General features: G+C 39.9%; 1 protein-coding gene across 1 annotated transcript; it reads right to left on the bottom strand.

Annotated features, from left to right (window-relative positions):
• Positions 1-23,893: 23,893 nt before the first annotated feature.
• ahr1a (aryl hydrocarbon receptor 1a) lies at positions 23,894-90,700 on the bottom strand. The gene is made up of 11 exons (XM_088928532.1): positions 89,872-90,700; positions 83,500-83,687; positions 53,563-53,663; positions 48,537-48,626; positions 41,568-41,682; positions 35,806-35,939; positions 34,047-34,249; positions 32,421-32,530; positions 31,253-31,394; positions 29,759-31,079; positions 23,894-29,396 (listed from the first exon to the last, which is right to left on the bottom strand). The coding sequence occupies exons 1-11, from the start codon at positions 89,931-89,933 to the stop codon at positions 29,298-29,300; spliced, it is 2,565 nt and encodes an 854-aa protein (XP_088784658.1). The 5' UTR covers positions 89,934-90,700; the 3' UTR covers positions 23,894-29,297.
• Between the last annotated feature and the right edge of the window lie 53,479 nt (positions 90,701-144,179).

Here is a 144,179-nt window from a genome sequence, read left to right as displayed (position 1 = left end):
TTAGAGTTTATTTTTCGTTTCCATCAACTTTTTTAAAATGGGAAAGACAAAAGAGAAAATGATTCGTAACATCATTTCTTGTAATTATTACCTAATTTAAAGTGTTATTAACACATCCAGGCATTATGGTCAATAACAGAACAGTGTAAGAGTACTGTATTCCTTGATTTCAATAGATAACTAGAGCAATTTACTCAATGTCCGGACATACTGTACTCTAGTGAGAGCAGAAAGTGATCCCTGTGTCTTGAGTAGTGACTTTAAACTTGAAGAAAATCATTGATTCAGCACTCTGAAAAACCTCTGTTACCATCTAGGGTTTTTCAGTTGAGTGGGACTGGCTGTCTCGAGTAATCCCCTCCAGAACTCCAGATCTCTGCAGGAACTTTTCCTTGGAACATCTCAGTTTCATAGATGGAGCTTCAGTCCTGTTCAATTTGTGAAGCTGAGATTATGAAAGTGTCAGGAAAAGAAATTTCATGGGAAAGACCTGGCATGCATTACATGTTAGTGAATACTTCCTACTGATTCTTCCTTTCTGTACTGTATTTCAGGAAGACTGTGGATTCACTGCCCTGATCAGTCTCCCTGCCCTGGGGTCTCTGTGTAGTTGGTGAATGCTTTGTTTGCTTTGCTTGGTTTTGAGGCCAGCAACAAAAAAGAAAAATGAATCGACTTTTCCGATGAGATTTTTCTTTTATCCTCCAAAATCAAATAATGATTTTGTAGTGATACTAAAGGAATATAAACATTTGAACATTTCTTATTTCTTTTTGTGAATACAAAAATCCAAATCTTCATCTAACAAGTTCTTTTTTATTTAACAGTGAGCTTTAGCAATTATGGCATTCATTTGTCTAGTGCTTGTTTAATATCAATATGATCTTAAGTGAGCTCTGGTGGTGCACAGCCCTTAAATATACTTTTGTTTAATGATTATATCCCTCTTCTGTTTGGTATCAACTTTCTTTTGCAATGACAGCAGCTGACAGCTGTCAAGAACGGCAGAGAAAGGACTGGTTGTTTATTTGAGAGACAGAGGATAAAGATAATGAAATTACCTTTTGACAATTCAATTACCTTTTATTTAGTAGTGTACCTCTCCCATTCACCCATCACTGTCTCCTTGTTTTCCTCTCACTTTGCACATCTGTCGAAGAGATTTTAAGAAAATGCTGTTAAGGAAGAACACGAACATTCACTTTAAATTTCGCCCTTGGAAAAGCCTTAGAATTGTAAAAAAAACTCTCCCTGCCAAACCTCCCTTTAATCCTACCTGGCTCCTTGGCTGCCAGTGACATGGAAAAAGAGATCCGTTCTCACAGCTCCTGGGAGGGAGGAGTTTCTCCGCAGAAGCCAGTGCCGCTCTCTCGCTTCGCGTGCTAGAGAAGGAAAACAACAGTGACCTCGCGCACCAGAGGTCCTCGTCTGGCCCCAGCGCCGCAGCCGTGCCAGAGCTCTGGGGGCGCAGTGTAAACAAGAGGACTAGCGGAGTAGAGGGAGTGTAGGGTTTCTAGTGCTGGAACAGGCCACCGAAAAACAATCGGCCTTTATTTCGTCCCTGCTTTCAGGTGTGCGCCTGTCTCTCAGCAAGGGGCCGAGCCGGGCTGGGAGGGAGCAGAGCCGCCTCCGCGTGTGGAGGCACATGAAAGGCAGTGTTCACACTTCAGAGTGGAACCTGCCGCGTCTGTCATCAGCTCTCCGAGGGTCCCGTTCCTTTCATTAGCCCAATCTCTGCGCTGATCTCATTTCCATTTCCCCAGAAATGTGTGCCGTGTGAGCCCACGGTGGCTCGTACAGAGCTGGATCCTCTGTTGTTTATCTTTTTCTTTCTCTGTCGGAAGAATAAAATAAAGTACATGCAGTATGCTTCTAGCCTTGAGGTGCACCTGAAATCAAAGAGGCAACTGGTTTAGGAAGCTTGTAAATCAAACATACCAATTAAATGGTTTCAATAAAATGTAATTTGCAACTCACATTGTTGTCTATATTGTTAATATTATCTACACATTATTCACCTTTAATTTAACTGCGCAGTAAATATCACCTTTGTTTTGTGGGGTGAATAATTACCAATTAATTACCAAGTGAGTGATTACACTTTCAAACGACAGTCACATTTCTCTGTTCTTGCTCGTTATAATGCACCAGCTGCCGTACTGTTCTTCTATCAGGCTCGTGGAAAAGGAGACTCCTCTGGGATCACAGGATGGGCCCCCCAGATCTGCAGACAGGGAGTCTGAATCTTGGCTTGGACACCAGCTGTCTGCAGTCAGGATTCCTGTTGGCGCTGTGAGGCTGGCAAGCCTGTGTGTAACAAGAGGGACACCTGCAGATCCGTGTGATGCCAAGCACTACGCTGTCTCTTCTCCAGAGCTGGCCCGCGCTCCCGATGGCTGCTGCAGTTGCTCAGTGTGGGCAGGGGATGGTAGGCTGGGTTTCAGACAAGGATGTGGTTATCAGCAGCCTTGGTAGGGCCAGTAGGGGCGTATTACAGCAATAAACCTCGGAATGTGAATTAAAAGAACACAGTCATTAAAAATTAAATGCTGGGACATGCAGCTCGTTTTCTATTGTTTATATTTCTGCACTTGGTTTTCATTTTTATATGCTTTGTGTTGTATTTTTCTGTTAACTACTGTAGCTCATGAATTGCTGTCTGGGCTCATGGGCAGTTCTCTATCTCCCTCTACATCAGGGAAGCAGTTTGGAAGATGTACTAAATGTCTCTGTTGCCCATGTCGAATCCTATTCACCGCACAGCGCTGCACCACAGTGAGACTTCAGTGCTAGATTAAGTAATTGATGAAAGAGGGCCAGAGGAGAGGTAGTGGTAGACCAGACCACAGAGCCTGAGACCATACGTGCAAAGACACTAATGGTAAAGGCCAGAGGATCCTACCTGTGGATAATAGAACAGTCAATGAGCTGGAGAGAAATGTATCTTATTTTACTGTAGAGGAATGGACCAGCTGGCCTGAGCTCACCGGCAGAGTGTAAAAGGTTTTGTAGTCACACTGGCTCCACCTTGCTGGAGATTTCCGTCTAAAACATATCTGCCAATACGAATATAATACTAATAAAACCACACACATCCACTTTGCTGGATAAAAAACAAAAACATTGTTAGATAAGAAAAACATACTATGTTTTCCAGTGTACTTGACCATTGCTGAGGGAGGAGTATTTTTTTCTTTTTTTTAAGGCTGTGTCCAATACATTCAATTTCACAAAATCAAACAGAAACATTGCCCGTAACAATTTTCCAGCATTGTGCTTTGAACTGTGAAATATGAAGAGCTGTGTCAATACCATTTTGGTTTTCTCCATGAAGCAGTGTTTTAGTTTGAAAATTAGAATGCTAGGAGGAAACCACATAATCTAAGAAAGAAGAAACAGTTCTTTCCCTTGTCAGTCCCAGATGTTCCCTTGAAACAACAAGCTTCCTTTCAGGCCCTTCTACCCCACACAACATTATTTTGTGCTCTCTGGGAGAAGAGGCCCAAACCAGAGCCAAAAGATTGCTCTTAAGTTTAGAGATCAGGCATAGCTATACAGCTACGCTTCTGGTAACTTTATTGTTTTTTATTCACAAAACCTAAACCTAACGAGAAAGGGAATTCATATACTGTAGCTCTTCATAAATTGGGGGCATGAAAAGTAAAAAATGTGTTTTATTGCCTGAGTATACAGTATACTGTACATTTAGACGATTGATTTCATGTCAATAAGTACTGCTTTAGTGATTGTTTTCTAGTAACATGAGGCAAAAATTGTTGCCTTTTTTATTCGTGGCAAAACAAGAACAAATTATTAGGATTTCTCCCCCCATAGATTTCATCATGAGCAGCTTCTGCAGAGAGTGGAACGTGTTTTGGCTGTTGCAGGTTTGTACAGCCGCTGCTGGGAACAAATGCAGACCAGACATTCATTTCCCGTCAGCAGAAAACAATGACAGATACGTGCAAGACGTATTCTGAATTGCTGAGGTAAAAAAATAAAACTATTCTAAATACTTCATTTCTCATTTAGAAACTCACATTGATATTGATATCACACTGCCAGCCGGACATCCTCATCAGTATTTTTCTCACAATAGTTTTGCAATGTAAGGGGGCAGAGAGGGGTAAAGAACACGCACAGCAAGAACAGAAAAGGGCTGTAAATCAGAGCAGGCCATTTGGTCCCTCCTGCGTGATTGCTGGTTCAGTACCTGTGTGAATCTAAAGTTTCTTCCCAGTCCTGAAAGGGTCCAGAGCTTGGGGCTCAGTAACTTGTCTGGCCAGCCAGTGCCTGATACCAATAACCCTTTGCCTCAAGAAGCATTCCCTGTTCACCCTTTCCATCAGTGATCCTGTATTCTTCATATCATACAGGGTATGAAATTGATGAACCCTCATTAGATCTAAACAGCTGAAGCCAAAATAAAGTATATACATGAATAGAATCTCCTCCCAATCTCCTTTGACCAAGACTAGAGGGATTTAGCTGTTATGAGTCTTTTTGCGATTTTGTGACAATATGTAGCGGTCCTCTGAGACCCAGAATCATTCTTTACGGTCTTCATGGAATTCTTCCTAAAGCTTCAATATCCTTTTTTAATAAGGTAACCAAGACCAAACATAACAGTCTAAATGAGGCGTTACTAATTTGTTTTAATTTTAAACATAAATTCTCTTGATTTAAATGCCACACATTTTATGCTATGCTCTCAAGCACTGTGTATGTTTTCTGTTTTCCCACATCATCCTAATGAGGACATGGAGGAATCTACATAAACACACAGATCCCTTTCATGTTCCCTTGGAACTCTTCTCTTCCTTTTTTTTTCTTCATTTTTCCATTAAACCACTTAGGTCATATTTTCACTGATGTAGATTTATTTGTTTTAGGGATGAAATGGATTTGAGTCTCTTACACTGTGTTTTTGAAGTATAACCCTCCTTCTTCTATTGATTCTGTTTGATTCTGTGCCCATTTCATCTCCCCATCGCTCTGCCTCCTGCCTTCACTGTCTGCCTTTTCAGAATTATAAACCTTAATTTTAGACTCTAGCTTTAAAGATCAGAAGTGTACAAAAGAGCTACCAGATCCTGGTCACGACTTCCCAGTGGGTCTGTCAGATATTGTATACAGCTCAGAAATCCAGGCTTCAGGTTCTGTATTATCCTTATTGCTCACCTTTCTAAACTCCAGCTTGGAATCGTAAATATCGAATTTGATTGTGTACAGCTTTCCATTGCCTTTCCCGAACAAACCGATCTCAAACTCTTCCAATCATGTGCAGCCACTCCTTTTCACACTAGTATGCAAAAGTCCAGTTGACCAGGTATAAGCTCAGTGCTGAGCATCCCTGTTGCAATGGACTGACCATCTGCAGGCCAGTGTGTCTGAGAACCTGCAACCCCCAACGTAGCAGACTGTCCTCATGCTGCAGACAGACGCTCTTAGCAGAACATCCACCCTTACTCCCTCATTTGCCAAATTTAAAACAGCAGGGAAAATGAAAACTACTGTACTCTTATCAACTGAAATCAAACTAACAAAAACATATTCACAGACAGCTATTATTATTGTAGTGTGAGGAAGACGGCTATATTTACTCTTTTCCAGCTGTTCTTTTTTTCTTTTTCTTGATTCCTGAAATGTTCTTGCTCAGAGTTCACTCTGTTTTTTGTTTGCTTGTTTGCTTTTTTGTTTACTATATCAAATGCATATTTCTCCACATTAAAAACACAATCTGACACATCTGCTGTGCACACCACCATGTGGCTTGGATCAACACAGTCTCAACAAAGGACATCTGCAGCATTTAAAATATTTGCTTTAAAAAATGTCCAGTAACAACTCCTTTCTTCATTTTTAATGCTCCATACATTGCTTGCTGTATGACGACCCCCACTGCTATTTTATTAACCATTACTACCACTGCTGCTTGTTTGTAGGTTAATTGGGATGTGCTGCCACTTTTTATTACTAACGCATGAGCTGTTGTCAATAGGTTTCCAGGCACTGAACATTTTTGACTGCTATATTGCTGCATGTAAGTGGCCAGACTCTTCTACAGACTCGTCTTCTGTCTCCTGGTTCTTAAAATCTACCGCGAGGTACACATTGCCTCTGTGACCTTGGAGTTCCCTACAGCTGTGACTCCTTGGCATTCACACAGAAACGTGGCTAAAATTCTGTACAAATGTACAGATGTACAAAACCTTTACGGTACATTGTAAGCGATGAATCATGTATGTAGTCTTGGTTTTGTGAATAATTATCGGGGTTAAATAAAAACCATGTAAATGATTCTCGCCGGCGGGTGGCACGGGGGTGTAGCAGTTTGCCCTGCTGCCTCACTGCTCTTGGATACTCGGTGGGGATGTGTGCAGGTTGCTGTTACCTGCTGTCTGCAGACTGTCCCTGCCTGTGTGCCCTGTGATGGACCGGCAGCCAGTCCAGGGCAGACGTCCGCCTTCCAGCCTCAGAGACTGTGGTTCTCCGATAACGGATGGACAGATTCGTAATAATCAGCTCGCTGTTTATTCTGATGCAACAGTTTATTCGTATGAAAATGGATTGATTTCAAGGGTTAAAGATTGCCCCATAAATTAATCAATGTGGAGACCTCCACGTCTTCATCACAGGGCAGAATTAGAGATGCAATTAGAGGGGCAGCGCGGTGGCCATGTGGCTCAGGATCTGCGCCTGTGGCTGGGAGGTTGCTGGTTTGAATCCCGCGGCCGGCAGAGGAATCCTACTCCATTGGGCCCCTGAGCAAGGCCCTTCACCCCAACTGCTCCAGGGGCGCCGTATAAATGGCTGACCCTGCGCTCTGACCACAAGCTTCTCTCTTCCTCTCTGTGTGTCTCACGGAGAGCAAGTTGGTGTATATGAGAAGCCAAATTCCTAATACAAGAAATTGGTACAGTATATGGCCAATAAAGTGATCTTAATTCCCCCAGCCCAGCCTCTGCACAATCCAGAGGGAAGGGCTGCTGTTCCTACTTTAACCAACAGATGTCACTGCTGCTTTATCGGTGTCTCTGGACCCTCCCTTCAGAACACCCTAGGGCTGCTTTCTGCCTGATCTCTGGGCAGAGTCTAGACTAGTTTGCAAGACTTATTTGCGAGCTTTTCGCACATCTGGTGCCTGACCTTCATTCTGTAGGACAATGAATAGACATTAGCTTTCCAAGGGGAATTAGCTCTTGTTGTGTTTTCTTTTTATTTTTTGAAATATTCCTGCAGCACCGGGTTACCCTGCATGTGTTTATATAAAGGCCGTGCTCTGAAGACTTTGAAGTGAAGTGTAAAAGTCTGAAAGGTCACTTCATGTAAAATCTTGTAATAATAAAAGGATAAAATACCAATAGACGCATATAAATCACTATGACGAATAGGTTTTACTACCGTTATGTGGTGGTTTTACAGTTGTGTCTAATAGTTTGTTCTTCAGCACGCCCACTTGAATACATTCTTCGATGATTACACCTATCACACCAGAACAATGGAACTTTGTAACTCGGGAGTGAAGCAGCCTGTGAACTGTGGCTCGTATTATTTCTCTACCAAGAGAAAAACTGTATCTTTTCTCTACCAAGTGTGCAGACCAGGTAATTATGTTTCAATTAAGTGTTAAAATCTGATTATTTTCAATAATTATTAAGCATACAGATAATATATTAGGAATATTAGCAAAGACTATTTAGGGAGAATATTTTATTCAAGAGGAATTTAAGTTATTGCTCCCACTAAAATATGGAATTACTGTAAGAGCAGATAAACATTATTCCCTGCTGAGAAGAGAAGAAAGAAAACACAATGTGTCGGCTGCGGAGCCTTCTTCGGGCTCGGCCTAAAACACCCGAAGAAGGCTCCACAGCCGAAACGTGGTGTTTCCTTTCTTCTCTTTCCAGCAGGGGATAAACCTATTAGTTGTTCCTTTGCAGCCTACGCATGCTGATGCAGCTGACTACTGGAACTACTAAAAAAAGATTAGCAGAGCTGTCTCACAGCTCTTGGGCCATGAGATTCTGGATTCTGGACGTGTGGTAAGGTTAGCTGGTAACTCTAAATCGCCCCTGCGTGTGCTATGAGCGTATGCCCTGCAATGTCCTGGCCTACCACCCAGTGTGCAGCTCCACCTCCTGCCCTTTGCTTCCATTTTAGGCTCCAGATGGCAGCAACCATTTCCAAGGGAGAGGCTGAGTTCTGATACAGAGTTGCTGGATAATTTACACAAAATCAAAAGCTGTACAACAGCCAGTACAACACAGTTCAAGTGTCTCTTTTACAGGGAAAGTTAATAAAAGTACCCAGCGGTACTGACATGTGTGTTGGATCAGAAACTAAGACCAAACGTGAGAAAGACCGGCAGCAGTGCCTTGAAATCCACATTGCTTCTTGTGAAAAATGAACAGTGTGACTGAAAGCATCGCAGTTTTGATCATTAAAACTGACCCTCATTTGATCATCTTCTTCCAAGGGTTACTACGCTAATCAGTGAACCGCAATCTGCCCTTCCTCCTATCACAAGTGCTCTTTGAAAAATGCCCAGGCCTCTGTTTTCTTCACCCAGATGGTGACCACTAATCAACGACCAGGGGCTGAGAAATCTCCCTGTGGGACCTGCAGGATTACAGGTGATATGGCGCACCGAAGGAAATTAATTCTGTGAGAGGCAAGAGGAAAGTGTTGGAGCTCTCGTTAACCTCTGAGGTGGTCCCATAAAGAAATGAAGGTTGTTTATTTTTGGGTTGCCAGGAAGATTCTTGTTAAGATTAACACGGTGCTTCACAAAATAAGAAATATATTTGCAAAGGCAACAGAACCTCCAAGAAACAACATATTAAGTCCTGTTAATCCACAGACTGTATTTTTCATTAAAATAAATTTCTAATTCAAGGCTAGTGATTGGAGTTAAGGGCTGGGTTAGTGTTGCAATACCTCAAAGTATCTGGATTTACCTTCACTTTGTTGTGGATGACATCGCTCCCATTTTAAACTGACAATATATAAACTGTGTGTAATTGTTACCAATCCCTCAACCATTTAGCTAACTGCCCCATATTCATGTTCTTGAGATAAAATTACTTTCTATGCAGTACAACATGAAATGTTATGCTGGATATTTGAGTTAATTATGTTTTTTAAGCAGACGTTCAGGAGGAGAGCGTATTGTAATCTCACTGGCTTCTGCTTTGCTTTGCATGAATATGTCTCCCGGTGAGCACCTCATTTGCTCTTCTTTCTCACCTTCAGTTTCAGATTCATCAGTGATGGAGCTTCTCACACTCTGCGCCACTAGACGTTACCTCTCATGTCTTTGTCGTTCCCGCGTTTCTCCTTCGCTCGTCACTGAGCGTCCACCACAGCACGCGCTCGCGTTCTCCGGCTTCGTCTTCTCGCTACTGCTCCCCGCGTTCACCCTGACGCCCGCTCTGTGCTTCCACCACCGGGTTGATGCTAGCAAAGCCGATTTCAGCGCCCAATGCTTTCTTCAATTAGTGCAGGGTTCTTCCCTGCTCGTCTAGGAATCCTAATCATTTGATCTCCTCCAATCTCGTGCTCTCCTAGTCAAAAATATCTCCCCTGCCAAGCCCTGCTCTGTGCTTCTTTCGCGCAGCACATCCTCCTCCCCCATCCTCACCCTCGCTGCAGCTCCCTAGCTCATTCCTTGTGAAGAAGGGGAACAACAAATAAACATTCAGTACCTTTCATCTCTGTCATACATTTGTCGCTTTGATTAGGATTCAGCTGAATTGCTGAAATGGTAATTACTAAAAAAAGTTGCTTTTCCAGTGATGCAATAAATCTATTCAGATATTCTCCTTTGAATCTACACATATCGAATATGCTGTATTATTAGTGCATTCATTCCTAATGATATAGAAATGGTAAATACAGACAAAAAGGAACAGTTTTCAGTAATTCTTTTCTGATGCATTTGCAAATGTTGCAGTTATTCTCATGAGAAACAATCAGTGATTTTTTTCATCAGTAGTAATGAGTAATCCTAAAGAAGAAATAGTCATTCTGATTCACATGAACGACAGTGACCATGGCAGAAACACATTGTACTGTTTCTAAAGGCACACGTCTGGTCTCTCTGTGCAGCCATGGAAATGAGTAAAATGTCCTGGAGGTTTAACTCTCAGTATCACATTGTTTGTACCTTTAACTTCTGCAGGACTCATCCAGAGCTCTTCTCTCTAACAGGATGTCAGTACAGCGTTTCCTTGTTCTCCTCTTACTTATTCTCAATAAACATATTTGTTAACCATTAATAGGCAGTTTCAAACAAAAACAGATGATTACTGTTTCAGTTTTATTACTTTCAGACTTCAATCCAACAAAACTATAACCGAAATAGTTCAGGTGGGTAGCTGCGTCAGCATGCGTAGGCTGCAAAGGAACAAGTAATAGGTTTATTCCATGCTGAAAAAAAGAAGAAAGAGAACACAACGTTTCGGCCGTGGAGCCTTCTTCAGGTGTGAGAGAGACAGGGCAGTATTTACCTTTGCCTACTGCCCTGTCTCTCTCACACCTGAAGAAGGCTCCACGGCCGAAACGTTGTGTTCTCTTTCTTCTTTTTTTCAGCATGGAATAAACCTATTACTTGTTCCTTTATAACCGAAATAGAAAAGCTTATGGTTATACGAACTTTGAAAATAAACACATCAGTGACTAAACAAGAAATAAAACATTTGTTAATGTTAATGATTTGTTTTTAGATAACTACATGAAATATTCAGAATAATATTTAAGGCTTATGGTCTAAGACTTGAAAAAAAATGATCTACCTTCTTTACACTTTTACACGCAATTATATATTATTAGTATGTAGTTCATTAAAGCAATAGCATTACCCTTCACCGCACATTATTACTGTGTTTTAAACACTATTTAAAATGGATAAATAAGAGATATTTAAGTGTTAAATATATTATTCAGTCCAAAGATCCTATTTCAAAATAGTGATTGCTGGCAAAATGTAGAATAATTACACTGTGGAAACCATTTACTCCTAAAAAAAAAATAATTTAACCTTGTGCATTGTACAAAGATTACTTTTTATGGAAGTTCCTCAGCAGTCCCACGACTGATGTCATGCAGTTATTACTTACAGCACAGTACAGACAGCATTACATTTACTGCAAGTTCAAATTATATGATTAAACAGCAAAAGAAAGGCTTTTCTGAATTACCACCAAGGCTTTTAAGGGGTCAACATCATCTGTATGAAATCCGTTTGTGCTTCCTTCCCAAACCAAACAATGTCTTTGATTAGAAAGTGTAAACATTGCCACCTGCTCCTTCTACTACATGAAACCTCTTAGCAATGTTTCTTTCATTCTTAAGTGCTGCAGTATATTTTAACACTAAGGAAACTGTGTACTTGGAGGTCATTGACATAATTCCCTACAAGTTACGTGGTACTGTACGTGCTTAAATGAAGAAACCCAATGGCAACACACTCCTGATCTCTCTGCTCAGGAGTGCACTTTTCTAACAGCACTTGTTAGATGTGAACCAGTGTCTCTGCTGGCTCAAAGCCACTCCGCAATGGAGTCTGGGGGGTTGCAGTAGCTGGGCTGTCATGTGGGAAACTGTTTTAGTCCCGAGTACCTGCAGGTTCCATTCATCCAGATTTCCTTATTCCACTTCTTTTTCATCCCACAGACTGGTTCTGCGGGCTTCACAGAAGAGAGGGGCGCTTCGAACGCCTGGAGCCCTGAGCCCTCAGCCCTGTGAGTGAGTCCAGTACACCAACAGAGCCGGACGCCCTGCTCCTCCTGCTCCCCCCACTCCTGAGCGCAGAGGGGAGGAAAACGCCGTCTGTGACTGAACACTTGCACCTGGCTGTCACGTGAGGCGTTGCAGTCGCGCTCTTCAAAGCTGTCAGCTGTTTCCTCGTTCAGACAACGAGCCCCTTTATGTCCCTCAAATCCAGTAATCAGAGAGAGGTTTGCTTTTTTCAAGGAATACTGCCAAAGTACACTGTACTGGGACCCATCCATCCTTAACGTACAGCCTCAGATCGAGCGTTTTTTTTCTGGTGTTCACCAGCTGTGAGCTGTGCCTTTTACAGTAAAAGCATGAAACAAAATGCTTTCTGCAAGATGCATTGGTAAGGGTGTCCAATAATTACTAATCCAAAGGTTTGTATCTATTCATCACTGTTCTGCAGCTATGAAATAAACTTTTATCATCCTTTTATCAAGCATTTATGCTCTCCAGAATCCTGCGCTGTACAGCAGACTAGCTAGATGTCTGCTCTGTGCTTATGCATATCTTCACATTATTTTATATTATTATTTGAGCTTGCTCAGATGTCCTACAAATAGTTAGAACTCTAATCAGGAGTCCAAAACCCCTTAACCAGTAGTAGCATCTAGTTTTGGTCTGTGTTTCTGTATTTTCTTAACCTCATTTAGCTTCCTCCTGCAAAGTTAATAATGTCACTATATAAGATATATACAGTACCTGCACATGGGATAAGGTGTAATCAGAGACTAACCAGATTTTTCATCGAGACAAGATAAGGAAAAAAAGTCTATACTTAAAAATGAAAGGATTACACCAGGGATTGTAACAGAAGAATTACATTTTCCCCATCAATGCAATATGCTATCAATTTAAGATTCTGGATGATGAAATGACATAAAAGTGTTTGATGCCTCACAGGATTTTAAAAGCTTTGGAATATGTGCACTGGAATAAAAGCCACACAATAAATCATTTGCTGTTTAATGCTGAGCCCATCATATTAAATTATACTACTCAGTAATTTAATATTTACCAGATGCTTTCCATAAACTAAGATTTCCTATATTAAATATATATGGAGACTTAAAGGCAAAGCACTGGGTGAATTAACATAATTAGCAACATGATAATCCTATAGTGCATCATGAAAAGAAACTAGGTTCAGAAGTTTCCCAGCCTTGTGGGAGTCTGGGATTAGCATCCGAGCCGTGCTGTGGAAGCAGACACCCTGCTTCCTTCAGGAAGAGGCCGGTAGGATTCTCAGATCAGTGAGTTCCGAGCTGCCAAACGGACCAGCTTATGGGCGATAGCTGTAAAAAACCGCACGTGTCTTATTGCTTCGAATAAGTGCATCAAGCCTCTGCCTTGTAGCCTGCCTTCTGTTCTTACGTCCATAAACACGCTTTTAGTCACAAATTCCAATTTCAAATAACCACCAAAGTAGAAATGAACAAATTGGGTATATTGTACCGGGGGTATTGACTGTGTAAAACAAATATCTTTTTAGCTTTTCTTTTATAGTTCCCAAGACAATTGAAATTCAAACTAATATTCTATTTAATGCTTGGGTAGCAGTGCTGGTATGTGATAATCTGAGTGAGATATCGGCAGGTTAGTGGAAATAACACGCTTTATTTTGCCCTAGGCATGTGTGTGTATTAAAGACAATAGTGTTCTAAACAATAATAAAAACGTCTGAAAACACTTACATTAAATCTTTAGAGCATTTTCACTAAAGCTCACTCTTTTGTGTAGGTGTTATTTGTCCAAATCTTGAAAGCTATAGTAAATTCCTGCTTTTTGCTTCACGTTGTAATGTAAAGAACCTTTTAAAGTCTTACTGAGGTAACATTCAGTCCTTTATTAACAGGCTACATGTGCTGTTCCAGTAGGTCAGCATGATGCAACATGTGTAGGTTTCTCAGTCTAAAACAATAGGTCTTTGTACATGAGATTTTATCTGTGTACCGAACCTATCATCTGATATGTTTGACATACTTCTTGGGTTATGTCCTTCTAAACTTAAAAGGGGGACTTTGATCTGAGTTCAGTCTAACATACACATTTTTAAAACAAGACATATCCTATTTAGCAAGATTTGATCAAAATGTGAGCTAATCATGACCAGTGACCATTTTGTGTTCTGATTACTGTGTTTCTTACTGCATTTTTACTCCTGCTCAACTTTTTATTGTGCCAATTAGTATTCTACTGTTGTACTACTTACTGTACCTCTTTGCAACTTGTACTTTGATCAGAAGTTTTATTATTCCCCTATTTTATCATGTAAGCGATTTGAGTATAAGTATTCTCATTTGCAATGAAGTCCTGTGGAACCAAGTTTGTGGGAGAAAATTTACTGGAGCAACTAGAGAGAAATACTTTGCTCAAGGGTTCAACGGTAGCATTTTACACAGAAACTCATCTTATTACATTTTGAGCACATTCTTTATTCTGCATAGTTAACTCTATGTACAGTATATACACAGAGAAAAGCTTAAGTATTAAGACAGTGAAGTCAAATGTGTCATTTGTGCTGTGTAGTATTGAAATGTGTATATTAGATCAAAAGATTTCCACGAGGCAAAACTATTTCATTTCATGCTTTTGAGTTTGTGTATTATGTTGCATACTGTACATGATGGAACATGCTGTGTCAGAACAATGTCATTAGGTGTGTTCAATCAGCCCATTTCAGTCGAGCATGAGTATGGGAACAAATGATTGACAGGTGTTAACTTCTCAGGAAAAGAACCATTTTGATTGATTGATTGATTCCCGTTTTCTGTCTGGCTCTTGAGTTCGAAAGGCATAAACCAACGTGAAAACCAGAGAGGTGTCTGGGATGGAATAGCAGGCAACCGTGAAGAGCAAAAAAAAAATCAGATCAGAACCATTGCAGCGAGATCGGGCATTGTATAACCAGCTATAGGGAATATCCTGGAAAAGAAGCTACCAGAGGAATAAGCAATTGGCAATGACCAGCTTGTTAAAGGAAGTCAACAGCAGTTTATGATAGAGTCTGACATTAAAATAGTACTCATTTCAAAGATAAAGGAGTTTATAAGCTTATTATTTGGTGTAATATTAAAGAGTATTACACCAAATGTACACATGAGCATTATGTATTTAGGGCAGATGAAATTCATATGCAAGTACAGCAGGCATACATTGACAAGTGCAATATGCAATTTTGATTGAATTGATTACTGGCGCCAAATGACTAGGCTTCTGGACAAAATAGCCTATTATTCCAGCTAACAGCCTTCGTTAGTTTTGAAATATATACGAACAGAGCTCTTCATTTCTTAACTGAATACAACATCTCTTGTAGTTTTTGAGAAAGACTCCAGAGGTATTTTATAGCTATATGGGATTACCTGTGAAATCTGATGTAACTGTGGAACTAAGGAAATCAGGCTGCAGGGAGAACCATCATTTGTTGGTGACACACTTCACATCACTGGGAATCATACTTCTTGCAATCGTGACTCTGGCCAGCGGTGACCAGGGTTCTTGCAGGGGCTGAGCTGGGACTAGTTTTCAGGGCTCTCTTGTGCGCAAGAGAAACAGCTACCGTTGCAACTTCCTGGGTGCCTGCAGGCTTGTGGTGATGTCACTGAGGGATGGGCCCCTCTCTCCTCCCATCAGCACAGACTCTCCTGCAGTTCACTGTGGAGGGTGAAGTGTGTCGAAAGAGGAACAGGTCAATGCACAGATCGAGTCTGCACTACCTCATTGTCCTCATGCGAGTAGTGGTGGCGTTGCTGTGAGCACCAGAGGATTCAAGATGGGACAATGACATTTTATATAGGAGCGGTCTAATGATTGAAAACTAAAACAAATTTATTTTTTGCTTTATAATGGACTTAATTTAGGTGGGATGAGAGCTTTCAATGGGCGGTTGAAGGAGGTTAAGATTATCCAGTGACATTCTGCAATAACGGCGAAGAACAGTTTTTAACTACAAGAGTTCCTTTTGCAAACAATAAGTGGCTAAAAGATGAAAAGAGGTACAGGGTCGTGCTGTGAATCATTTGTTTTTAAGCAGCAGAGTGAAATTCTGCCCTGAGCTTTTCCATCATCAGGCTTCAGTTGGGACCCAGTGGGACTGGTCTTGTTGGTACTTTCTTTTATGATCTTTTGACTGAGCTGATTGTTACCTCTAATCTCCCCCATAAATTCTTTCGTAAATGTTTCTTAGTTACGGAAAGTTGTTTCACTGGCAAATGGTCAGCCTTTCAAACCAGGTTAGGTCATCTGCTTTGGTTACCGATGTATTAAAACAAATGAACTATTTACCGGCACTTTGGGTAACAGATTCCAAGTAGTCTCAGCTGCAGATGCTTGGCTACTGTCCACCCTCCATGTTTTAACTGTTAGGAGCCCAGCTAAGCACAGAGGGGAAAAGGTGCGATATATTACCCTGACGAGGACAGAAAGCAGTTGAAACCAAACGCTTGAAATGAGTCCGTCCAGTAAGTTAAATGTAAAACACTTTGTTATAAATACATGAACAAAGGGGGAAAATGGGTAATCTGTTTTGAGAAAAGTAACATTACATACATTTCTGTAAGTAATGACTGTTTAAAAATATTTTCCCCATTTCCTCGTTCATTTTAAAAAGTGATCTCTGGCACAAGTAATTTGTAATGTTTTTTTTTTAAATGTAACCTTTCCCAACACCAGTTACTTCATGTGAATTTACTTTAACAACGTGGACAGATTGTAAAGTCTTACCCATAGGGCATTTCTACTGTAAAGCAAATATTGTTTTTTTTATTTGAAAGTCGTGTTTTTAATTAAAATGCTTGGATGAATTCCATATGTTGTACAGACAGGTAGGACGATACGTACTGAGAAATTGTGAATTATGAACCATATGTTTGAAAAGAACATATAACTCTTCAGCACAGTCGCACAGCTCACTAGGATATGGCTATCCCTCATAATGCCAGGATGCTGGTTGGGCACCGAGCTGTTCCAGTACCACCACTTACACCTTGGTGTCACCACTGAAGTGCCAAGCTTGGAGAGCTACACTGTGCATTGCTGGTTTCAACATACCGCAAACACGTCTTTGTACCCTGACTCTTCTCCTCCTGAACGGCTTTAAAAACATTTTAAAGTGTCCACTTGGATATGTAAGTGAGGTTCTTCTTAGAACATGTAAGGACATGTGTGAAGTTTATCATCTGGTGGTAATGCCGATTTATTACAAATTATTTTTTTTGCCTAAATGTACACAATAATGTACAGTATATAAATAAGGTTATTTGCATTAAAGACCATGAATTATAGCACACAATGTGTACATAACAGGTGATTATAGCGATCCATTTGGTTACTCTTAGCTGGCCTAGGTCACTGGCTGTGAGCAAACTGCACTGGGTTTCTCAAGCAGAGTGTCTGGCTGTGAGCAAACTGCACTGGGCGTCTCAAGCAGAGCTGGCTCTACTCGTGACCAGGTCAGTCACAAGCCATGTGTTCCAGTGCAATCTGGCCCGGGCCTCCTGAAACAGACTGAAGTAAAAGAGAATATATCAAGCCAGCTTACCCTCTTGTGAATAATCACTTCACCAGCTTGTCTGAGGTTTCAGAGCTTTGAATTTCAAGTTCTGCTAAGTCCTTGCGCGTTGCCAAATTTAATGAAAAGTGTTGTGAGAACCAGATTGGGTTTAAGTTACCATTCTCATTTTCCTTTTGATGTAATAACTAGATAGGCTAACAGCAGTTCTTGCCAGCTTTATCCAATTGATAAAGACCATTGCACTAACACAACAGTTGAGGCATAATATGTCATTATTGTATCACAATATTAATCGTAAAAAGTAAGGATTTTTAAAAAATGAGGACATTAGTTTTACCCTATACTGTATAGTAACAGGTTGGCTGTTCTGGCTTTTTAGTAGAATGTTTTGGGTTTCCTGAACACTTTTGACAACAGCCCTTTTCTTCTCACACTGACAGCATTGTTCAAGAAATGAATGTTCACTTGTTGAATTCTTTAGGAGACCGGCATGAGAAGTATTAACTTTCTAAGGAGGTACTTGAATAATATTCCACAATATCACTTTACTGCCTGCTCTTTTTCATTCCAGCTTGGTAGGAAACTCCCAGCATGTGAGCTTCATTGTACCAGAAATATTAAGCCGTGACCCTCGACAGCTGATTCGTATACAGAATAAAGGTTAGCATTATATTACACAAGGTAGGTATGCACAGTTAAACATGTTAATAAAAATACACTTAGTATATAAACATCAAATGACATTCAGTAAATATCTGTTAGATATACAAATACATATCTGGGCAGTTAAAAATTGTCATTTCTAATTGTTCTTTTGTTAGAAGGATATGAGGTCTTTGGCCTTTCAATGAAATACATTTCATAACATTCAAAAGTAATGTATACAATTTCACATGCTGACAAACACATTGTATCTGGCAAATGATTTGTTGCAGCACTGTTATAAATGACCGAAACAGGGACACGGTATTTAAAATGATTGAAAACCGTTTCTTGACATTTATTGCAGCTGAAACAGAAACACAGATCACAAGTGCTGAAAAATTTAGACATTTGTGATTCAAAAAGTCATTGAAAGGGGGCTGCACTTAAAGAATGTGGCAATGATCTCAAAATGGCAGCACTATGGCCAACTGAGGATGAAGATATAACCGTGATGCGGTGAAGTAAAACCTGAGCCCACGAGCAGGTCTGAGGCAACTCCGAGGAGGGGAACGGCGCCACGAAAGAAAAAAGAGCGGTAGTGGCAAAGAGCAGGCGAAAGCGCTGAAAAGTAAACGCAAGAAGGTGGAGGAAACAAAGTAGCGTAAAGGAACTGCGATGTAACACGCGCGCAGCAGCGCAGCTGATGACAAAGCCCTGTCTGAAGGGCGAAGCATTTAAGGAACAATGAACTAATAGAGAAATAAGAAGAAATTAACTGTTCTGAAAGCGTCGGGAGTATGAGGACTGATCGTAGCTCAATGCACTGAAATAACCGTGCGCCACTGCTAACAATCTCAGAACAGAAACCGCTGCAACGGGACTCAAGGATGGAGTAGCGCAGAGCGGCACACGAACCGATCACAGCAGTGCAATGGATCTGCGCCTGTGGCTGGAAGGTTACGGGTTCGAATCCCACGGCCGGCAGAGGAATCCTACTCTGTTGGGCCCCTGAGCAAGGGGTGTCTTATAAATGGCTGACCCTGCACTCTGACCCCAAGCTTCTCTCCCTGTGTGTCTCATGGAGAGCAAGTTGGGGTATGTGGAAAGACAAATTACTAATGCAAGAAATTGTATGTGGCCATTAAAGTGATCTGATCTCTAATTGATGAGGAACTCTAAACCAATTATAGAACTGACAAGCAAAATCAGAACTTAACTCTGAGCAAAGTCTTTGAGTCGGACTTTAAGATATTTTTATTTTAGAAAGAACAGCACAAGAACACGATGGGAGTCACCCATTGAATTTGTGAAGAAGTTTGACGTTTTCGTCAAGGTAAGTTTATGATCAAATGTTTTTCAGCAGGAAAGCAATACTGTCTGAGAGGAATAAAGAAAAGGAATCTAAATAACATTGTTTCATGACTCATTCTGATGCCTGATGGATGCTGACCTTTACTTTTGTATATTTTGGATCAAGGAATGTTGAAACATATCAAGATTTTTTTATGCTTCTTGGGTGTTACCCAAGAAGAAGAAGGTTCATAGGACAGACGTTTTGTATTTAAGAATGAGAGTGGCCCTGAGTAGAATGTGGTCATTAGAAGAATGTGTCTTTGGCCAAACAGAATTCACTCTAAAAAAATGGAGAGACTATTGACTATCCCAGACTTGAATACCAGCCAAAAACTGCGGAATGACTTGAAAACTGCTTTATTTAAAGTGAAAACCAAAGTGTACAGTACCAGTCCTAAGAACACAAGAAAGGTCTTGAAACAAAAGGGAGCTATTTGGCCCGTTTACCTCATCTGCTAATTTAGTAACTAAATTAATCTAAAATGCCATCCAGTAGTTTCTTAAAAATACCTAGGCCAGCCCCCTGGTTCTAGAACACTTTAATTTATAGTATAGCTATATACTAAACTACTACATAGATAATTATAAAGTATACAATGTATTGTATACTGTATTATAACGTATACGATGAAGTATAGTATTTTATAGTATTACTGGCAGCCATTAACTGGCCAGTAAGCAGAGACCTGAAAAACACGTTGACTCCTAATTTCCTAATTAAGCCACCGATTGATCCAATGTAGTCATTCTGCTGTAATAAAAAGCAGAAGGCCCTGTGGCTCTCCAAAGACAGAGAGAGTATCGGGTCCTGCTCTGGGGAGATTCTAGGAGCCTATTTCAAAATGGACAAGGAAGTCTGTGAGTCATAAAGGATGTGTCTAACTCCATTCGTAGAAATGACAAAATTATTCTTGGATGTCGTTGTTTCTTTTGATACATGTAATGTCATTTTTTTTATTTCAGAAGGCTGAATCTTTCTGATATTTCAATAGCACAACTGGAATTTATTGAAACCATTTTCCTTCTGTGGTTATTCTCCATGCTTTTGACCACTCAACTATTTTTTAATAAAAGTATAGACCTCTTGCTTCTTAGACACTTACTGTTCAGCATCTCTACACAATATTTTGCATTAAACATTATGCCAACTGTTATTATGCCAATAAAGACTGCAAAAGCTATTTCTCTCATCTCAAGGATGACAGACAGCTGGATTTAGGTTTAGCCTCAAATAGCTTTTCTGGGATTAATATATTCTTTTTCAAATGGATATTATGCATTCAATAAAAGTGTCAATCCTAAATCAGATTTCAATCTGATTTTTTTTCATTTCTGTGATTATTTCTGATAAATCGTAAACCTGTACCCATTTTTTACGTGATGTTCTCTTGCTAAGCCAAAGGACAACATCAATATGTTCTGTCCATACCATGTCAAATGCTAAATGTAAGACATTTTCTGAATTTTTGACCAAACAATTCTTAAAATTTATGATGCACAAATACTATTCAATTATTCATTCAACAGAGTCACATGCAATCTGCCATTCTGCATATAAATATTTGATGAAATATTAAGCCTTCCTGACAGATCAAAGAGTTGTGTGAATGTTCAAATGATGGATTTAACTCATTATTCAGGTTTTACAGAGAGAGGAGGTGGCCCTCTGGCCCGATGTGTGTTGAGAGGCCCTTAGGGAGCTTATAAGGCTTGATATGATATGACGTTTGTGGAAATTCATGAGAAGTGTGATGACATGGCACACTGCCTCTGCCTTGCGTACTAAAATGGGCCATCCTCAACCAGACTGACAAAATAAAGACAAGCGCAGCGACAAGACCATTAGATACCACATTGTTTGTAACTTAAGACAATCGAGAAGACAGAAAAAGACAAAAAAATATCGCCACAGTCCACTGAATCTGATCATGATTCAGGAAGAAGCCAAATGTCATGGACGACGAAGACGGAGAAGCATCTTCAACGTTGCTAAGGAAGAGTTAAAGCCAGTCTGGGCTGGAGTGAACATTTTAACAAGTGTGGGAACGTGCTGCTCTTACATGTGAAGGGAGAGGCAGGGAGTGTTTTTATGACGCGAAAATTTGGGAAAATTTTGTTTCCCAGACAAATTTAAGGAGATCATAAGGGAAGGAGGATATGGAGCAGACCAAGTGATTAATTTGGAAGAAACCTATATTTCCAAAGAGAAATGGTGGGAGCTACAGTAGGCATAAAAAAATTCGATCAGTGTGGAAGGTGAGGGAAGCTGCATGGAGTAGTGTTTAAGCTCTGGACTCAACTAAGAGGTTGTAGTTTCAAACCACAGAAGGGGAAGTGCTCTTCTACTTCACTGAGATTGCTCAGTAAAATGCCCTGCTGCCTAAATGGGTACAAAACTAAGTTGCTATGGATCAGCTAAGTCAATTAATTAGCATGTTTTGTAGAGGATGAGGATTATCGCCTTCCCAGAGGATACTTCTAAACTCAGTTCTGTTTCTGGTAATTCGATGCCTTGTTTGTATTTAAAGAAAGCACATCACCAGTGGAGAGCTGATGAGGGCCAGTTCCAGAATGCAGCAGAGAAACCGCGGAGTACCAGAAGCCCGCGGTTCAAGAAGCCCATCTCTTCTTGAGACACACATACTGTATAATATGCGTTTTCATGCATGTAATAGCAATAACCATCTATAGCTTGAGTAATCCACTGGCTCTTTTTCACCATTAAGAAGGAAAATAAGAGCCAGTATTGTTGTGTCAGACCTTTTAAGACATTTACAGCAACATACCCATCTAAGCCAACAGGTGGATGTCATAAAAAAAAAAGGAAATTTCTGCTTCTGCAAAGATTAAGCAGCTGCCTTTAACTCCTGCCCAGTTTCGGACCATTCAGGAGTTAACTGAGGCAGTTTCTGTAGGTTCAGGAATTCCTGGAGCTTGGTGAAGATTGTTATGACTCCTGAAGTGTTTCAAAAGAAATCTTAGAAAAGTTCAGTAATCCACCCTGGGTTAAAAAAAAATTATCTGTACTGCCCTCAGCAGACAATGCTCATCTTGTTGTAGTACCAGTACAAATAACTGACTAGGGCATTTGGCATGTTTTGTTATACATCTGTCTTGTTTTGCGTATAACACTGGTGAGGTTTTTAAATTCACTTTTCAAAGGCCTGCTCTGCTGGATGTTACTTTTTAATTAGTACTTTTGACTGCACAACTTTAGTTTCTGAGAAATACACAGTTGTATTTTCTGTTCTGATTTGTCATAGAAGCAGTACAGCTGCCCCTGATACAGAATTTAGTAAATTGTCAAAGTGAGAGTTAGTCAATCTATAATTAAAGTTTCAAACCTTCAGTAGAATGGTTTAAGAAGGCCTTGGTTTAAAGACAGTTTAGTGTTTAACACAAGATATGTCTGGAACCCTGTCAAATAAGATCAGAACTGGGGTGTAATCAGATAAGACCAGAAACATAGAAGTGACTAAAAAAAGTTTTGCAAAAATGGAGAAACGAAAAATAGAACAGTCTCTTCTAATTAAAAAACCTAACACTTTTAGTACGATTATTTCCCACTTCCCACTAAGTGAATCTGGTGTCTGAAAGCATTTGGCAAAGAAAGAGAGTTGCAAGTTTTATCTGGAGCTAGAGCTAGTTTAAGCCTTGCGATGTCCAGAAACTACAGTACACCAAAAGCATTGAATTATCCATCAGCACAGACTGGTGATTAATACAACTTAATAATGTGAAGAATTACTATTGTTTTACAGAAGCAAGCTTGGAAAAAGAAACCTGGGTAGCTTGTTCTATACTCCCACAAGCCCTTGGGCCTCCTGTCCTCAATATTAAATGCACTTCCAACATACGGGACCACAAGTTTCCACTTTTACCCTCCGATTCGTGCTTCACTGTTCATTCTGGAGAAAGTTGCTGGGCTTTTGAAGTCTTGCATTCACCTGTCACCGCCTCTGTTCAAGATCAGATCAAGGTCCGGTGCCTTCAGCCTGTCAGTGCAGGACACAGCAGGAAGCAGAAGGTGAGAAAGAAGGGAGCAAGGTCCACAGTTAATGGAAGACGCATTACATGTGTGATTATATGTACACAGCGCTGTCATGGTACTGTAATTACCCAGGTGAGACCCTGCAGGAGAAAGTGGAGTCTCCAGCTGAGGCCTGCCAGAGAGCCTGCTACCTGACTTGGCAGCAGAGGGGGAAGGTAAATATTTTCTCCTGAAATTGGAGATACTAATTTTAGCAAAATAACCTGAAGGTCATATTGAAATATTTAAGCACAATAACGTACAGTACACATCAGACAGCAGACTCAACATCTGGTTTTAATAAATTCTAAAACATTTAAAATTGCACTCTGCAATGCAAACTTTGCAAAAGTTAAAAGGGAAAGGGGGGGAGCTGGTAGTTAGGGTGAGGCAATTGAGATTGCAAATAAAGGGGTATTTGAATAGTACAGTAGGTTTGCACATTTTCTTGCACAAAAAAGAGAAAATGTCTTCTCGAACTGTATGAATGCCATTTTAATCACATTCAAACAACTACAGCACTCAATAAAAACACTCAGAACTCCTGGCACAGTAAGGACAAGCGGACAGTGTTACATTCAGTGATGATTTATTAGAATATATTAAGTTTTACAAATTTCACTGAAGCTCAGTGAGAATACTACAAACCACACCACGAAAGGAGCAGGCATGGTATGTGAAGCAGTTCTGTGAAGGAAGCTAAATTGGCAGCAAAACTCAAAATGCTTTTACATAAACATAACATGTGCAGTAATACTGGTAACACTAGGTTATACAGGTCTCAACCCTGACCAAAGTTTTCATTGTTATAACCATACCATTCCATTGGAAAAAAGAAGGTGTCTTAATTACATGGGAGACAAGGCATTCTCTGGCCAGCAACCTAATCATGGCCTCGGGGGAGCCATAATGATGAGAGAGATCCTGTACTTCACCAAAGGAAGGAAATAAGAAAACAAAACGATCCGAGTCAAACCTTGTCAGACGCAGACACTACCAACAGTGCAACAAAACACAGCCTCTGCTGAAGCACAGCTACTGCATAAAATCACAAACAAGGTGTCTGTACATCTTGCAATTTAAATTATACTCTAACAATTAAACAGTACATTGGTCGTACTGCATGCATGGCACTTAGTGATGTGGGCATTGTGTTTGGCTTAGTAAATTTGATTATCTAGAGCTATATATATATTGTACTCAATATATACATAATATATACATACTGTATTCTGTATATATGCCATATTCCATTTTCCCTTTGAACCTTTTTTCTTTACAGTGATCTCAAGAACAAACTATAATCACATTCACAATATTTAACGTATACATTTTGCATCTAACACCTACGCTACATGTCACCAAATTCACTTTTAATCAACAGCCTTAAAGGACTAAGTTTCCCTCTCAGGAAGGTGTGGAAGTGAGAGTTCTACAGAACTATTCTACACCATCTAACACAACACAGACTTGTCAATATAGTGCATATTAAGATGACAGTTTAATGTTATATACTTGCCTGCTTTATAGATTAAACTGGCTTTTAAAGTAATTAAATACATTGAAACAAAAAATGGGCATGATCTGGAGTTATGAAGTCAAAATATCATAGCCAACTTCTTTTAAAAATACTACTCTGGCTATAGTGTTGAACTCATTTTAATATGTTTGGAAAATAAATTATGGCAAAAATACATAAGATGTTTACTGACAAAGCTTGCTAAAAGGCAAAGAAGTGTGGAGCAGCTGAATAGTTCAGCTCATTACTTTTACAATGCTAACATTATGAAAAGCCAAGTTTAAATCTCTAGTCAGCACAAATCTGTAGTCACCACTGCAACCATTTTAATAAAAATGTTGACGAGGTCTTTTTATGCAACTGTAGTTGCCAGACATACAATCTTTATGTGGCTACAAGTTTAAACTAGGAATAACTAAGCATACCTAAGCACAGATATACAATGGCCTCATTCACTAAATCTTAAATTTGCTTGGTGAAAACACGACTTATTTTGTTATTTTTCCACACAAACACATTCCTGTTGTTCACAAACCTATTACATTTAATCTTCAACACAAAAGATTTTAGTTTGGAAACAAGGTCTTTGTGTGCGAAAATGGGTGAAATGCATTTGAAAGCCATTAGATGAAATGGAGAGAAAATGTCTACAGGGAAGAAAGAGTATTCCACAAGGAGAATGACATTATGACCGACCTACAAAAATAAAAAGTATCTGAAGGGGGAACTGAACAAATGTGCCACTGTGTTAAAAAATGGCCTGGAAGCATAAAGCTAACAGAATGGAAAAAATATTGACATCAGCAACATATAACAGCAGCACAATGTCCGTTGCAAAAAGGGACACCACATCCCGGGAATGTTTGCTACTGCATTACCCGAGTAATAGCAGCCATCACACTCAATTTGGACATTACGAGATTTCTGGGTCATGGAAAACGGGACCTACTGTAGCTTGTCCAAAACCAGCCTCAGCATTCGTTCCACAAAAACAGTCCAAAAAACAATTTTCCCCCGCCATTAACATTACTTCTAAAATATTTTTGATACACGTTTCATTCCGATTTCTATGTTAACTCTTCATGATATTAGGGAATTGTTATAGATGCATAAATTCAGAGCTAATTTTTGCAGTATATGGTGCATTTCTGACAGGATGTTTTTTTAGGAGCATATGAACGAGGTATATTCCTGTGACATACACTCGGTGTGGTGTGGTGTCCACGGTGGTGACCCCTTTCTGCACTAGTGTACACTAGAGTGTTTTCACACGATGGCAGACAGCACAGGGTGCTAATAGAGGTAAACTGTGCCGCTGCAGCATGCAGGCCATGTGTGACCCCAAAGCACCGCGAGCACGGCGAACACACTGCCATCGACAAGAACATGGTCAGGAACACTGCCAACGAGAGGAGGCCATTCGGTGCACCTAGCCCGTCTGAGAGCCAGCAGCTAATTCATCCGAACATCTCACCCAGTCAGATCTTGAAAGACAGCAGGGTTCCAGTTTCAACAACACGACTGGGTACATTTTGTTCCACACTTCCACCAGCTAACAGGTTCACACCAGAGGGTGTGGAATCAGCTCAGTGTGGCCTCGAGTTGTCCGAGACGGGAGAACGCAAGGTGGAATACAGTGCGCACTTGGACGATACTGCTGCCCAAAGGAACAGGTTTCCCAAGGTGCAGTACCACTGGTACGCCTGTCAAGCCTCCCTGAGCCATGGCCGGCAGACAAACCCAGCTCGAGCAAGTGCTGGCCTACCACCTTAGAAGTCAGGGCTTAATTTCCAAGTCACCTGCACTGTGAGTAATGAAATACAATTCGCACAGACAAGCCAAACCGCATCTCATCTAAGTACTGTAAATAAGGTTGACGTGAAACAAGCTCAATATTGTTTCAGAAATGGTAAGGAATTCTAGACAAACAAACAAAAAAAAACTTAGTGCCAAAAAATATATAGAACATAATACCAAGGCAGGAAAACCTAATTAATTTCTTTAAAAAAAGGTCACTTTTACAATTTAAAAGTAAAAATAAATAAGATCAAACATCCTGTTCAAACAGAATACAAAAAAATACTACACTGAATCAGTTTTCACTTCCACACCTTGTGGCTGGAAAAACTTTTGCAGTTTTACTTTATGAACAGCATCATAAGTAGCTTCATAAAATTGAATCTCCAGGCTTAAATAAAGGTGGAGGACTGTTTCCTAAAATGTGGTTCGTTACAAAATGCAGAGAAATCACACCAGACTACACCATGCCCTTGTCTCTACGACCAAACGTTTAGCTGTAGCTGAGCTGGACCTGAGTAGCTGCACTTCTATTGACACAATGATAAAGAGGACAAATCAATCACTGTCCCCCAGGATTTCTAATTCCTTTTTTAAAAATTTTATTTAGGCAGCCTAGGTACATTCCTGTAAAAAAATAGTATTTTTCCTGATCATTACTTTTTTTTCCCCCCCAAGATGAACTTGCTGCTCTGTGCACTTTATGTCCTTTTGGCATACTATTACAAAGGATAAAAGGTTTCCACGTAGCCAGGCCTGTGCAGACCACTGCGGTCACATCAGGCACAGCATGTCCAGGTCCGCCTAGTGTCAAGGCCAAGGGTAGCTGCACTGAAACACAAAGTCCTCAGCCCAGAGCAGCCATAGCTAATGTAGGTGGTGGAAATGGGGCATTAGGAGAATCTGTGAATCCCTAAAAACCAGAACAGTTACAGTAGTGGCTTGTTTTTCTGCTATGAAGTCACAAAGTCACACAAAACATAACCATTGCTGCATTGACAGGGAAATAACTTCACCTTTCAACTGTCCATCAAAGATTGCTCTAACCCCTCCCCCACCCTGTAGTACTGTCAAATGATTGTCAACACACTGTTAAAGCACAACAGAAAAGCAGGCCTGTCTGAACAGCATTCTCTGACAACGCTACTTCTTGTACTAAATTAACATCTGAAAATGTCAAACACTTTAAGCTACAAATGGCAGTTTACAAAAGCATCAAATAAATGTTTTTAGAAAGCAATTTTTCAATAAAATGTTAATTACACATAAATTACATAGTACACACAAAATACAACATAGAAAATCTTTGATGTTCATTTTAAATACATTTTGTAGGAGACAAAACATATTTCTGTATCAAAACTATAAAAACAGCTTTTTTAAATTTCTGCAGGATATCACAATTCTAATTTTAAAATGTCTGAATATTTATTTTATAGGAGCGATCTTGTTTAGAAATGCACGAGGCAGATGGCTCCTGTCACACTCTATGAGTGATGACCAGCTCAGTTTATAATAAAGTTGAAGTGCCAAGGGTTTCTGATTATTCAATCCCTTAAGAGTGCAATAACAAAGAAGTGTTCGAATCAATGCCAACCTTGGTCTAAAATATTCTGAAACAGATACTTTCATACCCCAACAAGATACATTGATTAATATAACCTCATTGGAGGGAGGATCCAGTTCGGAACCTTACACATGTAAACACTCCTACTTGCAACTGGCTTGAATTTGAACACATTGATGAAGAGCTGCATAGAACTGGCTAAAGGTATCAAAACCTATTTCTTAACAAGCATGTAAAAGAAAAGGTAACATTACTTCAGATTGATCTTTAAATGACCATCTTAATTAATTATACAACAAAATGCTTACAATCAACAAAAACGTACAACCTGGATCCTGAAAGGGCCCATAAACAAATTATTAATATTGCTTTTTTCTGAAGTTCAAAAAAAGTGTAGATATAAAATACTGTTGAAGCAGGGTTGTTGCTTAACATTGTACAATGAAGTAAATACAAGAGACAATTTAGTAGTTAGCACAGTAATTAAATACAGAGAGGTGCAATTATATCACTGTACAAAGTCTCCATTTGAAAATGGAATTGTAACATTAGTTATCATTGGTCAGGGGTCTTGTAAATGAAAGAAAAAAGTTAGTTCAAACTTCACTTTATATATAAAATATATATTCTTGTAGTTTTGATCAACAAACAATATTCAAATAAAATCACAAACAGCAACAGTCTTCTATGCCTGCTTCTGCTCTACAAATGAAGGACTCTTACATAGTGCAGTTAAAAGATTTGGGGCTGCTAATTATCTAGTGCATTTTATTACCACGTATTATGATGTTTCAAATCCATTTTTTTTTTCAAAAAGTAAGCCAAAATGAAGATTTCGTATTTTTACATTACAGGTCAATACTACACTTTCACAAAATGTGCAAGAAAGCAAACTGACCTTGTACAAGGAACAGAATTATGCACAACGCAAACAGCCCCTGTTCTTGTCTTTCATGGCTCACAGAAGCCCTTCACACTCCTCTAAAATGAAACTGTCCTTCAAAGGCAGCACCACTCCAGACAGATGCACAGGAATAAGCACTGGGCTCAGAGTTACAAGAATCACGCCCCCCCCACCCCCCTCAGTCAGGTCTCAGTGATGGTGGAGAGGCTGTGTTGGTTGAGAGCAGTCCATCAACCCAAAGGATTCTGGATAGGCATCACTGCTGCTGCCATCATTTTCATTTTGAAACTGAAACAGAAAAAAAACAAAGGTGCAATTTTTAAAACTACAGACAGTTGCAGCAAAAAAAAAAGTTGATTTACACTGTGCAAGTGCACAACAATCCTTAACTTGCAGCTTCAATACAAATTAATATTCATATCTTCCATAATGAAAAAAGAGTCACAATACAGCTTTATCATTATGGAAATAATAAACTTCTAGAGGATTACAAAGTCTTCCATCTCCTACATATAGATCAAATAAGTAGCACATTGTTATCTTTGTCATAAAAAATACATGAAAGCAAATATAAGGAACGCAATTAAGGAATATGGCATGGGTTTATGGCACGCTAGTTAAACACTTGCATCATGCATGACATCGCTTACCTTTGCCAAGAATGGCTGCTGTCCCAGAGGGCTGAACAACATTTGATTCACCATATTCGGCTCACTAGTGCAGTTGGACTGACTTTCTGGCAGATACTGGTACATTGACATTGCACCTGTATAACATGTCTGTGGACTTATTATACACTCCTGATCCTTTGGGAGTGGCTCCAAACTTTCCAGGAAATCCTCTAGCTCCTGGGTGTTCAGTTCAGTTACTGGACAGGACACATTTGTGAGGTTCGCTGGCTGAGGTTGTCCACCTGTAGGAACTGCTGGCTTGTAAGGCATAAAGTCCTGATTACAGGCAGTGGGGAGTATGTTGATCTCACTTTTGTAGGGGTAATCCGAAACAGTGCTTTCTAGCCCGTAGGGGCTGTACTGATGATTGTGCTGCTGCAGATGAAGCGGGGCAGGCTGCTGCTGACAGCTGGCGGAGGGGGCGCCGGCGGGCTGCGCCCAAGCCGTGTGCATGCCGTTGACTTGCATGTGTCTCAGTTTCTGGCAGAGCTGCTGCTGCTGCTGCTGCTGCAGGTACTGCGCGTTCTGCTGCTGCAGAGGATGCGGCTGAGGCTGAGGGAGCTGCGGCGGCGGGGGATACTGCCGCGGCTGCGGCTGGAGGTACTGGGGGCTTTGCTGTTGCAGTGGATGCTGCAGCTGCAGCTGCGGCTGAGGGAGCTGCTGAAGCATGCAGCTTGGGTTCGGGACCGGCAGCTTCTGCTGAGCGCAACTGGAGTACATGCAATCAGACTTCTTATTGAGCGATTCCTGCACATAGGAGAGGATCTCATCCGCAACATTTGTAATATCTCCGGGGTCGTCCCAATCAACTTTCAGGAACTCCTCATCCTGCTGCAGGAGCTCAAGGTCTTCCATGCAAATATCCAGGTTTTTCATGAAACTGAACAGATCGCTGCTTTTGCTGTCCAAAGAGCCGTCATCTGGCTGCTGCGTTTGCAGATTGTTTCTTGAGACTGACAAGAGGCTGTCCTGCCAGTTTCTGGACAGGATGTCATTCAGATCTTCTCTGGTGTCGCCGAATACGCTCGACTCCAAAGAGAGTGTGTTTTGTGCCGGGGAGCAGACATAAACAGACTCGTCTTGTTTCAGCATGGCACCTAAAAGGGAGTTTGGATCCAAGGATTCCTGTTCTGTTATTTTCAATGAACTTCCCATCGTGAGCGAGCCTTTGGCTTTTCCTAATGTGGGGTCATTTAGAGACATTGAGAAGGTTGTCTCGTACAGCACAGCCTCCCCAGTAGCAAAGCTGAAAGGCAACTTCAGATTTCGTTTCTTAAAGTTTTCCAAACCCTCTTCATCGCTGAGGAGGAAGCAATGAAAATGTGTTAACGCACTGCTAGTTAAACAAAGCTTAAAAAGACTGGGACATATTTTAAAAAATACAGGACAATCAAAGTAAACGTCAGCTTTTTTATAAGCGAAGATATGAAAATGATTTCATGATATGCCAATAGTATACATTTCTAAACGTACGTGAGAGCGCGTTGTGTTGCTATTATGTAATCTGGTCTTCCATTTTTGTACACCAGACGTGCGTTTGCCTGGACCCAGGTCCATCTGTTCTTTTTGGTTAGGAGCCTGAAGACTGTCATTCCACTTTCGCCTGTCTTGATCACTGCAGGAGAGAAAAGTTTGCTAGTAAAATGGAGTATATTACCATTTTAAAAAGGGGGGGAAAGATACCACACTACCCATTAGCATCGACGTGGAATTCAAACCTTTGTACTGTACGTACATCATTTACCACTCGTTAAAATCAGACCTGCACAATTCTAAGCATGGGTAATTTTTTATCCATTTATTACAACTACTCAAGCCCTGCAAAAAGACAGAAAAATAACTTTTCTTCCTGAAATTAAAAACAAAGCGACATTATACTTTCAGAAGCTGGTCTCTGTGAACACAAAGCAGCAGCTGTTGTCCAAGTTGGCACCATGACGTGTGAGTAAGAGAGGCCTTCACAGTGAAGTCTTGCGACCGTTCAAAGACACTTTCTTCAAGACCTCAGAGTTCATATTTCTGCACAAAACCTTTTGGTGCTCAAGTTCTTTTCAACAGGTGCTTTGATAACTATGACTGGTCAACCATGTTACCTAATACTAACACTTTGGAAACACTTAAAAATTAAAAAGGAAACCGATTTCAAATAAGAAAAATAACTCGAAAATAGCAATTAACCGCTGAATATGCTTTTCAAATCTTTAGCTGTCTACAGAGTAACTGGGGAGAAAGACCACCTTGCCACATTCAAACACTCCCTCATAATATCTTTAATCACAGAAGAACCTCTGGGTTGTGGGAATATGGAACAAGCTACCAAGCCATGTAGTTAAAGCCAATAACCTGGCTTGTTTCAAAAAACGGTTGAATCAGATCCCTGATCAATTAACTAATAACTACATTTTGGGACAGATGGAGTGAACGAGCTCTTCTCCTATAAAACCATTTTTATATTCTTAATCTATTTACATTGCTATCTAATAGACGGTACAGGCACAGCTCATCACATACACATACTGTATATAAATCATGTCTGAATAAAGGAGACATTAGGGAACTTAATAAGTATCTGTGGTGTTTTTAATAGCTTTTTTTTAATAATAATTTTGAAGAGACAATGGACATGGAAGATCAGACTCACTCCGGATATGGTTTTCTGCACAATACAGCATGTCGGCAGCATGAATGAACTGATACCCCGTTCCACGATAGCACAACTCTGCTTCTGTGTAGCCCAGCACAATCTTCCCTCTGTGGGAAGGGAGGAGAAAAAGAATAAATACAGAAACAAATTACGGTCATGTGACATTTCTGTTGGCCTCCTCTTAATGTAAGCATTTGTAAATCTCTGAAACATCAAAACACAGAAAAATCGAGGGGCAATGCGTCACAGATGCTCGCTTGCTTGCCAAGCCTCCAGCGTCTTTCCAAACAAACTGCCGGCCTACTTTCTTTCAGGAGATGTGAACTTCAAACGTCAAGACAGCTCTTTAGCAGGGCTACCTGTCAGATGGGCCTGATGCCAGCCAGGGCTCGTGAGCACCCACATCAGTCTCGCACAAGCACAGCAGCTGACAGGCAGGCCAGGACCTCACTGGAATTGGTTGGGAAACGCAGAGCTGACCAATAGCATATGTGCTGAGACGAGTACTGGATCTGTCACCCCTTCCAGTCTTGCGCGCTGTGCGAAACTGCTCTCAAGAGTTCTGCTAAACATCTGGCTGCACATAAGTTCAACTTGGGAATTCTTACAATTAAATTCATGAGGAGCAGGCCTAGAAATCCTTTTGCAGAAGACAAATGACGACAGACATGGGGCTTGTCTTTTAAGGACGGATTTTCGTCTTTCAAATGCTAAGAAAAGAGAAATCCAGCACCTAGATTCCCTCATATCCCAGCTAGGCCCGAGGCAGGCTGGAGCCTATTCAACAGTTTCAGGGCCAAGGGTAGCACTGAGGTCACACGAAAGCTCCCCTCCCCGTGTGAGACAGCAGTGCATCACTGGGTCACCGAGTAAGGGGCTGTTCAGAACTGCCAGCGAGTTTCTGAGCAGTGGGAGGACACTGGAAAGTATGCCGAGTCACGCAAGACCGGAACTGAACCCAGGACCTGGGAGCAGTGAGTCAAGCAGGGAAAACTGCCACATTACAATGCTGCCAAGAACATGAAAATACATTCGTGAATTTAAATAGCTTGATTTGTTTTACTTTATTTTAAAAGTGATCAGCTCTAGTGTTTATTAAGAGAATGAGCCTTCTATGACAAGCTGGTAATTTTGTTTTAAAACAAATGAAGTTCGTTTGGCAGGCTGGGGCTCTGTCTCCACTAGGATATGGTGGCTCTCTACAAGCTGTACTGCTGCCTTATTTTTATTATGTTTTGGGCAATAAGACTGTTTACATTGTACTATTCCCAGAACTTACTAATGTAACAGTTTGTCTAGGAATGTATTACAAATCACATCAACTTACTCACACACAGTGTATAACCATGTATAATGTTAGGGGAAACTCAAGTGGTTTATTTTAAGCTCGCAAGAATACCAGTCTCCATTTTTTTATATTGGGGGGTAATTAACGTGGATCTCTACACATGAATCTCAGCTTTGGTTTAAATGTGTCTTGATCTAGTCGCCATTTTTTAACTGGTGTTTTTACCGCTTTATTTGGCAGTATATTGAATATCTACATGACTGTGGAGGAACAAAATGGCCAAGATGTAAAAATGACCTGGGATCATCGGGCTGGATCCCAGAATTTGTACTCACTTGGCATCGCAAGCTGTGGGGGTGAAGTCCAGCTTGTGCTTGGTTCTGAAGATGAAGTTTTTGGTGCGAATCTCGAGAATGGAAGGAGGCTGCAGAGGGGCAGCCAAGGCAAACAGGGCCAGCTGAGGGGGGATGGCTGATCCGTCCTTCGACTTCCTGTTCTGTCCATGTAGAAACTTCAGGCGACCCTGGAAGTTCATTGCCTAAAGGACGCAGGGTAATAAATCAATCAAGTACACGAGACGTAGAAAAATGAATGTTTTGTTTCTAACTTTTAAACTGACTTGTAAAGAAGAAACCAATACATGAACATTACACCTTTAAATTCAAACATAAAACACTGACCAAGTAGTGCCGTCAACACATCAGCATTTCATCGATTTCGCTTCGGGATCAATAAAGTCTCGCCTATCTATATCCATCAATATTTTGCTCCATCTGAAAATTATTATGGGGAGAGACGTCTGCAGATTATAAATTTGCAACTGCATCTGCAACTATAAATTGTTTCCTGCTTTTAATAGACTAGTGAAAAGGATTCACAACAGGGTAAGACACATTAAAAGTGCAATTTAAGGGCAGCAGTGTGGAGTGGTGTTTAGGGCTCAGGTCTTGTAAATTTAAGGTTGTGGGGAAAAAGCCTAGGTTGGACTTTTTTCAGCAAGGAACATCAACCACATTACTCAACCTAAATACCCAGCTGCATAAATGGTTACAAATGTTAATAAAAGTATTAATAAAATAATTTTAAAAACGTATAAAATAAAAATAGGAAACTCATTTTACATAGTGCCAATTGTGTTTGCTTTGGTTTCTACGATGTATTTGACGCAACTTAATTCATCTTGATTGAAAACGTCATTTTTTTTTTAGGAATTTGCTTTCCACACAATCGGAAAAGAACTGGCAAAAACCTTTTTTAGATATTTTCATATTTTGTAAATTCTATTCTATAAAGTATCAACTAACAGCAAATGAAAGAGCAAGAATTTAAAAAATATATAAATATTTGCTTAAGGTAATATACTCGTGGCACACATGCCAGAACAATCTAAACAAACAAATATTTAATCTTTTTGGAATTACATGGTTATTCAGAGACCTGTCATTTTATGAAAACGGCTTAACAGAGCACCTTACAAGGCTGAGAGCAGAACTGCAGGAGAAATCAGGCATCTCAAACAACAGGCTGCAGTGTTTAATGATTATGTTATTACCTGTTACCACTGGTAGCCATAAGACTAAGAACAGAGAGGAGCAAAGCAGTGCTTCTCTAGGCAAGCCTCAACAAGCTTGCGTGTGAGAAATTCAAATCACACTCTGCTTTCACCGATCAAGAAAAGCAGTCTTTGAGATCCACCAGAATTATGAGATTACAGTGAAGTGCATTAGGCTCTGAAGAAGTGAATTTGGTGTCTTTTTTTTTATTTTGCTGAGAGCTTGCATGCAAAGCTATCGGCAAGATGACTTCCTGTTTCCAATATGCAGGAGGGTGACCCTTAGCTGACCCTGAGAAAACGGCAGCAGAGAAGAAACCTCTCATTTAACACACCATCCTCTCGGGTTCAACCGGAATGTGTTGAATTTTTAACCCTCAGCTGCGTTTAATAATCAAAGAAACTGATACAGAAAACAAACTAAAGGGAACTTTGTTCCCTGTGGACTTAAAATAACTGAACTTTCATGAACATTTACTTAATAACGCCGATTCTGGTTCTATTTAAGAATCCATCTTCACAGTATTTTTTTTTCGACTCACAAGAAATCCTGAGGAGTTATCCAAAAGGCATCTTAGTCTGCAGACAAAGTTTCGTTCTAAGAACGTAGAATTCTCCGGAGGCAGATGCTCTGGACTGTAGTAGGTAAGAGGGAGAGCTGGTTCATTGTCTGCAGCTGAAAGAAAACATTCTTTTATCAGTTCATTTAATACACATTAACTTTTAACAAGTGTGAACAGTAAAATACAACTGATAAAACCTTCTCAAGAGTGTTTTTACAATGTCACAACTGCAACTCGTTACAGTGATTACAGTCAAGGAGCTAAGACCTGGTGACTCGGGTGTTCATTAAAAAGCTTTGCATTTATATAGTGGTTACAACCCAAAGGATTCCAAAGTGATTTACATATAGTTGTGGACCCAATTCACCCACCACTGAAGTGTAGCACCCACCTCTGCGTGGCAGCCAATTTGCACCAGCAGGCCAACTACACAGGAGATCGGGAGAAGTGAGAAAAGTAATTCAGATCAATTAAGGCAGAACTTGAACCTTGCCAGAAGGTGCAGGACCAAAAAGGAATTCTTTAAAAAAAAACTTCTCATCCCACAACGCAGTGTAGCAAGTCACCATAATGAGTTTAGAAATTCCTGTCTGGGGGGGGGTGGGGGAGAGTGCCACCTAATGGTCCCCCAATACCACTTTTTCTATTGAATATCTCCAGTCCAAGTACTGAACTAGACCAGACTTGCTTAGCTTCTGAAATCTGGTGAAATCAGATTACAAGGTGTGGTATATGTGCAAGTATTTCTATACTTTTCTGGTCTTGATAGATTTACTATGTACGGAATTAGCCGACCTGCAAAAAATAACACAATGATTTGACATTTTTGAAAGTACTTGATTTATATATATATATCAGTCACAGATGCATATAACCCCCTTACTGCAAGAGGGCTACAGAGTATGCATTTTAGTGAAGATCATGTTTTTGAAGCCTAAATTATATTCTTAACATCGGGTGCAAAGTCAACAATGTTTTAAACGTGAATTTCACACCCTTGGGAGTGTCTAAGCTGCACTTCTCGGATTTCAATGGGCTTAAGAGGAAGCTCACAGTTTTAGAATGCTAAATAATCTAATTCCTATTTGACTCTCAACAGCTATGTTATGTAGAGAACATATGGCTTAAGACCAAATAGCAAAAGCCTACGCTGTTAAAATTAGAGAAATGAAACCATTCTCATACTAAAGATCAATCTCGTACAACACCGATCTGAAAAGAATGCACACTGATTGTACTCACAAATGACCCCCCCATAACTAATATATAAACAAAACACTGGAAACAAATCTACTACATTTGTAAGCCTACATATAACAACAATGCACATTTCTTTGCTATATCAGAGTAACACTGTTAAATGTCATGGGTAGGACTTGTAAGACACCACCACAGTAAGATCATTATGTTTCATCACCATCTTAAGCATTTGAAAGCGATGCAAATGAACACTAGGAAAAAAAAGATGACCGCTTCTAGAAATTAAACACTTTAAGTGCCTGGAGGGCAATTTCTGCTAAAAAGCATTTAAAAAATGAAACAATTGTCTGATGGCATAGGCATAAAGCATCTTCGGGATCATAAGTTTACAAATTATTTTTCTGTGATAGGCTGAAAAGACTTTTGTTTAATGACTTTGGAATACCATCTTTCTTCAGGATAAATTACACACCACAGATATGTCTCCTGATAACAGCTGTTTGCTAAATAAAGTTCAGACAGTAAACTGTGAGTCATGTAGCATGTCTTCAGATGGGCAATGTAAGATGATCTGGTGCTGGAGTAAAAAAAACAAGTGACTCTGTAAAGGAATAGGGCCTCTGAACGGCAGGAACACTAATTGTGAGTCATTCTGAGAGGAGCATGAACTTAGGTTTATATGACCTGGTGTCACTTGGCCCATTGTCTAAAAACAAGGATTAATATGAGGTTTACTTCCTTTACGCTGTAACCTCAAGGAAATGCAGTGATAGACTGCTACAGGTGACAATTCAAATGCCCTAGGGTGGTGGCTGATAATTTGCACAGCTCATGGGACCTTCAACGGAAGGGATTTTTCCTCCCGATATATTCAGCTCACACTCCTCCTACTGTCCACCATGTGCAATCTTTCCAGGCCAGCCAGCTCCCTTTGGACTCCACACATGCCCCCGCCTCTCGAACAGCCCCGCCTACCAAGCCCTTGCTCAGGCCAGTATCTACAGTGACTGCTGCAGAAGGGTCCGACGTCTTGGCACAGATCTCTTCTCAAAATCAACCCAGAAATGTCTGAGATTAAATACTGTTAAACGATGAAGTGGGCGGTTGTATCCAAGGCCCTTAAAAAGAGGATGCAACACAGGAACCTGGCCCTGGGGTGAGACAGGCCCTGATGTGCTTGACAATACTTTTTAAAACTGATCTTTCACTGTGCACAATTAACACGGAAAAGCTCAATTTAAACTATGCCATAAGGGCGGTGCGGTGGCTCTGTGGCTAAGGATCTGCACCTGTGGCTGGAAGGTTGCCGGTTCGTATCCCGTGGCCGCACAGCTGGCGGAGGTAAGGAGCAGCCAAAGTGCAGCTCCACCTGGGCGGAGTGCTGCAGCCACTATGAGAAAATCCCTCACTCTAGTATGCCTAGATTAAGCAAGCCTAGAGCACAGTTTAGCCAGGTATCAAGTTAACATCTTAAATCCTCAGAACAGCTCCCTAGAATGATTAGGATGTTAATTAATGACCTTGTCCAAAAGACGGTACCTCCTACAATACAGAGTCCTCACTAAACATACTTTTAAGCGACCTGAAAACTGTGGACCAGAGGGATTAGTGTCCCCTGCTGGTCCACCAATATCACTTAATCTTAAAGGAAACAGATTTTCCTTGGAAACCTCCCATCTTGGTACGGACCAGACGCAGTCTTGTACGTGTAATTATTTTTTACACTGAAACTCTCGACGATGGACCTAGATCTGAAATTCTGCTTAATTTTCAAGCTCATCAAACAAAAGGGAATCTTCCACTATTGTTGCGACCCACACCATATGCTGGCTTGTGTGTGGCGATCTTGGTATACTGCCAAGCACTTAACACCTGCCCCTGGAAAGCATGTCTGGTAGTTTATGGAGCTCTTTTGTACAAGAAAATGTGCAAACCTACTGTAAGAATATTTGCAGTCTTAATAAATGGAATCTAAACACCAGGTATGCAATTTATTTTATTTTCCCTTCTAACCTTTGCAAGATTTTACAGTGCAGTTTTAAATATTTTATCGATAATTAAAACCAGAGTCTGCTGCCTGTTTGGTATGTTATTGTGTTTAAATAATTCCACATAGTCTTCAAGTTATTTAACCATAATTAAGGATTCTACTTTAATGCTTATAGCTATTTGCATTACAATGGTTTTACATAGACTGTTCGTCAGGTCACCAAAGACAGTGATTTATATACTGTATATACAAAAGTTTTGCAGTTTTTTATTCATATTTTTGGTATTTAACCACTTTCTAAAAAGCGGTTAAAAAAAGCATATCAACTTAAGTAAAGCAAAACCTCAGTTTAACAGACTAATAGGTGGAAAGAGCTGTCCATTATTGCTGAATGTCTGATAATGTGGGAAGTTTTTCGAGCCCATTCATTATAATATGAGAAATATATACTTTCTTTTAAGAATTGCACTCAACAAAGTTTATGAAAATTGTTTCATTTTCTTTTTTTATCCTAAATATACAAGCTCTTTATTTCATGTGTCATAAACATACTGTATAAAATTCGCTAAAGCATATGAAAAATATACATCTCCCATTGTAAGCAACCAATTTACTCCTACAGGGTATAACTGATCATTTTAAAACAATGCAGTAGTAATTTTTACCTTGATTTATTACATATGCATTTCTCTGTTATTGCAGGGAAAGTTTGGTATTTCTGATTTTACAGACCAAATTCCCCTCCAGGGGATTTTGTTAAAGTGACATCATGAAACCAAGGGTTTACTGTACAATTCTGATTTCTGTCTGTAAAACTGGCTAACAGATTTTTATAGAATACAGTGCAGGTCTGCAAAAGGATGATGATCAAGGACTCCAGAACAGCAGACCATGCTCACTTCTTTCTCGTCTACTTGTTGCTGATGTGTTCTGTGTTACACATGTCCAGCTCTCACAGAACAGGTTGTCACCCGATGTTGTGTTTTAAATATCTTGGAATGACAACTTATGTTTATTTCTGGAACATGCACAGATTGGATTCACCCATCAAACGAGCTACATGTTCTGATTTTTTAAAGCACATAAACATTCGTATCACTTTACTTCAGGAGAGCCATCTCAAGTCTGCTCATGTTCAAGATTTCAGAATAAACACTGTACAGTCATTGCACATTCTTGCACACTTAATAGAACAAAGGAGATGCTTGTAGTGGTTGATAGGAAGATGAATATTGCCATCAATGGTTTCACAATTAATCCCACTGGCATTTTTCTGTCAAGTCATGGTAAAGCTAAAAGTATTAAGATGTGCTTCAGTTTATGTACCCAATGTTTCATTTTCTTGCATTTGTTGTTAAGATTTTTTTTTGAAAATTATGTAGAATGAAAATATGTAGGACCAATTCAATGCTCTGTTTTGCCTGTGCCAAAGCAATTTAATTTAAAAGACAAATATTGCAGAGTCTCATACCAATTAGAGATAGAACACAGATATCGTAATTAATGAAGTCATTATACAATGCACACAAGACTGAAAGGCGTTTAATAATAAATTAGTGCCTTTACACACATGATCAGACAACAGCTGAGATAGTAAAACAAATTTACATTTGTTTTAAAGTTAAGCAACACATCTATTTCTGGTCTACACAACTGAACTCGTGCTACAACTGAAAATCAAAGGATCACCTAACACAAAGATGCATGCCAACTACTTTAAAACTGATTAATTTGAACAATTAATTAGGCCTACATATCATAACTGTACAATGCATTAGATAGAAGATTTTTTAGTGACACTCTTTGCACAATACTAGTGTTGAGAGTGAGATACTTTACTGTTTATTTTTAAAGACTGAATAACAAAGGCATCAATGCAACGTGTTTGGATGTTTAATGCCCAACAATGGGAGTACTAGTTTCTTCAACAAAATCATTGTAATGGCCTTTAAAATGACAATGTCATTAATCTAAAGTGAAAAACAGCTGTACAAGAGAACTAAAGGCAAATCTAAGTCCAGTGGACAGAAACAAATTCAAATAAATCAATGTTCATCCAGCATAAAACCAATCTAAGAGCATAAATAAAGAAAATCAGGTTGTGCTTGTGTAAAAGGAAAACCCATTCCAAGATAAACACTGCTGCTTGCTTTAAAGTATGACTTTGACAGTCACATTTAACAAAACAATGGCAACGGTATGTACACTATCTCTTAGTTTTAATAATCATAGGCAACTGCATTTCTAACACTTTCTCTCCTTTTTTTAAAAGGAAAACGCACATGCTGTAACCTCCAGCTCCTGCCTCAACCCACACACAGTATTTTGCATTAATAAGCCAGAAGCTAAGTTAAAAAATACTGCCCTATAAATATTTTACAGCATTACACAACGCACCCCGTCACATTTGTTGGCTGCACTGTTACAATTGGGGGGGGGGGGGCGCACTGTTTGGATAAATGACCAGTGGTGGAATGCTGTACTCCGGAGTTAAGGTCAGGGACACGTGGAGTGACACTGATAGCAATCACACACAGTGCACGAGGCTCACCTTGTCTCGAATCTGGAGGCAGCTGGGGATTCAGAGCCCAGTGAAGCTGCCGCTGAAATTCTGCCCTGTCTTCGGTGTGAATGAGGTCGTAAACACTCTGATGAATAACATCTGACTGAAAGAAACAAAACACGCAGAAATATCTTTAAAATAAAGCGCAAGCTAATATAAGTGAAAGAAACCACACGTTGCCGACTGATTCAAAACACAAACTCTTCTTTGAGTCTGTAAGCGCTCAAATTGCCGTCAGACTGGGAAAAAAAAAAACTTAAACCGGCCCTAAAAATTCCAAGGACCAAAGCTTTTACACTGGTTTCATATCTTTCTGGGTGATAAAAGCATATGTACAAGCTTACTGGTATTTACATTTAGAGCGTGTCATTCAAAAGCACAGACACTGGAAAAAGGGTGAGGTGTACTGTTACATATCAAAAAGAGAATTCAAACTCAGGAACTTAACGGAGAGAAATCAAAAGTCTCAGAACCGGTATGGTCCAAACTCGGAAAAAACCTTTCTAAAGGTATACTTTTAGGATTATGCTACAAACCAACTAAATGCATATTTTAATTTTAACTCATAATTATAATTTAACTTGCGTAAGAGAAGATATACTGTAGTGTGTATGGGAGACTTCAACTTTTTCCACAGACTGGAAAAAACACATAGAAATGTCAACGGTAGAAAATGAAAAGGCAGACCGGGCTGAAGACTGCTACCAAGTTTGTTGGAGTACCTTTAAGAATAAATGTTTGTATATTAAGGCACAGTGAGGCAAACATATCCCATATAATTCAACAAATGACACTATAAGCAAATCTCGAAAAGAGAGATGAAAATGAATAATGCAATAAAGCCTAAAAGGGGTTATTTCAGCACTACAACTGCAAAATAACCACATAAGGATAAAATAAAATGCATCGAGGATTATAAGGAGAAACGTTTAGACCATGAAAAGGAAATGGATGATGTAGTTTAAGTTCTTCACTTAGGTGTTCACTAAGGAAGAGGTCAACAACAGGCTTCAGGCAGCACATTGACCGTTCTGTATTTCTGTATTAAAAACACCACAGAAGAGGACGAAGTGTTGAAGGCCCTGTTCAAACTGCACTTAAGAAAAACAAAAGATGATCTGGAAGCCACTGACAGCTGCTCAAGACAATGGCAGTACCAACACCAGCACCAGGGACGGGTGAACAATGTCTAGTGCTCATCCATAAGGAAATGAAATGACAGGATGAGATCAATTGAATCCGTTTAGTACAAACTACCAAAAAGGCTTGTTTGAAAGTATGTTTAGTTTAGACAAAGTTTAGTTTTAATTTTAATTTGCGTTCATGGCAAAAAGAAGAGAATTAAGGCTGTACTGGAGTATACCAATTCTGTAAAATAGTCACAACTTATCATTTATATACTGTAGCACATTTAAAAGCAATAATCTTAAATAGTATTGCCCTTTAGTCTGCACTGTTTTCATACAAATGAAAAAAAAAAGATTTATTTCGCCTATAAGGTCTTTTATTAGCTCTTCACTGTAAAAGTAAAAAATAATGATCAAGAAGTGGTTTTGCATGAGGGTATACCACTGTATCCTCTTAGGGTATCTTTTAACCTCTGTGGTAGATACATGCCTGTATGCTTCTATGTTGTGTGATAACCTGAAACTGCACATTACCCATTTTTTTTAAATGACATACTTGATACAACACATTTCACACAAAAAGAAGGACCCCCATCTTTTTAGTTTAATGCAATAGAAATATCAATGTTGAAATGTTGAAGGCTGCTACTTAGAGGCTATATCTAACAGAAGGCACCGCCTGCAGAGCAGAGAAATCTCTCTGAATTAAGTGTTTTTATATACGGTATATACAATAAATATATACACACACTAATTCACGATCATGTTTTTTTTCATGTTGATGCCCTTAAAATAATGCCAAATCCATACAAAACTGTACTATTAAAAAAAAAACAGTGTCAGTCTTGTATTCAATAGTCTTTCCTTAACCCCCAGGGGAAATATCCCTTGTCCTCCTATACCTAACTCACAGTATTATGTTACAGCAGTCCACATGCTTAAGGCAAGTTTTCATCTATTATAAATTTGAAGTAAACACTTCTCATGAAATGCTACACAAACTGTATTAATTTACTCTTCAATTTATTAATCCCCTCTAGACTTTTGCCTGTATTTTGCTCTAACATGTTCCAAACCATAGCTCTGAAGACTTTTTATGAGGTATTAATCAAGTATTATTTTACGGTCTCTTCTCTCAACATATTGCCAGTTTTTTTTAAAATACAAGTTAATGCAAATACATTTTTGTCATTTAAAAAAAGCTAAAAAAGCTACAATTGGCAATAAGTCGATATAGTCTAGCATGCGGAGAACCTAGCACTGCCTCAGCATGGTAAAAGAACCTCCATCTTATAATAATAATTTAATAATTGCTTACACTTATGCTTCATTCTACAAAAAAATATTTTATAGTCTGTTAATTTACATGTGTTGTCAGAAAAATCAGATGAAGTATATCTGTAGTATTTTACGATTAAATGTGAAATGAAAATGGTCCCTTTACTTTCTGAACGTTTTAGCACATTTTTTAGAATGACATACGGGGCTTTCCACAAATCTGAAATGAGTTATTCTTGTCTTCCAAGTGTTAATAAAAAGGCTGCTTTCGAGTTTCCTTGTTTCATGAGACTGAGCAAAAGGTTTTGTTGTACAGGCAGTCTCTTAAGCTAACCTCTTTTGCAATAAATATTTAAACTGCCAGGGAAAACAATGTGGCTTAACTGGCTGAAGGATGATTTCACGCAATGTAAATACTCCAATAGCAATAGCACCCAGGAGTTTAAGCTCAACGGTGAATCACATATAGCACAACCCAATGTTTTCTCAGTTGAAGGTAACTCTTAGTACTTTACCCCTAAAATGCCCCCTTGAACTTATCTTTCAGTTTATTTTGTACACCCGTTGAGAAAAACAAGCTGTTGCTCGTCATCTCCTGTAATGTTTTTTTCTGAAGCTGTTCAATGCTGAGATATTTAGAACAAGAAGTGAGAAAGAAGGGATTTCCCCTGCGTATAATTTGATTAGACACTACAGATTTACTTTAGTCATCCTGTAATGGATAATCAGGTTTTAAAATAATGATTTATCCCTCATTTACTAAAATGAATGTGTACTTCAGTGCATATATTTTGCACACAGCTGTGCTGCCCATTTCTCTAAAGCCCTTCAGTCTGTGAACTGACACATTGCTTTATTCAGCACTTACTGTGAATCAGACATTCATTCAGGACCAAAGTGGCCATTTAGCCTAATTGCTTCCATCCTAAACATGCTCTCTCAGGGGTGAGGAATTCAAGACTGGCTCATTTACAGTTTGTTTTGTTACAAAGTATAATTTTTTTTTTAATAATAAATCTGAGCAGCTCCGAATATGTTGTTTCTCACTGTGTCCATTAATCTCAATTGCCGAAACCTATCAATTGCAAATTCCTTCACATGATAAGATTTTAACCCTTGCTTGAAAATATGTATTTAAGGCAAGATTTAAAGGTTTATGCTAACCAGGGTGATGTGTATACATGTAGTGAATATAGGTAGATATAGGTTGGCATTCACTTAATCACGAGACTAAGAACAACAACTCTCAGAATAAGGCATCAAGTGTCTAACACTGCTGCTGAAAAATGCAGTAAGAAATCTTTTTAAGGTAAATATATAGACTACTGGCACAGTTTTGTGCTTCTCCCAGGCCGACTACAACTACTTTCACAATGGTCATTTCCCTTCCAAACGAGGGGAAGAATTCACCGATGACTATACTTCCTAAATAAATAAGGTTACAAACAAGAGGAGGCCATCAGCCCATCTAGCCCATTCTGCTTCTTACTTTTACCAACAATTCACTCAATTATTAGACATTCTCTTGTTCAGAGAACAGAACAAATGTTACTTGGATAGAAAAGCAAAAAATATTAATTGTTTGTCGGGCATGGCTTTGCCACGTAATACATACAAATGGACGTGCATGCATATCCATCTTCAATTGCTCCATCTAATGCATTCCTATATATACAGTATTTAGTGAAAACTGTTTTTCATTGTTTTCAATAAAACCAAGTATTTTAACAAAAAAAAAGGGCAGTGCTGGAAAAGAAATGGTTAAGTCTCTTGGAGGATCATGGTGAAAAACAAATTACTCATACCTCTCTGACCTTTAAATTTGTAAGATACACTTGGATCAAAACTATAATGTGTCATTGAAACGGAAAGTCTGTTCTTTTAGATTAACTTTTCCATCAGGCATTTCGGGCTACGGGCACTAGGAAAGGTTGCTTCTAGGCAGACGCTAATTGTGTTTATGTGACTAAGTCCATGACTCTATTATATGGGTGGTCAGCTGTGCGCAGTTTTTTTATACTTTAAGATTTTAAGCAAGCACATGTGTGAACATTCTTGAAGACAATCAGGAAATTGCATTACATAGTAAAGCACACCGTGCACATTTAGACTGCCGCATTCTTGAGCTCTACTCGTCAGCCAACAGTGCCTGTTCCAAATGGCTTATTATTTCAGGACATCTGCATTTTGCTGCGATTCTGGTTTCTGCTTTAGACAGATCCAGTCCCGTACAGTGGCGTCTTCCCGATGTGCTGCTGTTGCTTCTGCCTCACCCGGTTCTACAGCACGATACGGCTTTAGAAGAGCCACCGCCTGCTGGCTGTCGCGTTGAAGACGTGGCCCGGCGTCCTGTTAATGCCCTTCTCTGGCTCTCTACCGCCACATCCAATGTCATGTTCTTCAAGGAACTGTGTTCTTCTTGCTCTATGTTTTATCATCAAAGACAGGGAATTGTGTGCAGCAAATAAGTAGTGTAGTGTGAGCACTAAAGAGGTTAAATGCAAGAAAGGGTCACAAAACTCCATAGTTTAACAGCCCTGAAAACCGCTACCAACTTTCCAGTTGTGGTCAGGAAGAATCCTGCTTTCTGTACATCCACGATGTACAGTATACTCTGGCTGAAAATGCTGGCCTTATGAGCCAGTTACAAGTCGTAAGAAACTGCGACAAATGCCATGACTCAGGAGCCCTCCAGACATTTAAGAGTAATTAAATTTAGGAATGCAATATGTGCTATACAACTGGTTCCATCAAATTAATCAAGGCACAACCAGGCAAATGCCAGTGTAAGTTTGAAGCTTAATTTACATACTGGAAACAATCTCAAGAGCTTTGAGTCTATGATACTGAAATGGCACACTTCATCAAGCTGAGAAAAGTGGGAAATTACATTAATTTTATTTCAGATGTTAACACTAGGGGAAACATACAGTTATGTCTCTCCCTTCACTTGTAAAAGCTGAGTTCTAAATTAAATTTAAAAATAAAAGAATATCTATTTATTACAAATGACCTTTAAGATTTTCGGCATTTGGCAACCTTTGTAAGCTTCATATGAAGCTGAAACCTCTGCTGTGCACGGCATACTTTGCTGCAAAAAAATTTAAAGCAAGCATCCACTGTAGTGCCCAGAGAGTAACTGCTGAAAACATGGGGTTTACTTGCTGATAATTCTCCCGCCAAAAACCTTCACTATTTCATGTCTTCAGCTTGTTACTGTAGCTGTGATGTTTATTTACAGATAAGCAAATAGGAGAGTTTATAAGCAGATTAATTCTGTCTTGTAGTTGATCTTGTGTGATCTTACATATGTTGCTAATCCGTGAGTTTACAGTATAATTTTCCATTTCATAGCATTGTCATAATATACTTTGTTGCCAAGCCTTTTCTAGTATCTCTCTCTGGCAGCAATTCTGCTACATCAGAATCAGAGGGAAAAGGTTTCAATTTGCCTTGCTTTTCTTTTCCATTTATATCTAGAGCTACTGTGAATGTTTACTTTAGTTGTTTTGGGTTTTTTATACTTCGCATAGAAATAATTTCAACTGAACATGGAGAAACAAAACCTTCCAAACGCAGAAAAGGTCATTTTTTAATTAAATGGAAAAGGATAAAGACTTATTTTTCAAGAACCTGGCTGTTACAAATAACAGGAAAGACACGGCTGCATCTGTTATCTCTGTTGTACTATGAAGCCTACAGAGTGTCAAGCTATAAGGCATTAAAGGAAATTACATTCTTGCTATCCAGTATAGACATTTCTGTATACTGTATTGGTTGTGAAAAACAAATGTCTCGGTTTAAGACCCTCGGTTTTAAAAGTGTTTTATAGACAGAACACTGTTGGGAAAATGCTCTACAAGAGATCACTGTTGTACTCAGTGTGCAGCCAGAAGACACTGAGGATCAATATGTAGGGAGAACTTAATTAGGAGTGAGTTAAAATTCCACTGTGTTATTATAAAGCACACTGACAAAAGACATTAAACACATATTGTGATATTCTGAGAAAATGACTGTTGAAGTCAAAAATCTATTACACAACTACAACACTGAGTAACTTAAATTAGAAAGGCAGGAACTTGAATCCAGGGGGTTATTTAGACAATCAATGAAATACCGACAACACTATCAGTATTAAAAATAAAATGGAGAGCACTCAACCAAGCACCAAGGGTGTCCAAATGTACAATGACACAAAAGATTTTTGAAATACTGAGCAACAGACCTCAAATCCTGAGAACACACTCATCTATTGTCTGCACATACACACATGTAGAAATTTTAAAAATGAAAAATATTTCATTAGCTACAGCTTTGTTTTACAAAATCATTCAAATTCTTCCTTTGTAAAGTTAAAGGCCAAAGACAAAAAAAAATATTTTACTTGGCATAAAATAGCATCTCAGTGTCCGCCAACATTAAGGAAATACCACAGCAATCATGTTCTCGGAACTTGAATTTCTCACGCAATTGTCGCCTATTTGAACAAAGTGCGAGTCGAGAAACAAGATCAAGAAATACTACTCTGTGGCAGGAAAGGAATGCTTACCTGATTAAATCCAAGGTAGTCCTGTATTGTAGACGATGCATAGAAGACAGCACCCTCAGCAGTAACCACCAAAACAAAGCCATTCAGAACCTGAAAAATAAATCAATGGAAGTATGGAAAAAGATCAATAAAAAGATTTCTAAAACAAAATCAGAACGTCTGCTGTATATAATGGATTCCAACATAAAAGAATGATTTTGTCCTTCACTATATTCTATTTTCCTTTGTAGTCTAATTACTTAATTTCAAGCCAGATTCAATATTAAAGAGAAGATCTTCGTACAGTAAGTGGTGCTCTTCACAAAAGGCAATGTGGATACGATTAGCATGGAATGTGAGCAGGAATTTGCCAGTGGAAAGGAATTTTTAGTGAAAAATCCTAAGTGATAAGAGCAGGAAAGTTAATGTCTTGTAACAGATAACGTCTCAAAGAGAGTGAACAGACTGCAAGTTCACAGGACAGAATGAAAAATCTCCACATTAAAAATGCTAAATCCTTCGGATTTTGAATGTAACTGATTTATTTAATCTTTTCCAACCATTTCAGGAAACAAAACCAGCTTGTTTTACAGAACAGTAAGAAAGTCAACAAATCACATTAAAGCCCTAAATAAACTTTATTATTGTCCATAACCAGCCTTATGAATCTGATGACAATCTGATGTGGTCATTATTTCAATTTCCGTCAGAACCAACAACCAAGTATCAAATAGTGGCAGTACCAAGCTTCTCTTTAGTAAAACCATCCAAACAAAAATGTTTTTTTTTTTAAATAATTCATGCTTGCAGGTTGGTTTACAAAACAGACGACTAAATGTGAATTATCTCAATAAAAGATGAGCCATCCATTTCTCTCCATGTATTATACTGTAGGTCACTAAGAGATCCAAACAGTTACAATTATCCTCAATCCTCCAGAAAGGCGACCAGGTGTACAGCTTCCGTTTTAAATGAAATGACTGATAGAAACTCCAAAGTTGGTCAATGAACGCATGTCCGTACAACTGAATCCATTCCAATAGAAGTACAAAGGAATCAATTTCAGCAGAAATTCAGAACACATCTTCATTAAAACAAGCAATTTCTAGAGAGTTCTAGTCTCAGCACCCAAAAATGTATAATTATGTTCAGACAGAAAGAACATGCAACCAGATGTGAAAGACTTTTACAGAAAAGGAAACTGTCAACATACATGAGCCCAACCGTCAGATAGACGCGATGTACAGTATCGATCTTATACAACACGACAAGAACCTGCCAGCAAGCATTTATTTCACTTTTTCGAAACTAAAAGGTACTGTACAGTAATATACTAAAAAATGACAATATATTTGTTTTATTAATGATTTTTGAAGCAATAATATGTCTTCTGTTAGACGGCAGAGTTGTTAATATAAAAGTGGAATTATGTTTGATAATGTACATTTACTCCAACATTGAGATTGACTCCAACAGCCCTTAACATTTTTATTTATTTATTATGATTTATTTTTAAACCAGCAAGCCGAAATAGCTTTCCGTTTCCTGCCCTTTATACGACGCAGTTCTCCGAGATGCTCTCTGGTGGTATTTTAAAAGAAAACTTCCAGAGCGGCTCACCTGGTAAAGGTGCTCATTTTAGTGCAGGATGAACAACCTAACCATGTGCCAGTGCTAGGCGAATCCTGGTCATTGTTGGCTAGTAAAGTACAGAGAGGGATGAGCCAGCCAGGACCCTGCTGGGTCTCAACAACTCAGCGGCCTCCCTGGTGCTTACAGGCTAGCGGCACTCTCAGTGAACTTCCCGTATGGGGCGGAGCTGCCTTTGACATCGTGAAAAAGTGACTGGCTGGAAAGTGGGTGGGAGGGACTAGTCAGGCAGAACTTCCTCTTTCTCCCCTGTGTGCGGTCACAGGGTTCACCTGCTGGAAACACAATTTGCTCAGAACCATCAGAGCACAACAAAAATAATTAGATTCTAAAAAAGATATTTTTTCCCCCCCGTTTTCGACCAATAAGAGTTGGTCTTATTTTTATTTTGTTTTTCTTCCACATGGATTACTTCCTTGATGATTGTACCATTATCACAATTATTCAGTTTAAATGTCTAAGAAACTATTTTTTCTACCGCATATCACTGTACCATGGTGAACACCAAATGTTTTATTTTAGTATCCAAGATGAATGTGTTATAGTTTGGGAGGGTGTGTAGGAGTAGTAGTACATTTGTAGTTTCAGAATCGATTTTAAATGAAAAAATGTGACTACTATAGTAAAATACACTTCCTGTATTTTACAAATCACTTAAATCAGTGCAGCTTTTCTGTACTAAGCAAACTGCAGCATTCAAAATCCTTATTATTGCTGACATTAAGTAAGTTTAATTATGGATTTAATACTTTGTGTAACTTAAAAACGTACATTATACTTGACATCAAAGTTATATGCCAAATCATAATTACTAGTAAATGAAATAAGTAGCAAACAAAATACCAATGACATACTTAAAAGGGAATAAACTGTCGCTATAGCTTTTGCGGAATTACACATTATAAAGAACTGCAGAATCCAATCTTAAATAAAAGAGTCCAAGTTCGAAGCAAAAGCAAAATAGATATGAAGTCATAACAGAAATGGAATTTCATTAAATTGCAGATCATAAAATTAAAACATGACAGTTCTAAAAAGCAATCCCATCCACATTTGACTTTTTTACTTTTACTTCGACACAATAAATCTCATCACATTACCAGGTTTACCAGTATTTAAACTGGGTTGTTTAGTTTTAAAAGTGTCTTTCCAGCATCCAGCACAAGTGCAGGGGAGTTATTTTTAAACAGAGGGGGGGTTTTCTCGGGCATGTACCAAACCCATATCCGGCAAGTTATGAAATTTGTATAATATGTCGCCAAACAATTAGCAGTAATTATTTTTAAAAATCTGCTACAACTGCTTCATCGTCACAATCAAACAATGTTTTGGAAGAGATTTCCCCCATCACAAGCTGCTAGACAAAGCGTCTCCGTCTTGATAAGTCACGCAACGAGCATTTATCTGCGCTGAGAATCAATAGAGTTCATAGTGCTTGTTGTGATAGCAAATACAACATTTGAGACTTGGCAAAAGAAAAGAGCTGGGTTCCACTTTTACTAGATTAAGGCTCCACTGCAGGGGCTGGCTTTCTGTGATCTGTTTAAAGCAGCCAGATATTCCCATACAACTTCACTTCAGCACACATGTGGGTTTGTACTCGTATTTTAGAAAGGTGTGTAATATAAAGATGTCTATTTTTCTTTTCTTCTTACACTTCAAAACGTTAGTTGATGCTGCCACAACAGTTAACTACACTTTTAAAGCAAAAAGAGGTGACAATGTAAAACTGTTCCAACAACCCGAACTCATGTGCTGGCGTTTTCTGTACTAGCAAATTACTTCAGAGAGCACCCCGCGCACTTCAGAGAAAGCAGTCGCATGCCTGCAGGCATTCCTAAAACATACAGCAATTACCATACATTTATTAAAGAGACAGCTGCTATGAATTTTCTCAATGAAGCTCTCAAACAATGAGTGTTTAAGTGATTTCCTTACTTTATGTTTTAATCGAAGCACCGTCCCACACACACACACATTACTGAGTTAAGTGGGTCCCCTCCTATATGTGAACAGATTTGGATCCTTAAGGATGAAAAGCACTAGATATAATAATCACTTTGTCACTATGCTCATGTTTCACTTGCCCTTGCTCACGGCACAGGCACGAAGCCATATAGCGCTGTGCCATTATAAGAGGTATTTTTTATGACGCAGGTTAATTCCACTGTCGTGAAGGTCTACTCCATCAAACCTAAACTCAGATCCACGAGGAGATTCATGCGTCTTGTATTTTGCAATGCAAACTCAAACAGAAGTCTTAGGCCTCTGAGCGTTCAGTATACTCCATTACGTGCAGCTGTAGCCACACCACAATCACTAGAACTATGATGATCCTGAAACTCTGATGAGCTTCGGGTTGTCCATCACCTGAAAATTGGTTTTAATTATTTCCAGACAAGACGGTCTTACATCGGTGAAGGTTACCTCTTGCAGGTTCAAAAATATTGTATCTACTTACAAAAACACATCCCATTGAACCTCCCTGCCTGAATGTCAGTAGATGCTCTACATTTACAAGCAGTTCTAGGTGCAATGCATAACTTCTCGCTTCACTGTTGAACACTCAACATTCAGCTACGTTTCTGAGGCTGATTTCCTAAAGAAACTGCTTTGAAAGAAAAGGATAAAAAAAATCATTCTTTGAACACGTGAAAAAAGCTTCCCCATACAAGCTGTAATTCAGATTAATAAGAAATGTTTCCATGCTTAACGATTTAAATTAAACATTTTCGAAATTTAGAGGTGCTATTGTCTGCTGTAGGCAACGAGTAAACCCACAAGGAAAATCGAGCAGTAGTGTAATCAACATACGTTGCAAACCTAGTTTTCTCTGAAGTACAAAATCTTGGATATACTAATGGAAATTCTTGTTCAGCCATGTCCCAATCGGTCCTTTTAACTGCAGTGCATTCCTTATGTCAGCTTTTGCCAGACCACTGTAAGAAGCATGAGTATGTGGAGTTCATAGCACCGCACCATTTTGACTTGCTTATTCTTTACTGAAGATTGTTAAACAACTCACAGATCCAAACTTTTAAACATGTTAATGCACGTTTTTGTTTTGCTTATTTAAAATATGGGGCGATCAGCTCTGCAGCAGTGAAGGTTGCTCGAAAGCAGGCACTGCAGAGGTCTGCTCGAGAAGGAACTGCAGACGGATTCAGGAGGGTGAAGCCCCAATGATAAACCCAGGGAATTTCTTTACATCCAGCAGAACAAAAAAAAACAGTGCAGGTATTTTTCTGGGGTGAAGACGTATTCTTAAACACCACCTCTTGCTGAATTACTGGCAGTACTGGTCTGCTCTTCTACTGATCTTGGCTTTCTCCTGCCTCTGTACGGAGTCACACTCCCACCCGTGTTGGCGCCTGAAACCACGCCGCGCAGAGCTCACCTGCAGGAGCAGCTCCCCCTCCAGGAGCTCATCCGTCGAGTGCTTCAGGTCATGGAGCCCATTGCCATCAGGTTTCCTGGCACTGTTGGGCTTCAGAGCTGCTGCAAGACACCGAGGACAAGAATCACCACACAGAACACCACCGCTGACGGGAATGAGGGAAAACGGCAGTGTCGTTTGGAGCTCAGAGCACACGATTACCACACTGAACCAGGACATGTGGGCCTCAGGAACGGTTAGGACCTCTGAGGAGAACAAACGCATTTTGATCCAATCATTTTTAAAAATGAATTGCTGAAAATAGCCATACTGTAGGGGAAAAAACAGCAATAGAATATATATATATACAAAAAAAACATGTATACATTTAAAACAGTTCATCTGAAATTAGCCAGAAAAATTAATACTGTATACTGTATGATGATATCAAACGGGAATACAAAAAGCAGCGCCTTATGGAATTTCTCAAATATTTTTTGTAGTAGTTTGTTAATACTAAAACATCTAAATGCTTAAACATCTAACACTTACAGAGGTACATTTGTATGTACAGAGGTATATTTGCATTGTACAATAATTTATAAAACTTAAAGAAACTCTACAGGGAAACATTATTGTCACAGGTAATGCACAAATATGTTAAAATAATGTCTATGAAATATTAATTACAATGACGGACCAAAGATGCTCAATCAATTTTGTACCAAAACAAAAAAGCTCTGTATATAACGTGCAGTGAGAATAAAATTCCTTTAGGGCTTGAAGCAATTTATCACAGCTTGTTGATAATATGAATCTTTATCTCCACATATTTTCGCAGTATTATCACTTTCAACAAAATCAAAGCAATTTTTTTTGCTTCAGGAAAATAATTTGAGCTTTACTGTTCCTGCATAACTGGGTTAAACATGGAAGTTTAGACCAGATACAAATCAATTATTTCCTCAGCGTAGGTTAAATGTCAGGGTGTGCCTGCTGTGGACTAATTAATTAACATATTTAACAGTCTGTTTGTGCATTTAGATGGCAGGAGTTCAACTGACAAAAATAGACTTAACTTGGAAACAAAAAAGCAGGGCTGCTGAAGCACGTGTCCCTCGATAAAAAAGGTAATTACTGAGTTTACAGTAAACACCCTGGCCTGCTGAGAGCCGGAGTGAGAGCATTCAGCACACTGTCAGAGCAATTTCAATCTAAACTGACAGCGCTGGCCAAAGCAACACTCTAGTCGGTTAGCTACGTTTAACAGGGCAAACTTACGCTGCACGAAATGTTCAGAAATGTTTGTGTCCAGGGTTCGGCTAAACTCGGGGTAGCGACCCATACAAAGCCCTTCAGTTTAAACAATCAATCTTACTTCTGAGACCAATGAGTTGGGTTACATGTTCTTGGTCAGTATTGGGGAACCTTCTAAACAGTGTTCAAGTACATTTTCAACGTAAGTGATTACACTGTTGTTTGTGCACATATGAAAATAACCGTGCACCTGATGAGAAAGCAGAGAAGCAGAAAGTATATACTGTACAGTATGTGACAAAAGGTCTTCTATGTCTCCTGTGAGCGCTTCAGTTTATTACTGGGCAAAAATACATTTTGCAAAACATCAGCAAAGCAGTGCTATGTCTTTAACTTTACTCCAGCTAATATCTATCAATCATGTCAAACAGGAATGTCATATAAGCAGACAAAAGGCTGTTGTTAACTAAATAAAAACATGCCTCGATGACTTTAGTATGGAAAAGGATGATTTCACTTATATAATAAAATGAAAAGAAAATGACAAGGCACAAAAGGGTAATTACTAATGCTTTTATTCTCATTTTATCCAAGGTGAATTAAATATCATCACCCACTCATACCTTTTATTGCCCTTAGGGTAATGTATCTTCACACTTTTGAGTTGGAAAGGTACACTGAAGAAGAATAGAGTAATAGACACTCTAAACTGCAGGGCACCTTGCTGCACAGAAGAGGCTTTATCATGCAGATTTCGTTCTGAAACGTTACGGTCTAGTAAGTGAACTGAGCTGCGAGCTGCTCTTCTCGCAGAACCGGCTTAGATTACACATTGTGTTCCTGTCTTCATTACCTCTCCTGCTCTGCTCTCCTCAGATCAAGTTCAACAAACACAATGCCCTCTGAATCACTTCCCCAAACGAGCCTGCCGCTGAGGGCCTGCATGAAACCTGGGGAGGCCCACTCCAGACAATGTGAACAAGGTGGCTGAGGTACAATCAGGGACCGATTTCCTCTTACAGCCACAAAGGAAGCAGAACAGCCAGCACAGCTTCCCGATCGCTGTTTGTGTTCCACTTTTCAGCACTGTTGATTCAACACAGGATCTACGGGGGAACTGAGCAGCAGTGCTGCACGGTGCAGCAAAAACAGCCTCAAGTTTCATTTCAGAGTCCAAAAAAAATATATAGGAGGGAGAACACGGATCCCTTTCAAAAACAGTATACCGACTCAGTTTCAGTAATACAGTTTTGGTTGAGGACAGCAAATAATTTACAAACTGCAGTTGTAAAACTACAACTCTAGTTGCAAACATCCGGAGGGTCTGTGCAAAAGACCAGAAAAGCTAACTTTTGGCACAAAACCCAAAAATGTGTATTATGCTTTAAAAATACACCGCACCCTTTATGAGTGTCTTATTTATAAAGGTATCAATTTGTGTTGAATCAACATCGATCCATCCATTTTCAAACGGCTTCTTCCAATTCAGGGTCGCAGGGGAAGCTGGAGCCTATCCTGGCTTGAATAAGCAGATCTAATATTTTCTTAGAGATCAGCACATTTCAACTGTGAGAAAATACAATAGTGGACTAATGAGAACACCTGGGCTTGACTTTTAAAACTGATCAGTCTTTCCCCCGAGTCCAAGAAAGAATGGATCATTGACGGACTGGGAATATGGAGCTGTACAGAAGAAAAAACAACCTCTGGTAAGATGCTGTATTCACCGATGAGTTTGCTTGTCACTTCTCTTTGCTGCCAAACCATGCAATATTTCTCACAAATATCAAGTGAAACTTGTTTCTTCACAGTAGCTATAATGAGGATAGAAAATTCAGAGATAAGCTTTGGAGGCCCGCAGAGAGAGAGAGAGATGTGGATTACAGAACAGGGACAGTGCTTCTTCAAGCGGTTCGATGTGGCAGAAGGGAACAGGCAGCGAACAACCCAATCGCTCTCATTCCCTGAAACCCACATTTCTGGCACAACGTCAATTTGGGAAATCACTGCATACAATGAACTTTCTTCATTCTGAACCATTGCAATGTACCACGAAAACAAAAACCACCAGCACAGAAATACTGAATTTGTACCATCTGAACAGCAGTTTTGTACAGGGAGATTAATATGGGTGTGAAATGAGATTCAAAGGTTGGCACTAATTAGAATGACCCTGTTAAGAGCTGCCGAAGGGCTAGAAGTTAAATAACCTATAGGTTGCTTATCGGGTTCAAAGGACAAGCTTCTACTTGTAGTGCCTCTGCTCTATGGATTCACAGGGAAAAACACTAAACTGAGCTCCAGTGTGCATGCAGTTTACAAATCAACAACAGCACTCCCTCAGCCTCCATGCTGGTGTAAACAAGGGAGGAAAATATCTGCCCAGTCCAAGTATAATTCAATTCCCTGTATAAACACTGCTTAAGTCACAAGTCTGATAAGCTTATGTACAAGGGCATTATGCACACCTTCAAAGTGCTGAATGACAAAAACACTGCATGTTATTTATAGACTAATAGCTCTAGGTCACGGCATTAAATCTCGAGGGGAAATTGTGAATTTATTTTTATGATGCTCCAAAAATGACAATTTTCCAACAGTATGTACAGTGAACTATATTTTACTTGTAGCGTTATGTTTTCCAGAACCTAAACTATTCAGTGGATCCGTCTGCTAAAGATCCATACAGAATGTCCACACAATTTCAACCCAGTTGATGTCATCACTCCTTTTAGCAACCTAACAGCACAGTTTGTGCAATCTAAAAGCCAGAGGTTTTCCCAAACCTCATGTCAAAAATAAGTTGGAAAAGGCCTCATGATTTCAATACCTCAGGGATTTCTTGTTCATTAAGCTCCCTCCGTAATCCCCTAGGATAAAAAGGCCACGGATACCTCAAGGACCAGAAACATTCAGACCAACCAGATTTCCATATAATTACACCAGAGGATCATCCACTTCAAAACAGAGTCCTAGGGGATAGTCAAAATGACATTAGATAATGTAGGTGTTGATTGACTTAAGAGTTCTTTGAGCAACAATAGTAATAGACTATCTCAGAGTATACAGTACTCAACATTTACAAGGGTTTTGGTGCAGAGAACCTTTGCAATTAGCCAAGTTCGCATACAACCAAGCCCACCCCTAGACTACTGGATAATGTACTACAGTATACAGAATGAATGGTTAAAAAACAAGTAACCCTCCTTTATAGGATAATTAAAGTATTAATACACGAGTTTTAAATTAATTAAAATCACACAGATTAACTAAACCAACATTAATCACAAACTATATAGTGATCACCTACATGAAACAACATGAATCCCTCCTCTGCGTCCAGCCTGCACTCTCTCTCTGCTTCCGCGATTAGCTCACTCTACCGTAACGAAACGGGAAACAAAACTGTCGGTGGGCCTGTAAATTCGTCTCCAGCCTGTCGTTCCCCATGCTGCCGACAGAACGGGAGCCTTCATTACGATATAGAAACGCGACCACGCTGAGATGCAGATGCTGGGCAGTGGGTACTTGGGCAGGCGGCAGGGACAGGCTTGCTAGCTAGATACGTCTCACCGCCCTAGTCTGTCGTGCGGCTAATTTCAAAGTTGTGCTCAGTTTCACTCAGCGCTTCTCTTCTTCCACACAAGACCACGAGGGCCAGGCAGAATCGCGAACACACAAATTTATGAATGTTAAATTTGTAGATGTGGAGGCCCTACTGTACTATATTTAGATTTGCAGAAGGCTTTTGATAAAGCTACTCACACTTATTTTTCACTTGTAATGGATACAAGAGTTCAGGCGAGAGGCAAATGCTCAGATTGGGGTGATCTGGCCTGATGTAATTAGTGGAGTGCCACAGGTATCTGTATTAAGACCACTGCTCTTCTTAATGTTTATCTGTGATGAACTGCAGATTCTGGTAGAGTTAGTGAAAGTTTACAGATGATACCAAAATGAGAAGATAAGCAAACACTACAGAAGCTGCAAAGCTAATTCAAAATGATTTATATTAATTGTATAATGGACTAGTACAACCTCGTTTTGAATCACAAAATTTTGGTCACAACATAAAGATGTCTATTATTTAGACAGTGCAACACAATTTTAAATATCAAATAAACAGCTTTATAATTATTATACATAAGGCAGTAGAAGATGCCTATGCTGTTGCATTTATTCCTTGACAACCTTCATACACATACTGCCAAAATATACACCAGTGCAGGAATTACACTTTTCAGGGAGTTTTAGAATTATTTTTCATAATGATGGACAAAAGACTCCAGTGCTGTTTGCTTCATTATCAGTTATATGTCCAACATTAGCTAGCATTCATTCCTGAGCTTTGAACTAATTCTAAACAATGACATTTGAACCAAATGAGCTATGTTTCTTATTATGAAGGTTTGGATCCACATCAAAGAAGCTTATATGTATGCTCTGAAAAGCAACAGACACTGCATAAACGTATACCACAAAAAGGATTTTTAAAAAAATTTAGTTTTTTCAGTTTCTATAGTTTCCTTTGGTTCCCACGTTCTGTGGTTGGTACATTAAAATGCCAATGTGCAGTACTCCATACACAAACCTACTTGGTGGACAAAGTGCAGAGATAAGTGGTAGATTTTTAAAGAAACCCCATCGCAGCAGGGAACAGAGTCCATGCCATTCAGATGCCAACTGGTTTGTGATATTAACACAGCTCCGTGCAAACGAGAAATTAATATAAACAGTGCACTCATCTGAAGTACTTACCGTTTCAAAAAACTGTATCACACGATATCAACAACAATGTCAAGCCAAGTGCCCAATGAGAAGGCAACCTCTTTCCTCGACTCTGACAGGATGAGGATACCTGATCAAACAGAGCGTCACAGCAGTATAAAGCTATTGACAAAATCACAGGGCAGACTGTGTGGACTGGACACACTGTGGCCAGACAGCACTTCCAGTTTACCCTTAGAACACATTACAGCCTCAGAGTGGAAACCCCACTCTTCCCCCCCCCCCCCCCCCCAAATTGACAGTTAAAGATATGCAGTGTCGTTAAGGTACTGGATTGACCCAAACCTCCAACTTTGCAGTGACGAGGTGTTTCTTTCCTCCCAACCTGGCTAATCACTCCTTATTGCTTTAGCAGTTTGTGCAAGCAAAACATTAAGATAATATCTTAAACAGAATCTTAGCACTGTTCACATGCAACCCCGGAACACAGCCCTGAAGAATTTCCCCAGCGCTGGTTTGTATCAACGCTTGGCAGGGCTCCCACTATTCAGCCAAACAGGTCAAAGTTTGTAGTTTGAGCCAACAACTATCAAACTGTTTCATAACCCCTCTAGTAGAGTCAAGAGTTCAACAAGTCTGTTCTAGATTACTCACGCAACCAAGTCCCTTCCCCTCCTGGGAGTCTATATAATCACCAGCCCTCGAAGCAGAGGAACCAGCTAGCCTATTCCGTGCCTCTGCAAAGTGCTGCTGGAACAGGGTTGTTAAGGAGGAAAAGAAAAAATCCACTTGACAAAGTGACCATGATTTACCACCGCTCTCAACTTCTGCCAAAAATATTTTAAAGACCAAAAAAAAATTCCCTCATACGCGGATTTACAACTTTAGAGAGATTTAAAACCTCACTTTTCACAGTGGGTAATGCAACAAGTCCAGATACCCTTAAGGGCCTGTGGTGCTGTATGCTAAAATAAAAGGCTATTAACAGTTTACTCATTAAACACTGGCCAAAACTGATAACTCTAAGAGAGTGATGGACCATACATCACATGACAAGTAATTTAATTTGTGCATGGACAGCATGTGACAACACAGTAACACTGTTGATTCAAGAGAGAGTACTGGAGAACACGCCTAGTGCACTCAGAAACATTGAGGAGATGTCTTCCAACAGATAAACACGATTAACTTACAACAACAAAGAGGCAAAACTTTGGGAGCTGGCTTTTTTTTCCAAGTGCTTGTAAGATTACCAAGAATATCCCCATTTCAATAGTAAATAATCAGATTTCATCATGAGGAACGGACATTAATGAATCCAACATGTTCTGTCACAAGCAGAGTTATGGACAGGAAAGGAAATTTCCATCAGTGTTCTCAAATTTCAAGAAGCGTTCCAGCTTCTCAGGTGACCCTGAAATGGAACCCTCAAAAAAGAAAAGATACCACTAATGTACCTAAACTTGTGGCAGTAGCGGTGTCCTTGAAGTTAAAAGCATCCTCTCGGCTCTATATAAGGGGTGATACGGCCAATGATGTAGAGTGATATGTTACAGTTTGTGTATTTTTTAGTTCATAAAGACTTCAAGTCTTTATTTGAACATCATGTTTCATGATTATGTTATGGTGTAAATAAGCTAAATAAGCTATAAGTAGACTTCAAAGATGACACACCTTCTGTTTGCCTTTGTATACCCTCCAGCAAAAAGACGCAACACAGGTACATATGCTATTAACACAACAGTGTTGAAGTGCACATGGTATGTTGACAAACAGGTTGGTTTGTCCAAGTAAACAGGGACAGAAGATTTTCAGAGATAACGGTTGAGCTTAATGCACAACATGTGTATATACATGCTCTTCAGTCAGTATGCACTGCAAACTCCTTAGAGGTTAACTGTCATTGAGTACAGAGGTGTGAAAACAAAAGTCAAAGTAGAAATTTCACTCTCTGCAAAGCTACATTTCATGAAACCTGAGAGGAATCAAATCCTAGGACAATACAGGAAGCCACCTCAATTCCCACCTTGCAAGCCTCATCAATGTGTGCAGAGCGGAGCAACTGCTGATGATCTCAGAGAAGACGCGTCCAGATATGACCTCAAGAGGGTGGATGGCCAAGAGTTGCAACTGCTGCGAATCCTGCTCAGTGAACTGCACATACACTCCCGAGATCGTCCCGAGGCAGCACGCAAGAAGAACCATTCCATGCACCCGATGCCAGCTCTGTCTGGAGAGTCTAGCAGCTGGTACTTCACTGGTGTCCCAAGGCTGCACTTTCCATTCTTTATCTTCTCCCCCTGCTCTTTCTACTGCAGCACCACCATGATGGCAAAACCAAACGAAATGACAACATCCAGTAACCGCAACCACACCCACTTTGTCGATCCTGATTCAGAACACTGCAGGGCTGAAGTCTTGCAGTTCAGTTAAAACTTGACCCAGTCATTTGCTAATGGTAACTAGTGGTTACTAGTGAGAAAGAGGTATTATATTTTTGCATCACATTTATTTTTAAACAGTTTGCACAGCTGCACAATTTTTGTTAGACACTTCTTCCATTTTTCATTTCCTAAAAAATGCTTAAATGATATTCACAATGATATTTTTGTACATCTTTGTTTTTATGCATGGACGAGTTATACCCGAGAACTAGAAACTGCAGCAATGCTAGAAACAAACCTTGGAAGAGCTGCTACACACTGTTACTCCATTAGCAGTCTTAACTACAAAACCAGCCGTCCCATGTAAACAAAACTGGATTCCAAGTGTAGCCATTGGTTTACTCACAACTGATAAGAATAAAGGGATTAAAAGCAACCAATTACAGAGAGCTTTCATTAAATAAGCACATATATATGTACATAATCAACAAGCAGGGAAAGTAATCAGAATGAATTAATAATAGTGGAGGTAATGCAGCTGAAGACCAGGTGGTCAAATGCACTCTTTCATCTCTTAATTTGATTCCAGTGCATCTTGGATTTTAATTCAACATGGCTGTTCCATTACTGCACAGTCAGCCGAGCTACTGTGAGGCTACTACTGAATGTGTACAGTACGTAGGAAATATTTAATAACACACAATTCAATTGCATTTTGGGAGGACAGCCTGTATGTAGTGATTTTTCAACTTCAATATTTACTTTGTGTATTTTGAATTTTCAACTTCACATCCCTCAAATATTTCAGCCCTAAATAAAACGTGCTAAAAATGGAAAACACGTCAAATCTCTACTTTTTTAGCAAATCAAATTCGGCGGATACATTGCCCTTTTAGTCCGCTGCTTTGCTAGCATTCTGTTCTGAAGAGTACCCTTGATTATTCACGAGTTTAAATTTAGGAAAAAGAAAAAAAAACACCAGCAAGTGTACAGCGTGATTTCTGGTAAAGCCCTGGCCTTCCAGGCCCGCAGAGCGTAATTCAACTGGAGACGGAAAAGCAGCAGACCAGGCCAGGATCTTGTCTTAGCCTGGTGATTTATAGCACCGCGCTTCTGAAGCGCGTCCCTCTGATACACTCCCAGGCCAGCTCACGACTGTTTCGTCTAACGAACAAGTTTCAGAAGGCCACACAACAGACTTCCCCATACAAATATACCTTTAGTCTAATGAGTACTTATATCTAAAGCATTAACTTTTCAATCCGACTTTAATACTTTAGTAACTACTGCTAGTTCATTTGGTGTTGTGTGCCTCCATCCTATTGGAGACATTTTAACTAGCTTTTAAATAATAATAAAAAAATGTACATTAAATGAGACTAAGAACTTTGCATTATAATCCTGCTGTTACACTCATCTATCCCTACCTTTAGCTAACAACAACACACAAATCTGGAAACTCGCCCACTTACACTGACTTCCTCTCATGAGCCACTTTCACGAGAAGAGAAGACGGCCTGCAAACAAGTATGGGCCATTCTGCCCATCAAGCCCCTTTGGTAGTGAGAAGTTATTTGATCTGAGGGTTTCTTGAAAGAAAACAGGGCACTACTGTAGCTTCAGCAACATGGCTGGGAAGTTCGTTCCACACTCCCAGAACTCACTGAAGTGTTTCCTGATCTCAGTCTTAAAAGCATTTGCACGTAATTTCGCCTTGTTTTCTCTGGTCCAGGTACACATCCTCCTTTCACAGACATCTAAACTAGTCTAAGCAATAGACAATTCAAACATTAACCTCACCAATAATTATTCTTCTCTTGATTCTGAACACTATTCAATCACTAGAAACATACTACTTAGTTTACCCAGCTATATAAGTCTTGCAAAAGCATGACTTAAGAGAAATAATTAGGCGTTTCCAATTCATTCTTTTCTTGGTTAAATGAATAAAAACACAAAAAAATGTTTGGATACATACTTAGAAGTGTAGAATTTAAATCAGGGGATGTTATGTCAATAAGACGAATGTGGTGTGTCATTTTGGTGAAAAAAAAAAGATATTGCTGTTGTGAATTCAGTCCAGAGAAGAACGACCAGATACATGCCAGGGCTTAAGCGAATTTACAAGTTTGACAGGCTGAATAAACTGAACCTTTCCTTAATGAGGGGACCACATTCAAGAATTCTAACTCCTCCAAGGCATTGACAAAGTTTACCCAGCGGACTTACAATGAATAGTAAAACATGAACCCGAGGAGACAATTGCAAATTATATGGAAGTGTATTTAAATCTGCGAACTGTGGATCGCCCAAGCGCTCTTCGGCAAACGTGATGCGGGTGGCAATCTTATTTTTAGAAAGCAATGATTTCTTCCCGGCTATCCTACCATGAAAACCATTCCATGATGGCCGAGGCATGAATACTAGGAGGAGCTGCATCGAGAGGCCTGCCGATTTTCCATTTGTAGACTGCTGGTGTGACATTGGATGGATGGAAACCCGGATGCTTAGACATGGTTTTGCAACGCTCTCCAGTGACTGATGAGCATCAACTACTTTTTGTGAATTTCTCCGTGATCTCTTTTGACCATGGCGGATTATCCTTCCAATAACCTGTACGGTGAACCTCAGATACAAAAGTTCTGACCGTTATATAGGACAGGTCTGCCCAAACTCTGTCCCTTTTCACTGGTTACCCACCTGATTCAAATTACCCTTTAACTTGTGTAAAATAAACTAGAGGTTCATTTATTCACATTCACAAACTCTTAATTGTTTTATTCTAGTTCACACACCACTGTGCTTGGAAAAAAATTCTGCATGGGTATATAAAACTTTTTGCTTTTTAAAGACCAGTTTCAATTCAAGTCATGGGTCCTAACCATAAGTCTATCAAGTGCACCTATTTAATTATAAGTGTCCTGTACTGAAATGAATCGGTGACAATTTGTACAGGGTAGTAAAAACTACTTAAGATGCAATTCGACACAAATGACAACAACACTCTTCATCTGAGACATGCTGAGATACATACAGAAATCAATCTCTGAAAAGCAATACTGTGGTCACTCTCAAACAGTATGTTTTTAGTTTTTGCTTTTTCAATGCCCATCAACATCTCAGATTTAATCAGCATTATCTCAAGTGGTTTTTAAGTTGTGCCCAGAGGAGGCCCCACAGGGGAAGCAAGCACAGCTGCAACTCCTCTAATTAAATCAAACGCATGTTTAACGTTGTAATAATATAACGAACTGAACTGCATTTTCCAGCACTATGCAGTATTTCATCAACCGGGGCTGTAGTCCTCACCAGCACTGATCTGTTTACAATTCTCCTCCAGGCAAACCCAGGCCGTCTCACCATGAACTGCAGTACTAGCAGAAACAGGTGTCGCAGGACCCTGGTCCCAAGCTTTACTGAAGGAAAGATACCTCCCCCACAGCTGGCGGGTCGCCCCTCACTTGACCAAATCAAACGTTTTTGACTGCAAGGGACTGGCGCCCACCCACTCCTACTTTAACTGTCCAGTTGGAGCTTGGGACAGGATACAACCTTATCAGATTCATAGATGGTGGAAGAAAATTTAAAAAAAAGCTTGAGAGAAAAGGCAAAGTCATAAGGGTAGGAATGAGTTTCTCATCAGCTCTGAAAAGACACCATTGATAAGCAATTAAGAATAGTAAACTAGAAGGATCTGCGATGAGAGAAGGGTGTCACAGCGGGTCACGTCACAGCTCTTGTAGGTTGACCCAAAGGTTGTGAGAGTGTGGAACAAGCTGCCCAACCATGTAATTGGATCATCTAGGCTTTAAGTACTAAATGGGCTAGCTGGGCCGAATGACCTCCCCTCAGCTGAAACCTGCCTTGCTCCCTGTACCCCTGGGCGGGGCTGGAGAGCCACAAACTCACAAGGACAGCCTGTTCCATTTCAAATGAAGGGTGCCAAGAGTTCTGGGCTTTGCTGCACACTGCAAGTTTTATTTCAGTATAAAAAGCCTCTACCATTTGGGGGCATGGTATATAACAAGCACTAGTAATCCTGATGCATCATTAATCAGAAATATGGTTTAAAATCTCAATTTTCTTCCCTTCTGGCAATTTCCAATACATAACTAGAGCAAAACCTGCATTATTTTTTAAAAAAATTACATCAACAAAAAACGCTCTTGCTTACTGATAGACTGACAATTTTTATGACATGACCACAATAAGGCCTATTCACAAAAGGTAAAATGCTTAAAAGAAATGAACAAAGAAAGTAAATGTCTACTAACAGCGGGTTCTGCACAAGGCCGAGTGAAAATATAGACATTAAAACTGTTCTGTTTATACGCCTTAACTGCCTTAATTTTTTATTGTTTTGCTAAACAAATAACTGGAACAACAAAGAAATCTTGAAAGAAAAAATATCTATGACATGAAACTATATTCAGTATATAAAACTCCAAGGAACATGACAGAGGACACAATGGCTTATTACATTTCTTACATTAGCCATTTCTTTGCTTTCTGGTGCTCCAGGACCAATGGGTTCACTTTACATTTTCTCAATCAAGATGCTGGAGCGGTTTGGTGAGTAAAACGCTCCTAATTTTGAACTGGATGTGGGTTTTAATCAGTATGACAGTTTGGAGAATAATGCCAGAGATCAAACAATCTCAAGGGGAGACCAGGCAGACACTCCAGCTCGTCTCGCCACACCATCTTAACATACTTGTGTTCATCTTTAGCCACATGCCAGTTGAAATTCACAAACAATGACTTATATTACCACACTTTAAGTTAAATAAAGAAATTAGATTAGTAATGTAACAAAGCTAACTATTCTTCGCTTCGATTTCACAGTGTTATAAACAGAAATAGAATATACCTAATCCAGGCCCTAACCTAATGCTGCCACATTAATAATTGATTAGGATTAAGGGCATCAATAATGCAGGCAGTTTATGTTGGCACCCAGCATGCTGTATAATATTCAGACTTCAACTAAACACAATAAACAGTAGAGATAAGGATAGTTTCAATGTATTGCATGAGACAGTTTAAAAAATGCCCTTTTGCTTTACAACTGAGACATCCTACACATATCTTGTAAGTAGTGAGGAAAGTTTAATAAAAATCAAAAGATACAATATTCTTCAAGGTGGTATTATTCATACTGAACCAATATATTATATTGGGGAAAACAAAAACTAGGACTTATCAGTTAATTTAGCTGCATTATGCTTTTTAAACATTTTCATATACATAAGTAATTTATTGCAATAATTGTTATCTTTTTGAAGTTTTAATCATGTTAATTTAAGAGTAAACTAAATTATTGCATATAATTCATTTTTGCATGCGTTAATGGTTCATTTATTGCGCTGAAATATATGGTGCAAAAGAGTGCACACAAATGACATCCAGCAGTCTTTACCCATTCTGCCTAAACCAACCCAGCCACACACCCAAGCCATGCCAGTGTTAGGATGTTTGATGAATCTACGAATGTCTGAAATCCATTATCCCATAGGTCTCGCTAGGAAGCGGGGGATATTCCTCAATATTCCCTTTCTCAATACTACTCCGTTGTCATTCCTAATCAGCCATATTAACACAAGCTCCTCTCCTCTTTGGGTTCTAAAGCAGTCAAAGTATCAGGGATTGCCGCTGATACCACACCACTTTCTTTTTCACAGAAACATCCAGTTACTTCTAAACAAACACCCTGAAACCTCTTTATACAAGTACGTGTCACATATACTGCATCTTTGTGTGCAGAACTAATGTATACTAATATACAGTACTATCCAGATCAAGATAAAGAACAGTTCTTTAGGAATGACGCTTAAATCTCATACCCCATCAGTGAAGATCGAAAGAAAAGCGTTTGTCCCTTAATTCCCTGACCTTTTTTATAGCTCTGAGCTACAAAACAAATATGACATGACAAAATTGGGCTATGGGCAGTTAAACTAACAGGTTTAAGATCCATTTCCAAACTGAAAATTAAAACATCAGCAAGTATCAAAAACCTCACCATCCAAATGATCCCGAAACATCAAACAATAAGTAACCCGTTTTAAATTAGACACAGACTATGGTGATAGCATTTCTGCGGGAAAAAATTAAACATTCTTTACACAACTACAATCACCAAAAATAAAAACAATTGCTGTAGTCTTTAATTATTCAATGAGCACAAAAAACTACGCTACAAAACAAAAACACTGGCACAGTAAAGCACTTACTTCCCAAAACAGCACAGTCCATTCATCGTGGAAACCAGACATACTGGCAGAAAAATATATTATGCAGCAAAGCATTTCGTTTTTTGAAAATGGCAAATTCATATTGCAGGCAAGTACTATGCTATCCTCAGCTCATAATCTTTAAACACTTGGCTCAATACATGTACGACACACCATACATTAAGTGTTACACGATGTGTTACACATTCAAACCACCCAGCTGAGTCTATTCCTGTGAAGGAGAATAGATTCCTGTTCTCTACACTATTGTGAACATTTGAAAAATGAAAAATCAGAACCTAACTGATCTTGAATTCCACGCATAATGGTACATTTGCACTTTGTTACACTTATTTTGTCACTGACTTCATCTTTTAAAAATGTTTTACTCAAGTTCTCCTTACAACATCTATTATTTTAAAGATCTTTTTTCAAAGCATCTGTCCTCCTTGTTCAAATGTTTGTCAGGCAGTTTAATAAAAGGGTGCAAGATATCAAAAGCAGTATAACCGGATGAGGAAGAGGTACTGTAATGTGAGAACACATCTCTTTTAGAACAGCTTGTTCTAATTAGCACAACCCTTGAATCACCCTCACAGATAAAAGCAATACAACAGAGAAATACAACTGAAAAGATGTGTTTCTCTCTTAATTATTTTAAAAAGGTATTAAATAAATTACAGCAAACAATGTGCACTCAATCAAAGTAAGAGGAAAATGCCCATGAACCAAAACGTGATCGGAACACAATCTTCCGCCCCTTCCTACACAGTTAATAAAATATTCCTCCCAAATGTCAGCCATGTGTCTCTAGTTCTTAGTACTGGCAACATTTTCATCACCCTCTCCCGATGAAAGAAATGTATTAAAATTTAAAAACCGATAACCGATTTTGACATTCCCTAAGCACCTCATTAAAACACATCATTACTGGTTTTCATTAATAATGCCAGATGGTCACCGAATCAATGGAATTGGTCCTTCCTTCTAATGTAGCAGGTGTCCAGGAAAGATGTCCACTAGCAGCCTTTATGGTACATTTTGTTTGGGACTCTGGATGGGTATTTCATGAGCCTCACTTCTCTGAGCTCCTTTCCAATTGTGCTACTCCACATCAAAGACTTGAAACAGAGGGAATATCAAGCTGTGGAAACTGACTTCAATCTTGAAAGATAAAAAAATAATTACATATTCAAAATTGCTTTCAAAAATCATTGAGAAAATTAGAGCAGAAAGACAAAGAAAAGAACGCTGTGCTCCTCTAAAACTCATATAAACAGTATATGCATCGGTGCTAGTAGCTGCCTCGAAATAATTTTAAAAATGTACAAATCAGCCCATTGAAGCAGAGTCTTCCAGATTAGATTACAGATTCATGACTGATAACTGTCATGAATGCAGTAACCCCAAAACACTCCTTCTTTCACCTGTGACAGGTTATGCTGCTGTTGGCTGGATCCAACATTGATCATTGTTACTCAGCTCTGGCCCCTCAAGGGTCATGGGAAATCAAAGCACTTCTTCAAATCGCTGCCTGCTTTGGGGAAAAACTAGATGAACTAGTCCAATAACGTGAATAATTGATTCAATGGCCTAATTAAGAGCTCAAGTGGAATTAGAACCAGGTGACCTTGTGGAACTACAGTTGAACCACAGAACCCAGAAATGAGCCTTTGGTAGCTACACTTCACAAATGATCTCCACACTTCAGCTTGTCCAACAGGTTCCCGAGACGAAAAATCTGTAAATCTGGTGATAAATCAGAGACCTACAGCACACCTAGAGAATAAATGATGAAAATTTTAATAAGGTGAAGATAATTATTGCAGAGGAGTCCTTACATACGTATGTTTGTGTAGGGCTGCTGTTTTTCCCAGCTGAACTAATAAGTTTGCCTCCGGGAAACATGAAAAAAAAACCATTTAAAAATGACTTTCAGACCATTTAGCCTGTTTTGTTGTTAGGAGATAATTTATCCAGGTTTTTATCCAGCTGTTTCTTCAAAGAAGTCAGTGTATCGGCTTCAACAACATGGCTGGGTGGCAGGTTCCAGAGTGCCATCACTCTTTGAGTAAAGAAGCTCCTCTTGTACTTCAAATGCACTTCCACTCAGTTTCCAGTGGTGCCCTGTGGTTCGTGTGTCGATTCTGTCAATGCCCTTGAAGAAGCACTACTGCAGAAACATGACAATTCTCCCCCATGTGGTGCTTCCCACTATATTAGCTTTACTGAAAAACCTTTACTGATCAGCTTTACTGATTAAATGAGTGGACAGTTAAAATGAATCATATCTGATTTTTTTTTATTAACATTTTGGATTATTTTTTTCTGCATGAGATCTAAGTCAACAAAAACCTGGATTAAGAATGACGGTCAGACTGTTCCAGATCCTTTCACCAGACTCAAGTATCCAGACTCAAGCTTTCTGTCAAAATGTATTACAATGCATTTTATTTCCATTCTCCAAATTTTGCCACAGGGCTGACTGAACCATTCATTGTAATTAAACTGAAACAGAAAAACAAATCAAATGTCTCAAAGGAAAGTAAATGCTTTTAGCAGATCAAATGTACAACAGCTCTGTGGCTTGGGATCTGAGGTTTGTATGGTATTTTATGACCTCCAAATATTCATTCAAATATTTACAGCTCGAGGTCTTCAATCTAAACACAATAAAGCTATTAAATATACACAGGTATCATTCAAGCTTTGGTAGTCGAGCTACAAAACACAAGTACCAGAACTAATCTTGGAAACAGGTAATAAAAGGGATCTCACTAAATAGCTTCTGGAAGAGATACATCTCATTAGATGAGTTAACAGGTACAGTGGGAGAAAGCGTCTTATACCTGCCTGGCTTGTAGCTCTCCAACTCTGGGATTTATGAAATCACGTCCAAACTCGAGAATCATTGGAGAGACTTGCGGGGGAGTGGTCGGAGTAAGGGGCATGAGCCTTCTTACAGTTACAGAAGTGTTGTCAACCCCCCGAAAGCTGGACGGTGTAAAACTCTGCTGCGGTCTTATGCGTGTTCACAGGAATGGCGCTGGGCACGCTTGGAGCCCACGAGCGACCCGGGATCAAAACCCAGCAGGGGCAGGGAGTGCTGCCACGAATCAGGGGGATGAGAACCTCATATTAGAAGATTCTTATACTGTATATAGAGGGAGAGCAGGCGACCTAATATTTGAGGTGGGTAGCCGCGTCAGCATGCACAGGCTGCAAAGGAACAAGTAATAGGTTTATTCCATGCTGAAAAAAAGAGCCTTCTTCAGGTTTGAGAGAGACAGGGCAGTAGGCAAAGGTAAAGTAGTGGGAGAACAAAGGTTGGGAGGGAGGAGGAGTGAGAGGCGGGAGCAGGGGACAGAAAGAGAGGCCAATCAAGAGGTGTGAAGGCAGAATGGGTGTAGAGAGGTGTGAAATGAAACTTCCAATGAATGGAGAAAATTTAAAGAACAGTAGTCTGACCTAATATCTGGTTGACTCTCTGCAAACTGAAGGGGGCGCCCTGGGCAGAGGAAAAAACAAGCAGGTTCATAGATACAACACAAAGACAAGAGCTCAGCCAGTAAAACAGTAGGATGTCCTGGAGTAAGACAAGATTTGATCTGGTTCAGATTTAAGGCACAATGCTCATGAAGTAAATGGCAATAGGATATACACACATACATCACAAAGATTCTATTTTTCTGGTTAATCTTAAGCTCTTCTTATACAGTCTGTACAACTGAAGAACATTACATTCTGTGATTTCTTTGAATTGAAAGTAAATATATGACTTTTCAAGAAGGCACTTAACTACATAAAGCCTAATTCTGCACAACAATCTACTTCATTTCAAATCAGAATTTACACTATATGATTATCACCTTTTCCCCGCATGAATTCATTCCAGCCTGTGACCTAATGAAGACTGTAGTTAGATATGGATCACACTGTATTTTTCCTAAGAAAACACTTATTCCACAAGAGTAGTTCATTCAGATAACTGAATTAAGAAATATGTAGCACTGCACAGGTAACCTTACTTAAATTCACTTCACCTACTCCATTCTACCAATACTGAAGCCCAGTACAGGTCTACATGTTGCGCTTTCAGATTGTCTGGGCAGGAATGTTTTCTTTCACTCGAGACAATGGACCGAGCTGCAATGTGATCCCCCTCTGAATGAGTGACAGTACAAACTCTCTAAAGTGGCCGTGAAGCACTGCAGCACTTACCACTTCTCTGACTAGCCAGTTCTTAGATCTCCTGGAGGTCTCTCAGCTTACTGAAATATTGTGCCTCCCACATCCCAGAGACTGTCAAACTGTGGAAGCTAATGGGATATTCTTGGATAGCAACAGCAGTACCTCAAAACACTTAGGCACTTTGGTCTTGAAAACAGCTTAGTCCAAAGTGAAAAAGAGACTCATATTCCAGCCATCCGTAGCTGTAAACCACAATTGGGCTCTAAACTCATACAGTGATTTCATGTTCCAAGTCTCTTCGTTTGGCAGACATGTAGACCACTCTTATGATATCCTGGTCACAATGAAAAGAGAAGTTTGAGTCAAATTCCAAAGCCGTTGCAATGTTTTGCTTCTGCATGACTGTACCTCGGCCTGCCTCTTATAAGCGCAGAGAAACTATTGTTGGATCTTGACATGTCATTTGGCAACTATTTCTTACTGACAGTTGAAATAAACCAAAACAAAAATACAAACTGTTTTGATTAAAATTAACTCTGCTATGTACAAATACGAAAATGTTGCAGATCAACTTTCGTGGGCGCATGACTCAATATTTACAGCTCAAAGCCACTCCGAAAAGGTTAAATGGTGGCACATGCTCATTTGTTTCTGTATGGAACATGCCTGGTTTCGTTCTTTAATACGCATAGCATTATCCAAACGCAGGGCAAGGAGGCAAGATCAGTATGGCAGAAATGTAAGTAGACAGATGGACAAGGACATGCAAAATGTCTAAAAAACTTGAGCCCAAGACAGGAATGGGCAGAGTTCATGGTAAACTCTACTTACATTTTTCATAAAGTTCCTCACAAAAGAACAGCACTAAAATTACAAGCAGTTGTTAAGATAATGCATACGCACTTGGATTAAAACTTGGTTAACAGAAGGGAAGCAGTGGGAAAAGATAAGAGCCAATTGCTAACTGGGGGTGATGTAATAAGTGGAGTACTACAAGGATTAGTATTAGGTCCACTACTCTTTCTGATTGATATCCACGTTCTTGATTTTGTATAACAATAATTTTGTATAACAGGAGACAACACTGTAAAAGCAATACATTAAAAAATATAGGTATTATTCAAGACCAGATAAACACCTGGCAGAAGATGTTGAACACACAATTGTAATCTAAGATTAAAATACTTTTTAAGAAGATAACATGTTGGAAAAAATACATCTTCTGGACGATATGGAAAAACAATAAAGCAAACTGCAGGCTCAGTTAGAAGTATATAATGTTAAATTTAAATTGTAGAATGCAAAAGTAAAAGTTTAATCATCATCTTATAAAAAAATTGCTGTATTACAATCAGCCAGGGATCAAATCTTAAACAGGGAAGACTACAAATGTTCCCTTCAAGTATTAATTCTCAAAAGCACTTTGAAAGTCAATTAAATGGAAATCTTTTTCTGAAAATAGCAACACAGCCATGCTGGCAAAGTCAATATCCTGCTTTCATTTAAGGAACAACTGGATGAGACCCTCAAATGACTAGAGTATTAACAACCAAAAAAGTCAGATGGGCCAAATGGCAAACTCTCATACACAACATTCCTGATGTTCAAAGTTACTGCCCTCTGGAAGTAATACTAGAGGCAAACATTTCTTAACCTCTTCAGATTATACCACAGTTTTGTGTCTTCCTACTTCACCCTTAATAACCTTTAATAGCACTTTTAAACTATAGGCAGATCATAAACAACAAAGAAAGCTAAAGATTGTAGTGTTTGTTGGTTCTAATCCTGTTATTCCAAAGGCACGGACACAGGTGTTAAAGACAGAGGCACTCATAAGATTCCCTGCACACTTTTAATCGAGATTAATCAAGAAAATGAATTCACTATTTTTACACAAAGTAAAGCAATGGGGTCTGTTTTGTCCAAATCTCTACAAGCAGTCAAATGGAGCATAAAACGCCTGATTGTCAGAACATCAGGATGCCCATCCAACGCACTGCAATTTTTTCTGGTTTTGTCATTTGCATTGCAGTAGTCATAACCAGAACAGCCCCTGCAACAGCGCATCTTCAAGTTGTGAAAAGAAACCTGAGAACTGAAAAGTCAACAGAAGCACAGAGCTGAACTGTTAAACTAAAGGTACTAAAAATAATAATTAGACAGCCTACTCTGCTTCCTCTTTTGGTTTTACACTGACTTTGATAAAAGGCAAGGGGCAGCTAGAACTGCCTCTGTAAGGCATTCATGCATGCCTTACTGTAGCATTGAATTTTATCAACCCAAATTAAGATCATTCTCTCCAATGTCTACCAGCAACAACCACACACACAAATCAACTGCTCACAGATTTCAGCAGAAAGCAGACTGATGGTCTTTTACAAAAACAAGCGTACACATAGAACATGAAAAAATTTAAACGTTTCTTGTGAAAAGTTTGTGAAAAGCATCACAATAACAGGAAATACTGAATTGTAGATGTCTAGTCATGATTCACAGGTGATAATGAAATCTGCTGCAGAGTGGAAACCCCACATGTAAATTTAAAATTGTGACAAACTTTCCCAAACATAACCTTAATCTCACCGACAGGAAGTTAAGCGTCTGAGGAGGAAAACCACCTCGTCTAGCACAGATACAAAAGTTCATGTAGTTGCCCACAAAGTCAACATTTTGACCTTGACAAGAGAACTTTGCAACTTAAATACACAATGCCTTATAAATGCATAACAGTTTGCATATTATTAATTAGAACATGCAAATAACTCCTATACATTTTACATTCAGCTGAATGTAGTCTATATATTTTACTCTACATACATTTTAAGCCTTTCCTCTTTTTAATGTTACGAATAAGACATTTAATACATTCAGTGCAGAGACTGGCAGAATTACCAAGTGTAAACGTTTGATCTTACAAAATAAGCCTTAAGCTCTCTAAATTAAACATATCAGTAGTTATGCCTTTTGTCACCAAAATTAATAAAAAAGAAAAAAAGAAGAAATGAAACTAAAGTGTTTCAGAGTGCGACTTCTATGATCTCTTTTGAGGAAGGAAATCAGTTAGTTTTCTCTATCAGGTCTGTAAATCTACACCCATATGCCCCCACCACTCTCCATAGGTTAGCGTATGCCAGGCTTCAAACCATTAACCCATAGCAGGGCAGCCACAAAGCCAAACTCATCTACAACATCCTATTCATAACGGCCTCTGCGCCACAAGTGGGTGAGACCTACACATTTAGAAGCATAAGCTATCAAAGAATGTTTTTTTTTAAAACCATCTGAAGTTTACATGCTGAATTAAGAGCCCTGGAGCAGCAACAAAAACATGTTTATTAATTTAAAAAGGCCAAAATCTGTCACAAAATACAAAACAAAATGAACATGTGTGCAAAATACCATATACATACCACTTCTCAGTCTCAACAGCCATCAGAACCCCTAACTACAAACAGCTCATTTGTCTTTCACATACCCTCTTTCATATTACTGTACAGAACGTAATAATCATGACTATGAAAAGTGCACTGGCCTGAGAGTTTCAAAACTCTGTCTGAAATCTTTATGAATTTATTAGGATTTGATCCACAAGAACAAGACTCCTGAGATTGTTAATCTCCGTAAAACAAGCAGTGTAAAGACGATAGGCTGTTACTCGACCAGGAAGCGTCTCCCCCCTTGGGTTGCTAATGCCAACCTTTCAGCCTTGTTTCAGCAAGTTAATGCTATTCCTTAAAACTGGACATCTGCACCACTGGGTCCGACAAACAGGCTACCACCCAACCAAGCTGTCCAGACCTGTGTCCTTCCCTAAATACAGCATTTGCTGTATTTTTCACAAGCTGTGCCACAGCTAGCCAGTGCACAAGATCTCCTAGCTACAAACCCCTCTCTCACCCTCCCAGCTAATCCTCAAAAATGGCATTCCTGAAATGGCAGCTGCCAGTGTGATGTCCTGTTCCTACTCCGTTGGAATACAAGTGCACAGCTGCCTGATGAAGAGAGTCACTATCTAAAATACTTAATTACTCAGAGGGTGGCAAATTCCACAATGGTCTATCCCAATTAGTATTTTTTCCTCTTGTTAAATTCCACTCATTCTTCTGAGTATTAGATACACCACACTAAAAAGTGGTGTATCTAATGAAAGACCCGTTTCTTCGAGTCCCTTTCAGCAGCCATTAGCCACACCATCGGTTCCTGATTTGAGCCTAGATGGTGTCTTTCCATACAGGCACCTTCTCACTCTGTCACATATCCTAATTCATATTTCATTCATCACCAGGGAAATAACTTCGTTGTTGCCTCAAAGGTATGTAGTGGGAGGTCATGCTAACCTATTGATAGCTGCTATAAAAATCCAAATCGCAACTAGCCACAGGGGTTTTCTTTAGCACACTCCTTCCAGTAAATAACAGTCAGAATCACAATAACTCCTGAACTAAGTGGAAAGGCCCAACATGTAAGATCAAATTGGATGGCTGATGTATATACTTCAGTGAAAAACACTACCAACTATAATAAAAACAATGAGTGAAAATGTTTTTGGACCTATAATGAATATCCCAGAACCAAAAAAAAAAATCCCAATACTCATTAAAGTTGCTGCACAGAAGTCTAGGCTTTTTCCAACAGGGGATCTGCATCGGACTTTTTTTGAATGTAGCAAGTCTTTGGTGCAAAAGTGCCAATAAAACAGATAAAAATTAAATACAGAGATATGAAGCATGCAAACTCCCAAGCCGTTAGGCCAATTTTACATTTGCAGGGGGATCTTGGAGCATTTTAATTATGAAATGTACCACTGTTCACTCATGAGGAAAATCATGTACCACTTTCTGCAATTATCCATTAGTAATGACAATGTCAACAACTGAGACAACACACTGTGAGTTCCCACCTGTATAAATGGATTTTAACCTATTACTAATAAAATCACAGGCAGGAGAGACTTAACACCACTCACTGGGACAGAGTGCTACCAATCCATCCATCCCCTAATGATTCCATCCAGTTCAGGGTCGACAGGAAACCGGAGACTGTCCCAGCAAGCAACGGGCACAGTGAAAGACACATCCTGGACAAGGTGGTAGTCCGTGGCAGGGAACACACAGGCACGGACAAACACACTCTCACACCTGGGCAATTCTCGCTAAGTCAAGTAACCTCTCAGTACGTCTTTGATCTGTACAAGGAAACCGGAATGCCCAGAAGAAACACACACCAACACAAGAAGCGCACGAACAATTGCCATGCAGGTAGCACTCCACGGCCACAAAGCCAGGCAGCAAAGCTAGCGCCTGCACCACTGGGCCGCCCTGCTCCCCAATCAAACACCCCAGGAAATCAAATCCATGGTAGACCGCACATGAGACAGCTCGTCTCTTTCTGCTTCACGAAGCCTCTCTAACCACCAAATTTTAAGACATTTGATGACGTAGAGTGGAATATGGAAATTAAATCCGGAAAAACATCATACATTTTTGAGACTAGAATAAGAACTTTGTGAATAACAAAACTGGATCATATTGGAGAGGAAAAAAAAAAACAAGATTTCAAAAACATTTAGCATTCCAATTTCTTCATCGTTACTTTTGATCCTATAGTAATATGAATGAAGTCCTTTGAGACACTTCTATAAAATGAAAGGGGAGAAACAGAAAGGACCAAGATGCAAGATGATCTGTAGAGCTGTATTCACATTATGAATACCACACAGTATGTTTGCAAAGGGGGGGGTTAACGCTCAAAGCAAATCAGCTCATTTTAAAAAAGCCTCCAGGAGAGATCTTCTGCGTCACAGCAAGAGACACACACTAGAAGCCTCAGCTAGCCCACTGTTTTACTAGAGATACAGCTATTTTAAATGGCCACTGTCATGCACTTTAAATTAGGAATTCAGGATATTTGTGCAGACTATATATATGTATGTATTTCACATTTGTTAAGGAAATGACTAAACACTTTCATGCTTATCTTTCTTTAAAATGTACAAGGTCACATCTCAATAAATCAACTGATTAGACTTTGCTCAGTTAATCCAGAAAAAGTCTTTAGTTATCCCTAGAGACAATATAAACAGTCAAAATGGCATAGTTCAAACATTCTTAACCATGTTCTGAAACCAACTGCAGAATCAGTTTAATTAAAATAGACTAAATATCCACTTTCTAGCACCTTATCTCTCGATTTTGTCTCTGTAGTGAGGACAGTGAAAAAAATAACTAGTAATGAACGGAAGTGAGCATTATACTATCCATATTTCACATAAATTGTGGCTAATGGAGTTTAACTGTTCATTGCATCCTATTAAATGTTCTTTGTAAACAGCAGACGCATGGCCAAGGTAAAAAAAAGACCACGTTAAAATTAAAATAACCGCACTTCTTTCTGGATTAATCAACATTCATTGCAATTCTGGAAGTATGTGGCTTAAGTTTCAGTGTAGACCATTGTCTGTTTATGACTATTTGTGAAAGCGAGACTTATTCAAACCTACCGTAATGTACTACATGATGGAAGATCAAATCAGTCAAGGGTTTAAGAACAGGGATGGTCACCCAAAACATGTTAATCTTCTGCAATTTCTCTACTGAACATAAACTGTCGTTAATGTCTACACTGCCCTTTGCTGGCATTATTAGAAATAACCAGGACATTATCTCGACAAGCTCTTGTCCCGAGACTTTATTTTAACATACTGTAGATGGGTTCATGCTGGATTCATTGTCCCAAGCTTGCCCCTGCTTGAGCAACTGCCTCTGAGGAACATGCTGACAGCTCTTTTCTCACTTGCTTCCAGTTATATGTGCCTATATTTATACAAATTGCTCAACGACAGGAAGGAAATGGAAATAAAAAAACATGCAAACTTTTTAGAATCAGTATCAAACTGCACTGTATCTGATGAAAGATCAAGTCCAAGTCCCCCCCCCCCCACCAAAATGTGAACTCTAACTTTTCTCACATCTTCAATTATTATTTTTTTGTCCAATGTCATCAGCATGCACCGTGATGTTCACCAGCACACGTACTCTGAAGAATAATCACGAAAGACTTTATAAAATTCTAAATTATGTTCGAGCAATAGGCTCAACAGGTGAAAATCATTGTCCCCGGCTGCAGTGCAGATTGTGTTATATACCTGCTGCTGTGACAGAATTGCGTGTGATTCCTAGGCACAGGAAGCCACTGCACATGGAAAGAGACAAATTCCATGAAGGATTAAATCTTATACAGGCATAAATTGAAGAATGCGTCGGCAGGTACTACACCCTTTTCCAGACAATAAAAAAAAGAGTAAGATGGTTGAAATATCTGTGACAAAAACGTATCATATTTTACAGAGTAGGCACTCATCTAATGAGAACGAGAGGAGGGAGTGTGAAGTAGTCGAGCTCAATTTGACTGCCTCAATTCTAAGCTCCCGTCTTATTTTCACAGGGTTTAAGCACGTCTGAAAATCAGAGCCGTTACCAATGAGCCCAGGACGCCCTTGTATATCTACCACAGGTAAATAAACACCACTTCCAGGAACACAGCTCTGTTAGAACACCGGCACAAAGACGTCTTTGTTTCTAAGAGCTCTTAGCTTCTCCGGAACTTATCCCCACATTATAAGAGGTCTGTGGGTGTCATCCCTTTTTTTGCAAGCAGGTAATGAAGTATGTCTGCAATAATCAGAGGCTTTAATAACACGTACAGAAATCCTTTTAAGTCCTGGCAGGAATAGTGCATAATAATGACTGGGGGGGGGGGGGCAGGAGGAAGCTACATCAGCCAATATTTCCAGAGGATGTGGCTGAGGGTGTGTTGCTTCCAAAGCCACAGGCCTTTGGCATAACTTTGGCATAATCTATGCTTATGACCAGTTACTGATAGAGTCAGGCTTTAAGTCATAAGAGTTCATTAATTCACTTCTGGATATTCACAACCATGCAGAACATTATAAAAGGTATATTTTTTTATTATGAAGATTTCTGACTCTCCAGCTTCTTACAATCAAGAATATTATATCTCGATATGTAAAACTGGACTAATCCTTTCTTCTTTTTAATGTTTAATAAAACGTTCAACGGGGATAAAAAAGAACAGAAGCAGAAAGTCATACTTTTGCTATAGTATTCCCTATTTAAGGATAACATTTCACTCTTGTTGGTTTTATTAAAAAGGACAAAATGCATCTATTTTCTTTGAAAAATATCTATTGTTCAAGTGCAACTCAGGCTTCCTTTTCAAACAAGATCATATGATTACACATGTATACTTCACCTTCCGGAGGAATGAACACACCCCCTGTTTGCATCCTGTTATTCACAAAGAGTTTCCCCTTACTTAAGTTCACTACATCTAGTCTACAGTAACAGGCCTCCAGCACATTTCATCAGAATACTTAGACGAGGAACGCGCCTTCTGTTTTTACCATCTGAACACACATAAAAATCTCTGCTGTAGTCTGACCGTCAAAAAAGGGCCTTAATACTTCCAATGGAATTAACGCTGCTCATCACAAACTGCTATTGCACTGTTTGAAGACTACAGTTTTACAATTTATAAAAAGGGCTCTAAAACTAAAAGCAACTTTTTGGATAGTAATGCTAAAAGATTAGTCACACATTTGCCCCTGGAAACTGATCGCTGTGAGCTTCACACAGATATTAACAGAGCCTCTCAACATAGTGAAACAGGAATATTCATCCACAGAACCCAAACCTGAAAAATTCTGCTTTGCTCTGCCCCGTTTTTTAAAACTCTGTTCTTAATCATCTCAGTGCTAACATCTTCCTAAGTAACAGTAAGAAAATGAACAGTCTCTTTAAAATGGAGATTGTGTACAAACCCCTCCGGACATTACAAGCAGAGCCCTGAAGGTGTTATACATTGATTATAGACATACTTTTGTTTCTAAGTCTAGATCATTAACATATCTAGAAAATCCGTGAAATTGAGGAAGACTAAAGACTTCTGGAAGACTAAAATGGGCAGCACTGTTTGAAACCTTCACCCTCCTATCTTAAGTAATAACTAGAAAACTGGAAGTGGTTCTGAAGTCTTCCAAGCCATTTGCCTTCTCACTTTAGCAGGCTGAAAGTCCTGTGAGGTAATTAAACTAGAATTATACAGGGAGTAAGTCTGGACTTAATTGCTCAAACAGGTTGAGCTCAGGAGTAGTTTACAGTATGGAATGATGGTTAACAATACAAAATAATAGTCGTCAGGCAGCCAACCTAGTATGGGCAAGAACCTGCTGTATTTCTTCAAGGCTGGAGTTACAGTCTACAGTTCCTGACCAAAAGCAGTAAGAGCCTGCATTTTGCCACACCATGAGCACTGCACGCTTGATAATTATCACATCTCAAGGTGCAAAAGCAGCGCAGTTTGGTTGTGTATAGACTTGCAACTGAATCTGGGCAGAAGTTCCCAGGTCAGGGTCTGACTTATGCATGTGGGTGTATGTGTAAGATGTTAATGGTGCGTACACAACAATAATACTCACCCTGTTTGGATTTAATTGGCAACACATTTTTTAAACAAGGGAAACTATAGGTATAGTATGTGCATTAAAAACAAAGGAAAAGAAATGGCAGTGAAGTGGCCATCTTGTCCCATTTCCACACTGATTCATCCTGCTGGTACTAGAGTTTCACCTAAAGGTTTGGACTTGCTTGGCCAACCAGTTCTTGAGCAGGAGTACAATGCTTGATGAACCACATTTCTAAAGCAGTAACTAGTAACTACTACAAACTAACGTAGTAACTTTTTACATGGAAACGCATCAAAGCACTGGTTGTTGAAATGTGCAAAGCTTTCAAGTTAATTGGTACCACAGTTTGTAAGAAAATGACTTTGAAAGGGTGAGTCTGCCATCTAGGTTGATGCACTACTCCAGTGTTTGTCACAAAAGTAAAGGCAGATCTGTGCCCATGTATGTTTGCAGTCTGAGGTTCCCAAGCTATCCATTCGGTGAACACCAACAGTTTTGGAAATGAGAAGAAACAAAAACCCTTACAGAGACATAGGACAGTTTCCAGGGCAAAAAATAATTTTATATAGTCAGACCACAGCAGTCCAGTGCTCCAGATTCCCAGTGACTGTCAGTTCAGCTGTCAATCAAACTTGAGGCACAACCCACACGAATTCACAGAAAAGGCACCTCTAGTGTCAAAAAGAATAGTTAAAACTTAGGTTCATTATGCACTGACTAAAAGCACACAGAACAATGTTTTGTGTGCTACAATTATGAAACAGTCTTGTAGAGATAACCCTTTGTCTTAAACATTACTGAAAACTGTAAATACATCATCAAACAGACAAAGCATCTCTTGCTGTACCTAATACAGACCTCTGGAAACTGAGGAAAAAAAATCTGAGCATTCATACGAACTGCAGTGAAAGTAACTGAAGCACCACTGAACTTCCTTAATGCGTCATTTTAAAGCACTGGGCTGGTGTCTATAAATACCCTGCTGATGCATTTCGTTTCAGTGTGTGTCTTTGGTACCCAGGTTGCAGTGTGAACTAAAAACCCAACAACAGGCCATCATATAAAAAACAGCCTTAAGATTTAGCCATTTATAAAAATGTAATTAAAAAAGTTAAAATATAGGACCCCTGAAATATCCAGACTATGTCTTGACTATTAGGTAAAACAGGAGTCCCAGTCAGCAACTTCATAATGTACTGTGATGATATAAACTGAAAAACCCTTTTATAGTTCTAATTTCTAACTTGTTTGAATGAAGACGAAACAAACAATACTTTGAGTCTAACCAGCCACTATTTAAAAAAAAAGTACCACAATATACAGTTCTTTGTAGAAAGAAATTCACAATATATGTATAATTGCAATAATTACTGAGCTGCATTATAGGGCTTTTTATGCACTGTAACCTTTTAATAACTTTAGAAAGCCATTTCTGTTTAGATGAATACAATTGGCAAACGGCAGCTGTACGTAGAATCAAAATCTAAGAAGAAAAAATGGACTCAATGGAGGTCTGCAATCAGGCTCTTTAGAAGATCGATGACGCAGCTCGACCCCGAGCCCGTTTCCGCACGAGTGCGTGAAGGAACGCTACTGGAAACTCACAGGCACAGGCTGCAGCGCAGGTAGGGATACACCGAGCCGACCATGTTCAAAGTTGAAGAAATTGCCCGAGACTTACCACTGAAGAAGCTCTTAGCCCTCAGGTAGCTGACACTGAGCCTCAGCACGGAGAGCTTGTCCAGTTTGGAGATAACATCCTGGGGAAAGGGCAGCAGGTTGGCTAACCGCTCCAACTCTGCATTCAGGCGGTCACGGTGCCTTTTGGAGGGATTGGACTTGGCTCCTTCGGGAGGGGCCGGCTTCGTACTATGGATGGAAAAAGAAACAGGGACAACATATTGATTGATCTGTAAAGAGACAAAAGTCATAGTATTTCCACAGCCCCAACGTCTCAGGTCACAGACGCCAAGCAATGCCAGGCTGGGGGACGTCTGCTGGTCCAGCAGTGCCATTAGGTAACAATACTCCCTCTGGGCCAGAACTTCCAATCCACTGACCCCAGATGGGGACCACGGACACTGTGCTGTAGGACGCGTCACACTGTGGACGTGATGTTAAATAACTGGGCAGACTGTGTGGTTATTAAAGATCCCTTGGCACTGGCTGTAAGTGTTAATTAAAGTTGTTAGTTTTGGTTAATCTTCCTAGGTAAATTCCACTCTGGCCTTTCTTAAGTTCTCCCTTAGTTCAATAGGTGAGGTACTATCTCACATCTCACTTGATCTTGACCCAGTTTTCTTTTTCAACTTTAAATTTGGTAAAAAATAAATCCAAAGGTGAAGATGTGTGGTTTCTGAAATAGGCTGCAATAAAATCATAATCATCTCTAAGTTTACAATCCATAATGTTAATTGTGCTACACAAGTACCTTTTAACCTTGAAAATGTATAACGTCCAGGCTATCCACAATTCATCACACTGTGAAAGTGTAGAAGCCCTTTTGCAGTACTGGTTTAATTACAGACAGTGGCACAAAAAGGTCTGCACTCACAAATTTCAATCCTATAGTGAAAAACCACTCAGAAAACCCTACTTTTCAACAATATTCTATTTCTTCCTTATAATTCATGTCTATTTACCATCTGTGCAGGAAAGTTTTTTTTATTTATAGATACTGTAACATGTTTACACAAGATCCCACCTTAATTTCAGAGCTGATAAGATTGTATTTAATTTTTTTATTTCACCTGTTTACTTTTCTGTTAACTGTATTTACTTAAGATGAGATCACTTAATGCATTATATATTCTAGAACAAGAAGTAATAGAGCTTTAGTGCAACACAATACAGGATCTATTTTTCACAGCTTTCATGTTCCAAGTTAGTGCAAAATTAGTTTATGAAGCGTAAAATGCTCAATAACAGTATGACTGAGGTCAATATTTTAATTTCTGCAGGACAAAGAAAACATGCAAGCTCAATTCTGCAGAAATTAAAAGCATACAAATTAAACATTTTAAACGCATTTGGATTCCTTTTCACTAAATTTCAGGCTTAGTGTTTTGCTAAAAAATAAGAATATATATTTTTTTAAATCAGGATTACATCCCATTAAAACTATAACATCTGAAAAAAAAACTCTGCACATCCATACTGGCCAAGAAGGATATAAGGAGCCACTTTCTTTTCTTGAAAGGGTATTGGGAGATCAAATGCCATATCCATCCTGGGACAGAGTCAGCTGACAGCCAAATCAGACACTAGCTGGATGAACATTTATGCCAAAAATCAAATATTTCTAATAACAGATTTAATTATCTTTTTTTCTTCTTTTATTTTAAGACAGAACTGAAATGGCATGCAAAGTCTGCATGGAAAAACAGAATGTGATGAAAAAATGCTTGTTTTGGCATCTAAAATGTTCTCGCATATTCTGCTATCGACCACTGCTTCAGGGTGTGACATTTTCATGCGTCTCCTCACTTCCCTTAAGGCAGTCCTCTTCATTATAAAACTACCCTAAATGAAGTCAGAAAAAGTCTTGTAGAAGCATTCAAAGTTCAGGGAAACGCTTGGCTTACTTTTTCTACGCAGGCCCTTAAAATCCACTGCCCAATAAACACCGTAACTCGTATCCGCCATTTATAAGGAAAAAGTTCCATCATTCCGTGGACATATCCCACTGCATACTTGGGGTTAAATTCAGTGTATATGATGTCACTGCATGTTATGCTACAGTAATTCCTGTCACATGACCCATTACAGTAATGCCTCACGTCATTTTTCTCTGCCAGTAAATGAGACTAATATCTCCCTCCACAGTTTAAAAAACAGCATTTTCAAGAACAGATCTCTGAAACTCAGGAGGCTACACAATGCATGTTAAAAAGCAGCCGATTTGTTCCTTTTCGTCACTCCGATACTTTTACATTTGTGTACTACATCCTGTAGTGCTTCACCTCCACCAGAATCTTACTGTGATATCTGGGACATAATCACCACAAGAAGAAAGATCTTCAGCTTCACAATGTTTTATTTAATCTTTTCTCCATTTTCTTCTTTCATACTAGATAGCTGGACTGTCATGAAAATATTCTTTTAGAGTCTTTAAAACTCATCCTGTAGCTCACTGCCTAAGAGCAGTTACACAGCAAGATACGCTCTTATCTAATTTTCTCTGTAAAATAATGGTTTGCATTTTTCCCCAATCATAAACATTTATGAAACTTCCATTTCGTTGTGCAGAACACAGCGTGTCCATGACGTTCCCGGCTTCTGAACGAAAATATTCTTCATCATTACATGAGAATATTGTTTACAGTATTCCAATTCAAAACTTTATTCTACTGCCTTATGCAATGCTAAAGGAAAGAATGGTTTTCCTTCTCGTTGTTTTTTTTACCTCTTTCAGAATATTTATGCATAACGTGAAAAAAACTAAATGAGCTAGTCAGACAATTGAGAAAAATAAATGCGTAGTCTGTGTTTTCTGTGAAATCTAAAGTTTAAAGCATGCTAGATTTATTTACTGCTCTGTTGCTTAGCCAGTGACAGCCAGTGAACTCCGAGAGGAGGGGCAAAAGCACAGACAATCAACACCGTGATATTCCTGCCACACACGAGTGCTGCACCGGGCCGAGCGAGTGTACAGCTGCCCGCTCTTGTCATCGGCTCCCCAGCTCTCTCATTAACACGTTCCTCGCCCTGTCCTCTGCAGGCTGCTGGGGCCCTTCTCCTTGAAAACCTGGCCCGAGGACAGAGTCACGAAGGCAACACGCCCCCCTCCTAGCCCATTCCATAACCGAGTCGAAGGGAAGAGCAAGTCTGGCCATTTCCCTTGTGCTGACGTTTCAGACTCCAGGCTTGGCTCTCGGGCAGCTGGCTGCACCATCTTGGAACGCTCTAAACACACAGCTAACAAATCACTGCGTCCAGACTGACAGCACGGGCGGCAGGTCCTGCTGGAGACAATCAGAGGCGACGACCTCATGAATCACTGACTGTACACGACTTGCAAAGATTAGCGCCCCAAGGCTCACCAAAAACACGCAAGATAATTCCCTTCTAGCTCAGAAAGTGAAGAGGGGGGTACAAAATGCCAAAGTCTGGACTTCTACGGTACCTGCCATTGAAGTAGGTTGTTCACATACCATGAAATTAGCAGTGTGATATTAACATGAGCTAGCTCATAGTGATATTAAAGCATTGCGAATTATTAAGGACAATTAAATCTGAACCATTGTTATATTTATTCAGGCTGCAGCCTAAAAGCTTTGTAAACATTTAAGCTGTTTGTGGCCCACATTTAAAAAAAAAAATCAGCAGTTTCTCCTTTTCCTGAAAGTAGAAGAAATAAACAAACAGCTCATGATGCACTAAAGTGCAATGCAGCAAGTTAAATTACATTTTTAAAGATGTAATAAAAAAAACAACGATCCATTATCATTATAAACAAAGTCTATGTTTCCTGCAAAGTGCAATGTAACTTACATTTATCAATGTATCTTTTTTCAAAATGCCACATTGATTACATTTGCCTTGTAAAGTGTAGCACAGTAAATGCTTTTTCATGCATTTTGTGATAAAATGATAAAGGTAGATTACATAGGCAAAATTCAATTAATGAAGATGATTATTTTTCTCCCTGACTTTTGACACGACTAGTTTTTCTTCCCCTGGTAGTCCACAAGCAACCGTCCACAACACAAGTAACAGTAAAAGTGCAGCATGCAAATGCCACTAAGAAAATGAGCACACAACAGGATAATACTCTATGCGTCACTTGAAAATCTGTCTGGACTGACTCAGATGCAAATTCGTAAGATGTCAGTTCAGTAAGTTGATCTAATGCCGAGACCTTTCTAAGTGCTTAATGTGGAAGTACTGTAAACAGACAGGTCACGTACTCTCAGGCAAAGAATGGCACATGCTGTGCACTATTTCGACTTACCAACAAGCCCTTTGATTCATTCTTAAAACCCTGCTGCTTAATGGAGTTGACGAAAACAGTGCATTGCTTGACTTGCCCTCTTCTACCAAAAATAGCTTTGATGCCGTCTAAACAATAGGGACTCTACCCTTTTAAAAACTGCACAAGTCACCGGCAAGAGGCCCATCAGGCCGGGATTTAGAATCCGTGACTCACGGGGGTGTTTAAGTTTTCATTTGGGCCAAACGTATTCCAAACAGACTACATTGCCCGGATGAAGCCAAGATTTCACTGGCCGTATGAAAGGGATCTGAATCATTTGTACTGTTTAAAAAAAAAAAAAGCTTTTCGTGCATATAACCTAATCTTAAAAAAATCTTTTGGTGTTTGAAAGAGAGGCTTTGGGTTGAGGTTGTGGTTTAATCTATGGGTTAGAGTTTCAGGTACGTCAAAGAACGCTGAATGCAACTTTACATTCAATCCCACTAATGAGCAATGAGCACAACTCCAAAAGTATGTTTCAAGCTTTTATGTCTCGCCCGTGTTAAGAGTTTGACTGTTTTCCAAGAGAGCCCAAGTAAAGCGCCGTATTTCTCACTAATCATAATATGCAGGGAACTGCGATGCCTTTCCTTTCCCTAATGCTAATAAAAGGGCACCGTGGGCATGGATGAGTTGCGTTCGACTCATTTCTGAACCGATTTAAGGTTTTGCCAAAACCGACTTGTGGAAATGCGTTCAAGCCGCGGAGAACACGTTTCGGCCCTCAGTACTCACTGCCGACGCGCACCCCCTCGGGCGCAGAACAGCAGATGCCGCAGAATGTGTCATATCATCATATTCATGTGTGTATCCCTTTCTCATGTGAATCCACACACGTCGGTAATTCTGTTCCCACCCCGCCGCACACCGGCAGTAGACAATGCTGGCGCTGGCTGCCCTGCAGCTATGCAGAAAGGTGAGCTGCACCAAATATTCCTCCCAGGCCCGATCTTTCCACATGAATATTTTAATAGCTCTGAAGATGCCCAGCATTCGGTTACTTTTTTCGGTGCATCTCAAGCCCCGCAAACGTCGGGCTACATTTGGGCTTTCCAATGCAAGCCGAGCTCCGGGTGACTTCATCCGACCATTCAGCTGCGTAAATTAGGAGGCGTTAATGAGCTTTCCAGGTCTCTGCTCACCACCGCAGGCCCCGCGTCTGCACAGCTCTAAGCCCGATGCAGGTCGGATAGATACAGCGTATACCTGCAGGCAGACGGTACCAGCGCGGCTCTGGGAATCGGAAGGGGTCTGGCTCGCCGTGCACACCAGACACGCCACATCTCCGCCGTCCTGTCGCCGCTTTCGAGACGGGGGCCGGGTCTCCGTGGATGAGTGCCGAGCCAGTAGGCTTGCGGAAAGCGACCGGACCGAGGCCGTGCATCCGCCCAGCCCGGGGCACGGGGCGGGGGGGGGGGCTTGTGCACGGCCGGGGGCAGAGCCGTGTCCCAGGGCGGGCAGGGGACGGCTACAGGGCGCCTGTCCCCCGCACGGACCCTCGTCAGGGGAGGCTCCCGATGCTAGCACGGACGGGCTGGGTGCGTCACCGGCCGCCAGGGGTCCGAGTACCATCTCTCCCATGTCACACTGGGGGGACCCCCCGCCCCTGCCCGGGTGGAGGACACGGCGGTCCTGCGGGCGCGGCTGCAGGTGCTGCACCCCGACCCCCTCACGCACAGACACACGGCGCCTCCAGGCCCGCCGCGCTGGCTGCGTCAAGGCCACTCCGACCGCACGGCTGCGGCGCCTCCGGCCTCCCGGACCAATGCGAGACGTTAAGGAGCCTTTGGGTTTGCTGGGGTTTTTTTTTTTCCTACTTTGCTAAAACAACAACAACAACACAGAATTACTTCACCCCCCCCCCCCCCCCCCCCAAAAAAAAAAATGGAAAAGAAAAAAAATCCTAATCTCCGAGCGAGCAACGCCACGGAGACCTCCGGCTGCCTGCCGCAACGCGAATAAAACACGCGAGACGCGCACCTATTAAAAAGAAAAGCCGGCAAGAGCGTCCTGCGTGTTTAGAAGATCGCCGTGTTTTTCTTTCTGTCGGATAAGTCAGCGTGCTGCAGAGGGTCCTACCTCTTCTGCACGGGCTTTCTCCTCTTCCGACTCGCGTAAATGCTGCTCGTACTGTTGCTCATCCTCGTCTCTCGGCAGGACACGAAATCCCCTCTCGCTTCACGGCCCTTATCGCCGCGGGTGGCGTTGGTATCAAGGTTATAGATCCCACACTCCCTCCCTCCCCTCCAAAAATAATAAAAAAAAAAAAATCAATAACCACCAAAGACGACGACGACGACGAGGGCGGCGGCGGCACTTCGCCTTTCACAAAAATAAGCAGGGTGTCCCGGAGAGGATCAAGGTGGCGAAAAGGGGCGATTTTCTGATCAGAACCATGTCCCGCCGTTCCAGCCCCGTCGCGGAAAACCTGTCAAACCTCCCTCCTGTCGTCGTCGTCCTCCTCCTCCAGCGACGGAAAAAGGAAAAGAGAAAAAGGTCACCGCAGCAAGACCGTGAACTCGGTGCTCGCCGGAGCGCCTGACGCAACCGAGACGGGCTGTAGTCGCGCAACTGACGCGCCCGGGCTCCTCGCGCCCCCCAGCTCGAGCCGCTCGAGCCGCTCTCGGGGCTCTCGCTCGCTCTCTCTCTCTCTCCTCTTCACGCGCGCACGTGACGGCTGCCGGGCGCTCTCCCGCGGCCAGGTGTCTCGAGACAGGGGCACCACCTGAACTTTCTCCCCTCCCCCTCTCCTCTCCTCTCCTCTCCTCTCCTCGCTCCGAAGGATCGGGCCGACTCTGTGAATCCGCACGCTGCTGCTGCTGCTTCGGGTTCCTGCGTCCCCTCCTCCCTGCCAGCACACCGGTCTCTCCCTCTATCCTTCCCCCTGTGCGCGAATCAATGTCGCTTTTGCGAGCTGGACGGACCCAGGTACACACGCCCAAGCATTGCGTCACGGCCCCGATGACGCTGACGCACGCCTGGACGTCGGGGGGCGGGGCGGGGCAAGGGCGTGGGAGGAGGGTGTCTCGGCGCGGCGGCCATCTTGGTGAGGTCGCGGCAGGGACGCAGCCTGCAGGTAAACTGCGCGGTTTAGATTAGCAGGCAGCGTTTACCAATTCGAGGAAAACTGCACGCTGCGATACGGCTGTACTTTTGCGGTGACAGTAAATCACGAACTGCAAATCCCAACTGAAGCAGAAAGAAAACTGTAGATAGCAACAAAAGGTCATACAAGAGTGGCGTGGGCGCTGTGGTGGCTTCATTCTGATCATTATAGAATCATCTGTATTTTTTTTTCGTAAATGTAGTTTGATCGTCTATCTGTCAGTGCTGCAACTTCCCCAACTATTAAAAAGCGTGCATTGACGCTTACTACCCGCACGTCTACGAATTGACGTCATTTTTCTCGTACTGTACGGTATTAAAAGGAAACAATATAGGATTAGCAGGATTAAACCAAATTTAAATCTAATGTTAAGGAACTGATTGCTTAGATTATTTCTGTGCATATATTATTTTTATCGCTCCAGCAATACAGGGAGTTGTTTTGCATACCTAATTAGATCATTGAAGTGACAGAGGAATCACGGATTGAGAAAGTCAGGTGTTCTAATTGTATTTACTTTTATGAAAATAATTTTAAATTCTTCAGTATTTTACGCTGGGGAAATATAATAACTTGGTGCATATGTCCTATAAATTCGAGACTTTCCCCTTCAGTCTTTAGTTTCTCAATTTACCTCAGCTGGTGATGATATGTGCGCTATATTTAGATAAATGTGTGCTTTAGTTTATGTTACCTGCGTTTAAATTGGCCCCGACAGGCTGTGAAATCGGATCGTAACAGATGTATATTCAATTTACACTTAATAATGGGCCTGAACGCCCCCACATAGCTGAGAGATTGAGAGACGGTGCCTCCGTCTCTTACTGTACGGCTCCGATATATTGCTGCTGCGTCAATAGCATATCCAGTCTCTACACAGATCCGCGTTATTTCATCAGCTCCAGTGTGTTTTTCTGACAAAATACCCAAGAGCTCTCAATTAAAACACGGCACAACGATATCTTTCACAGAGACACAAACTGGTCATTTGTGTGTTGCCGTCAGTCTATAAAGTTCAACATATTGTCCTCCCACAGTCCAAAGGCTAATTGGCTACTAGTCCAAAGTTGAATTGGCTTCTGGGAAAAGTGGCCCTGGTGCGAGGGTGTGTGTCTCTGTGTCTGCTCTGTGATGGACCGGCGTGGGTGTGTGTATCTGTGATGGACCGGCGTGGGTGTGTGTCTCTGTGTCTGCTCTGTGATGGACCGGCGTGGGTGTGTGTCTCTGTGTCTGCTCTGTGATGGACCGGCGTGGGTGTGTGTCTCTGTGTCTGCTCTGTGAAGGACTGGCGTGAGTGTGTGTCTCTGTGTCTGCTCTGTGAAGGACTGGCGTGCTGTCCAGGGTGCAGCCTGCCTTGTGCCTGTTGCTTGCTGGGATGGGCTCCCCTGTGACACTGTACTGGATAAAGACCATAGCATGAAAGCAAAAAACATTGTACATTATGAAAGAGCTGTACTGTACTCTATGTTATGTTCTTCAAAGGGAAAAATATTTAAACATATATTTTATTGATGCCTCAGATTTAAAAAAACAATTTCCATCAAGACATCTAAAATCGTAAAATGAAACAAAATGGCCACGATAACAAAACAAGTCACAGGACCTACAGTACGTGTATGTTTTCAGATATCACTGGGTGGCTCTGGAGCTGAACCAGGAAGCTCCTGGTTTCATATCCTTTGTGTCAACCACTAAATTAAACTTAGCCAGCCGAACATTTCTATTAACATATCTCAGCAAATTTAAATAAATAACAATATTGCAGCCATATTGCCCTGCAACTCATGGCCTCCTAATAATCCCCGTCTGAACTGGCTTCATCACTCTGCTCTCCTCCCCACTCCCAGCTGAGAGCGCACTGGCGCATCAGCCAGGTGGGGCTGCACACTGGTGGTGGTGGAGGAGAGTCCCCATTATCTGTAAAGCGCTTTGAGTGGAGTGTCCAGAAAAGCGCTATATACTGTAAGTGTAAGGAATTATTATTATTATTTAAAAACTGCCACTGTTAAATGCTTTCCCCAAAAATACGCATTCTGTTCATAAAGTCGTAAATATTTGTGTTTTCTACACATGTTCCACATGAACACGAAGAGAACATGCAAAATCCACACAGATGGCAGCTCAGGAATTGAACCCAGGGCCCCCGTGCTGTGAGGTAGCGATGCTAAGGACTACACCATCGTGCTGCCTTAATTTTATATTTGAAACGTTTTTAAAAATTCAGCGCAGTAAAAAAAGAAAGAGACACAAAAGAAAACGAACATGCAATAACAAGCTGATCTCTCATTTCATCTTCTTCTTTCAAACCATTTTCTTGAAATGCTGAATGAGAAGGGCTATCATTATGAAGATGCCATACAGTTCACTGGTAATGTGCAGCATTTATTAGAACTTACATTCATTAGCTTGTACAATGCAACATCATTAAGAAACCTCCTGGTCGTTTTTTTCCAATGTTTTATGAACCACATTTAAGTGTAATTCAATATCTGACCGAGACAAGTGATTGCATTTTGAAATTCCTAATTGAATTCTACAATTTGGAATAATGCTGGGGGCAAAGCAGACCACTGTAAGTGAACAAAACAGTCGTTAATTTGTTTCTGTAGTGTTGCAGGAAACATTTTATCAGGAATAATTGCAAACAACTTGTCTTGTTTAAAGAAAATAACGAGCAATTTTCCCATGACTCATGCGTCCCTGTTCCTAAAGCTCATAAAGATTCATGTGAAATTGGAGCCATACACTGCCATAATGAATTTCTTTGTCTCTGGACGAGACAGGGTTATAAAAAATGGCTTTGAACTTTGGACATTTGAAACTTTTACAATAGTTAAATATAATTCTGTGTGTAATATGGTTATTTAGCATTGCCCGACTAGCAGCAGTGCGGTTAAATACCCATGAGTCTAACTCCAAGGCCTGAAAGCTCAGAATAAAACAGGGAATTTGTATTTTGTCTGTTTTCTGGCTGCAAAATATTGCGTCATGGTCTCATTTAAACCCACAAATATGGTGTTAAAAATGGAATGTCTCATTGACAGTCAGAATGATCCTAGACACATAAATGTAAGGAATTCAATCAAATACGTTTGTATAAAACTTCTATGTTTCGTTATGTCATTTCCTATGTGCATGCTTTAACTGTGTATGCATGTCTTCGACATTTACAATTTTCCCTGCAAAAGTATTCAGACCCTTGCAGTTTCTAGATTTTGTTGCTTTAAATCTTGCAGACATGACACTTTGAAATTGTGATTAATATTTGTTATAGTATATACACAGTGTGCCTCACACATAAAAAAATACAAAGAAAAAGAAATACACAGATAATTAATATAAAAGAAAAATAGAAAAGCTAAGATTGGATAAATATTGTAACGCAACGGGGCTCAGGTGGGCGCCCTTGCCGCATTAGGTCGGCTCCACACCGTCGGGGGCTCGAACCCGGGACTCCCGCGTCACTCAACAGGGACCCAGCCTGGTGAGCCAAAGAGAGATCTCTTCACAGCCCAGGGGCTGTGGTCCTGCTATCACAGGGAAGGGCGGTGACGTCACCTGCTCTGGTAAGCCGGCTCTTACACAGTACCTGTCGGCCGTAAGCGTTACAATATTCAAACCCTTTTCTGTGGTACAATTTAATGAATATAGGTGCACAAAATTACACAAAGATCAGGAGAAGAGTACAAAAAGATTTTGTAGTGTTCTCCCTTCTCACATACCCCTGTGAGCAAGTGCGCTGTACAGCATGTGACACCCAGACGCTGCCTGGATCAGGCAAAAATGGGGCAAAGTTTCACATCCATTGAGAGAGAGCTTTGGGGCACCCAGGTCATTTTGGACATTTTGGATCTTTCTGTTACACTGTTATGCAAGGAATCAGACCACAACCACATCTATTTCCCTTATGGCCATGGGGCCTGTGTACATTCCGATCACTTCTTCCTGCGTGGTGACCTCTGCCCAAAGAACTGGAGTCGGGCCACGCACTTCAGTGATGGGCCAGAAATCCACACACCGAGGTCAGACATCAAGTTGGCAGGGAGCGGAGGTGCTCTCCTATTGACTCCCAATGAAGCAAGCAGTTGGGAAATATCATGTTTTGCTTTGTCAAACATGACGACCTTCATTTCATGAAAAATGTGAACTTGTGCTGTAAGATTGTCGGAGTTTATCGGGCGGATGGATCCCAATTTGACATCCAGATTACAGTAATCCGATTTCTTTGTCCGTTTTCATCCATGATCTACAATTAATTGGGTTTGGTAGATTCATTTAATACCCTGGGTTTAAGTACATATTTATTCTTCAGTTTAGTACTGTTCGCTTCAAAGGATGTACCAACACACCACTGGCATTTATAAGGACATTTTGTGGTGGCTCAGCCCAAATTAAAACGGAAAAAAAATTAGACCATTTGGCAGCACACACTTACAAATCACTGCTGTAGTACACCAGGCTAATGCTGAGCCTTGAACATTTTCAATGAAAGCAGGGAATGACCTGACGCAGCATATATTCTCAGCTGGGAATCTCTCACATGGATGTTGTCTGTGCACTGAAACCACATTTTCTAGCTTTTCTGCAAAAACAGCAGATCTCTCGCTATTTTGCACGCCAGCCCGTCTTTGCCTTTCCATGACATTACACCTGGTGACATTACGTGTTTTTTCTTCCTACATCCCAGTCTCCTCTAGGTCTGTGTAAATGATGTCAAGATGCCCAGGGTCTAAAAGGCCATAGAGGCTCACAATATAACATCAACGATATGGATTGATCACATGGGCCGTCCCCTTACTGTCTTTTTAAGAGGCTCAGATCAGAGTCTTCATCCAGGAAGAGTCCGTTATGTGAACAGTGAAGACCTCTGTTTAGAACAATGGGACGGTCAGGAAGAGACCCGTGTCCAGAATTTAACGACTGGGCCCTCTCAAAGTGTGTAAAAACATGTCCACACCATCTTCTGGACAGAGCTTCTAGTCCCCTGTCTTCTTAAAAAACAGCTACAAAGATCAGATTAAAGTGGGTCATTCAACGGCTAGGATTTTTGGAGTTTGTATCATCCCAAATTCTTCCTTCAGGTAATGGCTTCATATGCAGTCTTTGTGTCCCCATTCTAGACAGTAACCCCTGCTTATAAACAAACAAAGCTTGTAATACAAAGGCATCAATAGAGCAAGCCAATCCCTGTGTAATACCCTGGATATCAGACAACGCAGACTGCAGGCGTACAGTAGGTACAGAAGTGCCCAAAAGCTCATATTTCTGGACCAAATGAAGGCAATGCTCATTAAAAAAAAAACATGTCAGTATGTGACTTCCATAATCACACCACTCTTGAAAAGAGAAGGGAGAACAGCCTCTGAGGAGTTAATGATCGTGAAAAATAGGAGACTGGATATCCCACATCTTAATCGATAGTGTAACAATGGTGCTTAAGCACTGTCTAGTTCATAGTACCTAGCTGATACCCTAGTGTAAACATTTCTAAATCTGTATGAGGAAGCCAGACTTGAATGTTGAAATAATAAAGACACGTTTCAGGGAAATCAGGGAACTGCCTACTAGCCCAGAGGTGACACAGCACTCTGAACAGTACTGTGCAGGTCACCCCTGTCATGGTACTTCACAAGAAACCGTCACTGGTCAAATCAAAGATTTGCAATGATTACTGTGAAATCCAGTGAATCATGGCTGACCGTGAGCATTTAATATGACTGGCGGAAAGCCTAGCAAACAAAAGTGTGCTTTTTCTCTGCTGCTGTCCCATCACGAGTAAGGAAGTTGAAATTTATCTCCATTCATATCTGAGATAACTGACTACATGTGGCAAACAGTCCATAAATATACCTATGATTTTCTGTGCCCCACCTGGAAAAGAGATCACTTACTATTGACGGATTTTAAACAGAATATAAGAAATTGAACACAGTTCCACCAGACGATGTGCAGATTGTTTCACATAGCTCCGCTGGTGCACCCAGGGTGACAGAAATACTACGGCTAACCCAGTGCCTGCCTTCACTCTGCTCCACAGACCAACAGGCACTGCGATACTGCATGCAGCACATTCCAGCGCTGTCCTCGCCGACTCTCCCACAGAATGACTGGTGAAAGCAGGTGACTGATTACCACAAGGCTTCAGACTCTATATTGCATTTCATGAAATCAATCTGAGTTTCCCAAATTTAAAGTTTAATTAGCAACTGGCACAGTATTACAGCTTCTACCATTTCAGAAGGACAAATACTGCCCCAGAAAGCTCTTTCAATGGCTTTTGAAACACTTGACTGTAGGTAAAAATCTTTTTTATGTTGTACTGTTCTTACATTAAATTAATGGCATAAGCACCCCTATGAGTAATGCAAAAATTGCTATGAATAATCAAAACCTAAACTGTTCATCTCATTCATTGGTGGCACTACCTTTTGTAAGAGGTAAGTTAAGAAATACATAATATATTGTTATTAATATATTTTCTGAGTAGTGCATCTTTTTTTAAATAGGCTCACATACAGACAGTAATGAAAAAACTATTAGGCTAGTATCACTGCAGATCATAGAGCATTTTTTCAAGTGCTGAATATGATATCTACTTCTGGATTTTATTTAAAAGTCTTTATTTTTAAATTGTTCACAAAAGCTACATAGATTCAGCAAAGTACTACACCCAGTGTAACAGTTTCTGATATTTTGAGATGATGAAATGAATGGTTCAAGATTAGAGTCATTTTCATTTCCGAGAAACTTTAAGGCCGAGCCATGTTTTTGAATTTATAGGTAAACTATTTCTTTAGCATAAAATAATTTTGGACATTCTGTACTGTAGTGGGGCATTGCAGTTTTAACAAAGAACCCTTTTTTTCATTGTTTTGAATTATCAAAGCATGCAAATTGTTTTTACAATTGACCTTCAGGGTGGTTTAAATCCTGCTGTTTAAAAATCTGTGTTTGACAACCATGTATTAGGCTCCTAAACACGAATTAATTGGCATTTCCATCATTCCTAAGGACACAAAATGTACCAGTGTGGATGACTTTTGTAGGCAGTCTTGGGAGCTATGCACCGGAACACGAGACCTATTTCTTCTGTAGGGTTCCCTTCCAGTCGCTCTCATCTTTGCAAATACAGTAAAGATGTACAGTGAGCGTGCTTTGGCTGGGCTCCATCTTCCTACAGGTCAAATCTCCTGCAGTCCCAGCTGTACTGTAATATCCAGCAGGCAGGCTTATATCCCCAGAATGCATTAACAGATTTATAGAAATAGTTCTCCCAGTTCGGCATTAGTTTTAGACACCATACTGCCCTGCAGAGGGTCTTTGTTGTGTAGGAACAAGCATCACCTCTCTGAGCAGCTGTGTCTCAGTTTGCAGAAAGATTATCTCTGTAAAGGTACAGTTAGTGAGGGTAGCTTTAGGCTGTGGAAGACCTGGATTTGGAGACTTGGTCATTGTTCAGATAATGGGCTGTGTGTCTTTTATTTTGCATATCGTTTGTAATAAACCTTTCTTAGTCCTTTATGTTTGTCTCTGGCTTATTACTCTTATATTAAACAGTAGCTGTAACAAAAAAAGTGGCCATGCCTGGAAATATTCCAGACCAGTAGTGGGGGACCTTTTGTTAACTTTAATCATTATATTTATTAAAACTGGTGATAAAACTCACACTAAACACCCCTACTTACACATTGACTGTCAGTGTGAGATATATTATGATTTGTATTTCCCAGACCCACCACCCTATATTGATAACAAAGTGTTTGTTAATTCACTGGCAACTCATGTACTAGTCTGGGATGAGTGAGGATTGTCTGAATTAGATCACAGTCAAGGTCTGTGAGGCTGATCTCCAGCACAGATTAATTCAAGCTTTTAGTTTGTTTGGCAACATTTGTTAATCTGACAATTGAGGGATTAAGTGCATTTAACACTGGGAATTTATACATGAAAACATTAGGATATTGAGGAGCTTTTCCGTACAAACTAAGCATGAGCTTGTTTGTTGTGGATAAGCCATACTGAATGACCCCTTGATCCCTTATGAAGATGACCTATAGATCATCTAAAGGTTTTTATATACATGTCTCAGTTCTCTGTAGAGAGTTATAGGAACACTTCTACAGGAACATACAGGAGAATACAGAACTACATAGGTTATTTGTGTGCAACATGTAAAAATTAAGACATTTATCATTTCAGCTTTGGTAACAGCAGCGTGAAATTAAAAATAATAATAGTCCATGCATTTTGTAAGTGTCAGAGCAGTCAAGTTTAATCAAACCTAAGATTCCCCTCCTCACACTGATCACCGGAGTCATTGTTTTTCCTTTCTGCTACAGAGCAAGTAAACCTTAGTAGAATTACAAAATATTTAAGCCAGTTTAGTGTCATTTAAAAGAAAACCATCCATCCATTATCATTAGAATTGGTCAATCCTAACCTGATCCAGTCCATCACAGTGCACCACACATTGGAGCACACAGACCCAAATTAGAGACACCAGGTGACCCAGACAGCATGTCTCTGGGACCTGAGAGGCAGGCTGGCGCCGTCAGTTACTGTAGGACCTGGGGAGAACATGCAAACTCCACACAAAAGATACTCCAGTCTAGAGTCAAACCCAAGTCCCAACAGCTGTGAGGCCGCAGGGCTAACCACCAGTTTAATGTGCTGCCCCACTTAAAATGTGTTTCTAAAATACTCTTCTCTTCCTTTTTTGTTTTTTTTTGTTCATCATAACTGAGGTGTTTTATTTAAACAGCCCCTTCTTATGGTGATTCAAAGTACAGATACTGAGAAGAATATACTTGCTGTAAATAGTACACACTGTATTGTCGCTGTAAATACTCCATTTCCTAAGGTCTAGTTACGTGAGCAACTGTAAAATGATACATGAAGGGGATCGTGGCTGGGTATCACTTCCAGGCTGGTTACCAGGAGGTAGAAGGAGACCTGACAGTGCAGAAGCTGATTCAGTGTGTGATCCCCTGCACCATCACAGACACAGCATTCTCTCAGATCTAGACTCAGGAAAGGAGCATCTGAGCAGAGATGTTCTCATTGTCTAAATATGGCTCTAGATGTCTTAGAGCACCTTGCAAAAGTATTCCTTACTTCCAGTGATGGCCCATTTTGTTCAATTACAAATGATGCATGCACATTTTTTCAAAAAGTAAATATTTTTAAGCAAAATTTCCATTCTGAAACTAAGCACTTGCATGGGCAAAAGAAGAGGCATATCAGCAAAAATTGTTAAGAATAATCAAAACCTAAACTGTCATCGGCAGTGCTACCTTTTGTAAGAGGTACGTTTAGAAATACATAATATATTGTTATTAATATATTTTCTGAGTAGTGTGTCTTTTTTTAAAATAGGCTCACATACAGATAGTGATGAAACCATATGAGCAGTATTAGCATTTTCATTGCAGATCATAGAGCAATTTTTCCAGTGCTGAATATGACATCTACTTCTGGATTTTATTTCAAAGTCTTTATTTTTCATGTGCAGGGCAAACCACTGTCAGGGACACTCACTAATTAGAGAAATCTGATAAATAAGCAATAATATACTACTTCTTTAGTTATAGTATAGTTACTAGTATATATATAATAGACAATAGACATAATACAATAATAATAAAAACAGACTGAGGAGGATTGCGAATTGCAAACTGAGATTACTGAGATTCTGAAATCAGTCAAGTTAAATAATAGAAAAAATAAGTATGAAAACAGAGCATACTGTAGGTGACTAATAATTGAAGTTGGCCACACTGTCTCTGATTTTTAATGGATCTGGTGGCAAACAAGATGTACCCAAACACTTTGAAAAAATCAATAGACAGTGGGATATTTCGAGGTCTGTCTTTACCAGTGTTGCTCAGATGCATGAAATCACTGAAAAGCATGAGCGCCGTGAATTTGTTGTAAACGAAACAAAACTGCAGTTGCAGCCCAAACTTTGAACCTCAACTGTAATCACAAAAAAATAAATAAATAGGTCTCTTACCACACAGGATGAGTCTTATGGCCAAGTGGTTTCAGGCCCTGCTGGTCACCACCTATTTTGGGCGGAGTGCACTTAGCCCTGGAGTCCCAGCTTTCCACACCCAAGAGCAGACGCCTGTGAGACTGGACACTCTCATCCTCCAGTGGGTTCTGTCAGCGCCTGCACGGCCGACAAGCAGTCACCGGCTTGCACAGTCTTGACTTCTCCGAGATCATCAGGGAACTCCACCGACAACACCGGTCGAGCTTGATTAGATGACCGCAGGGCAGTGGAAGAGAAGAGATTATCCGATTGTATTTTTTTTTTCGGCCACCGCTGACTCACTCTTCTCAGAATGCTTGTGCGTCTGCGGTTTCCCCAGGTCAGTCTGGGGGATCAGTGCCCAGATGGGCTGAACAGCTTTCGGTCATCCCTGCTGCACTGCAACACAGGCCTGAATTACCGATAAAACTGATCCACCCTCCGATGGCAAATTACAAACTCGAGCCATGATGATGGGTTTTTGTTTGCCAGAGGTTTCCGGCCTTGACAGAACAGAGGCTTGTGATGGTGCACTGCAGTGCCTGACTGGTGATAGTGATCTGGCGACATTCTTTAACCCTGAGGGTCGTTAGAGTCTGGAACTGTTTAATAAATAGAACAACTATTTGGAAATCACTGGCATACAGATTTACAAAAAATGAACACAAAATATTTTGGTTTCCTGTTTCTCTGCAAGGTTTTTTTTAACAGCTTTGACGTTTTTAAGACCACAGAAGATCACTATGCAACCTCTGAACTGTGTCACTCTCTATTACACGGGTGTCCAACTCTGGTCCTCAAGGCTGCTGCCCAGCAGGATGTATTGATCTGCTTAAGAGCAAGGAAAGGCTTCAGCTTGTCCAGAGCTCATTTGAAAAGAAAACGTGACCTCCCAGGACATTGTTTGCAACACCTGCTCTGCAAACAGTATAGGTTTTTTCTTTAAGAATGTCAATTGTTGGTTGATTGCTATATTCTTTATTATATATAACTGATGTACAGTAGCTGTTGATTAGAAAATGTTAATCCAATGTTCAGTGAAATACAGGTGCTCCATTCTACTTCCAGTGCACACGGTTCTCCACCATGTGTGCAAATCTGTTAAATCTGACTTTGCTGGTATCGATATTTGTTTGAACTGCTGCTTCCAAAATCTTGGTTTGACATGCCGCAGTGCACAACAGCTGACAGGTAACATCTTCATGAGAATTCACTCACAAAATAAAAACAGGCAGGTCTTCTGTTCTGCCAAAAATAAGCAGAGCCCTGCTCAACAAAGTGTAATAAAGTAAAGTAATACTCAATAGGAAGCCTTTTATAAGTTGCGCCTGCAGTTCAGTGGATGTGATCTGAGATTAATGGGAAAGAGCTGGGGTAGATGCCTGCTGCATTTAGAGGAATTTTAGAGAGATCCATCCATCCATTTTCTAACAGGTTCTCCCTGGGTCACGGAGGAGCTGGAGTCTATCCCAGCAAGCAAGGGGCGCAAGACAGGGTGCACTCTGGACAGGACGCCAGACCACTGCAGCAAATCTAAAGAGAAGATGTGGAATAGAAGACAGACGTGGAGAAGTACACCTGCTTTTATTTTTATCAGTAAGATGATATGTTTTGTAAACAAGGCTTATGGAACAGTGATAGTGAACTGTATCAACACAGAACCCGACCTGAGGCCTACAATTCACCCCATGTGTACAACATCACAAAGGAGATGTTGTAAACAGTATAAACATAAAAACCGTTTAAACAGTATAAACAGAAAAAAAATATTTTTAACAGTTTTTCCTGCTATCTATTTAATATCCTTAAAAAAAACCTGCAGAAGTCAATATGCCATACCATCTTGGCACAAAATAGCCACTGTATGTTCACCAAAAACCTTTCTTTTCTCCATTAGTCATTACTGCTAGATTGCACAAATGTATTCCCCCAAGGGTTTTTAACAGCTCTCAATAAATAAATTGCTAAACTATATACAAAGCAACATAATACAGCACAAATCCACAGTGATCTTGTGTTGTTAATGGTTAAGCCAATAAAAACGTAACTCAGAAATGTGCCAAGGTGTTTGTTTTATTTACTTCAAACTTCAAACAGAAACATTGGGGTTTAGAGGTTAGATCTACTGTATATGGACGTTTGAGACATTAGAGAAGATTGGTCAGCTCCAGGCTCCTTAATCTTTTACCAGATATAAGCTACTTCGAAATCCATAATGCTGTTACACTCTTAATAATTAATTTGTAATCTGTTGTAGAACTGGAGAAACCATATACAGTATAATAAAACCACTGCTTGTTGAGGTACAGAATCATGATCAAATGCCATAGCTTTTCTCCGAAATCTTGGAAGATACGTTATACTTAAGTACTGTCATCCTTCTCCACAAGAGGAGACGGACCTGCAATCCGAAATCTGCAACAATCCCTTGATCGGAGGCACACGCTGGCAGGCTGCCTGGGAAACACCACCGAGCTACCTGCAGTATCCTCCTGTTGTATGTCTGACTAGCACTCCACTGTACAGTATGTGCCTGAGGTTAGTCACTTATCTGCTGGCGTCTGCGAACAATAGGTGTGCACTGCTCGGACAGCTGTCATGGAAGCACCATGCCCTGTCGCGCTCTTCAGAGCTCTGTTGATTTGGCCTCCAGTCCATGGTGATTAAAGAGGAATTGCCACTACTGGTTTATTTTCACTCTGAGCAATTGTGTCACAAAGAAATGCCGTACGCGAAAGGAATTATTATGCATTTCAATGTCAAGAATTGATGTTATGGTTTTTACAGACGTGCAAGAGAAGGCCATCTCTTTATTGGGTTTCAATGTGAAATGTAAGGCTCATGTTTATGTCATCACAGCATCTTAGAATATGGGTTTTTTTTGTTTCTTAGAACTGAGATATTTGGTATGATCTGAGTGATCCTGACATGACTTATGAGCCAGCAAAACAAAAATACTGAGGTTATAGCTTCTTTGTAGGCAATCTGCGACACAATGAGACAGCCCTCAAGGGCAACCGCTTAGTGATGCTTTCCGTCATAATAATGAAATTTCATCATGTAAAATTAAATTTAAAGAAAAAAAGGCAGCTATGTCACAGTATATTATGCCTGATTTATTTTATTGGATTATATGGATATAAAAATATTTCAGAGGGAAGGGAATTCGTTATGGATGTTTAATGTTTACCCAAACTAAGAGCAAAATTGTATTAAAAGTAAACAGCGTTTTCTGGGTCAGACTTTAAATGTGTATTTGGCTTGCTTTTTTTCCTAACCAAATTTTGGGTGTCACAATATTGATGATTTTCAGCAGTGAAATAACACTGATGGTACAAGCAGAAGAAGCGCTAAACTAAAGATATTTTCTTTATGCTCATTCTAGCAGAATGTGCTAAATTATTTATATACAGCAGCCTTGTTAATGTCCAGTTTCAGCTTCGCCATTTTCTTGCACTGGAACCATATTCTCCCCTTTTCAAATGCATTTACTGTAAATCTTGTCAGTGTGCTGTCTGACTTTGGACACCACACCACACCACAAAACATGCGTATTCTCATTAGCTTCTCAACACTGGGCTGCAGGCTTCCTTTGTCCTTAATAGTAAGAAAGGAATGTGTGCTCAGCAATATACTGTATATATATATTACAGGCCATGAAATTATGACTTCAAATGTATTCTTAATACAAAAAGTTTCTACAATGAACCAACTTATATTCCTTTTAATTAAGATGACAACATAAGCTAAATCTGCAGGCACTCTCTCACTTCATGTAGTCAACACAACAATTCAGATATGAACAGGCATGCGGAGGTTATGCAAAATCTGCTGTTTGTCTGGAGGTGATCGTTCGTCAGTCTACCCGCAAAACAAGCTTGTGAAAGTACAGGATGTGCATTGTCTTTGCCGACCTGAGCACAAGAGCGCAAGAAAGTTTTAAGACATTTGACCCAATCTGACTTTTTGGTAGCTGGTTGATCCAAGGCTAGATTCCATTCAGTCTTCTTGAAAGCAGCAACAGTACTGTTTTCCACAACATAGCTAGATGGCACGTTCCAGATTCACAAACGCTTCTGGCTAAAGGACCCTCTCTTCTCCATTTACTTCCCCTTAGTGTGCACTTCCTGTCTGTGTTTCACTGATTATTCTGAAAACAGGATTCACGTTGTTAATGGCTTAGAGCAGGGTTCTTAACCTTTTTGAGAGTGCGACCCTTTTGGGGGGTTAAAAATATTTCGCGCACACCCACACACACAGAGATTTAAAAATCATCACGTTGTATAAATTGTAAGCCTACTCACTTAATGGGATGGTTGGGCCTGCATTGAGGCACAGAGGTCTTCCAGACGCGGCTTAGTAGAGCTCAGAAAGAATCGCAAATCATCTCCTACACTGAGACGGGCTCTGTTTCTGATTTTGAGTTAAGTACAGAAAATCCAGACTCGCAAAGAACTGTCGATGCGAAGGGGACACGTTTTTTTTTCAGTGCCAAAGTACCCAGTCTTGGAAATTCAGTTTGTACTGAAATCCAGAAGTCAGCCAGAAGCCTCTCCGTGAACCGCTGGTTCAGGGCCATATCCGTGGCCAGATCAATCAACGCCTCCTCTATTTCAAGAGCAATTCCTGTTGGCTTTGCAGAGCAAGGAATCCTTATCCATTCGCCTGTCGCAGACACTGTCCCGTTTTCTGGAAAATACTCCCGAAACTGTGTTGCCATCCCATCAAGATGAGCCCGAATACGCGCACACAGGCCAGCCTTCATAACAGTGCTGTCCTTTAAACAAGCAGCCGAGTTTGGTTTGACACAAGCATGGCTTTCTGATCCAAGCTTCACTTTTGCAGGAGAGAGAGAAGACGGATGCGTCTTTCCCTTGCTGTCCCGCATGATTGAAAATGTCAGCCAGATAGGCCAGCAGGGGCGAGCCATTTGTCGTCGGAAGATTTAGCGGGTAGCAGGGAGTTTTTCTCCAACAGAAATGCTCTCCCCTCAGCTCGGAGCTCGTAAAGGCGGCTCAGTGCGCGACCCCCGGACACCCGTCGGACTTCGCTGTGGTACAACAGCTGAGGATGTTCTGCTCGCAACTCTTGACAGAGAATCAAGAGAAAGTCGTGCGCTTGTTGCACTGGCCTTGATGACAGCTTCATCCATTACTTGTTTGAGTTGGGGGGGCATTTTCTCAGGTGCGAGGGCTTGCCTATGAATCATGCAATGCGTCCACAAGGCGAACGTTGCAACGGCCTGTACTTTCGTGACCAGCCCACTGTGTTTGCCGGTCACACTGTACTGGAGCTCGTTTACCGTCTGAGCAGGTTCCCACACGCTTTTTCCAGTCCGTTCCATGCTCACGTACTGTACAGACAGCATGTGTCCAGCAAAACGAAAAGCTGATCGCCAGTGGCGCACGCTCGGGAAGACGACGACAACACAAAACAAAAAAAAATCCTCATTAATTTCTCCCTCTTCAACAAATCTGGCGTACACAAGCATGTGTGCATCTCCGGAGACATTAGGGGTCTCGTCAAGTTGTAAAGAAAAATACACACTAGCGATCACCTGCTCTTCCACGTCTCTTGCCATACGCCCTACGTGGTGAGACACGGTGTCATTTGACACTGGTATCACTGCCAGCTGCTCTGCAGCGCTTTTCCCACACCTGATTGAAACCGTTTCCTTAGCGCACGGCAAGAAAAAAGTCTCACCTAACGTGTGTGGCTTCCCAGTTTTGGCGATCCAATTCTGGCTATGACGAAAGACGCCCGAAGCGCCTTCTGGTTCACAGTGGTGGCTTTTTTGGAGGGTGAATTGCTGGCCTCTTAGCTCCTGTAGCTCTCGTTCAAAGAAAGTCAACAGGTTTAGACTGCAAGGGCGAGTCTGGTCTGCGAGTGGTGTAGCAGTTTGAGGGCTTGAGGCTTTCCTTAGCCAACACTTCGCCACAAACCACACACAGCGGTCGTGCATCCTCTCCGTACTTTAGGTACTTTTCGTCGTATTTTTTTTTATGTTCAGAGTTTTCTGCTGTGCGTTTTTCCACATTATTTTCAGCTCTCACTCTTCCAGTGCCACCTATTAAAAAAAAAAACCGCTCCATTGCCTTGCTGATCGCGACTACCTGGCTCAGAAGAAAAAAAGTGCTACCAATATAAACGCAAGCGTGGCCCACCCAATAGAAATTAATCGACGACATTACGTGACATGCAGGTGGTGCCACTGTAATAGAAAAAAAATTGTACACACTCATCAAAATTATTTTCAAGTCTTTATACAGTATGACCACCCTGGTACCCCCAGGTTAAGAACCCTGGCTTAGAGTATTTTGCATGCTTGTATCAGGTCCCCTTGCAATCTTCTCTGATCAAGACTGAAATAGTTGGGTTTTTTTAGTGTTTCAGTGTAGGATGTACAGTTAAGTTCTGCTGTATTTCTGGTTGCTCTTCTCCAGACTGATTCCACAGCAGAAATATCTTTACCATAAAGTGGGGACCAAAACTGTATACAATATTCCGGTCTGTGCAATTGTCTTGGGTTTTTTTTTCCGATACACATTTTGGGAGTCACCATATTGATGTCATCAAACATCCCCCGACTTAAATACTACTCTTTTATTTTCATATGTTAACATCCTGTCTGTACATGTTGTCCCACATTATCTAAAAAAAATATAGCTTGGTCTCTGTTTCATGCTTTTAAAATAAACACGAACTAAATGTCTTATTGAGGAACGTCAGAGACCTCCAGATTTCTCTTCTCTACAGTCCCCACCTGTCCTGGTTCATGCAGAAGTCTTCCCTGCAGGGGGGAATCTCCACTGTACTACTGTAATATGTGCTTGAGGGGGAGCAAAGATCCTCTCATATTTAACCATTACCGTATGTCACCATCTGACATCGGAGGGCTCCGGTTGTTCCACGGCAGTCAATTGTGGCACCTTTTACTCTTCTCAGCAAATGGTGCCCCTGATACTGATGTAAGTACAGTATATGAGAGCATAATCAGTTGCCTTGCAGTTTAGCAGCATTATTTGGCTTCTTGACAATAGGTCAAGCAAACTGAGGAATGAAACGTCAACAAAATCAAACACACAAGGTCTTAATCTTATAATGCTTTATTATTTTTATTTCTTACCAAAAAGAAGAAGTTGTATCTTGCCTGAATAAAGATGCATTCAATTACATCTGTTACATCGGAAAATCGGTTATTGAGGGATTATCTAAAAGTTTGCATAAGATTCACTTGGGCATTCTGTCTGTTCATGTTGAAAGTAAAGCAACAAGTAAAGGTTTATTCCCTGCTGAAAAGAGAAGAAAAGAAACGCAATGTTTCGGCTGTGGAGCCTTCTTCGGGTGTGTGTTGAATGTAGACACATTAGAGACACTTCTAATAAATGTCATTATTATTGCCGAGAGAATGTGTGCCAGTTGGCACTCATACAGAATTTGAATATTTCTCTGTCAGTTTAACCACAGTTGCCAGAACATGATACAATCTATCCTCACTATACAGTACAGTACTGCTGGCTGGATTAATAGGTGTCTGTATCCTGTACCTGTATGCGTATGCATTCATTCCATGTGCTCCTCCAGTGTCGATTCCAGGGTCCGGTCCCTCTTATCTAATCCTGTTTCTGGGATAATCTCAAGGTTGCCACAACCCATATCGGGAATAAGCAGCTTTGAGATAATGGATGGATGGATGAACTTTGTCAACAACCCTTTGTCAGCTGGTGATGCTCATCAAGCTTTTTTTTCCCATGTCCAGGGGTGTACATGTACCAGGAATTGCAAAAAAATGGAACCATACAGTAGAAAGACTGTGAATTAATTGCCCACACTTTATTTTGTCTCTTTTGCTAACCAGGGTGTCACGAATATTATGGGCATTAGAGGCACAGTGCAAACCAATAAGGCCACAAAATCAACACTGTCCTGCAAAGAGGGAGCACATTTGAACAGAGCTCAGTCTCTTTATATTCTTCATTTACATGCATTTTAATGGAATTTGCATAGTCTTACATTAACAGAGGGGCAGATTTATATAAGCTGGTTCATAAAGCATTCAGCCTTCCTCATGTTGTACTCAGAAAAACAAACAAAACCGAAAAAGTGTCCTTAATAAAAAGGTGTCATTTACACAGAATACACATGATGTATAACCTTTTTTTTATGCCAAACATCTTAATGGAATGCAACACGTGCACTTCCTTATGGTGAATGAGAAGTTTAATGCCTTTGCTGTTGAGTTTAAGCTACAGAGAACAGCAAAGGCTTTAATGAGCAGATGAATAGTGTTGGGAAAGCAAGTACGTCCGTGTGTGTGCATCTATTTCAGTTTTGATGCATTCATACCTGCTGCAAGGATAAACGTATGTTGCTTGTTTTATGGCGTTAGTGAGGATTGCTTAAGTCTTTTGAAAGCCAGTGGCCAAGGACATCTTGCCAAAGATCAAACTCGTCCTCTGAATGTCTTTAGGAGTTCTGATCATGATCGAGTGGCAAGTGCTGTCACAGCGAGGAGCTCCGAGACTGACAGCTCTGCACACTCTCCCCAGGATCTCTTCCACAGGGGGTTTCCTCACTGTGCTGCAGGCCCGGCATCAGAGTAAAAACAGTCAATTGTTTCTAGCCAGGAGGTCGCAGTCAATAGCGTATAATTACAACAAAGGAAAGAAAAATAAATGTTCTCTGACCGGAGATTTGAATTCTCACAATGTGATCTGTCATCGGTATTTCATTCTGCTATATTTATGGCGTCTGTGATCAGTGAGTAAGAACATGTAAACATAGTGGAATGTTAACCCCTGAAGAAATGCTGCTTCATTTAAGATAATGGGAGTTAACTAAGCATTAAGATGTCAGACTATGAAAAGGGTTGTGAGTTTTAATTCAGACTCTATTATTTGGCAGAAAATGTATGCTGTATATGCCCATAGCAATGCTTTATGTCACTTTCAAAAACAGTGTTTCCCTGTATATTTTGTGACAGAATTGCATTTCTTTATTTATAATGGTAATGCAAGCAAAGAACCACAGAGCTTTTTTTATAATCGTGTACCATTTCATGATTGTTTTTAGGGAATACTGATTCTTTAGTATCCCAGGTATTTTCTCACAACATGTATCACAAAGGGAGCAGGCTAGAAAACTATTTCAAGCAGGTTTACTCAGTAGAGTGAGGCCCAGACTTAATCTGCTCCCCTGACAGGACAATGCAAATTGATGAAAGAAGCATCACTGGAGCATAAGAAAGGCTACAAACACCACGAGGCCTCTCGGCTCATCTGACCCATTTGGTAGTTAGTACTATAGTATCTCATCCAGCCAATTCTTAAAAGAAATCAGGGTATCTGTTACAATGCGTAGTTCTGGACCCTATGCAGACGGTATAATCTGGAAGTGAGTGGACTAGGACAACGGGGAGCAGACGACGAGGATCAGGGCAGGTTGACAGATGGGGGGGCGTGACGATGGTGACCTGGTGCTCTGGGGGCGTAGCCGTGACAAACAAGTCCAAGGGAGTCCGGGGCGAAGCCCAAGGTCCTAATCCGAGTGATCCATCCGCGACAAAAACAAGACAAAAGTTAAAAACCAGAACGGGATCCGGTACAAATACCAGTTGTTTATTGTTGCTGTTGACCTGTGAAAGCTCGGGATGTCCCGAGCAAGCTCCTCTATCTGCTTGTACTGTTGCCGTGTCCACTGTCTCTGGGCACAGAGGTTTACGCTTTTGGGGAGAGCCAGTGTTTCTGGGAGCCAAATGCAGTGGCATTTGGGATCTCCTGCTGTTGTCATCGATTGCATGCAAGCAGAGATTCACACATTGAGGGCAGCATGGCTATATGAGCACTGACTAGCACAATAGTCTAGATTGGGGTACGACAAAACATTTAATTTTTGTGATTTCTGGAAAATGAGACTTTGCGCTGGAACGTTTTTGGACAAATGCAGCCTGTCATTAAGTAGTAACAGTAGTGATTCAGCTCCAGAACTGCCTCGGGAGAAGGCTCTGGCCTTCAGCATCCCAGTAACAACAAACAGGAAGACAGTAATAGGACTTTAGGGAGTTCATTCAGCTTCATGAAAATCAAGACACAGTTGCAGCAGGGACACATAAATGAAGTAAGCAATCGTCAGATGTAAGACAGATATCAGGACTACATGCAGAAAGGGAGGAAGCATTAAGATACAGTTATTTCCACACTCCTAATTCCCTAACGCAGACAGTTCCACAGCCCAGAGAAGGTGGGGTGTTTGCAGGCTCAGACCTGGAGTCAGGTCCATGTGTGTGTGTGTGTTTCTTTTCTATAAGCCTATAAGCAAGTGTTTGAAACAAGAGGTACTTCAACAGACCTGGTAAAGTATCAAAAATAACAAAGAGGTGTTTTTTTCTTGCCAATGTTTTTTTATTGCCTGCCAAAAATGATCAGAATTTGTTTTTTTCACTTTCCTCTCTATTTTACAGCTCTTGGCTGTGAGATTGTGGCTTCTCGTGGTGCAAAACACACACATAAATCACCTTTCCGCAAAACTGAAACTGTGTGAGAGGCCACAGGGACTCAAGCGTGCTCAGGGCTGGAACACACATGTTGAGGACCTGTCACTTGATGATACAGCTGGTTTGCAGTCAGTGTTGGATTTGCCTTTTGATGAAAAGAACAACAGCTCTTCTCAAAGGTGTGTTCTACTTGGTGAGAGAGACATTCTAGTCAACATGCAGCATGGTTGGGATTGAGCAATTCTTTTCCCACCCTGGCCATGACGCAACTCAAGCACATATGCTTTATGTTCCTTTCTAGAAATAGTTACAGTTCATCGAGATTTTCTGTTAACAATCATGAGTTGCAAATGGATTTATATTATAATAATTGTTTCATCAACAAATATTGGCGTTTGGTGTGATTTAGCCCTTCAGTGCTGCATTCCTAAAGAGCCCTTCCTCTGCAGTTCAGAACATGGGCCTGAACTAGAGTTTGCACTTGAACGGCTGTTATATCACGATCACAGTTTCTAAAAACTGTACAAGCCCTATGTGGGCCTGCCTTCACTTTTAACTAGAGTCAGTGTGTGTATTGTGGACTCAGTTGCACTAGACTGAGAGAATGTTTTTTTTACAGTAATTAATGTTTTAAGCTAATCCTTTCTCAGCTTCATTAAAAGGCTTAGAAAAAGGTTTATAAACACCTTAGTTTTATACCTGCAGTGTAATTGCCACTTATGCAATTACCATAAACACCCCTATGACATGGCCTGTTAAGCAATGCATCTGCAGTATTAATGCCAGCACTCAGCTGTCTCCAGCAATTCATAACAAGGCTGTTGCTATCCAATGCAAAGTTTTATACATGGTAACAGTTCAGATTGCATTTTCTGAAACATATACTAAAATGGAAATAAATATGTGAGAAGGTAAATTCAAACAGACATTTTCTACCCTTACTCATTTTCCACTATGCTATGAAGAAAATATGCCCTAAATCCATTAGCTTCAGTTCTCATGACTTCTGAATGCGTGGTGATCTCAGTTTACTGTACATTGCACAGTGCATCACTCACAACCATAAATGTTTCTGATCAGGTTGAGTAATTATTAATACTCTACACTGAAGAGGATGCTTTCTTGGGCTGGAACGGGGAGTTGAGTCAGTGTACAAGTTGCAGAGGAACAAGTACAGGGTGATGCCACATGGAAAAGTAAAAAGAAAGAAGAAAAAAAGATGTTTCATTTGTGGAGCCTTTCCACGTGTCTAGAAGAGCAAGGGAGAGAGCAGAGATGTAAAGCAATGGAAATGGTAAGGAGAAGAAAGGAAAGAGAGTAAGAAGAAGAGAGTGAATGGGAAAGAGAACTGGGGTCCAAAGAGATGCAGATATTGGAGAAGGACTTCTGAAGAGCTGTGGCTGGTGTTTTCTGGGAGGGGAATCTGTAAATGCTTGTAAAAAGACCCAGCCAGAAAGATCACTGAAATCATGGCTGGTGAAATGGGTAACTGTCAGCTTGGAGCAATCTGACAAGGGGGCAGCAGGGGGGAGCGGTGGCCCTGTGGCTCAGGATATGTGCCTGTGGCTGGAAGGTTGCTGGTTCAAATCCTGTGGCTGGCAGAGGAATCCTACTCTGTTGGGCCCCTGAGCAAGGCCCTTCACCCCAACTGCTCCAGGGGCGCTGTACAATGGCTGACCCTGCGCTCTGACCCCAAGCTTCTCTCCCCACCTGTGTGTCTCATGGAGAGCAAGCTGGGGTATGTGAAAAGACAGATTCCTAATGCAAGAATGGATGGTACCTAGGGAAAATAGAGGAAATACAAATCCCTTGTATGAAGAGAACCACAACTCTCCCGTAAATTTACAACTGACCTCTTTTGAGCTGAGCAATACCTGTTATTTTTCTGTTCACAAAGCACAGGTGGAAATGCCGAGGCTTCAGAGCCGTGGAGGGGGAACTCACTCACAGTGTCTCGTTTTTTCCACTCCACAGGATGAGGAAGAATTATCCTACCAAGAGCTGTGAGCGAAGGTACTGTGACTGTCTATAGTGCGATGTTCTTGTTGACTTGGCCTTTGAGTTAATTTTCAAATGGATAGAGCAACAGTTTTTCACCTGCCCTTTCTCCCATCCGCACGCAATGTTGTGGCAGTGAGGTAAGATACAAATACAAGCACAAAGAAGGCCACAGACTTCTGCTCATCACGCCTAATGAACAATGAGTCCACTCTGCCAAATAACGTGTGTTTCCTCTTGGACAGAAGATTCCACCATTTCTAAACATAATGTCACCATAACAGTCTCTTTTTCATTTAGTGTTTTTTACATTCGGGCCACAGAAGTAAAGGGATCTTTATGTAATCACAGTGCAGTGTGTGCAAAGATGGTTTAGCATTAAAAGAGGCAAAAATAGATTCCCGGAAACAGTGCAGTAAAATTTATTAAATACATCCGCACCCACTGCTTAGCTCCTATGGAAACCTGTAAAACTAGACCAACAAGATAAAAACATACTTGTAATATGCTTCCATCCTAAGGTTTCTCAGATTCAGAACATGACTGAAGTACAACATTTTATTACACTTAAAGGTACAGTATAAACAGATCTGAAGCAAAAAAGGTGCATAAATCTGACGTTTAGTCTAACACTTAAAACCGAATGAAAGTTGGTTTCATGTTCAGATGAAAATAACCTGATGAAATGACTGGAAAAGTCTGGAATAGGTGTTAATCTCACTGGTGCTGGGGGACAATGAAGGACAGTTCTGACTGACTTCCTTATTCCCAAAGATATGATGCTTTATATTGTGCCTTGTATTTAGATTGAGTGTTACATTGCAAAGCACATACACTTCAGCCACAGTTTGTAATCAGTGATTAAATGAATTCACCACAGTATAATATTTAGATAGTAGCCCAAGATTTAATTCATAGTGTAGAAGATGTGATACAGAGGCAAGAGCACAATTCCTCTATCTTTATTTGACAGGATAACAGGGTGTCTAAGTTGTAGTGTATGATTACAACCTTTTTAACTAATTCAGTAATTGTAGTGAACATCTTGTGCTACCAGATCAGTCCCGTTTTCTGGAATTTTACCTAAAAGGAAGAAATAGAAAGACAGAGAGAAACACTTAAAGATCAAAGATCTCTCCAAGAACATACAGTAGGCCCCCACTTTATTTCTTCCAGCCACGATTACATTCACACCTTCTCTTTGTCCTTTTGCAGGAATTCAAAGACTTCTACTTGGGAAATACATCAGAATCCTGAAGGATCCTTAAAAGTACTTCACACATTCCCTTGCAGTGCTTAATAACGAACTCATCTCATCCCAATCTGTCAATTTAGAGGTGGCTGGCTTTCAGACGTCTCCTGTGATCTGTCATCCAGATGTTCATCTCTTTAGCCCCAATTCCACCTCCCTCTCTCCATTCCCATACAGTATATCCTTCTTTTGTCTTCCTTCTCTGTCCCTTCTGCTCCTTTCCTCCTTCACACACCTAAATAAGACTTTATTTTCCTTTAACTTCTCTGCATGAAATTAACATCTAGTCTGCACACAGTTCCTCATTCTCTCATGCCGCATTGCACTTCCAAAATCAGTAGGCAAAACAACAACAAAAAATAATAATAAATGTTGAGTTCCCTAAAGCACATTTACTTGAAGCCTTAATAAAGGGATATTAATCACTTCTAATTTTGTTCTTATTCTTCTTCTTATTATTATTTCATTAACCCAAGCATCATTCTGAAATTGGTTTTTGGTTGCTAGAAATCACTTCCTGCCTCAGTTCAGAAGTTTCCTGTTTTATCAATTCTCTGTTGTAACCGTGGCAGTTGAGAGTACTCATAAGAGAGGCCTTTGATGTTAATTTCCTTGCTAGACTCAGAGGTCCAGTGTGTGAGTTATCTCAAGTTAATTTCCCCTTAGTTCCCCCCCCCCCCCCTTACAGTATGTGCTTCTAAGGATGTTACACGGAGCAGCTAAACACATTTAATTCTGTTTTGACGTTTAAAAGAGCATCCACAAATGCTATATTCCATACGTTAAAGCGTGGGGTTTTGTAAAAAAAGGCTAGCCTTTATTATCCATCCCAGAAATCAATTTCGGTTTAAGTCGGTGTCCGCTGTATGAGTAGCAGTCATCTGAAAGAGTTTAGTGGAGCCCCTGGGCCTCTGCGTGATCGTGGACGTGGTTGTGCGCTCCCCAGGTGGCACACAGCTGCGGCTGAGGGCTTGGGCAGGAATGGATGGCCAGCACTCTGTCACCCCTCCCGTTGTAACGAACAGTTCTTTCCGGACCCTATGCAGACGACACAATCCAGGGAAAAATGAAGAAACACGGGGGGAAAAGTCATGCAGGATACAGGGATGAAAACAGGGGGCGTGTCCTTGGTGCGCTGGTGTTCGGGGGAGGTGTGGCCGAGGCAAACAATCCAGGGGAATCCAAATGAAGGCAAAAGTCCAAAACCGGGCTCGTAGCTGCAAGCCAAGACATGCGAAACTCCAAAGCAGAAGGTAACAGCCCAGCCCATTCTGAGCTAAAACCTTTAGAGACCTTAACCTTGAACTCAGCTAAATTGTGAATGTAATTTAATGTAATTTAATTTAAAGCTCAACAAAAAATAAAGATATCTGGATCTGTTCCTTGTTTTCAGTTGTTCAGAAAAAATAAATATTTAATAAACCCTGAGCTCTTCAGCTGTTATGTTTGTATTTTGTATATTATGAGTGAAAAATACTGTTTATTTTTTGCAAATACAGCAATAATACATTTATTTGGCAGATAACACAATAACCTGACCATTAGGGAGTATATCCTCATATAATATAATTGTATACTCTTACATATAATTAACCAATTTGAAATTCTTTCAAAAAGAAAATTAATGTTTATCTGCCAGATGTAACAGAAAAAATGAATTGCTCAACTATTCATTAAGTGAGGTTCAATATCATTGAGCTATAAATTCTGTAAAAGCTCAGTTTCAAAGAGCAGTTCTGCTAGCAGCTGTTGATGTGGGATTTATGGAAGATTAAACTTTAAAGTTACTGCCAAAGTGTACTTAATGACTTAATGATAGTGCACTCCTTATATAAACACATGTCATTTTTATTTTCCTAGGGGGATTATGACAGGTAAAGAAAAAAGATGAAGTCAATCAACCAATCCAATTTTGCTGAGTACAATTTTTCTTGCCATGATCATCACCAACTTAAAATTCTGAACAATATATCACATTCTAACACGGCCTAGGAATGGGAGAGTAAGAATTTGTATATGCAGCAAAGAATGTCTTCAGTGAAAGTGAAAGCAAAGTGATGTTAACAATTGTGATGGAGATTTTAAAAATACAATGGACCAAAATGATGACTAAGAAATTCACCGTCCAAAACATAAAGGCAAACTAAAATCACCCCTTTTCAGAAAGAGGCAATTATATTGCCATCATCAATGGCATCATTGCCCAGGTCATGAAACCTTGCTTCAGAATTTGGTCAGCTGCACAAAGATACACTTAGAGAGGATGTGGAACAAAATTGTATGGACATTTGAGACCAAAGTAAACCAATACCAGAGAGATGGAAAAAGGTCAAGTGTAAAGAAAGAAAGGAGCAGCAGATTCTTTAAATGACACCACCTCACCTGTGAAGCCTGGGGAGGTCATGTCATGGCCTGGGGATGCAGGGCTGCCTGAGGAACAGGCTCGCTGGTCTGTCATGATGGCTGTAGCAGTATGAAACCTAAAGATTCCCGAAACATTTCATGTATGTAGAAGCAAACGCTTCCTTGCTTACTGAGTGGCGTTTCGTCATGCAGTATGACAATGACCCACTGTTATTCATCAGCTTCTGGGAAAGCTGGCCCTGGTGACAGTGTGTGCATATTTGTGCCTGTGTCTGCCCTGTGATGGATTGGCGTCCCATCTAGGGTGTATCTCACTTTCCGCCAATTGCTTGCCAGCATAGTATCTGGCTTCCTTGAGAGCCTTTATTAGATAAAGCAATTAGAAACTGGATGGATGGATGTTATTTGGCTGGATGTTACAGCTGCAAAGCAGAGGGTGTCACCAGTTGAAATGTTCATATTGATTACATTTGCTTCTTTGTAGAAAATAATTGCTATGCAGGCTTTAATTGCAAGAACTGGGGAGATTACTTCATAGCAGCAGGTTTGGGCTTTATTATCCAGAAACAGTGCTTTTGTGTTCTTTGGTGTGAGGGTAGCTTACCCCCAAAAAGCAGGATGGATATATTATTTTACGCTAGCTAAAGAAGTAATAGTGAAAAGACAATTACTCATCACCTGGAACAGGAAAACAATATGGGTTATTATCTTTTCAAATCTGTCTCTATTGCCATGTCAGACTGACTGTGATAACAAGGTTTGGTCAATGACTGTAACAGATGGACTGATTAAAATGTACTTGGTCAAGTACTTATACAACAGTAATCTAGAATCTGGCATGAGGCTAAACCCCCTTAGAGGAAAATGAGAATATATACTTCACATGGGTATAAACTCAGTGACCTAGAAAATACACAATCTATGCTTCTTAAGGGACAAAATAAATTAAAATCTCTTTTGTACCTCTTCCAAATTTAAACCACAAACAGACAAACTTTGCAGGGTGTTAGTGATGTTTTTTGTCTCTATTCTTGTGATGTTAAATGTTTTTACAACCGCTGACTCCTTACATATTTTTAAGGATCCGCTCTCTACCTCATTACATTAAAGGTAACCACACACAAAAAAATATCTGAAGCAGACATGAAAGGCCCATGATGACTTTGTACTTTGTAACAATAAAACATAAAAAAACCCAGACATTCGTTGTTATATTAAACCAAGACAAAAACAAAATCTGACTCTTCATGTGTCTCTTCATTCATACTTGTTCTCAGGACGTCAAAGCCAGCTTCACTTTCAACAATATAAGAACGATCTGTGTATTATCTAACTGCTCCATCCAATTCAGGGTCGAGGGGGAGGCGGAGCCTATCCCAGCAAGCAATGGGCACAAGGCAGGATACACCCTGGATGGGACGCCAGCTCTTTTCAGGGCACACACATACAGTAAGTACAGGCATGCACACACTCACACCTACTGTAGGGCCAATCTGCCCAGAAGCCAATTAACCTACCAGTATCTATATTATCTTTTTTGTTTTCCTACTGTGAAGTGCACTGAAAGCTACTTTTAAAGAAACTATATATAAAATAAAGTTTATTATGTCTCTGGACAAACTTGAGCACCCCAGGTCTGGAACTGAACCCAGGGCCCCTGCATTGTGTGGCCCCACCATGCTGCCCTAATTTTATATTGGAGACTTTTGAAATGATTGAAAGGAGCCAACATCCCCGCTGCACAGCGGTTCAGATGAAAGAGTGAGGAATTCCCATCACCAGTTTCCCTGAGAGAGGGCTTTTGCCAGGCTAGGGTCTCAGTGCTCAGTGAGGTGTTCACCCAGGACACTGTTCTGTAACGACCAGGTTGTTAGGACTTCAGTTTAATGCCTCATCCAAGGGCAGGCACCTCCTAAAGCACATTCAGGCACCATGTGGGGGGGGGGGGTTCTGTCCAGAGGAAAGAGTGCCACCTGCTGGTCGGCGTTATTACGAACAGAAACGTCCAGGTTTTCCTTGGAGGTCGCCCACCCCAGTACTGACCAGGCCCAGAGCCTTGCTGAGCTTCTGACATCTGACCAGATCAGGCTCGATAATGGCAGAACCTCATCAGTTCTATTTAAATTCCAGTTATTCTGGTGCAATATTATACCAAACGAAGAAACGAAGAATAACGAAGAATAGTTTACTCCCACCACAGCAGCAGGGAGTGTTCAGTCTGTCAGATTACAGAAAAGCTATTACCCAAAATCCATAGGTCACTATCTGCGGCACAGTTAAAGACACTGGCTAGATGCATAGTAAGGGAAAAGATTTCCTCCGTGTATTGGGCTTAAATTTGGAATTTCTCAACCGATGCAACTTCTGATATTAACAAGGGTTCCATGGAATTTTGGAAAATAAGAAATGTTGTTTATACAGTATATACCGGTTTGTGGAGTAACCAATGTCGTGTTGCATGTGAGGAACAAACCAGGTTCCAGCGCTGTACACTGTACAGTACTGCGACTTCGGTTTTCCAAGTTCGCCAGACATCACAAACCCAAAACCGAAAAAATGTCTGAGAGGGTCTGAGCTAGAACTTGGTCTAGCTGCACCGGCAGAGTGCCTGAGATATACCGCCATCGATTCCTGCCGGGATAAGACTACTATACACTTTGAGGAAATATGTTCTGCTTTTAATATTATTAATAACAATGTGTTCAGCCAGTGAGGTGTGTGTTAAGTGTGTTGAGAGGGACAGTAAGTTGCATTTTATGTTAATGAGGAGTGAGTGTATCTTGGGGCGGAAAGGACTGAGGAATACTGATTTTGATCAACATTTGCTCACGGGTGACAAGTTTGAATTGATCGAACTGGTTATATTACTGTCACGCAATAAAATCAGAAATGAAAATTCTGTGTATACTTTATGTTCTCGTGCTTTAATTTGTTCATGCTTGCACTGGTCCCACATATTTTACATATATTTAAAAAAACAAAACATAGTTAAAATCTTGTCAGCCGTTGCGATCCAAGCCACAGTGAAGTAAGGTTTATATACCACAGAGGAAATCGATTCAGCACGGACATGTGGAATCTGTTTGCTTAGATATTCCCTTGCATGTTCTCTCTGCCATAGATTTCTCCCAACACAGAGATACATTTACTAAAATAAGATGAACATTTTTTCAGTACTCCTAAAAAGATATTATTTTAACGAGATAAACGTATTAGCAGTTCAAAAATGTGTGTTGGTAAGCACAGTATTTTACCTACAGTATATTTTAATACCAATTTTAAATGTGAAAATCTTTACCATAGGAAGTAGATATGGTATTGAGCTTGTTACCATTATTCAATAAAATATATGAAGCTTTCTAAAATACACATTAATTGTTTGGCTAGGCTATTTTGCATCTTGGTTATGTTACAGATGGTGATCCCCAAATGCAGAAACTGCTTTAAAAATCAGTTTTGTAGCCGACTAAGCCACCTAGCAATTTTCAGCGTACTAGGACCCTTTTCCCCACATAACAGGCTCTTTATATCTCCCTGGACCACCAGCACACTCACATGACAGACAGTCATCCTGCATAATTACACTTTTTATTAGAGTACATCACTCTACCCATCACACAGGACCCGTTTCTATAACTGCCCACCCAACACGCAGAACCACCAGAGGCACTTTCTCACAGAGCAGTACAAGAACCCCACAGACCCTCGTTACCAAAGCCAGGGGATCAGCAGACCAGAGGAAAAGTCCAGCTGCATTATTCTCTGAAAGCAGAGCCAGTCAGTGACCTGGTGTGGCTCTGTCCACTGCACTAAAGGAAGGGATGAAACTCTGGGGTCTTGTGTTGTGGCTTCAGGTGGGGCGGGGTGGGGTGGGGGAGATGAAATTGGGGTGCCAGGTGTCTGAGCCCTCTCCTCGGTCCAACACTGCACTGTGCCCCCCCCCCCCACCAGCTTCTTGGGGGTGGACGTGTCCCTTGATGTCCTGGGTGTGTGCAGAGCTAACTGCTCAGGGCTCATCGAAGAGCAGGCTGTATGCAGATGGCAAGGTGTAACATTGCTCTGTGTATTCGAACCCTGTTCCAGAGATGAGGCCCAGTCAGACCTGCCTCTCAATCCCACAGGTCACCTCTGAACTGAGTGCCTTGGCAAGGAGGACCTTAGATCAATGAGAAGCTCAAGAACAAGGAAAGACAAATGCACCACCCTAATGGAGCCACTGGCCATTCAGTGCAAACTTATAGTCACCTACACTTACATAGCTTTTTTGTGCAATCTTCTGTCCCTGATCTGTCAAAATGGAATGTGCTGTGCTGTTCAGAATATGTCACAATAAATAAATGCGCCTTTCTTCAGATCTTATTTTCCAAGCTAAATTGCTATTAAGGTCAAGCTATACCCACAAACTATTTCAGTGCAAGAGACACATTCGTAAACAACGCTTTTTCTTGCAGTAAGTCACAAAGTACACAGAATCTTACAGCACAGACCTCCTGCCATTTTCCCATATGCTTCTGTCTGGAATCAATTACCTGCTGACATTAAGAGTTCCAGTAGTTTTCCACAAAAATAAAAAAACTCAAGCATCTACACTCTGACTAATAATTACAATACGTCATGCATTTTCATACATCTAAAATGCAGTAAAATAACAGGCTAAAGAACCTAGATTTTTTTTCTAGATACAAGTTACATGGGTCCATCACAAACAAACCTGGAAATATTTTTTATCCTTGGAAAACTATTTGAACAAAGAAAAGTCTGATTGCTCCTGCAGTTCATTGGTGTGTGCCTGTACAAAAAAATGGCAATATTTCAATTGAAAGGGAAAAATAGAGTGGATAAAAAGTGGGCTTGCAATGAGTAGTGATTCAATTTCAGAACTGGTGGAATAAAATAAATAATGTAATCTGCATTAAATTGCCTAGTAAGCTCAAGAGCAGCTCAGTTAAAGTGTTTCATGAAACAAAACCAAATGTAATTAGTGATAACTGTGCTATCTTTAGATGCATGGTGTCTTCTAATGCAGCAGTTCCCAGCCCTGGTCTCTATTGGCTTGAGCTCCAGCCAAGTTTTTAATCACAGGCTAATTGATTTCAGTTTTCCATTTGTGGTAGATTTGTATATTTGCTTTCAGCTCTTAAAAGGTCAAACAGGATCTGTAATTGGTATCAACCCTGTACTAACAGAAAGCGAGTTAAGGAGAGGCTGTGTACAGTCCTGAAAGTGTTTGAAATAGTAGGTTAAGTACTGCAGGATCACGACTGACTGTTTACTATTTAACAAGTGAAGTAAGAGTCTAAACAAGCAAGCAAATCAATTAAGTCATCAACTAGCAGTGGGGATTTAGAGGTGGATAAAAACCAGCAGACGCAGTATTCCTCCATGACCAGGGTTGGGAACCTCTATTCTAAAGCATAACATCATGTGGGTACAATTTCAGAAGATATCTTCACACCTGAAGAAGGCTCCCCAGCCGAAACGTTGTGTTTTCTTTCTTCTCTTTTCAGAATGGAATAAACCTTTACTTGTTCCTTCCTACCTGAGTTTATATGACATGACTTTTCAGAAAAAGCCTAGATAATGAGCCTGAGCTGCAGGTCTTGACAGTCATTTTTTTTTCTCCACAGCAGTCCATTGAATTTTTTACCAGAATGAAACAAGCCCAGTGATGTAACGTTCATTCGTGTTGGATTTGTCGAACTGAATAACTAGGAAAACATCTTGTTGTGGAATCTTTCTTCATAAAAACAACATAAAAATTGAGTCAGAATTCTCTCAAGGGAATCACAGAAAGCTAGCACACAAACTGCTCACTAAGTACAAAGGCTTCGTTAGTTGGACACAGTGTGATAAATAATTATGAATTAATAAGCAGGAATGTAAAACTTGCAAAAGGGAAAACCATATTTTGCAAGATCTACATTTTGTAACCAAAGGGCTTGAAAGCAGTTATCACTGCATCCAAAAACTTATTTTTGTCTATAAGAAGACCAAGTGCTAACAGAAAAGCTTCAATGTATTTAATGTGTTTTCTGTAAATAGTGTTTATTTGAAAGATGACATTTGAGGGTTCACAGCCAAGGCCAGGAAGGACTGAGTAACTCCACACGCACTAATCTAGACTATAGAGCTGAAGGATTCAAGACATCATATTAACAAACAAGATCACAGATATCAGATATGACACATGTGCAAAGAAGAGGAGAAAACAATTTACCCAGTAATAACGAAAGCAAACACAATGAAAATTTGATAGAGGCAGAATGATTTCAGATCTATTAGCAGTTCAGGTCTTTACCCACTTGGTTAGAAAGGTGGCAGGAGAACAACTTTGTGATATTAGGTGATAGTTCCTGACTGATTGCTCTTATAAGCATATGATAAGAAAGACATGAGGAACATAAACTGTACATACAGTAATGAGATTAATAGATCACACAAGCTACCATACACACTATTCCACTAAAGTTAGAATTTCAAATGCAGATCATTGTCTAGAATTATTTTTGTTGTGTGTTGAAAAATATTATACACATCAAACGCTTTGAAAAAATTCAATTGCTTTACTGGAGAGGGATGTTAATGATGCCTTTGTCTAGAAAATGAACATGACATACTGTAAAGACTGTAAAGGTCTTTTTCCTTAGCTGTTTCTAAAGTTCAGTGATTCTTACCTGCGGTAGGCTCACCTACCAGCTACACTACAAAATGAGCTTACATGACCTGACTGACCATCCAATTATTTATTTTTGTGCTTGAATAAAGTTTTTTGTTTGTTGGTTTTTTTCTCAGATTCTTCTTTCTAAGCTTGCGACCCTCACAAAATACACCAATCTTTCACTGTTATCTGTTCCTTAAACACAGATATTTTTTTACAAAAACATAAAAATATCTGTCTGTGAACCACACCTTCACAGCAATTCCAAAGACCTGCTCTTGTCACCCTATATTACTTTTTCAATGTGAAAATATTGAAGGGTTAAAGTTCAAGCTGGTTCAAACCAGATAAAATCCTTTGGCAAGTTCGGAAGTAATGGGTAAGCAGTGCTTAAGGTAGTAAGAAGAGTGTGAGGCTTAGAGATTGACCTTAATGCATAGAAAATCACACTATACTGTAGGTTTGACAGGACAAGAAGTCAGCACCCACTATTGAAGCAGGAAGATACACTGAACAGCAAAAAGCCCCTAAATATGCAAAGGATGTTTATGCTCTTTTCTTAAGCTGATTTACCTCAGGCTGCTCTGATTAACTTCTGCTTAACTTCATGACCATTAAATACTTCTTGGAATTAAAGCTATTAAAAGAAGACCTGCAATCTGGTGTCACCTACAGTAGATGTGGTGGCAAAAACAGAAAATGGTTTTTCAGTATATCTGGTGAGCAGTGTGGCAGCATAGTAGCTTAACACTGCTGCTTCACAACTTTTGGGTCTTGGGTTTGATTCCAGACTGAGCCACCTTCTGTGTGGAGTCTCTATGGTCTCCTGGTGCGTGGGCTTCTTTGCACTATCCAGAGGCATGTGGGATAATTTGTTCGGGGTCTGTTAAATGTCCTGTGTCTTTGTCTGTCTGAGTGCCCTACAATGGACTAGCTTCCTGTCCAGGGTGCAGCCCTGTCTTTTACCTTGGGTCTCGTTCCAGCTTGCTGCAACCCTCACCAGACACGAGCGTCTTTCTCGTAATGGATGGACGGAGCATTTCTGTCAGGAGTTCTTTCTGGGAAGACCTGTGTTAGCTTAAATTTCCAATGCCGAGGAAGTGCAGATTAGGACTGACAGTCTCAGCAAATAATAAAAGAAAGCCTCAGTTTATGTAGTGAATTTACAGGCTTTGCCCACTGGCACTGCCTTGGAGAAAACAAATTAAATTTCCTGATCTTCAATGGCAATCCCCTGCCTTTCAAACTGTGTGCTCGTAAAGCATGTCTGTCATTGCACAAAGGAAAAAAAACACGCATGCCTTAAAAACATCTGGCTGCTCTCAAAATGTGCCCCGGGCCATTCTACTTACAATAAAAAAAGGATCTATAACTTGTATTGAATTATCTTGCAGGAAGCACAGCTATATGGTAAAATACATTTTTAATTGCAATAAGGATATTTAATAGAAATGTAGACCTAAGTTAATTACGATTTCAAATGCATTTATTTTCCTTTTTCATTTTATTACATTCATGTATCTATATATGGAATTAATTGTGATGCCTGCCAGTTAAGGTCTAATATATAAGGTCATATAATTACATATATCTGAATAGTTTATATAGACTGTAATAATGCTTTTTAATGTTAAACACCAACTGAATTCACACAAACTGAATTTAAATTCACACAAAAAAAGCAAAGTAAGTCACTATAGATTAAATTGCTAGGTGTGTCTATACAGTTCTCTCCATCTTTTGCTTTTCACCTATGAAAGTGTATAAAATCCAGAGTAAAAGCAGCAAAAGTTCTGAGAGAACTTTTCATTTCCTTTCTGCTGCAGGAGTGCTTGTTTGCTAGATAAAATCGGTATTCTTGGGAAGCATTAAAATGAAAATTGTTGCAAAAAATGTAAAAAAGACATTATTAAGTGAGTTGTATTCTTTGGTTGGACACAGTTATTGTCATTAAAGGAGCACGCGAAAACCAGGAAATATGTAACGAGAACCCAGACGATTACAAATAACTATAACAGTTTCCAGGGTTGCTCTTTCCAAAAAATGTTCTGCCCTTTCTGAGCTCCATTATAAATTCCAACTTGTTTCTAAAAGCTATATAAAATCTATATATAATATATGAAAAATGTTTATTAGAATATTTGCACCTTTAAACTTTCACAACAGCATACAGAAAATTCAACAGCAAAAATCTACACCGATTTTGTTTTTTCAGAACAACATTTTGAAATACAGTGCCTTTTTTTTTACAAGTTGTGTGACTGTTTAAATGATTCCATGCCTCAGATTTAGAACTCCCTAGTTCTCAAGATGACAGAGCTCTTTGTGTTTATTGGAAACACATTTTGCATCACAAATAGCACTGCAATATTTTACTTCATCTGTTTTAAAATGTGGCCTGAATGAGGCCCCCCTGCTGACTTACCAGGCTGTCTATAAATCAGAGAATCCCAACAGCTCGTAAAGCTTCACATATCCAGAGCTACCCCCAGGTAAGTCAACCCAGACTCCGGCTGGGCCTGACCGCCTCTGTTTCCCTGCCTCAGCGCCAGCTCCTTCTGGCGCAAACATGGCCACTGCTGTACCTGCTTCCACTCCCTGGAGCTCCTTCCCCAGAGACAGACGTCCTGTGCGTCCTGCTCTGCCCTCCAGGGATGTGATCGGGGTCAGGAGGTGCTGAGCACTGCACCCTGACTCCCCCGAGACAGCTGCTACCCCGCTGCCCCTGCCACTCCAGGCCAGGTGTCCTGACGCAGCAGAAGGCGACTCTGTCCAGCAAGTCCATAACAGGCTGTGTGCCAGTGAGGCCTGCCACCTCCACACCTCACTCCGGCTGGGACTGGAGAATGTACTCATCCACGGGCTCGGTCGTTTGCTTTGGTGCTTTATGGAAAAAGCACATGTGCCCAGGCATTTTAAATTTAAGGGGGTCACTGACAACAAAACAGACTCTTTGTTTCATTTTTTTTTATTTACCTGGTTTAAAGTGTTGGGATCAAGTTGGCAAAGGCAGAATCTTGTTTAGATCAATCGATCAAGACCCACTGTCGGCTTGTGAAGTGCTGGCTCGGCCACAGTGATATTTATCATAGATGTTGTTATATACTGTTGCTTGTTCCATTATTTCCCTCACAACAGTGACTTCCTTTTGCAAATGCAACCTCCCCACTGGGTTACAAAATGATGACATTTCAAGAGGAAAGCCTGAAATTTGTTCAGGATATCAGTACAATACATGTCGAATCAGACAATATAATAAAAAAAATAATTAAAATGCATAGAGTTAGATATAACTCCATGTTTGATGGTTTAGCAGATATTTGTATAATTTTCAGTCTAAACAATAGTCTACTCTTCAGAAAATAATGAAGATGAAAAATATCATTTTTCAATACATCTGGTCAGCAGCATAAGGAAGACTAAGGTCTTCATTAAGCCTTTACCTGAATTTTTAAGTGGGGCAAGCATGGCAGTATAATAATAAGGAATCTGAAGACTTTGGAATCTCCCAGGATTGTAAGATCTTCTCTCATGCTCAAGGCCCCACTAATACAGGCTTATTAAATAAAATCATAATAAGTAGGGTTACGCATGAAAGCACCATCTGATCGCTGTATTAGAGAAGAAATAAAAACACTGAAGGACAGTGAATGTTATGCTATTTGATACATTTAAATAACCTAAACTTAATATCTGAATTTGTTTTGATACTCTAGATGGAGATGATCTGATTCAGAGAATGCAATGGTGACAGTCCTGATTCATCATCTGTTAGGTCAGTCATTTCTCTGTTGCTACCCCAGATGTGGCACGGCAGATCTCTTCAGGGGCTCTTCAAGAGCGCGCTGATGGCAAATAGCTGCTCTTAGCCCACAGCTGGACAATAATGCACATTAGACATGACAGGCAGCTTAACAATGGTCAAAACAGCATATTTTCAACCATAATTCCAAATTAAGAGTTATTTTTCTAGGAACGCCTGAGGAGTTTCATTTAAATAACCCACTATCCATTATGACAAGAAATGAAAATTTCTTAGCTGCTACACGTATTGGATATATACAGTAATTGCTTCAATTTAGTTTTAGCCCATGGGAAATCGTGCATAATGATTTTTAGAACGAAACACATTTAAAGCCATTAAAAAAGTAGCACAAAGGCATGGGCATTTTTTTAAAGCCTGACTTCCTCTGTTTTTACACGCATGATCAGTAATGTACAGACATGACTAAGGGTGGAATGGCTAATTCATTCTCTTTAGTGGTGTACGTTTGAGATAATGCCTGATGATAGCTGCTACATGCAGGTGTGCATTATCATTATCAGCAACCAACACGCTTCCCTGGGTGACGTGCATGTCTGTCACATACGCGTGTATTTCAGACCGCTCCCTGACAGGTCTTCCTCCTCAGCTGTTGTATTCTGCAACAGCGCTGCGAGACACGAGAGGTGTCTAGTCATTCAGTCAGCCCTAATTCAGCCACTTACGCTAGGAGTCTTTTAATTTATTAGCCTCATAAGAGCTGATCTAACGTGACATACTGTCCTGTTAAAGGCGATTTTGCTGTTGCAGTAACATGGGGGCTGTAAGATTTTCCAGGTATTATCGATGCTAGCTATCCAGGTAGAGTGCTAAAAGGATGCCGAGTAACTGAGTCACTGTGATCCCAGCTAGAGCTGCGGACTGCAGGGGTTACTTGGAGTGCAGTGGAACAGGCCTCCCCTTTGAATGCTTATTACAGTCGCTGGAGAATCTATGGGACAGACCTTGTTATCTGCATTGCACATGTGGATGAATATTGCTTTTGACATTATAATTGGAAAGGCACACAAACTCTTATAAGAGAAGCTGTTCATTTAACACTCAATGAGCAATTTTGACTTTGCAGGACACATTTAGCCTTAATTTCCAAGAGAGGAAAAACATCTATTACCAAAATACACGCTTCAGATTATTTTTGTTAAACCTGTGCTCCTCAATCTTTTCAGCGTAGAAAGACAGAGAAAGTGGATTGGATAGCGAAGTTGACAAGTGTTGTTTAGCGGTAGGTATTTTCTCTATAAGCAAGGCATATTGTACACAAGAATATGATTGTAAAGCTAAATGCCGGATGTTAAACGTTGTCTTATTGTATGAATAATATGTCAAAAAACATTACATAAGCATTCCTAGCTTTGTAGAGAAAGCAACTCTTTTAAAGGCTGTGATGTAACTGCTTTAACTAAATTTAACCAAAGTAACTACATTTTGTGAACTAAATTTTGTATGTTTCTAAAAACATTATAAAATGATGCTATAAAAATGCTACCTTTATTTTTGCTCGCTCTTTACAGAAACACAGTGCTGTCTTTTGTGTGAAGTTCTCTGTTCTTTAATCCTGGCTCTGTTTCTCAAAGCCCCTAACAGTCTCTGTGAAATGTACCCTTTCCCAGAGAATCAGTGTAAGACCTGGGCTCAGCTGAAAGACAATCATCAAAGGCAGTGACTGTCTTCCATAAAGTGGGTCACACTGGATTAGATGAGACCTTCTTTATTAAATATTAAAAGGCTATGGTAGAGGTTGTAATGTGTTGTAAAATTAGTTAAGTTACAGTAACTGATATTGTTGAAAATTCTGATTGTTTATACAGGACACATCTGGACTTTTAAGTGTCTTTCTGAATACTGTCTCAGACGTCTGTCTTCATGCTCTGGGGACGAACAGAGTTCACCCTTCTGTCATTCAAGTCCAAAACCAGACCCGAAGGCTCAGAGAAAACCTGGCGTTGTTCTTTGGTTTATTGTCCTGCTAAAAGGTGAGTTTTTGTCCCCATCTTCTGCTCGTTGCCTTTATACAATGTTATCCTTGAGTTGTGTGAAAAGCTCCTCGGTCTTCATGGTTGAATCTCTCCGTGAAATTCACTAGCGGATCGAGGGAAATCAGAAAGAGAAGTGTGTTCATTCAGAAATCAAAAATGAGATCCACTATTATTGGGCACAGAGGCAACTCAACTAGTTGTGCTGCTCCTTAATATAATTTTGTGCACCTAAATTAATTTAAATTTAACACAGCAAAGCATTTGAATACATATGCAATCAGGACTTTTACATTTTTCCTTCATAACAATTATATGTATACTTCTTTTTGATTTTTGCTCTGATCATACAGTATGGAGCAGCTTGTGTGTAAAACAAGTATTAACTGCTATTTCAAAGTCGGCTGACAGTCGGCTTTATAGCAACATAATGTGAAAGCTGTGCAAGGGATTGCATACTTTACAATGCACTCTATTATTGCATTATCACTGTACGCTTACTGACATATTTCCATTTTTGAGATGTTTTTTTCATTTTGCATTGGGTCCTAGATGCCTCTCATCTGAAAGCACCATATTTCTCCACAATGCATGTATCCCCCCCAGACCCTCTGAGTGTCGGGGGCATCTTTCTGGGGGGACGGAGTGTATTTCTCAGGAATGGGAAGTAGACTCATAAAATGAAAAGAAAAAGCTATTATCATTTGTCATACTTGCAAGTGTCATAAATCTCTTTCACGCCCCCAGACTCAACAGAGGAAAGATGAATCAAAGTATTGTAATGTAGGCTTACTTTGGTGTTGCCTTTATTCTCCTAGATTTATTTTAATCAAATCAAAGCACAGCATACTGTAGGCTGCTGTTACAGACAGGCCTCTACTGGAAACCTAGATAATGATCACTGCTGCAACACAGGCCTATTCTTCTGAGTGGCTGGCTCATGGAGCCACTTACTGGCACTTACACGTTAGCTCTAAGAGTTGCCAAACAACATGTGTTCATTTCTTAAGAGCTTCCACTAAAACAAAAAGCAAGTTCACACGCTCTGGCAATGAAAGATAAACCGAAGATCCTTCAGGCAAAGACAAACAACCCCTTTCTTGGCTCGACCTGTGGCAGTGCAAAAAAGCTCAAGACTGTGCAGAGCAACAGTCCTAAAAATGGAAGCCTACTATACAGTACCTTTCAGGCCAGAATCATTTATTTTTCAGATCCAGACCATTCTCTGTGCTTAAAGTAAATGAAAAGAATACAGAAAGGCAGTGTTTATATATTATTTATAGACCTTCAATTTGTGCTCCAATCAGAGCTGGAATTTATCACAAAAATGGTTGTTGTCTTTCAGAACCTGTCCGGAAAAGGCAGCTGTGTGTTGAGTGCTGTAGATTTCAGAGCTGGTATCAGAAAGAATTAAACATTGTACAGTACACAGAGTAGTATTTCTTGGTACTGTGAAACGTCTATTTAATATTGAATTTAAGGGATTCTACAGTACTTTGCCACAGTTCCTTTCAATCTACTGTATTGACAAAGTTTGTGCTTCTTCTTTCCTTTTCAGGTAATTTAAACAAAACACAATGGATACTGTAACTTTTGCACTATGGACTTAGTGCCAACTAAATAAATCCAATGTTCACATCACTGTTTCAAAAGAGCCAGCTCAGTTTTCTTGTAAGAATGGCAGAGCCACACCGCACAAACATGTCTTTGCATTAATCCCCATACAGTGCCGAAATACTTCCCTTTCTCTGTTCATCGACTCCTTAACATTACTGTCAAAAATATTTGGTTTTGTGGTTGTTTCAATACATATTAATGATTAGAAGTAACCTAAGCTGATAACAAAAGGAAAACACCAACATGAGATCATTCCTCCTAAATTCCACAGGATGCTCTTGATACAATGCCCAATTTCCCTTCTTCAGATGACCTAACTAGGTTGTCACTTTTTGATATACACTATTAATCGTATCTCACATAAGGAGTTTCTATACTTGCTCAATGACCCATTCGGATCCTAATTAAAAAATATAATTATTAAATGATTATATTTTTTTGTTGTTGTTGATGTTATACAACATGTGCCCATTCTCATGCAGTGATATTTTCATAGATCTCCCATCTGGAAATTCTCCTGAGTTGGACTTTTTGGATGAAAAAAACTGAAACACATACACAACTCGCCCTGTTCCTTTAAAATCATTCTTTTCACTCAACATCAATAAAAAATCAGCCTTTTTCTTTAAATGTTAATGATAACATGAAGCCCCAAAATGCAATTTCATTTCCTGTGACAGACAGCCCAAATAAATTCTGCTAGACGGCACACTCTGAGTTTCTGCCTGGATTAGCTGAATGAATTAAAGTGATATAAAAATGTAACAGCAATAGAAGCCAATTCTGAGCTCTCAGAAGCAGCTTGAAATGTCAAGCTAAGCATTTCTAACAGGACTTCTGTATATTATGACATCAGGCAGATTACTTTTAAAGCAACATTAAAACAATGTGTTTTATAAAGCAGCTCAAGAAATGCTCCTAGTGTTTTAACAGCTTTCAGTTTTGTCAGATTTCCAGTTTTCTCTTGTAGACAACTTCCTGCAGCCCTTTTCTCTCCTCTCTGCCAGTCCAAGGGACAGCTAACGGGCCAGCCTGCAGAAAGGGCAGGGGAAAGAGAGCCGCGACTCGCTGTCTCCTTTTAGGAAGCTTGCGTTTTTTAAAAGCGAGCTTTTTCGAGGTTCACGCTATTTTAAAAGTTATTTTTCATACTATCACCGAGAATAATTTCATACAGTATTTCAGAAAAACATTCAACATGGGCTCATCATCTTTAACAAAGTTATCGTAAGTAGCTGTGAATTAATGATTACATTTTTGCCATTTGCTGTTTTCTTTGTATTTATTATTATTATCATCTGTTTTTTACCGCATACCGCCAAATGCCATTTACTGTACCACTAAACCCACAAGTGAAACCCACCTACAAAAAATTCCTTACCAATGAATAGGAGGAAATGAATTATTAATGCCTGATGTCTCATCTGTGAGTTTAACGTTTTGACTCATACTATGATTGTTAATAATCCTTACTCAAAATTATTTTAGAAAAAAACAGTGGAACTGATAATAATCTAATCTGAACAGAAGACCCCTTTTGTCAGATATGAAAAAGAAATAGGGCAAAAAAGTTAATTATCCCTTTCGGCTGCTTGTGATGTTTGTCAGCGAAAACTATTCTTGGCATTTATCAGACCTCTGAAATGTTGAACAAGCTGAGTAAAGAGAAAAAGCGAAAGTAAAACAAGGACTGGTTGATCTGAGCATTGTTGTCACATTGCATTTAATTTTTCTTACCTTCCTCCTCCTGACGCTGGAATGCTTTCAAGTACACCAAGGAAACTCTGTAGTGGATATTGTCCTACATTTGTTTTTCAATCAGCATTTTTGGCTTTCATGGCTTCAGCTCTTGATGAAGTATGAGCATATCTGTTTTGCTCAGAAAAGATTCAGATGTATTTCCCTTACTTTATCCAAATCACATTCCAGTAGTTTGGTCAATCTATAATGTTTGCAGTGTTTGGAATCCATCATGCAATATGGGATTGCTAAGGAAAAAATTGCATTTAAAAATACAAAGAAAGAAAAACTGTTGCCATAAAGATTTATTTACCAGACAAATTAATTCGAAACAAATAATAATAACAATAAACTTTATTTTAAATAGCGCCTTTAAAGGTGGCTTCTCAAAGCGCTTTACAGAATGACAACAACAATAAATAAGAAGAATACACAAGATAAAACACCATTACAATATACAGAGGAGACCGTGGATGGTGGTACTAAGAAAAGCAGAGGGGCAAAGAATGGAACCGATTAAGTAAAGGCTTTTCTGAAGAAGAGGGTTTTGAGTCTGGATTTGAAGGAGTTTAGAGAAGGTGACTGTCTGATATCCTTGGGGAGAGAGTTCCAGAGCTTGGGGGCATAACAGAAGAAGGCCCAGTAAGGAGACCAGAATTAGAAGAGAGAAGGTTGCGAGGTGGGGAGTAGGGTGATAATAGTTCAGTCAGGTACTGATGTGCCAAGCCATGCAGAAACTTATAGGTGAGCATGAGGATTTTAAAGTCTACACAGAATTTGACCGGAAGCCAGTGCAAGGACTCCAGGATAGGTGTGATCATTTGCACTAGACCTGGTCAGGATTCTGGCTGCTGAAAAACAAATTCTCATTTACAGTGATGACCTGATCAAGACGCTTTTCACCTCTGAAGAATAGAAGTCAAAGCAAGGAAAGAAAGAAAAGAGCAATCAATAAAATATAAACAACATGACCAGACATAACATAGTAGGACACAACAGTGGTGTATTAACAAATGGAAGAGTGAGGATAACTGATATGCAGAGGAAACAGAATGTTTGTCATGGTATCTCTCTGGAGAGGGTTTGAGTTGTTTAGCACGATACAGAGCACAGCATGATTGGAAATTATAGAGGATGTGATGAGTAAAGAATAATAATTTGCAATTGGACTATGTTGTTATTATGTAAATGGGAAAGTCCTGAAGTGTGGTATAAGGCATATTCATTTATCTTTGAACTTTCTTCTGCCTCATCCCATCTTGGTTTTTGTGCTAGTAAGCATTTGACGAGTTGAGACAAATCAAGAACAGCAGGATCTCCTTAAAGCAGCAGATTTCTTTTCAGTCTCTTATTTAAAAAAAATAAGCAGAAAGGGGCAAAAGTGAACTTTGACTTAAAATGGTAAAATGAAGAATTTAATTTTTTCTCTTTGTCTAAGCAACTGGTAGCAGCTGTAGTACTGGTTGCTAGTTTAAAATAAATTCATGTTAATGTCAAGATTAATATGCACTCCTTTTTAGCTACACAGCCATTTGTATTGTCTTTCCAGTTGTTTAAGAAATGTTTTTAATAGTAGATTGACAAATTATTTCAGCTTGAATGCAAAAACTGTTGTATGTCTTTGATTCATATTTCCACCATACCTACATCACCCTAAGTTCACATGTATAATATATAAAAAAGGTTTCATCTATGAAATGAATTTAAATCTTCAGATATTGTACATGATGATTCATTGCATTCAGTGTAGAAAAAAATTGGCTGCTGACTTCTTGAGTTTTTGTATTTGTTTCGGTTTATGTGAGCCACCTTTTTCAACTTGCCTTCTCTACCAAAACATAGCCAGAGAAATCATGTGGATAAAATAAAAAATGGCAAACAGAAAAGGAGTAATAAGGCTTCTGGGAGATCTGTCTGTCTCTCTATGTAACTGCATGAGTGAAGCTGAGAGCCATAAAGAGCACTTCATTTTCATTGCTCATTAAAATAACTTGTTTTGTATTTTGCACAGTTTTCATTCACAACCAATTAAAACAAATAACTATACATATAAAACAGATTGAACACATCTCATTATGTGCTCCTCATTTATTCTCCCTTTTGTCTTGCAGTTATATTTCTTCAAAAGATCTATTAAAATATTTAGCCTGTAAAGCATGATCTGCTTATACAAAGGTGCAGTATGCCTTACCATTTATTTGACTGAGCGAAACATCAAAAACATGTTCACAGCAGAACAGTAAAAGCAGCATGAGAATATTGTACAACCTTGTATACAGGATAGTCATTCGTTACTGCAATCTTGTAAAGTATGTACTGTACATATCCTGTTCGTACGCTTACAAAGGCAGAGGATACTGATTAAAGATTAAAGTCGCATTAATAGAAGGTAACATGGATTAGAAGCACTCCATTGTAGAACATACTCAGGCAAGGGAAAGGTTAACAGCTATGGCCTCAGATCATTAGATCCTTAGATTAGACTGAACCTTGATGAAAAGGCTATAGATTGCTCATTGCCAAGTTTTAAATTTCATCATGTCTTGGGAGGTACACTGTGCCAGAAAGCTCTGTTTCGTGCTCCTTGTTCATATACAAATGCATTACAGCAGCATGCTGTTTGATTTGAGGTTTTTGTTTTTCTGTAAGTTCTTGAAAGGCAGTTAAAAATAAAAGGAAAAAGAAGTGCATCTCAGTCAAGGCTCTTCAATCACTCCAGACATGTTATATACAGTAGGTCCCACGAGCGACATACTGTGCTGTGTATCCTTCTTTAAAATGAAGCCTGCAGCTTTCTGTTTGCTGCCTCTTTGGAAGAAAAATCAAAGAAACAGTCATCTTGATAGCTTTTGAGAAGATGAAAGAGTTTCTAAACAATCATAATTCATCATAACTATATCTCATACCTATTTCCAGAATGTGCAGCCTTTAGTTTGAGCATGTTTCATTTCAGCTTTATTGAGTTTTGGAATACATTCCATGCGATGATTTCACATGCTTTTCATTATATGCAGATAGAATTTCTAACTGCCATGCACAATTATGGAAATGTATTAAATAAAAATAGTTTTCAAATGTACTGTTCTACAAGGAACCTTGAATGACTCATTCAATCAAGGTTTCTCGCAAAGTACAAGATATGGCACACTGCCTGGCTTTCTCCACTTTCCAGTCCGGCTTTGATTCTTGCTGTCAGTGGGTGGGATTAATAATAAAATCTCTGGGTGACGCCAAACTTGGTCTAGGTCAGGGATGGGCAGTCCTGGTCCTGGGGGAACTGTGCCTCTGCAGGTTTTCTAAGTCTCTTCAAAGCACCAGCTGGGAGAAGCTGATAAATTGCAAGCCAGAAATGCACTGATTTACAGGTAAGTGGTTGAGGGCAGAGTTGGAATGAAAATCTACACCGAATCTCCAGAAGCAGGAATGCCCATCCCTGTTCTACTGTATGTCGACACAGAAAGTGAGTTTTGGTCTTGCAAGGCGCTGTGAAAATGCTCCGTGACTGGCAAAGCGACGTTTTCTGCTCCCCCTCACTGCAAGAAGACAGCAGACTACATGCGCTCTGGAGTTAGAGGGTGAGCGATGCCCAGACAGGAAGCATAACGGCTAACTGCTCTAGAGTCTTCCGGTTTACGAATTAGAGATTCTGTGATTTAATGTATCAACGTTTCATAGCTGTACAGGCCTTTGCACTGATAAAACAAAAGTCGCTGTTACCAAAAAACAGGATGCCCTGCTCGAATACCAACGGAATGGCTGACGTCAGTGGAGAATGGGTTATGTTGATTTATAACGTCACAGCTTGCTTCATTTCAGCAGATTATTGTGGCAGACTGTTATAGAAAAGGACCAACTGCCTTGGCACTGCCTGGTGTCAAAGGGACCAACTCCCAGGCCCCCCTCCTCAAGCGTAGCTCACCCTTCCCAGGCACAGAGCCTGCTATGGTGGACAAACAGACAGCTGACCACTGCAGTATCACTGTAGGGTACGGTCTGATATATTGACACTGCAGTATGTAGTAACGCCCCAGCGTGTGTTCATCATGTTGCTTAGCCATTTGGAAGACCCCGGTTTCTAAACAACAGCACTGGTATGCAGTTCTTCTGGACGCACTCTTGTCAGAAGCGACAGAAACGTGGCAATTCCAGTTCTTCAAGGACAAGAGACAAACAACATCTTCCGTTGTGCTGTTACATCATCACATGAAACAGTGGCGATCTTGGAACATTCATCACCGCTGTTATTTGATTTGAGGTTATAAATGTTTTAGAAAAAACTACCTAATTTGATCAATTTTATTTAAACTAATCCTTATTTCAGCGTTTCGGCAAAATAATGTTCCGAAAACTTTTTTCTTCCAGGTCTGAGCAAAATTAATAAGGCCTAGTTTAGCTAAAGTCAGTTTCCTTGTAAACGTCCACTGCGTAATTCAAAACTAAATTTAATACTACTGGGTTGTGATTTTAATAAGAAACATTTTCAGAAATAGATACTTCTAAAACACTGGCATAGCTTATTAAAGTGTTGCCAGCTTTTACTTAAAAGGCGTCTGGATTGAATAAGCTGAAATGCCAACTGATTTTAAAAGGGTGGTCTTCTTAATTTAGACTTAGAGAACATTACTATATTATCCTTGAGCTGATCGTGAGCTGCTCAACGGAGTTTTCCTGGCTAAAGGATAAAGGATTTAAGCTGAAAGAGATTTGCTTTAAAGGAGGTTTTACACCAACAATGCACTCATTCAGAAAACATAAAACATTCATTTAAAAAAGTAGTTAATTAAATCACAGTTAGGCAGCTGGTTTACCAAGCGATATTGAATATTTTGTGTGTGATGAAAACAAGGATAATTTTGTTAGATTATTTTCTTAGAAAATACAACTGTTTTTCACTTCAATATTGAAGCTTCTGTACTTCCAAGAGCAGCAGCCAGTGTGAATATTATTTGTCCCAACATGAAAGGGAAAGAAGGTTCTTCAATCAAAGGAAAAGTTGAAAGAAACATTTTGTTAAAATGCTCAATTTCTAGGGGATTTACAACTTGGAAACTTTGTTGTTTATCTTGAAATATTGTTTGCCTTGTAAAACTTCAGTAAAAAAATGTGAACAAAAAGTGCTACATTTCTTAAATAAAAACCAAAGCTAATGATTAGTTACGCAATCAGTGCAAACCCCATTCACATTTATAAAAGGGCACAAAAATAGTCTTAAAGAAAATGTTATATTAGTAAGATTACAGACACAAGAATATTTTAGACCCCAGAGAAACAAGAATATTGACTCTAATATCTGTAGTAAGGCTCTACGACTCCACCAAACATCTGTCACAAACCTCCAAAAGGATTTAAAAAGGTTTTTTTGGTGGAAACACGTTAGTTTTAAAACTTTCTATTTGGAAAGTATGAAGATCCTCTTGTTTTCCAACACTGCCAGGCATAATTTCTCTCCTCTGTTATACTTTTGCACACCTAAAACAATTCTGCATTTTAATCTTTTCTATAAAGCAAAAAAGCGAATAAGTTGTCTAAGCTTCATGATGATCAGCATATAAGTAAACAATAATCCACAACAGTCATTTTTCCAAAGCAGTTCTTTTGCATTATTGTTTTCATATGTATATACAGCACAAACACACAAACACTAAAGAATTTTAAAAGCATGGTCATAGCAGAACCATTGCTTTCAAACAGAGCATAACAGAGCTGTTTGAATCTTTGTAAAACCATACGGTTTTGTAAGTCAATGGTAAAAAGACAAGACTGTAGCTAACATTTTTATGGGTCTTTATTGAACATTCCCTTTCTCTGCCATGCAAACCCCTTTCCTTATATAGCAGAACCGATACCTCTCAGACACGTCATGGGAACAAGCCAACGCTTGCTATGGACTCCTTCAAAATTAACAGTATTCAAGCCTGTCAGACTGAAGACTGTGATTGTTCTCAATTTCACTCTCCCTAAGCATCCCAAAAGACAAAGGCTTTGCAGGGTTCCTCTACAAACACGCCTGACATAATGAATGTACTGTACAATATTAATGGATAATATTCCTACGGATCATAGGATTACTGTTCTGGAATATATCTTTGCACGTGCAAATGTATATTTAAATTACTCCCCACCCCCGTGATTATCTTTGAATAATGATTTCAAAAATAATTTGTAATCACAGTATTTATATGCAACTAAGAGAATCTGATGAGTTAGGGTTTTACTTTTGTGGCTTATATATTTTGGAAAGCAGTGCAAGTTTTAATCAAATACATTTATTTAAAAAAAATAAAATGACCTTTTAAAAATTTCACAGAATGATTATTCTGTTCAAAAAGAACTACTTAATAGAAAGTTCCATTCACATTCTCAAAGTTTAATAAACTACAGACTCACAGCAATCCCACGAAGTGTTTCAAAGCCTTCTCCAATCTTAGAGTGCGTTCAGCTTGGATAATAACAGCCGGATTTGGGATAACTCTATGGAAACACCTACTCCTCTATTATTTTCCCTGAGAGGCATCACCGGGAAACCGCATTACTCAGAGTGACCTGAAGTAAATCACACATCCTTGTAAAAAAATAAAACCCCCAACCCCCAGCAGGCTGTGGATTTAAGCATAAGGTTTTGAAAGAGGGTCTTTCTGACTAACAACAAATTCACGTACTCAGGCCTAGGGAAGCTCTTTATTTGGGCTCTCATAGCTGACGTCTATGTGAATCCAAACAAACTTGATTTACAGTAGGTTTCTAGCATATTTATTAAAATGCAGGAACGGTTTGTCCTGATAGTGTATGGCTTTCTTTAGGCAGGAAATTCAAAACGATGGAGCAGTAGATGAAAAGTTAAGACCAAACCTTAAACCTCTGTAAATGGGAGCACGGGAAAACTTGTTTTGGTTTGAACTCAGTGTCAAGTACCAATGAATAAACATTTCTGCCGTGCTGTACTTTTTTAAAAGGCTCTCAGTTTTAAAAAGGCTTAAAATGCTTTTAAATAAGTGCATTAGGTTTTTTTCTAAAATATTCTGGTTTAGGCTGATTGAAAACATCTAATCTGATATGGAATGGTAGACTAAATTTATTGGCCGTCTAGACTGTAGCAGACCTTGGCTAGCACTGCACCCTGAAAGGTAAGGTTTTCCACCTTGAATACAAAAAGACACATTGTGTCCAGGGATACTTGCACCGCATGGAAAGAATTCCATGCTTGGAACTGAAATGTACTGTATAACAGCCATCCAGATTAATCACAACCTGAACAAATCACTACCTATATTCCTATTGTTAATGTTACCTTCACTCTGTTTCTGATTTGTTCAGCACTTGGCGCTGGAGAAATCAGTTTGAAAATTATATTAAAACTTTAACATGTTCAAAATTCAGTAGTGTGTTGGAAAAATTTAAATCTTATTTGCAAGTGGTGAAACAAATATCTCAAGGGCTTACAAAACTCACCATTACGAACCTGTTGATCACCCTGAAAACAGTTTAACTACGTAAAACCACAACCTTAAGAAAAAATGAGAAAGCCTTCTTACTCAATGAAGATCTTAAAGTTTCGATGAGATACTTTATAAAATGTAAAAACAATCATCTACCTTTTTCTTAGGGTTGTATTTGTCTTTTTTGCATTTTGATTGCATCATTTTGCACTGATTTCTAAATGCCCTGTTGCCACTTTGAATATTCAACACGAAACTAGAAGGAACATTTGAAGAAATCACTACAATATCAAAAGGATGTCAGCTGATTTTGTTTTTCTGACACTATAGAATACTGTATGTATAATCCATATAGTTGAAAGTACCTTGCTACCTGAGCGCTCAAATAGTAGCCAACAATCAAGAGATGAACGCCTCCACATGGACAACAAAATTGTGCCGAGAAGGCATTATAAACATTGTCTGTGTGTGTTCCTTTGAGGCTTTTAAGTCTTCTGGTTGGCTGTTGTTAAAAGTCCATGTTTTATGCGCAGGGAATAAATTGGATGATTTTCAATCTTATTATAAGCCCAGAAATGGCACTGTTACAAGTGTAAAACAGAGTTATCCTTTATTTCAAAAGCAAGTCTGCTGTCACTGGAGGCTATTTTGCTATCGCTCCTATGTGCTGATTCTTGTTCAAAGCCACTATGTTAGGCAAGCCTTCTTGTTAGAGAGATATAAAATAAAGCTGTCCTGTAGGCTTCTTAGTGTCGAACTAAAACTTACTGTACCGCAAGACCTGTTTAATATTGAAACATGAGATGTGTGATGTCATGCTACATCCTGTATTCCTGGATTCTGCTAAAGCAATTCTTAAGTTTCTTTTTTAAAAAAGCCATAACTTCATACTGTATATTTGTTTCCTTTAATACCATTTGAGGGTCTTGTAACATTTGTGTAGACAATGTATATTCAAAAATACTGTATATTCATGAAATGCTAATATGTTATCCACAGTTTAACATTTGTACATCAGATACTAAAAAACTCAAGAGTTTCTTGGCTGTTATTTCAGCTACTAGGCTGAATCTCAGAATCTCAAATGCTTAAGAGAAGAATTTCTTCCAGTTTTTCTTGAGGCAATTATTTCGCATGTTGAAAAACCATTGTTGTGAAAATGAATTGGAGTTCATATAACGTCAGAAAATGTTGAGCAAATGTTGGACCAGAGAAAAAAATCTTGAAAGTGCCCCTTTTCTTTTATCATTTATATTTACTGACTCACTTAGGCAGCACAGCCTGTGAGTAATTCAGATATAAACAGACTATAGACCAAAATTGTGTGCGTGTTTGATTGACATTAATTGGATAGAACTTTTCCTAAAGTTTTATAAACAAATACAGCTTAGGACACTTACTTACCACTTATAGCTTTTGGATGTATTTGGTCTTTTCTGGATGATGACTTAGATGATAAATGTAGGTTTTAATTAGGAGAACAATGAGCTCGAAATATGGCAGATGTGGAGTTTTTGTGTGCAGCTGTGGTGAGTGCCTCCCTATGCAGGCACTCATACTGTAGATAATTCTGTCTTTCAAGCCACACAACGCCTCGCTTCAGACAGCAGATCTGAGCAGGACAAAACCCATGTCTCCCCAACACTGTGCGTGTATCGAGAGGTTACATTTTTCAAACAGTCTTTACAAAACATTTACAGTATATCCAAGTAAAACAAGCTCATTGATAAAGTAATTCAACAGATTTTAGAGACAACATATCTGTGGTAGAACCTGACATTTTGGTAATGGAAACCATTCAGAACTAGAAAGTTTAAACAGTTACAAAAAAATATTTTATCCCTAACTTCATTAATTTTGCCCATCTGTTTACAACAGTTTGCATCAGTTACAGTAGATCTTAACTGAAACTACTCCTATTATTATTAACCACTAGGTATTAAAATCACTATTAAAAATAAGTGAGATTCTCCAGTAGTACAGTATATAAAACCACAAGCAAGATGTTTGCCGATTTTATATTTCTGCCCATTTTAAATAATGTCATCCTTTAAAGCCAAGTCCAGTGAGACATTGGGTTAAGAGTAAACTGGATTAAATTACATTGAATTAGTAAAAGGATGTTAATCAGTGGAAAGAAACCTTACAGGTGGCAAAATATAATACTGAACTAAAATTGAGGAAAATGTGATAAAAGACTGCTTCAGTCTCAAAATGTGAAATTCCTTCGTGTGATTATTTATACCTTTATAGTATTTAAATAAACCATACATCTTTTTATATCTCAGAAGCAACAGACACTTTTTAAAATAAGTTTTCTAAAATATTTGATCTAAACTATTAGTCATTTTTCAGTTCTCTTGTCTGATTTAAATCATGTCCGCTGTTGCTTATTCTTGAAATCCTGGAAGTCCCTCTTTGCAGGTGTGGCACGCCCCAGTGATGTCTTACCGCACTGGTACAATTCAGCTGCTCACAGCGTGAGTGGCAGTGCCCCGGTGAGAGCTGGGAGATTCCAGATGTTTCCAGATGTCTCCTTCAAGCCAGTCCCCTGATTACTTGAACATGTCAGCCAAGAGAAGGACTTCAAGGAAACTGAATGGAAACATCTGTATTTACCCCGGCCACAGCTATCCCTGCATAAACAAAAAGAGACATCACAGCGCATTAGTGAGGCAAAAGTCAGTATAATGTATGACGTAGTGTGATGTTTTAATTAAGTATAACTTTTAAGTTTTAATAAAGTTTTAATTGTAATTAAGCACTAGGTTTCAATAGATATCTGGCTGGTTACTCCTCTGTTTGTAGTGTGGCGGTGAGGAGCAGTGGTTAAGGTTCTTGACTGGAATCCCAGGTGGGACTCTGCTGTTATACTCCTCAGCAACATACAGTACAGCACTGAATTGCTCTGTGTGGATTCCTGTAGGACTGCTGTGTAATGAATGTGTGTGGATGAATGTATCTTATGTAATGCCAGATTTATTTTTAATATAATGTTTGTATGTTTTTCGTAAGTCTCTGTCAGTGTGTAAAAGAAATTTCTCAGACATTTCAATAAAGTATTTTTGTATCATATCAGTACAAAAATACCCTGTTGCATAACTGTGTGCAAACATAACTTGCTTGAGATAAACAATCTGCCTGTCTCTGTGGAATTTGAACTCATAGATCTGTGCTGAGTTTCTTTCACCTCCTCCACTGGCTTGTACTTGCAGGCTCTTCAAGATTGTCCTCTGTCTCTCTGATCCTGAGTGGTAATCCTGTGTGTCAGTCTCTGACTTGTTGTGACCCTCGCAACCACTAATTGGCTTATGAAGGATGGATTTATATGTATTGATCCCTTCTCTGTATCTGACCACATGTGCTCCAACATCCTCTGTACTAATTCATTTGAGGGAAAGCAGCACAGTTCCAAATCAGAAGAAATCCTTCTAGATTTTTCTTGGTGCAAATAAGGAACTTCTTTAAAAAAAATCAATATCTTTAGAACGTTTGCAGAATACAGCTTCTTGTGTTGTCAAATAAAGAAGGGGGGCAAAGACATTTTCATTGTATATCTTTATGATTTAGGTGTTATGCTTTTAGGCCAGCTATGGTATTCATTGTCAAGGGGGGTAATTATGCATAAAAGATAATAGAAAGCAGAAAGTTTAAATGTTGTTGAGTTGCAATTGATAAGAAACAGAACAGATGCTGAACACTAACAGAATATAAGGAATTACCATTATTATGTTTAACTCTGATTCTAGTGTGGGGGTGGGGGGGTGAGATAATAATAATAATTCAGGTGGGGAGCTGCGTCAGCATGCGTAGGCTGCAAAGGAACAAGTAATAGCTTTATTCCATGCTACATTACCTTTGCTTACTGCCCTGTCTTTCTCACACCTGAAGAAGGCTC

The sequence above is a fragment of the Atractosteus spatula genome, chromosome 12, assembly GCF_055471065.1.
Source record: "Atractosteus spatula isolate fAtrSpa1 chromosome 12, fAtrSpa1.hap1, whole genome shotgun sequence".
In the NCBI taxonomy this organism is placed as follows: Eukaryota; Metazoa; Chordata; class Actinopteri; order Semionotiformes; family Lepisosteidae; genus Atractosteus; species Atractosteus spatula.
The sequence above is the reverse complement of the archived record's forward strand: the minus strand, read 5'-3'. Positions and strand labels throughout refer to the sequence as shown.

Bases quoted from the DNA above. Each gene is read 5' to 3' on its own strand.
- ahr1a (XM_088928532.1), bottom strand. From the start codon at position 89,933: ATGAGCAACAGTACGAGCAGCATTTACGCGAGTCGGAAGAGGAGAAAG. The intron at 53,664-83,499 runs GTAAGTCTCGGG...GGTGTCTTGCAG, and splicing joins GGCTAAGAGCTTCTTCAGTG to CAGCTCTGAAGCCCAACAGT. The intron at 31,395-32,420 runs GTGAGTCTGATC...TCTCTCCTGCAG, and splicing joins TGCAGAAAACCATATCCGGA to TGATCAAGACAGGCGAAAGT.